The 136627-nt window shown below is 55.5% G+C and overlaps 7 protein-coding genes and 2 long non-coding RNA genes across 14 annotated transcripts; 4 read left to right on the top strand and 5 right to left on the bottom strand.

Annotated features, from left to right (window-relative positions):
• Positions 1–5751: 5751 nt before the first annotated feature.
• LOC118659588 (alpha-1-antitrypsin-like) lies at positions 5752–16226 on the bottom strand. 2 transcript variants are annotated; one of them, XM_036315785.1, is made up of 5 exons: positions 16123–16226; positions 12475–13076; positions 10778–11048; positions 9853–10000; positions 5752–6056 (listed from the first exon to the last, which is right to left on the bottom strand). In XM_036315785.1, the coding sequence occupies exons 1-5, from the start codon at positions 16155–16157 to the stop codon at positions 5871–5873; spliced, it is 1242 nt and encodes a 413-aa protein (XP_036171678.1). In that variant the 5' UTR covers positions 16158–16226; the 3' UTR covers positions 5752–5870. The 2 variants fall into 2 exon arrangements, with proteins under 2 accessions (XP_036171678.1, XP_036171679.1); XM_036315786.1 differs by lacking the exon at positions 16123–16226 and adding an exon at positions 15814–15917.
• Positions 16227–20648: 4422 nt separating this feature from the next.
• On the bottom strand, positions 20649–29832 carry SERPINA1 (serpin family A member 1). The gene is made up of 5 exons (XM_036315761.1): positions 29716–29832; positions 24840–25465; positions 22842–23112; positions 21752–21899; positions 20649–20917 (listed from the first exon to the last, which is right to left on the bottom strand). Exons 2-5 carry the CDS (start codon positions 25459–25461, stop codon positions 20726–20728), a joined length of 1233 nt encoding a protein of 410 aa, XP_036171654.1. The 5' UTR covers positions 25462–25465; positions 29716–29832; the 3' UTR covers positions 20649–20725.
• Positions 29833–46308: 16476 nt separating this feature from the next.
• Positions 46309–59384, bottom strand: SERPINA11 (serpin family A member 11). The gene is made up of 5 exons (XM_036315758.1): positions 58695–59384; positions 55061–55691; positions 50938–51211; positions 47640–47787; positions 46309–46921 (listed from the first exon to the last, which is right to left on the bottom strand). Exons 2-5 carry the CDS (start codon positions 55686–55688, stop codon positions 46718–46720), a joined length of 1254 nt encoding a protein of 417 aa, XP_036171651.1. The 5' UTR covers positions 55689–55691; positions 58695–59384; the 3' UTR covers positions 46309–46717.
• LOC118659575 lies at positions 57942–76730 on the top strand. The gene is made up of 3 exons (XR_004968644.1): positions 57942–58053; positions 73010–73057; positions 76652–76730. It is a non-coding gene; the product is annotated as an uncharacterized LOC118659575 (long non-coding RNA).
• On the bottom strand, positions 61996–75798 carry SERPINA9 (serpin family A member 9). Its single transcript, XM_036315757.1, has 6 exons — positions 75479–75798; positions 69632–69719; positions 68665–69327; positions 66118–66388; positions 64078–64225; positions 61996–62540 (listed from the first exon to the last, which is right to left on the bottom strand). The coding sequence occupies exons 3-6, from the start codon at positions 69308–69310 to the stop codon at positions 62307–62309; spliced, it is 1299 nt and encodes a 432-aa protein (XP_036171650.1). The 5' UTR covers positions 69311–69327; positions 69632–69719; positions 75479–75798; the 3' UTR covers positions 61996–62306.
• Positions 76731–78329: 1599 nt separating the features above from the next.
• Positions 78330–90843, bottom strand: SERPINA12 (serpin family A member 12). Of its 2 annotated transcripts, XM_036315754.1 has the most exons (6): positions 90703–90843; positions 84864–85514; positions 82930–83200; positions 82286–82420; positions 80381–80528; positions 78330–78849 (listed from the first exon to the last, which is right to left on the bottom strand). In XM_036315754.1, exons 2-6 carry the CDS (start codon positions 85495–85497, stop codon positions 78658–78660), a joined length of 1380 nt encoding a protein of 459 aa, XP_036171647.1. In that variant the 5' UTR covers positions 85498–85514; positions 90703–90843; the 3' UTR covers positions 78330–78657. The 2 variants fall into 2 exon arrangements, with proteins under 2 accessions (XP_036171647.1, XP_036171649.1); XM_036315756.1 differs by lacking the exon at positions 82286–82420.
• On the top strand, positions 88375–90038 carry LOC118659574. Its single transcript, XR_004968643.1, has 2 exons — positions 88375–88619; positions 88922–90038. It is a non-coding gene; the product is annotated as an uncharacterized LOC118659574 (long non-coding RNA).
• A 16018-nt stretch (positions 90844–106861) lies between the features above and the next one.
• Positions 106862–115702, top strand: SERPINA4 (serpin family A member 4). Of its 2 annotated transcripts, none has more exons than XM_036315778.1 (6): positions 106862–107104; positions 107535–107613; positions 110234–110875; positions 113360–113633; positions 114370–114529; positions 115259–115702. In XM_036315778.1, the coding sequence occupies exons 3-6, from the start codon at positions 110251–110253 to the stop codon at positions 115457–115459; spliced, it is 1260 nt and encodes a 419-aa protein (XP_036171671.1). In that variant the 5' UTR covers positions 106862–107104; positions 107535–107613; positions 110234–110250; the 3' UTR covers positions 115460–115702. The 2 variants fall into 2 exon arrangements, with proteins under 2 accessions (XP_036171671.1, XP_036171672.1); XM_036315779.1 differs by having other exon boundaries at positions 106862–107026.
• Positions 115703–119448: 3746 nt separating this feature from the next.
• SERPINA5 (serpin family A member 5) lies at positions 119449–131567 on the top strand. 3 transcript variants are annotated; one of them, XM_036315775.1, is made up of 5 exons: positions 119449–119780; positions 126594–127273; positions 129114–129384; positions 129750–129897; positions 130546–131567. In XM_036315775.1, the coding sequence occupies exons 1-5, from the start codon at positions 119764–119766 to the stop codon at positions 130747–130749; spliced, it is 1320 nt and encodes a 439-aa protein (XP_036171668.1). In that variant the 5' UTR covers positions 119449–119763; the 3' UTR covers positions 130750–131567. The 3 variants fall into 3 exon arrangements, with proteins under 3 accessions (XP_036171668.1, XP_036171669.1, XP_036171670.1); XM_036315776.1 differs by lacking the exon at positions 119449–119780 and adding an exon at positions 121208–121298; XM_036315777.1 differs by lacking the exons at positions 119449–119780; positions 130546–131567 and adding an exon at positions 130145–130525.
• The last annotated feature ends 5060 nt before the right edge of the window (positions 131568–136627 follow it).

Below are 136627 nucleotides of genomic sequence, written 5' to 3' on the forward strand. Positions count from 1 at the left end.
TCACCCCATGAGGGTGTGGCCAGCCTGGGTGAGGGGCTGAGGGCTGTTTTCAGGCTGGCCACAGCCTCTTCAGGGTGGGGGGTCCTGCTGGGGTGCCTGGCCAGTCTGGGTGAGGGGATGATGGCTATTTGCAGGCTGGCCACAGCTCCTTCAGGGTGGGGCTCTGGCCTCCACTGAAGGCAACAAAGTTTCAATTATAGAAGATAAATAAACCCCAGATACCTGCTTCCAGCCAGCCTCCACAGGGGGCTTGAGTGGCTGGGGGCCGTTTGATGTGGCCTGTACCCAATGAGGATGTGGCCAGCCTGGGTGAGGGGCTGAGGGCTGTTTGTAGGCTGGCCACAGCTCCTTCAGTGTGGTGGTCCCCCCTGGGGTGCCTGGCCAGCATGGGTGAGGGGCTGATGGCTGTTTGCAGGCTGGCTACAGCCCCCAGACACCCAAGCTCCCAGTGGAGGCTGGCTGGAAGCAGGTATCTGGGGTTTATTTATCTTCTATAATTGAAACTTTGTTGCCTTCAGCAGAGGCCAGAGCCGGCCAGGGCAGGGAAGCTTGGCTTCCTCCATCGCTGGGGCAACAAAGCCTCCTGCTTGCTCTAGCTCCATGGCTGCCGGCCGCCATCTTGGTTGGGTTAATTTGCATATAGTCACTCTGATTGGCTGGTGGGCGTGGCTTGGGACGTAGTGAAGGTATGGTCAATTTGCATGTCTCTCTTTTATTAGATTAGATATTAGCGGCCTGGTGCACAAAATTCATGCACCGGTGGGGTCCCTAGGCCTGGCATGTGATCAGGGCCTATTGGGGGCCGTCTTACCCAGTCCTGTTGGGTGGGGCTGCTGGGACTGCCCGCCAGGGCCTGGGGGCCTGCCAGCTGCCATACAGGGCCTGCTGGATGGGGCTGGAGGGACAGGGGGAGGGACTGCAGGAGGTTTGCTGGCCGGGGGGAGGGACTGGGAGAGGTTGGCTGGCTGTGGGAGTGCACTGACCACCAGGGGGCAGTTTTTGCATTGAGCGTCTGCCCCCTGGTGGTCAGTGCACATCATAGCCAGCAGTTAAACGGCATATTATTGGCATATTATTAGCATATTACGCTTTGATTGGCTGAACAGACGACTGGACGACCAGACACTTAGCATATTAGGCTTTTATTATATAGGATACTTTGCAGATATTTTCTCCCATTCCACAGGTTGCCTTCCCACTTTGTTGATTGTGCTCTTGGATGCATAAATGTTCTGAAATTTGATATAGTCTGTGTGTTTTAACTTTGTTGTGTGTGCTTCTGGCGACAGATGCAAGGAATCACTGCTACATCAATGTTATGGAACTTCCCCTCTGCCAGCGGTTCTCAACCTGTGGGTCGCGACCCCTTTGGCGGTCGAATGACCCTTTCACAGGGGTCGCCTAAGACCACCCTGCATATCAGATATTTACATTATGATTCATCAAAGTAGCAACATTACAGTTATGATTTATGGTTGGGTCACAACATGAGGAACTGTATTTAAAGGGCCAGAAGGTTGAGAACCACTGCCCTATGCTTTCTTCTACAAGCTTTATAGTTTTAGCACTGACATTTAGATTTTTTATTTATTTTGAACTATTTTTTGTATATGCTGTAAGGTAGGGATCAAACTTTATTCTCTTGTGGATGTAGTTTTCTCAGCACCCACTTGTTGAGAAGACTGTTTTATCCCCGTTAGTCTTAGCACCTTTAAAATCATTTGACCATATATATGAGGGTTTATATCTGCTCTCTCTATTTTATTCCTGTGGTTTCTATGCTTGTTGCTAAGCCAAGACCATAGTGTTTTGATTGCTGTAGCTTTGAAATCAGGAAATATTCAATCTCTCACTTTGTTCCTTTTCAAGATTGTTTTGACTGTTCAGGTCCCATGAGATTCCATGTGAATTTTAGGATGGAATTTTCCTATTTCTATACTAGATGCTTGTGGGATTTTGATAGAGATTGCATTAAATCTATAGATTGATTGGGTACTATTGACATCTTAACAATGTTGTTTTCAAGTCTCTGAACATGGAATGTCTTTCCACTTGTTAACATATTATTTAATTTCTTTAGCAATGTTTTGAAGTTTTCGGTATACAAATTTTTCACCTCCTTGGTGAAAGTTTATTCCTGCATATTTTATTCTTTTTGATGCTATTGTGTATAGAATTTATTTTTAAAGTTCCCTAATGGATTGTTCATTGTTAGTATGTGAAATGCAACTGATTTTTGCCTATTGATTTTGTCTCTTGAATCTTTGCTGACTCTGTTTATTAGTTCTAACAGTGTATGTGTATAATCTTTAGAGTTTTATACATGTAAATCATGTTGTCTGTGAACAAAGAGAATTTTACTTCTTTCTAATTTGGATGCTTTTAATTGTTTTTTCTTGCCTAATTGCACTGGCTAAAAGTTCTATTATGACACTAACTAGAAGAGGCCAAAGCAGGCATCCTTGTCTTGTTTTATTGACTCTAGAAGAAAAACTGCCTTTTATCACTGAGTAAGACCATATATAAAAAACCATCAGCAGTGGTTTTTTGTATATGGTCTTTATTATGTTGAGATAGTTACCTTCTATTCCTAGTTTTCTGAGTGTTTTTATCATGAAAGGATGTTGAATTTTGTCAATTATTTTTCTGTATCAAATGAGATAATCATGTGTTTTCTCCTTCATTCTGTTAATGTGATATATTGTAGTGATTGATTTTCATATGTTAAACCATCCTTACTTTGTCCAATAACAAATCCCACTTGATGGTGGTGTATAATCCTTACAGTGTGCTGTTGAATTATATTTTCTAGAATTTTGTTGAGGATTTTTGCATCAGAATTCATCAGAAATGTTGGTTTATAGTGGTTTTGTTTTTTCTTATAGTGTCTTTGTCTGGCTTTGGTATCAGAGTAATGCTGACTTCATAAAATGAGTTAGGAAGGATTATTTCCTCTTCATTTTTAGGAAAAGTTTGATGATAACATGTGTTAATTACATTTTAAATACTTGTTAGAATTCAACAGTGAAGCATGAGGTCCTAGGATTTTCTTTGTTTCGAGGTTTTTGATTATTGATTCAATTTCCAATACTAGTTATACAATTTCTATTTCTTCATGAGCAATTCTTGGTGGACCGTCTGTTTCTAGAAATTTATCTGCTGTATCTAGTTATCCAATTTATTGGCATACAGTTTTTTCATAGTATTCTCTTATAATCCTTTTTATTTGTGCAAAATCACTTGTAATGCCTTCTTCATTTCTGATTTTAGTTATTTGAGTGTTCACTCTTTTTTTCTTAGTCAGACTCTCTAAAGGTTTGCCAATTTTGTTGATCATTTCAAAGAGGTGTGCATGTATATGTGTGTGCATCAGCACAACAGACTCAGAGCTCTTTACCTGGTAACTGTGGGGCACCATCCACTGGTTGAACCTACTTGCTCAGCCTCATCCTAGACTCCTCTCCTTGATTTTTTTATTTTTATTTTTGATTTAAAAACATATATATTTTATTGATTTTTTACAGAGAGGAAGGGAGAGGGATAGAGAGTTAGAAACATCAATGAGAGAGAAACATCAGGGAAACATCGACCAGCTCCCTCCTGCACACTCCCCACTGGGGATGTGCCCGCAACCAAGGTACATGCCCTTGCCCGGGACCCCTGAGTCCACAGGCTGATGCTCTATCCACTGAGCCAAACCGGTTAGGGCAGTTTTGTTGATTTTTGAAAAAAGGTATTTTTTGATTATCTTTGTGAAAATTACGAAAATACTTTTATGGTTGGGTCACAACATGAGGAACTGTATTTAAAGGGCCAGAAGGTTGAGATTTCTACTTCATAACTGTGATGTTGCTACTGTTATGAATCGTAATGTAAATATCTGATATGCAGGATGGTCTTAGGCGACCCCTGTGAAAGGGTCGTTCGACTGCCAAAGCGGTTGTGACCCACAGGTTGAGAACCTGCTCTAGTCTTTATTATGTTCTTTCTTTTGTTAGCTTTGAGTTTAGCTATTTTCTCCTAGTTCTTTATGGTGTGAAGCTAGGTTGGTGATTTGAGATATTTCTCTTTTTAAATGTAAATGCTTAGAGCTATAAATTTTCTTAGTATTGCTTTTATTGCATCCGTAAGTTTTGGTAAGTAGTGTTTTCATTTTTACTTGTCTCAAGATATTTTAAAATTTCTCTTGTAATATCTTCTTTGACCAAGAGGATTTTCCAGGCTTTCTTTTGCAACTGATTTCTAGCTTCATTTTAATGTGATTGTACAAGCTATTTTGTATGATTCCAATCTTTTTTTAAAATAAATTTTTATTTATTTCAGAGAGGAAGGGATAGGGAGAGAGAGATAGAAACATCAATGATGAGAGAGAATCATTGAACGCTGCCTCCTACCCACTCCCTACTGGGTATTGAGCCCACAACCTGGGCATGTGCCCTGATCGGGAATCGAACCGTGACCTCCTGGTTCATATGTCAACTCTCAAACACTGAGCCATGCCAGCTAAGCTGTATGATTTTAGTCTTTTAAAATGTATTAAAATTTGCTTTGTGACCTAACATATGTTCTATTCTGGAGAATTCTCCCTTTGCACTTTAGAAAAATGTTTATTCTGCTCTTGTGGGTGCAGTATTCTGATATGTCCATTAGTACAGTTGCTCTGTAGAGGTGTTCAACTCTTCTGTTTCCTTTTTGATCTTCTGCCTGGTTTTTCTATTGATTATTTAATGTGGGGTATTGCTTCTCCTACTATATTGTGTTCCTGTTTTTCCCATTACTTCTGTCAGTATTTGCTTCATATATTTAGGAGCTCTGATGTTTGGTGCATATCTATATAATAAAAGGCTAATATGCAAATCGACTGAATGGCTGAACGACTGGTCGCTATGATGCGCACTGATCACCAGGGGGCAGACGCTCAACTCAGGAGCTGCCCCGGAGCGCTGCACAGCCAGAAGCTGGTAAGCACAGTGGCTATGGCGGGAGCCTCTCCTGCCTCCAGGGCAGCGCTAAGGATGCCCGACTGCAGGGAGCGGGCCGAAACCGTCAGTTGGACATCCCCTGAGGGATCCTGGACTGTGAAAAGGCGCAGGCCGAGCTGAAGCCACTGCCCGTCTCCCACCGACCACCCCCTCTGCCCCTTAGTGCACAAATTTTGTGCACTGGGCCTCTAGTGTATTTATATTTGTTATACCTTCTTGGTGAATCAAATTGTATTTTTTTGGCCAGACATTTTGCATTTATAAAGTCAAATATGATAATCCTTCCTTTTATGGGTTTGGCTTTATTTTAGGCACTTCAATATCAAGGAATAAATTAACCAGTGCTTTCTTCTGAAGCATGTGTATTTTTATATTTTAACATTTGCTCTACCCAGAGGTCCAAACACCGTTATTTAATGTGACTTGAGCCTTTAATATTCTGAAATAGTTGGGTCCCCTAAATAAGTGCAGACCCCTAAACTCTCTCCCTGTTGTGTGGTCTGCCTGGCTTAGCCTTGCATCACTGTTGCCCTCTTTTCCTACCACTCTTCTACCAAAGTTTAAGTAGTTAATTAGGTGTCCCCACCCATCTCCAGTCATTGCTGGTTGTCTATATATATACATTAAGTAAATTACGGTTTCAGCCAAAACTTTATGCTTGCCAACCACAATGCCAGGACAGTGTAAATACTTAATCAATATTAAATGGATACAAAGATGCTGTGACCTGGATTCCACACACATCCTGGGGATGTGAAAGGAGACTCAGAGACTCAGGGATTTGCATGTCACACTCAAGCTCGGGCCAGTTTATCCATTCTTTAATGTCACCAAGGGAGGGAGCTTGGCTTGGGAAGTGAAGGGCTGGACCTGGAGAGGCAGTTACTTTTACATGGGATTTACCATCTTTCCCATGAAGAGAGGCATGTTGGCATTTTCATCCGTGATGATGACTAAGAAGGGCCTGTTGAACTTGATGGTCAGATGCTTAAACCTGTGACGCTCTTCCGAAGGCATGGCACCAGAATGGTCATGCCCACTCTCGTCGATGGTCAGCACAGCCGTGTGCAGCGCCTGGAAGGGAGAGCAGAGGCATGCTGGGGCAGAGGCAGACCGTGCCGTCCTTTGCCCAGGCCTTGGAGCAAGGCCAGATATGGGGGAGCTGTGCTGGGGGCTCAGGGAAGGGTCTGCACAGAGGCCCAGTGGGGACCTGGACCTTTATAGAATTTCCTTGATTGAAAAACAAAACAATGACAAACAAGCAGAATTGCCAGCTGGGTGTCTGCCATTGGAGCATTTTTATTAAAGAACCACTGGACTCACAACTTGAATCATCATGGTGCGGTGGGAAGAACATGAAATGGGGTTCCAATCCATTTTCCCCCACCAGTTAGCTAACTAACTAACTAACCAACTAACTAACTAACTAACTAACTAACTGCCAACTCAAGGAGATGAATACTCTTCTTGAATCCTCGCTTTCCTAAGTAGGAAAATCAGAGCTACATGATATGACCACCTAGGGCCATTTAGTGCTTTATGTGAGAACCCCAGCCAGTGTAGGTGCTCCATAAATGTGTGCCTGTGTTAGAGGTGTGCACGTATATGTGTGTGCCTGTGTTAGAGGTGTACATGTATATGTGTGTGCCTGTGTTAGAGGTGTACATGTATATGTGTGTGCCTGTGTTAGAGGTGTGCACGTATATGTGTGTGCCTGTGTTAGAGGTGTGCATGTATGTACATGTGTGTGCCTGTGATAGAGGTGTGCACGTATATGTGTGTGCCTGTGTTAGAGGTGTGCACGTATATGTGTGTGCCGGTGTTAGAGGTGTGCATGTATGTACATGTGCGTGCCTGTGTTAGAGGTATGCATGTATGTACATGTGTGTGCCTGTGTTAGAGGTGTACATGTATATGTGTGTGCCTGTGTTAAAGGTGTGCACGTATATGTGTGTGCCTGTGTTAGAGGTGTGCATGTATGTACATGTGTGTGTCTGTGTTAGAGGTGTGCACGTATATGTGTGTGCGTGTGTTAGAGGTGTGCATGTATGTACATGTGTGTGCCTGCGTTAGAGGTGTGCGTGTATGTACATGTGTGTGCCTGTGTTAGAGGTGTGCACGTATATGTGTGTGCCTGTGTTAGAGGTGTGCATGTATGTACATGTGCGTGCCTGTGTTAGAGGTGTGCACGTATATGTGTGTGCCTGTGTTAGAGGTGTGCACGTATATGTGTGTGCCTGTGTTAGAGTTGTGCACGTATATGTGCGTGCCTGTCTTAGAGGTGTGCACGTATATGTGCGTGCCTGTGTTAGAGGTGTGCATGTATATGTGCGTGCCTGTGTTAGAGGTGTGCACGTATATGTGCGTGCCTGTGTTAGAGGTGTGCACGTATATGTGTGTGCCTGTGTTAGAGGTGTGCACGTATATGTGTGTGCCTGTGTTAGAGGTGTGCATGTATATGTGTGTGCCTGTGTTAGAGGTGTGCACGTATATGTGTGTGCCTGTGTTAGTGGTGTGCATGTATATGTGTGTGCCTGTGTTAGAGGTGTGCATGTATATGTGTGTGCCTGTGTTAGAGGTGTGCACGTATATGTGTGTGCCTGTGTTAGAGGTGTGCACGTATATGTGTGTGCCTGTGTTAGAGGTGTGCATGTATGTACATGTGTGTGTCTGTGTTAGAGGTGTGCACGTATATGTGTGTGCCTGTGTTAGAGGTGTGCACGTATATGTGTGTGCCTGTGTTAGAGTTGTGCACGTATATGTGCGTGCCTGTGTTAGAGTTGTGCACGTATATGTGCGTGCCTGTCTTAGAGGTGTGCACGTATATGTGCGTGCCTGTGTTAGAGGTGTGCACGTATATGTGCGTGCCTGTGTTAGAGGTGTGCACGTATATGTGTGTGCCTGTGTTAGAGGTGTGCACGTATATGTGCGTGCCTGTGTTAGAGGTGTGCACGTATATGTGCGTGCCTGTGTTAGAGGTGTGCACGTATATGTGCGTGCCTGTGTTAGAGGTGTGCACGTATATGTGCGTGCCTGTGTTAGAGGTGTGCACGTATATGTGTGTGCCTGTGTTAGAGGTGTGCACGTATATGTGTGTGCCTGTGTTAGAGGTGTGCATGTATATGTGTGTGCCTGTGTTAGAGGTGTGCACGTATATGTGCGTGCCTGTGTTAGAGGTGTGCACGTATATGTGCGTGCCTGTGTTAGAGGTGTGCACGTATATGTGTGTGCCTGTGTTAGAGGTGTGCACGTATATGTGTGTGCCTGTGTTAGAGGTGTGCACGTATATGTGTGTGCCTGTGTTAGAGGTGTGCACGTATATGTGTGTGCCTGTGTTAGAGGTGTGCACGTATATGTGTGTGCCTGTGTTAGAGGTGTGCACGTATATGTGTGTGCCTGTGTTAGAGGTGTGCACGTATATGTGCGTGCCTGTGTTAGAGGTGTGCACGTATATGTGTGTGCCTGTGTTAGAGGTGTGCACGTATATGTGCGTGCCTGTGTTAGAGGTGTGCACGTATATGTGTGTGCCTGTGTTAGAGGTGTGCACGTATATGTGTGTGCCTGTGTTAGAGGTGTGCATGTATATGTGTGGGCCTGTGTTCGAGGTGTGCACGTATATGTGTGTGCCTGTGTTAGAGGTGTGCATGTATATGTGTGTGCCTGTGTTAGAGGTGTGCACGTATATGTGTGTGCCTGTGTTAGAGGTGTGCATGTATATGTGTGTGCCTGTGTTAGAGGTGTGCATGTATATGTGTGTGCCTGTGTTAGAGGTGTGCATGTATATGTGTGTGCCTGTGTTAGAGGTGTGCATGTATGTACATGTGTGTGCCTGTGTTAGAGGTGTGCATGTATATGTGTGTGCCTGTGTTAGAGGTGTGCATGTATGTGTGTGTGTCTGTGTTAGAGGTGTGCACGTATATGTGTGTGCCTGTGTTAGAGGTGTGCATGTATATGTGTGTGCCTGTGTTAGAGGTGTGCATGTATATGTGTGTGCACCAGCACAACAGACTCAAAGCTCTTTACCTGGTAACTGTGGGGCAACATCCACTGGTTGAACCTACTTGCTCAGCCTCGTCCCAGACTCCTCTCCTTTACCGTTCCTTCCTCAGGAGCTGCTCCCTTCCCTGCACCATACTCAGTCCTCTCTTATCACCTGCCTTGTCCTTCCATCCAGGCCTCCCCTGCAGGGGACACCAGGCCTCTCCACTTCTCAAGGCCTTTGCCAACTCCACCTGCGCACCCTCACGCCTCTGGACCAACATTCTCATCTTCCCTGCAAGCAGCCCCACCTCAGAGGTAGAAGCTGGACTTGGACTTTCTGTCCCTGGGTGTGTCTCTTGTTTCTAGTGTCTGATTGTAAGCTCCTTGGGGACCAGGGCATAGATGGGGACCCCTTCTAGTGTCCAGTCCACAGTCAGGCACTCAGTTTGTAGCCAGTACTGAGCCGAAGTTGTTTCTTTCAGTTCTTCTGATAAGTGGCATCTTTAGCCCAAATCACTCATTAACTTGGACTCCCTGATTCATCAATAGCTCCAATGTCACAGGATGGGGGTGGCAAGGGGGGTAAAATTCCTTTGAAATCCCTGACCCTCGGTCTGACTTTGTAAATATGGGTCCATCGGGGCCCAAAGAGGAGAAGACCCTGACCAGAGATGAGACAGAGGGTCAGTGACACCGCCTCAGAGGACGTCCCTAAAGGGCCAGGACAGGAGGCCACCCCTCCCTCGGGCGCCTGAGCATGTCCCAGTCTTGGTGAGTCCAAGGGCCTTCCCCAGAGACCTCGGTCTGCAGGGTGTTTGTGCCCCTTTGTCCCCTCCCCTGGGCTGCAGCCCGCACACATCTGCCCTGTGGACACCAGGGACAGGCTCACCTTGGACAGCTTCAGGGGAACCCCCTCGCTGATCCCCGAGAGCTCAGCTCCCTTACTGAAGACCTTGGTGATGCCCATTTCACCCAGGATGGTTTCCAGATCGTAGGTTCCAGAAATGGACAGTTTGGGCATACTCAGAGAGGCAGACCTGTCAAGATGGTTAGAAAAGAAAAGAATTTCACAACATGGAAAGTTTTCCTTTTCTGGTCCTTTCTCCCACTTGGCCCCTGCCTCTCTACCCACAGGCGGATGGCGGTCATTATTGGTTTGTTGTATTTTTAGGTGCTCTACCCTGTCAGAGAATGTCAGAATGATGTGGGTCCTCTTATCCTGAAAGCCTCTTAAATGTCACCTCCTCTGAGAAGCCCTCCGGGCAGACCTGCAGTGTCCTTGGGAAGCACTTTGCACACTGCCCTGCAGGATTTGGTCACCCCCCGACTGGGCCTTCGGGGCTGGAATCCCAAGGGAATGTGGGGCATGGTTTCAGGTGTTGAGTGACATTTGCCCAGTGAGTGTTGAGTGACAACCGGGGCTGATTGCTCAGCCCTTGTTTCCCATGGGGACAGATTGTGGCCCTGAGGAGGTCTGAAATGATTCTAGCCGGGAACTTTCTGTCCTTTCACTCCACACTCAGCCTCCTCCAGGAAGCACACCGCTTCCTCTCCTAGTGAGTGGGGTGCTGCTCTCCCTGCGCCAGGCACTGGCATGGGGAAGGGGCCGTGTCCCAGCTGGAAGTCCCCCAGGACAGGGCTCTGCCTCCTCAGCTGCCGGCACTGTCCCTCTTACAGAGCCCCGCTGGTGCTACCTAAACTGATGCTGGCCTCTGTCTGGAAGCACAGAGTCATGCACGAGGTGGGTCCCCCTCCCCTGGCCCAATGGTCAGGCCCGACGTGGCAGCTCCCGGTCAGCCCTGGGCTAGAATCACCGTATGTCGATGTTTTTGAAGATCCTGGCCAGGTGCTTCTGGCAGACCTTGGCCTCCAGGTACTGCATCTTCCCCTCATCGGGCAGGATCAGGAAGGCGGGCACTTGGCCCCGGTAGTGCTGCAGCAGCACCCAGGAGGAGAGTGCCTTGTCGTGCAGCAGGTCAAACCTGCCCAAACGGTGGGTCATGGGCACCCTTATCGTGGTCTTCTTGTCCACGTGGAAGTCTTCTGCTACAAAGCCCTCAGCCTCAAATTTAACCTTCCACCGACCTAGAAAGAGGTGAAGGTAGAGGTCAGCCAGGAGAGGGAAGGGTTAGGTATCTGTGGCAGAACACAGGAGCCCGGTGTGAGGGGGCTCTCTCTGAGCCACAGTTTCCCCGTCTGTCAAATGGAGCTGAAAGGAAACTCAGCTCACTGACAGGACTTCAGTGGGGAGAAAGCCAGACTGGAGAAGGGTCCATGTTGTCTATATTGTAGAGGCTCAGGGGTGCCAGCCTGGCTGGGCAGAGTAAGCATTTGAACTTGTATTTCATGCCTGTTTACTAGTAATGGAGGGTCGCTTGGAAGGGGCTAAATGAAAATGATTGGCATCAGTCATGCTTGGCAGCTCCTTGCCTGAGTCTCCCTGCCCCTTGAATCGGGCTTCTTATCATTCAGGGAAATCACCCTTGTTCTTACTCTAATGGCCTTTCCTGGACCAACATGTGAGACGCGGAGGCCTGGCATCCCCTCTGCTATTCCAAGAGACCGTCACCATCCTGCCAGGTGAGAGCACACAGGAGTCTCAGGGAGCCCTGAGCCCCTTCCTCATTGGATGGAAGGTGGAGACTGGGGCTGGACAGGGGACAGGACCCGCCTGGAGACCCACAGCTCAGCTGGGGCCCAGGATGTGCTGACTCTGGGCTCTGCGCTCTCCAGGGCATTTTCTGCCCCAGGTCAAGGAGCCCACAGAGAGAAGGAAGCAGCCCTGACCTTGACTCTCACCTCCCTGCCCCAGGCTGTTTCCTGGGACTGTTCCAACAGCCTCAGCATGTCCTCTGGGACCCACAGGTCTCTGGCATTTTCTTCACTCCCAGGGAGGAAGGCAGGCTGAGAGTCAAGTTCAGTTGAGCACCCACATTGTGAGCCTGTAGTCCCATGTTCTCTGTAACATGCTACTCCTCACAGAAACCTGGCAGCAAGGGATTATTAGGTTCATGTTCCAGATAGGAAACTAGAACCTTAGAGAGGTACAGAGACTTGCCGAGAGCCAGACACTGACGGTGGTGGGGGCAGGATTTGAACCCTGTCTTTCTGACTCTAGAGCTGCCACTCCTCCCACGACACTAGAGTGGTCCAGGAGACCTTCATTTGCAAGGTCTGCTAAAGTATGTTTGCCTGGCTCTGTGTTGTGTGTGGGGGGCACCCTGCATATTGTACCTCTGTCCCTGGTGGGGATTTATGAGACATGTGGAACACGCACAAAGGCTCTGACACGTCCTGCAGGGAAGATGATGCTCTGACTGCTGACCCATCGCTCGCTGACCTTATTGATCAGGGGCCGTTTCTCATGGTTGCGTGGGGAGAACGGAATCCCCCTGCCCAGATGCATAGTCACATGGCATCCCGCACCGTCCAGGAAAGCTTAGGAATTGATGTTTGGGAATGTTTTTGGATGCTTCCATGGGAACCAGCTCAGGCTGGTGGTAAAACCTACCTTGAAAGAAGATGTAATTTGCCAGAGCAAGAGTTGTGTCTTTGTCAAGGTCTTGGACCAGATCTACAATTTTTTCTTGGCTTTTCATCTCTATGTAATCATTGACCTGTGTATTGGCCCTGGTGTCTCTGAAGTTGATGGAGAAGACATCTGTGTGGTACAGCTTCCCGACATCCTCCAAAAACTTATCCACCACCTTCACACTCTCATTGACAAACAAGATGTTGGCAGTGATCAGCTGCAACTGTCGGTCTGGCTCAGTGAGGGTGTGGAGGAGATGCTGTAAGCCTGCATGGATGTCAGCCTCAGGTACCTTCTTCAAGTTAAAATGTAATCCCTCCAGGATCTGGGTGTGAGTGTCGCCCTTGGCCCCCAGGGAGAGCATGGCAAAGGCTGTAGCAATGCTCACTGGGGAGAAGAAGATGTTGGTAGAGTTGGACTGATGGGCCACCTGGCGGTATAGGCTGAAGGCGAAGTTGGACAGTTCCGGTGTGATCTTGTGGACAGCGACTCCATGGAGACTATCAGCCAGGGAGGCAGGGGCCAGGCAGCACAGGCCTGCCAGCAGGAGGAGGCCCCACGTGACGGAGGACGGCATTGTCCTGCGAGGGAGAGAAGGGGCATCGCGCCCAAGTCAGGCCACACAGTGAGCCCCCCGCTGGCCACTGATTCACACCATGTGAAGCAGCCAGAGTTTATTCAGCATCTACTTTGTGCAGCCCTGTGCCAGTGATGAGTTCTGCATCCTCGTCGGTGTGACTCAGAACAATAGCTAAGACTTGCACAGTGTTCCCCGGTGTCGAGCTCCTCTCTGAGCACTTCACTCGCACATCTCCTTGTCCCCTTATAGCAATCGTAGATGCAGGTCATAGGCCAATTCTCAGTCTCCAGAGGCGGAGACCGAAGTGCTACAGGCTTAAGTCACTTGTCCAAGGTCACAGAGCAAAGAAAGGAGCAGGACACAGGGAGTGTGGCTCACGCTCTCTACAGCTACCCTGACATCTGCAGTGACCCTGAGGTGCAAGTACCACAGCTCCTATTTTATCAAAGAGGAAACTGAGGCACAGGACACAGATGCTACATGTACACCGTTACCCAGGAAGCAGCCAGATCTGCCTCAGTGATGACTGGATATGGAGCAGCCCCACGGCGGCTGCCATAGGACTTAGTTATTTAATGGGCAGAGAGGCTGCTGCCCAGAGAGGGAAAGATCTTGCCCCAGGACACACAGCCAGAACACCCCAGAGCTTTGAGGAATCCCATCCTGCCTGGCATGGCCCAGACCCTCCCTCACACCACACACTTCATCCATCTCCCTTTTCTCACAAGCACTGCAGCTTGCACATGTGGGCCACCTGATCCTGCATGTGCCAGGCCTGGGGGCTGTTGGGAGCCTGGGGCTGTTGGGAGGAAGAGCACCTGTGAGCCCTTCACTGGGAGGCCCTCCTGGACATCCATTGTCGGAAGGAGTGTCTCCTTATTTTCACTTTACAGGATGCCAGAAAGTGAGGCTTGAGAGGGTTGGTGACTTGCTTGTGGCCATGCAACTGGCCAAGCAGAGCCAGGACAGACAGGCCTCTGGCTTCTGGTCCCGCCCTCTGTGCCGGGCGGGGTCACCTGTTAACTCTTCCCAAGCTGGAACCTGGCTGCTTGTAGGGGTCGGGCTTACAAGGAGTCAGTGGCTCAGCGCAGCTCCAGGAACACGGGGCAGCGAAGTCCCAGGCACCGGGCTGTCCTGGGCAGCAGCCTCCCAGAATAACCAGCTCCCAGTGTGACAGCGGAGGGCTCTCCAGACATGGCCAGGGTCTTCTCGGGTCAGAAGTGCCATGTGGAGGTCCCCGGTGGGACATGAGGGCCTCAGGGCATGAGGCTCCTTGGGAGGCCTCCTCCCTGGTTAGTCATACTTCTTATTTCAGGATGGATTTGTGTCACATGAGTCCCCACTGAGATTGCTCCTGAGGGCCAAGGTGTTCAGTAGACCCGTGAGTTTGGGGCGTTCATTCTTCTTGGGTGGGGACCTTGTCTAGGAATCCCAGGGTTCCGCGGTGGCAGGTTGTGTCGAGGCCTTCAGGAGATGCAGTGAACCTCCTCTCCTGCCCCCCCTGGGGAGCTTGGGTACCCTTCTTCACTGGGAACTTAATGGCAATCATCTCTACAAGGCTAAATGGCAACAGTCTCCGAGTGTCAGGGCTGTTCCCACTAAATAGTCACATGGCCACAGCCCCTCGAAGCCATTTCAAGCTGGCCCCACGGCGAGTCTCAGGTCCCATCCCCCACATGGTCAGCAGTGGACTCACCTGCCCACACGGGCAGGACCCACCCCCAGCCCTGGGCTCAGGTGACAGGGTCTCAGATGCTGCTTTCTGCGGTGACACAGGATGGCTGGGGGGCAGGGGGTGGTGTAAGCGAGTTTCTGTTAGCCTTGGACAGGTCTGGGTTCTGATCTGCCCCTGTCCTTCCCTAGCTGTGGGCCCACATTCTAATCTCTGAGCTTCCCCTTTAAAGTGAGATTGCTGGGAGAAGTGAGTGAAATCAGCCTCGTCATCAAAGCTCACAGCCAGAAAGAGACCGGCAGTCAGCTCTGTGGGGGAAGAGGGTCGTGGGTTTTGCAAAGTAAAACCTTTAGGATCCATGAGGGGCCAACCGATATCAAGATGGGCTGTGAACCCAGATAAGAGAGGGGAAGAGGTGAGAGAAGAGGGTTATCGCAAGAGTTAATGAATACCCGTCAGCCTTTCAGAGATCAAGGCCAGCTTGGCAGGGTAGGAGGTCGGGGCCCAGGGAGCAGAGGGGAGACTACGGGCCACCCTCTGGAAAGTGGGAAAAGCTCATCAGGCATCTGCTTTCTCCAGTGAGATGGACAGGGCGTGGAATCGAAGGGAAGGTCAAGGTCTCTGTCTTTGACTGAGTTTTAAAGGAACCAGGTGAGAAAGAAGACTGAGGTAGAGAAGCTGGGCAATCAACAAACAGCAAGTGCTGGTGAGGATGTGGAACAAAGGGAGCCCTAGTTCCCTGCTGGTGGGGGTGCAGACTGGTGCAGCCACTGTGGGAAATAGTATGGAACTTCCATTTGACCCAGCGATCCCACTTCTGGGAATATATCCCTCAAAACCCCAAAACTCCAATCAGAAAGAATGTAAGCACATTCTTTCATATGTTCATAGCAGCACTATATACAATAGCTAAGATCTGGAAACAGCCCAGGTGCCCATCAGTAGATGAGTGGATAAGAAAGCTGTGGACATCTACACCATGAAATACTATTTAAAAAAAAATTGAAAAAAGAAGCAGGGCAGAGAATGGGGAGGGAGAAGGGGCTTCCAAGGGATGGGTCCCTACCTTTGCAAGTGGGAGAATCCCAGGTGATGTCACCGAGGCCACAGGGAGGGGATGAAGAGAGAAGTGGCAGAAAGCAGCTGTGCCCACAGCACTGGTAGTCTGAGGGGAGCGAGCCCACAACTGCGGAGCAGGACAGAGAAGGCTCACTGACCCGCTTCCCATCCTGACCCAGCAACTGCAGCCCAACCTGCTGCGCCTCAGTGTCCTCCTCTGTCAGTGGAGGTGACCATCGTGACACCCCAGCGCTCACCCCAGCGCAGCTCTGGAGGAGTTTGTGGGAGGGTTACACACTCAGCACGTGGAACTCACCTGCTTTCCAGAGAGCCTCGCCGGGCTGCACTCATCTCACAGGCTGCCCCAGTCTCTCAAGGGCTTCACCTACTTATAGGGCACCTCGGGGTGGGGATGTGAAGTTCCATGGCCCAGTAACCGCCGCCCCCCCACCCCCCATCGTGCAAGAAATGAGTCTGGGAGCCTTGAGCGCTCAGCCAGCAAGGGCCTGATACCATCGGGACCTTGCTGTGCCTCCCTGAAGCAGCCTAGTCTAGCGGAGCCAGCATGTGCCAGGTCACATGAGGGTGGGGTGGTGCGGCCCGTGGTCATATAAGACCAAAGGGCCGTCTTGCTTTGATGCCCACCTCACAGATCTGTGGAGAGGAGTAAATGAGGAAGACATACCCAGAGCCTGGAACTGTGCCTGAGACATGGTTGACCTTCAATAAATGTCAGCGCCTGAAGTCACTGGGCTTGAGGCTGCCAAGGTGCCAGGCCCAGGAAAGCTCACGTCGGGACCTGGAATCGGCCTCCAAAGTGCATTTATCCAGTCGGGCAGGAGATCACAGGCACCACCAGGTGCCAAGACTCAGTGTGACGCTGTGGAAGAATGACACTGGGCCACCCTGAAAGTATCAAGGCCTCAAGGGACCTTAATGTTCCTGTTTTGCTAGTTAGAAAACCAAGGCTCCCGGCGGGGAGGTGGGGGTTGGGGGGCGGGGGGCACGGGGGGACCTCGCTAGCGTGCCATTGGGAGGCTGTGGAAGATCCCAGGCCATCTGGCTCCCGCTCCTTGTCCATGGTAACCAATTGTTGCAATCTGCAAGTTACTCCTCTGTTAGTTTTGTCAGTGAATCAAGACAGGGAAGCGGGAAGCTAGCCCAGAACTATTACTTCTGGAATCTACAGTCTTGAGAAATGTGTAATATTTGGTAAGAACCAGCACTACAAAGCACTCTGCAGAATAGTCCACAGAAGAAACTTTAGAGTTGGGTCTCGTTATCCCCATTTTGCAGTGATGGAAACTGAGGCACACAGATATCGGAAAAGCTCATGGTTCTGTACTAATTGGAAGCTGATTTGGGATTCCTGCATTCTTTCTGCTTTGTGGTACTGCCTTTAGCATTTTCATCCTAACATTTTAATGCTGAAAGTCACCTCAGGATGAAACGAAGTGACAGTGATCACACTCAGAGCATACTGAGGCTATTGATAACTGCTGACTAAGGGGAAAATGGCTTTTAAAAATCAATACAGTCTGTTTTCTGTATCAGTGAGTCTGTTTCTGTTTTGTTTGTTAGTTTATTTTGTGCATTAGATTCTACATACAAGGGAAATCACATGGTATTTATCTTTCTCTGACTGGCTTATTTCACTTAGCACAGTACCCTCCAGGTCCAACCATGCTGGCTCAAAAGTAAGATTTCCTTCCTTTTTTTTATGGCTGAGTAATATTCCATTGTGTGAATCAGGAATGGGGAACATGCAATCCAAGGGCCATATAAGGCCCATGAAATAATTTGGTGTGGCCCTGCCAAGGCATTAGGGGTAAGTTAATTACATGTTTGACCAAATATAGCAGGCTAATTTTTAAGTTGATAATTTTGCATGGCCTGCGAATGATGTTATAAAAATCCAAATGGCCCTTGTCAGAAAAAAGGTTCCCCACCCTTGGTAAATGTACCACAGCTTTTTATCCACTCATCTACTGATGGGCACTTGGGCTACTTAAAAAACAAACAAAAAAAAACAAAGAAAGAAACCCCTAGATAACAATGTGGTGATTGCAGGAGATAAAGGGGTGGGGGAGGTGGCAGAGGGTGAAAGGGGATATGTGGGGCAGAAAGAGAGTTGATTTTGGGTGGTGAGCACGCGATGCAGGAGGCATGCAGATGATGTGTTACAGAGTGCACACTTGAAACATGTATGGTCTTATTAACCAATGTCACCCCAATACATTCAATAAGAATAAGGTAAATACAGACTTCTCACTTGCTCTGTTGGCTGTGCTCTCTGTGAAAGCCCCACCGTGACATTAAAAAGCATCCTCGCAGCTCCCACCTTCCCCTGCATGGTGTGCCCTTTGTTCCCAGATGGCACAGTGATAATGGTACAGGGAGCACTGGCCTTGGGGGCAGCTTGGGCTTCAGAGAGCACACGTCCCTGCTCGTATCTGTTGTCTCTGCCTGCGGTCAGGCCCTCCCTGAGGGACTGTCCTGCTGTTACCCCCTCCTGTGTGACTTCTCAGGGCACCCCCAGATTCCCTGGCACGTGCTCACCGCAGCACCTGGGCCATTTCCTCCTGGTGTGAACTCACCACCCCTTTTCTGGCACTTTCTAATATTTTTTCTCCCTGAGGGTTGCCCTTCTGCCTTCCCTGGTCCTTTCTAATCTAAGCCATAATTGAAGGCTTGCTTCATAGGTGATTTATATAAATATATACATATTTATTTAAATTGATTTCAGAGAAGAGAGGGACGGAGAAGGAAAGAGAGAAAAACAGTGATGAGAGAGAATCACTGCCTTGTGCACGCCCCACACTGGGGATGAGCCCACAACCTGGGCATGTGCCCTGACCGGGAATTGAACCTGACCTCCTGGCTCACAGGTTGATGCTCAACCACTAGCCACACCAGCCAGGCTGTTTGCATTTTCTTGCTGAACAAGGACCCACCCATGGTCTTGTGGAGAGGGCCAAGGGGGCCCCTGGGGTGGAAATCAATATGTAATCTGTAGTTTCCATTTCTGAGTCAGTGCACATGTGTGAGAGCCTGGAGCCCCCATGACCTTGGTCTTATTTTAGTCTTTCCAATGTATCCCCCAACCCTCAAAATCAGCCTTGAAGGACACAGGCTAGGAATCGTCATCCCCAGTGACAGGAGGGCAGCTGGTTCCCACCCGTCAGGGCAGAGCTCCCACTTAAACTCAAAAGTGTGTTATTTATGCTTAAAATTGAATAGCCGTGTCTTGCCTTGCAAACCGATAGAGGTGTGACTGTCACTGCCAGGCAGTCCCTGCGGCTTCCCAGAGGTCGCTGAGAGTCTTCTTCTCCATTTCAGAGGCGAGCTGGGTCCCCGCTCAAGGGGAGACTGACCAGCACCAGCCCAGGCCCCAGCACCGGTGACTCCAGCTGGCGGTGGGCCAGAGAGGCAGGCGCCATGTGGACTGGGAGGCTGGAATTGGTCATAGGTCTGAGATGGTCTGGGGAATGTATGGCGTAGGGGTGGCCCGGCCGAAGTGAGGGACCTGCCTTCTAGGCCTGGGTCTTCTGTCGGCTGGAACCCTAGCTCCCCACCTGTCATTGGGGGTAATGAGTCCTAGCCTGTGTCCTTTGAGGACTGAGTTTGAGGGTCGGTGGATACACAGGGAACACGAAAGAACAGGCAAAGCTGAGGCTGATGGCGTCCGGCCTGCCTGAGGCCTGCTCTCTTAGGACAAGGCTGCCCCGATGCTTTGCCCACCCCATGGATGGACCCTATTGGTTCCCATCTGAGCCAGTGTGGGATGGGGGTCCTCCTGCCTTGTCCCTGATCCCAGGCCAAGCCCATTCCCGAGAGGGCCAGCCCGGCTTCCTGGCCGCTTGTAGGGTGTGTGTGTGGCGGGGAGTGGGGGGCTGCTCTCGGGACGGCCTCCAGCTGGGGCCCAGGAGCTATGGTCTCCCTCTGAGGACCACGGGGATGCCATGGGACAGGAACAAGGCAAGTTGAAATGTGTCTCCTTCAGAGCTCAGCCAGGAGAGGGCAGGCGGGCCGGTGGGGTCGCTGCTTGCTGTACTTCTCTCCCATGGCAAAGGAATCATTGTAATGACTTTGCAGAGCCTCCGAGGACATCCTTGCCGCATGGTGAGGGGACAGGAGGGCGTAGGGTACGTGTCTTGGGGGGTAACTGTCCCGCCGAGTTTGAGCAGGTGTTGCCAACCCGACCAGAGACCCTCTTCTTCACCTAGGACAAGAGACCCTTGTCTAGGACAGCGTATCTGAGGGACCTGGGGAGAGGAGTGACAAGGGCAGAGCGGGTGTTCACCGTCTAGCCCGTTGGAAAGGGCTCCTGGAGAGAGAGACCTGTGCATGGTCAGGGCCCAGCCTGGCTCAGGAGACTCTGGGATGAGAGGGGACCTGGCTTCTCCCTCTGCCTCTGTGCTGGACACGCGGCAGCTCAGCACCCCCGTGGGAGCTGCCTGCGCTGGGGCACCAGGGAGGCGGCCTGGTGGTGGGCAAGCAGCCCTGCAGGGGGAGGGCCTCCCAGGGGCACAGGGTGGGGCTTGGCAGGAGGACCCGGCGGTTGCTTGGTGGAGGGGCCACGGGCTGGACTCTGAGCCATGCAATGCCCCCTGGACACTTCCCAGGCACAACTTACACCTGGGGCTTTTCCGAGGAGATGGGCAGAGGCAGCAGGCTGTGCTGTCAGCAACCACACATCCGGCCCCGCACAGGGCTGGACGGTGTACATGTCTAATGAATACCAACACAGTGGGTACGTGACATACCTCCCTCCCCACCCCCCCAGGTAGAGAGGGGAGACTCAGAGACAGGAGGAGGAGGGATTGGCAAGTCACACTCCAGCTTGGGCCAGGCCAGTCACTCTTTATTGTCACCTTTGGAGGGGACCTGCCTGGGCGGGGGCTGAACCAGAGAGGCAGCTATTTCTGGGTGGGATTCACCACCTTGCCCACAAAGAGGGGGGCTTGGGTGACTGTATCATAGATGACCACGACGAAGGGTCTGTTGAACTCAACACTCGGGGGAAGCGACATCGGCATCATTTCCATCATTGTGGCCCCGGCAGCTTCGGCCCCCTTCTCATCCAGGGTCAGCACAGCCTTATGCACGGCCTGGAGGGGAGAGAGCAGAGCTGTGGTCTGAGCGACACAGGCAAACCCCACCCCGGCCTGGGAGCTCAGCTGGTGAGGGCAGTGGTGCCAGGGAGGGGAGGCTTCCCAGGCCTGTCCCCACCAGCTGTCCCTCCTTTCAGGTCCCCCCTCCGCAGGGGACACCAGGCTCTCCACTTCTCAAGGCCTTTGCCAACTCCACCTGCGCACCCTCACGCCTCTGGACCAACATTCTCATCTTCCCTGCAAGCAGCCCCACCTCAGGAGGTAGAAGCTGGACTTGGACGTTCTGTCCCTGGGCGTGTTTCTTGTTTCTAGTGTCTGATTGTAAGCTCCTTGGGGACCAGGGCATAGATGGGGACCCCTTCTAGTGTCCAGTCCACAGTCAGGCACTCAGTTTGTAGCCAGTACTGAGCCAAAGTTGTTTCTTTCAGTTCTCCTGATAAGTGGCATCTTTAGCCCAAATCACTCATTAACTTGGACTCCCTGATTCATCAATAGCTCCAATGTCACAAGAAGGGAGGAGGGGGCAAAATTCCTTTGAAATCCCTGACCCTTGGTCTGACTTTGTAAATATGGGTCCATCGGGGCCCAAAGAGGAGAAGACCCTGACCAGAGATGAGACAGAGGGTCAGTGACACCGCCTCAGAGGACGTCCCTAAAGGGCCAGGACGGGAGGCCACCCCTCCCTCGGGCGCCTGAGCACGTCCCAGTCTTGGTGAGTCCAAGGGCCTTCCCCAGAGACCTCGGTCTGCAGGGTGTTTGTGCCCCTTTGTCCCCTCCCCTGGGCTGCAGCCCGCACACATTCTGCCTTGTGGACACCAGGGACAGGCTCACCTTGGACAGCTTCAGGGGAACCTCCTCGCTGATCCCCGAGAGCTCAGCCCCATTACTGAAGACCTTGGTGATGCCCATTTTGCCCAGGATGGCTTTCAGATCGTAGGTTCCAGAAATAGACAGTTTGGGCAAACTCAGAGAGGCAGAACTGTCAAGATGGTTATAAAAGAAAGGAATTTCACAACATGGAAAGTTTTCCTTTTCTGGTCATTTCTCTCACTTCTCTTGTTTCCCTGGGGGCAGAGTGTGGCCCTAAGAAGGTCTGACAGGAGTGAGCTGCCTGGCGCTCGGGCCGTCTTGGGACCAAGCGAGATGCAGCCCCTCCTTGCTCTCTGTTCCAGTCTCCGGTGAAGGCACCCAGGACTGGGCTTGCTGGGTGGTACTTTCCTCCGTCTCTCTTAACTTTCACCTCAGACTGTTGTGTATTTTTATATTCATTTATATATACGTTTACAATGTATTCTTTTCTGTGTTATTGATTTTAGCCATTTATTTTACATTCTGATTTTTTTGATTGTTTATATGTTTGCATTGCACACATTTATGTAATTGTGTAGTTTACCCTGTGCGTGATGAACTATGCATGAGGACAGGCATCTGTGAGCGCAGAGAGATGTGCACTAACTTGGGGTGCATGCTCCAGTGTCACTTCACCCCGGGCCCGGTGAAACCACGCGGCTGGCGGCCTCGGAGCAGGAAGCGTCCCCACACCGCGCCTTCGCTGTTCTGGCCTCTCCAAGCCCCCTTTCCCCTGCGCAGCGTGGACTTTCTATCCTTCACGTCACACGCAGCTGCTGCCTCTCCGGGCGCGTTGGTGCTGCTCTCCCTGCACCCACTGCTGGCACCAGGAAGGGCAGTGTGGGTGCCGGGGAGGAAGTCCCCATGGACAGGACTTTTGCCCCCTGGGCTGTGGGCACTGCCCCTCTCATGGGGGTGTTGCCTGAGCTGACACTGGCCTCCGTCCGGAAGCTCAAGGTCACGCACAGTTGCTTGGCCCAGAGGGTGTGGGTCCACTCTCACAGCCCCATCCCCCCAACCCCCACCCCTGCCAGGCCGGAGGGGCAAGCCAGCCTCAGGTCAGGGACGTTACCTTTTCTCTGTGTTGTTCAGGGCCATGCTGAGGTCCTCCTTGGTGAGCAGGTCCTCCATGTGGCGCAGCTTCCCCTCATTGGGCAGGATGAAGAAGGCGGTGGCATTGCCCACATAGTCCATGAGCAGCACCCAGCTGGAGAGCTTGTGGCATTTGTACAGGTTGTACATGCCCGTGCGCTTCATCATGGGCACCTTGACCGTGGTGGCCTCGTCCACGTGGAAGTCCTCCTCGGTGGTGTCACTAGCATCGAAGGGCTTCACCCATTTGCCTGGAGAGGGAAGGGTTAGGTACCTGTGGCAGAACGCAGGAGCCCTGACCCTCCTGCATGAGGGGGCTCTCTCTGAGCCTCAGTTTCCCCATCTGTCAAATGGAGCTGAAAGGAACCTCAGCTCACTGACAGGACTTCAGTGGGGAGAAAGCCAGACTGGAGGAGGGCCCACATTGTCTATATTGTAGAGCAGCGGTTCTCAACCTGTGGGTTGCGACCCCTTTGGGGGTCGAACGACCCTTTCACAGGGGTTGCCTAAGACCATTGAAAAACACATATATAATTATATATTGTTTTTGTGATGAATTACTATGCTTTAATTATGTTCAATTTGTAACAATGAAAATACATCCTGCATATCAGATATTTACATGACGATTCATAACAGTAGCAAAATTACAGTTATGAAGTAGCAACGAAAATAATTTTATGGTTGGGGGTCACCACAACATGAGGAACTGTATGAAAGGGTTGCGGCATTAGGAAGGTTGAGAACCACTGTTGTAGAGGCTCAGGGGTGCCAGCCTGGCTGGGCAGAGTAAGCATTTGAACTTGTATTTCATGCCTGTTTACTAGTAATGGAGGGTCTCTTGGAAGGGGCTAAGTGAAAATGATTGGCATCAGTCATGCTTGGCAGCTCCTTGCCTGAGTCTCCCTGCCCCTTGAATCGGGCTTCTTATCATTCAGGGAAATCACCCTTGTTCTCACTCTAATGGCCTTTCCTGGACCAAGATGTGAGACGCGGAGGCCTGGCATCCCCTCTGCTATTCCAAGAGACCGTCACCATCCTGCCAGGTGAGAGCACACAGGAGTCTCAGGGAGCCCTGAACCCCTTCCTCATTGGATGGAAGGTGGAGACTGGGGCTGGACAGGGGACAGGACCCGCCTGGAGACCCACAGCTCAGCTGGGGCCCAGGATGTGCTGACTCTGGGCTCTGCGCTCTCCAGGGCATTTTCTGCCCCAGGTCAAGGAGCCCACAGAGAGAAGGAAGCAGCCCTGACCTTGACTCTCACCTCCCTGCCCCAGGCTGTTTCCTGGGACTGTTCCAACAGCCTCAGCATGTCCTCTGGGACCCACAGGTCTCTGGCATTTTCTTCACTCCCAGGGAGGAAGGCAGGCTGAGAGTCAAGTTCAGTTGAGCACCCACATTGTGAGCCTGTAGTCCCATGTTCTCTGTAACATGCTACTCCTCACAGAAACCTGGCAGCAAGGGATTATTAGGTTCAAGTTCCAGATAGGAAACTAGAACCTCAGAGAGGTACAGAGACTTGCCGAGAGCCAGACACTGACGGTGGTGGGGGCAGGATTTGAACCCCGTCTTTCTGACTCTAGAGCTGCCACTCCTCCCACAACACTAGAGTGGTCCAGGAGACCTTCATTTGCAAGGTCTGCTAAAGTGTGTTTGCCTGGCTCTGTGTTGTGTGTGGGGGGCACCCTGCATATTGTACCTCTGTCCCTGGTGGGGATTTACGAGGCATGTGGAACACACACAAAGGCTCTGACACGTACTGCAGGGAAGATGATGCTCTGACTGCTGACCCATCACTCGCTGACCTTATTGATCAGGGGGCGTTTCTCATGGTTGTGTGGGGAGAACGGAATCCCCCTGCCCAGATGCATAGTCACATGGCATCCCGCACCGTCCAGGAAAGCTTAGGAACTGATGTTTGAGAATGTATTTGGATGTTTCCATGGGAACCAGCTCAGGCTGGTGGTACCACCTTACCTTTAAAGAAGATGTAATTCACCAGGGCTAACACTGTGTCTTTGTCAAGCTCTTGGACCAGATCCACAATTTTCCCTTGGGTTCCCTTCTCGACGAAATCGTTGATTTGTTTCTTGGCTTCTTCGGAGTGCTTGAAGTTGACGGAGAAGGCTTCGGAGTGATACGTTTTCTTGACATCCTCCAAAAACTTATCCACCAGCTTCACGCTGTTATCGATGAACAAGCCGTTGCCGGTGGTCAGCTGCAGCTGGTTGTCTGGCTGGTTGAGGGTATGGAGAAGATTCTCAAAGCCTCTGTGGATGTCAGCCTCTGCTCTCTCTGTGAGGTTGAAATCGAGGCCCTCCAGGATCTGGGTGTGAGTGTCGCCCTTGGCCCCCAGGGAGAGCATGGCAAAGGCTGTAGCGATGCTCACTGGGGAGAAGAAGATGTTGGTGGTGTTGGACTGATGGGCCACCTGGCGGTACAGGCTGAAGGCGAAGTCGGCCAGGTTGGGGGCGATCTTGTGGCTGGCGGACTCATGATCGTGCTCAGCTGCATCTGTGTCCTGGACAGCCAGGGAGGCAGGGGCCAGGCAGCACAGGCCTGCCAGCAGGAGGAGGCCCCACGTGACAGAGGATGGCATTGTCCTGCAAGGGAGAGAAGGGGCATCATGCCCAAATCAGGCCACACAGTGAGTCCCCCTAGCCACTGATTCACACCATGTAAAGCAACCGGAGTTTATTCAACATCTACTTCGTGTAGCCCTGTGCCAGGCACGTTCTACGTCCTCATCGGCGTGACTCACCAGAATCACAACTCCAGATGGCCTGGGTGTGGAGTGCACCTTCTTGATTAATATCTGCAGTGACCCTGAGGGGCCAGTGCCAAAGCCCCTATTTCATAGTGGGGGAAACTGAGGCGAGGGATGCATGATGTACATGCTGTACATCTCATCACTCAGAGGGAGGAAGGCAGGCTAAGAACCAGGAAAGCAGGCCGACCAGGCCCAGGGGTGCCTGGATCTGGATCGGTCCTAGGAGGGCTGCCGTGGAGCCCTGTGACTTAAGGGGCAGTGAGGCTGCTGCCAGGGGGGAGAGATCCTGCCCCAGGACACCGCCGGCCCACGGTGGAGTTTTGAGGACCCTCACAGGGAGCCCCTGCCTCTGGTGGCTTCCTGCTCTGGAGGGCTGCCCTCAGGATGCATCTGAGGTCTCAGCTAGGGATGGGCGGCCTGCTCACCCTGTCACTGCCTGCCCCAGCCCGGGCTCAGAGGGGATGTGGGCGGTAGAGATGCCGGGCTCTCTAGTATCAGGGTTTGTTTGTTTGTGTGTGTGTGGTGGTGGGGGGAGGCATCTCTGTTCTTTTCAGACAGACCTGGGTTCTAGGTACAAGTCATTTCGTGTCTCTAGCCCTCACTTTGCCTCATGTAGGAAGTGAGGCCGTTGGGAGAAGTTAGTGAAATAAGTCTGGACACCACACCTTATGTTGAGGGGATCTGAGCAAGCAGCTCTAGGAGGGAGAGCCCGGGGTGGGGGGGTGGGGTGGGGGGGCGGCAGACTGGCTGCGTGCTGAGGACAGGCAGGGAGGGAGAGGTGTCCGTGGCTGGGAGACAGTAGGGACAGAGGGCCTGGGCTGAGTCAGCAGGAGCAGACTCTATCTAGTGATGTCCAAGTCAGTGCCACCACAGCAACACGGAGCCCGCCTTCCCCACAGAGCTCCCTCTGCTCGGACAGGCCCCAGCCTCGGCCCAGCAGCTGCACCCCTGGGTACAACCTGCCCTATTCACATTCACAGCTGGGGACACTGAGGTCTGAGCGGAGGAGACACCTGTGCCCACAGCTAGCTCTGACTCATAGAACGGAGACCATTTTCATAGAGCGCAACGACAAAGGAGGCCCGGAACCTGGAATGAGAAAAACCTGGGAAAGTTGGAAATAAACGCTGGTTTCATCTCCCCTTGGACTGTGAAAGGTTTCTTTTCCAGAAAACAACCTGATGAGGCACAAACTGGCCTCCCTCCGCCACTTGTTTCTGGCCTGGAGGCTTGTAAATAACCCAATGGGCAGCCCCCGTTAGCTAATGGCATCTGTTTTTTTTTTTGTGTCGCCTGTGGTTTAGAGCTGAAGACGGCTAAGTTAGTTCTGTGTCTTCCTCTCCCTCCCATTTCCCACTGGATTTGGCATGTCCTTCAGGGGTGGCAGAAACTGCCCATCTTTGCAGGACTCAGATCAGGAGGCTTTGGGTCAACAGGGTGGGGACACTAAATGTGCCGAGTGGCTTTGGGGCCAGAGGCTGTGGCTTCCACCCTGACAGGACACCACTGCCCACTGGCCTCTCCTTGTCCTGGGCCTGGCTCTCCGCCTGAGCAGTCGAGGTGGGGGGTGGCCTAGATGAGGTCCCTGTGTGCTAACGGTGGACTCTTAATTACAGGGTGTCTGGTTTGGGGAGCAGAATGCACTCCCCGAGGGGAGGGGTGGAGGAGGTGCCCTCCCAGTCAGAGGGCTGCTGGCCTCTAAGAAGGTGGCAAGGCTGGTGTGGGGCTGAGGTGGGAGGGGCTGCAGCTGGGTGAACACCTAATCGCCCCCCATCCACCTTCCTGGGTGCTGCACCACCTCATCTGGTTCCTTCTTTTACAGTAAGGGGAGTGAGGCCCAGAGAGGGTCAGGGCCTTGCCAAGGCCACACAGCGAGCCAGTCACAGAGCTGTAACAAGCCTTGGTTTTCCCAGCACTTGAACTTCAGACTCACTCAGCCATGTCCTCAGTTCTCAGATCCCATGAATGTCAGAACTGGGCCCCAAGAGACCTGACGTTGGCCTGGAGCCTCCTGTTGGCTCCATTTAGCCTTCCAGTCTGTTCCTTACAACACCAGGGTCGAAGATGTCTGCTGTCTCCTTGCCCTTCTTTCAAAGGCAGCACGCGCCCCCGCGCCCCCCCCCCCCCCCCAAGCTTCATGCTGGGGAAGCCACCCGGGGATGAGAAAGTAGGTGGTGCAGTACCCAGAGGCCTGTGGGCCAGGCTTTACAGCACAGATGAGGACGATGGCACAGTGATATTTCCAGGCCGGTGGGAGCAGCCCTCCAGGGAGGAGGGAGAAGGGTGCCACCCCTTTTGCCTGATCTCACACCGTTCCCACCCAGGAGCATAAGGTGAAGGGCTGAGAGTGACCCAGGGGTCCAGGGAAGCGACTGCACCGCAAGGTCAACACTTGCTGAACCCTGGCACTAACTAAGCCCCGTGTGACCCGGCCCTGCCTCTTATGCGCAAGTGGCCTGACTTCTCAGCCTCGGCTTCCTGCCTGCAAAGTAGAGAAAAGAATCTCTCACAGGCGGAGGTGAGGACCAAACGAGGTGTGGGTGCGGAGGACCCCCACACTGCACACAGGCAGGGCCACGCGTGAGAACTGGCCGACTTCTTCCTGCCGTGTTGCCCAGGACCGGGGAAGGGGCCCCGGCTCTGCAAAGACCCACCTCCGAGTTTGGAAAATTTAAAGTCAGTTCTCCAAGTAGTTATTTATTACCTCTGAGCTGCCAAAGCCTGTGCCCAGCAAACATCGGCATCCCTGTCATCACGCTTAGCAAACGTCAGGCATTTTAAATGATCTGTTCTCAGAGCCCTCGGGGCCCAGTTCTGACATTCATGGGATCTGAGAACTGAGGACATGGCTGAGTGAGTCTGAAGTTCAATTTTCTGAAAATGATAAGGTTGCACTTCCTCAGAGAGTTATTGTGCAATTAACTACTTGCAGAGTGCCAAGATGTGCCTGGCGCACAGTCAGCTCTCAGAAGTGTCAGTTGTCCTTGATTTTGTGGTGGACCTTTCAGAGTCTGGGGGCCGTGGCCTTGGTCATACTCATCTCTGTCACCTCATCTCCAGAATCCAATGGCTGAAAAATCATGTCCTTCTAGCATTCCAGCAATCAAGCCCAGTAGGGTGAGAAGAAAGAGGGCCAAGATTGTTGACATTTTGCCCAAGAGGATAGAGAGGTTGAATAACTGTACAGGGTCCCCCAGCATCGATGAGGCCGGGAGGCCAGCCCAGGTGTCCTATTCCCTATCTGGTACCTGAGACCCGAGAGAATTAATGTTGACCATGGGCATGGGATCAGGGGTGTGGGTTCTGGAACTAGGTGGGTGGGGCTTGGATCCTGGATGGTGTGTATTTGGGGCTGAAGAACTTCTCTGTCCTCACTGTCCCCATCTATAAAATGTGACTAACCATGGGAACCACCTCAGAAGGTTGCTGAGAGGCTTAAAGGCTGGACCGCAAGTAAGGCGCTCAATGCCGCCTGGCTGGAGCAAGGGCTCCGGAGCACAGCTCGAAGCGCCTGCAATGGGCCCCTCCCAGGGTTTCCCATCTCACACCATATGCGAGAGCGGCCAGAGCCCACTGGCACAGGGGGGCCCATTTTGATGCCTCGGGGCTGAGCCTGGCAAGTTCTCTGAGCGTTTCTGCTGAGGATGGAGGCCCACGAGTGGCTGGAACTCTGGGCTTCCAGTCTGGCCTGGCTCCTCTCCCCCTACGTTAGCCGGGGCTCCTCACTGTCCCTCTCTGGGCCCTAACCTTCTCAACTGTAGAAGGGGAAAAAGATACCCCCAGGGGCTGGGGAGGGGAGGCCTGGAGGGGACAACAGAAGGAGAGACACAGGAGCTGGGCCAACAGAAACGCCCCCCTGGGCCCAGGCCACCAGAGCCAGGCCCTACTCCCACTTCTGTGTACAGAGGGCCAGTATTCACCAGCGAGTACTGAGGAGGCCCGGCAAGCTGAGGGAGCAGGACAGGACCTCCAGGAACGCTGCTACTATGACAACAGAGGCCCACCCCACCCTGCTCCATCTCCCTGCATCCCTGGGGCTGTCTGAGCCCCTCCAGAGGCTCTCCCCGGGAAAGGCATACTTACGATTGACTGTCCCAGGCCGGGGCTGGTGACCAAAGCTGAGGAGACAGAGCCCTGTCCTCGTCCGTATTTAAGCAGTAGACTCAGGGGGCGCTGGGGGAGGCTACTGGTGAATATTAACCAAGGTCAACTCAGTTATCAGAGGAGCAAACAGGGACTAAGTCCATCTGCTGGACACAGCCACCACCCCCGCTGCCTGTGGGTGCCCCGCCCGGGTGCGCAGGCCTCAGCTCTACAGACCAAAGGATGTCATTGTGCTGCTCATAAACCGCAGCGTCCCGCGTCCGGGTGGGGCGGCATGACTCAGGCGCTTTGGGAGCTGCCATTCACTGAGCTGCCTCCACATACCTGCTGCTGAAGGCACACTGCAGCCCTGGGGGTGGGGGCAGCGGCTTCTGTGCCCATTTGGCAGTCAGGGAACTGAGGCCCAGAGCGGAGGGGCTGCTCACTCAAAATCACTAAGCCAGCCTTGGCTGCAGAAACTCTCAGCTTCCTGAGCGAAGGTGGGCATGATGGTGATGACAGCCACCTTAGGCTGATGTGGGTGGCCCTGGGCACAAGTGAGGGGTGAGAGAGTTGGTCTAGATCCGTGATGGCGAACCTGTGACACGCGTGTCAGAGGTGACACGCGAACTCATTTTTTTGGTTGATTTTTCTTTGTTAAATGGCATTTAAATATATAAAATAAATATCAAAAATGTAAGTCTCTGTTTTACTCTGGTTGCAAATATCAAAAAATTTCTATATGTGACACGGCACCAGAGTTAAGTTAGGGATTTTCAAAATGCTGACACGCCGAGCTCAGAAGGTTCGCCATCACTGCTCTAGATGGAAGAGCCGCTGCTGGAGGTGTTTCCATCCCACTTCCGAGTGTGGTCGCCGGGGATGTGCAGAATGACTTCTGTAAAGACCTCGTCTGCTCAGCCCTCTGCTCAGCCTGCCCTCCAGGCTTCTCTGAACCCTGGAGGCCCGGTTCCTGGGCAGCCACAGGCCTGTTGGTTTCTGCCCGCAGACCTGTGCAGCCCACATACCTGGGGTTTTCCTCGGGGACGTGGTCTGTTCTGGAGCTTCTGCAGGCCCTTAGGGGCACTGGTGGGGTTGGGGGCGTGGTACAGGTTTGAGACCAGGTGGGGTTGGGGGTATGGTACAGGGTTGAGGCCAGTAGGGTCCCACTTGACTGTGGTCCCTTTAAGAGCCTGAGGCAGACCACACCACACTCTCCACACCCCCTGCCTCTCTGGCACATCTACTCTCTGGATATTTGATGGAGTGATGAGTGCATTTTCATCCCTCCTGTCACTGCCCCCGTCCCAGCTGTGGGCTCTGCCAGGTGAATGACCTGCAGGTTCCCCTTGTACACAGTTCAGCCCGGAACCCAGCTCCCCCTTCATTGGTTGTGAGGTCTCAGGCAAGCCTTGACCTCCTCGTGGCTCAGTTTCCCATCTGTAAAATAGGGATGAGGACAGCACCCACCCCCGTGCACTGCTGCGAGGATTCAGTGCAGCCGTTCACAGCCAGCCCAGAGCCTGAGCCCAGTGCTGTGCGCACAGTAAGCCTTTATGATGTTGCCCGCCCCTGCCCTCCCTGGTGTCATTCGAGGTGGGTGAGGGGCTTTCCAGAAGCTGTCCTCCCGGCTCTCTTGTGCAGTCCTCTCTGTCACCCCTCCTCATACAGGAGCAGAACTGAGCCCAGAAAGGGAGGATCCCCTCCCTCATATCCCCCTGACCCCCATTTCACAGTCTGGCTGCCAGGCCCCGACTCTTCCCCTGAGCTGGCAGAATGGGCAACTCCCCCCAGGCTCTAGGTCCGCTGGCAGCTGAGGGAGCCAGGCTGTGGCCGAGGTGAGCCTGCCCTCCATACCTCATGGGCATTTCTTCTCTTTCCTGTACCTCAGTTTCTCCATCTTCACAATGGAGCTCCAAGACCAGCTGTCCCTCCCAACTCTCGCACTGGATGGCAATGCCCAATCTCGGCCCCTTAGCCCCGTAGCCTGGGGGTTAGTAGGAGGGTATGGCCTGCTCTACCTCCAGTTTCCGACGCTTTGTTGGCAGTCACACCTCCTGCAGTGGCCCGGCCTCCCCCTCCTGCTCCTGCTCCTCGGGGCCCTGGGGTGCTGAGGGCCACAGCACACAGGCCATGTGCACCTGGAGCACAGCGTCCCGTCTCTGCTCGTCTGGGAGGAAGGAGGTCTGGGTGGCTGGTGGAGGCAGCAGGCCCAGGAGGGGCAGGAAACTGGGGCAGGAAGTTGCCTTGCACAAAGCTGTCATTTACCAGGGGGACTTTAGCTGGCCCTTCCCGGCCCGGGCAGTCCTGCATGTCACCTGCTGCTCCTGCCATGTCTGGCCTGTGTGACCCAGGTGTGGGCTTGGGAGCTAAGCATCTGAGTTCAACCCTTAACTCCACCCCTGTCTTTTTGTGAGCTCTTAGCTACTTTACCTCTCTGTGCCTCAGTTTCCCGTCTGTGAGATGGAGGAGAGGATGGTCACTTCTACCAGGATTGTGAAGAGCCAGGGAGATGATGACATGTAAGATCTGGGCCATCTCAGGCACAGGTGCACCCTAAGGGGATGCCAGCCACCGTATGATCTTTGGATGTGTTTCTGGACCTGGGAAAGCTTTCCCATGGTCCCAGGGGGCTGAGCAGGAGGAAGACTTGGGGGAGCAGCACTCATTGTTCAGGGACAAACAGCTCATTTTGCTTCTCGAAGGTACAAGGCCAGATGCAATTAGCATCTTTCTGAGCATCTCTGAGATGCGGAGGGCCGAGTCGGGCGTGGGTTGGTTGGAGCCACGCCGACTTCATGTCACCTCTCTGAGCTTCAGGTCCCTCATCTGTAAAATGGGGACCATGTGGGGATCAATGGGGATCATGTGTAATATGGGGGACTCTTTCTCTTAGGGTTGCGTGAAGCTACACGAGGAGATGCTTGTGGGGCGTTTCCCAGCAAGCCTGCTCTGCCAGCATCGCCGACATGTCTTACAATCCATCTCACTGAGTGGGTCAGTCAGATGTTCCAGGTTTTCTCTCCAGGAGATGAACTGAGTTCGCACCATTAGCTCAGTTCGTCTTGGCGTCTTGCGAATCTACCGACTTGCAGCACCCTAGTGGGCCCTCCTCCTTCCTCTTTTCTCCGGGGCCCCTTCCTGTGTGTGGGTCTTGCTTTTTCTGGAACAATTTGGCCAATTCACAGCTTCTTGTTTTCACTCCTCATCCTTACCCACATGGAGAACAAGAAGGGAATCTACGCAGCATCCGTGACAGTATATTTAATAGAAGGAATAAAGCACTCACCTCTAGCTTCATCCCCTACTGCTGAAAATTCAAAAAAGAACCAATGTTTTCATTAAAAAAGTAACCGTTGCCCAGCCAGCATAGCTCAGTGGTTGAGCATTGGCCTATGAACCAGGAGGTCACGGTTTGCTTCTGGTCAGGGCACATGCCTGGGTTTGGGCTTAATCCTCAGTGTGGGGCGTGCAGGAGGCAGCCAATCAATGATTCTCTCTCATCATTGATGTTTCTGTCTCTCTCCCTCTTCCTTCCTCTCTGAAATCAATTTTTTAAAAAGTAACCTTTTGTACATTCTAACTTTACCCTTTTGACCTTATGGCCTACAGTGGCCATTACAGACTTCCGGCCGTTAGGAGACTCAGCTTGTCCTGTTGAACTATTTTTGGTGTTTATTCCCGTGAGGACAGTCAGGTGGCCACACTGTGGCCAACGGGTGCTCCTCTGAGTTCTCTGTCCCTTTGGCGGTCCTTGCTGACGCTGCACAAAGCCCGCACCTGCTTCCTGGCCCAGCACCCCGGCCCCGGCCCATCTTCTTTTCTCCTGCCCTGGACATGGTGTCAGAGACCCTCCAGGGGGCTGTGGGAGGCCCCCACGGACTTTGGGACTTGTTTCTCAGAAAAACGCAAGCCCCGAGTGGGTGGCTCAATTAACGGAGAGCAATAGGCTCTTCAGTGTTGCCCAACGCCGACCTTGGCCCGGAATGGGTCAGTTCCCCTGGCGTCATCTTTCCTGTTGACTTGAAGCTGGTCTGTTTGCTTGGTTTTAACAAGTCTCCGATTGCTTTCATTTTGCAACATACCCTCAGGCCACCTCCACGGTGTGGCCTGCCACCACCTGCACTTCTCGAGCATGTGCTGTTTGCCAGGTTCTGTGTCAGTGCCGTGCAGTGGGTGCCAATAATAGCCACTCAGTGGAGATGTGGAAACCGAGGCACAGGGCATAACCATGATGCCCGCTTTTGTATGGCCAGCAAGCCAAGAATGGTTTCTACATTTTTAAATGGTTGAGAAAAAGAACCTCAAAAGGAGCACAATATTTGGTGCCACAGAAATTACATGGAATTCAGTTTTCAGTGTCCATGTGAAAGGTTTGATGGGCACACAGCCATGCCCACTCGTTTATTGTCTGTGGCTCTTCTGTGCTACGGTGGCCGAGTGGAGTCATGACAGAAACCCCGTGACTTGCAAAACTGAAAATGCCTGCTTGCTGGCCTTTCCAGAACAAATTCCCCTTTCCTGCCCGAGAGAACATGCCATTCGCCACCTCCTTTTGTCTCCAGCTCTATTGCCTGCTGGGCTGCCAGGGTGTGCCAGGCTTTTCTCATCCCCAAGGGACATACCTTTCCCTTCCTCTGACCATGGCTGACTCAGGGACCCCCAGATCCCACCCAAGACAAACTCATCGATAAGCCTCCCTGACCTCCATGGGTTAGGTCTCTCTCCATAGCACAGTGTCCCATCCCCTGAGAACACATCACAGCAGCTGACGGCCACTGAGCATGTGGCGTGGCCAGACACCATTCTAAGAGACATTACCGCTTTCATCCTCACAGTACGCCCACCAGGTGGATGCTTTTGCTATCTCCATTTTACAGATGAGGAAACTAAGGCTCATTGAGGTCAAGCACCTGGCCCTAGGTCACGGAGCTGGCGAGATGGGCAGGCTGTGTGACTACAGGGCAAGGAGGCAGGACCCGAGCTCAGCTCTAACCCCAGACTATAGTTACCTGAAGGTAGGGCTGGCTTTTACTCACTCTCTGTGCTGAGCACAAAACAGGTGCGCAAAGGATGCTTGATGAACTGCGTTAAAAGAATGAAGTCGAGCAGAAACGTAGCATTTCCTTAATCAGATGGTTAGGGTGTTTGCCAGGGGAAAGGTGTGAAAACCTTTAGATGCTGAACATGTCACCTCTTAGGTTAACAACCCACAGCGTTTTGTCTGTCTGAGCTGGAAGCCATCATGGGGTGCCCCTCACAGCCAGGACCCTGAGCCTGTTATCCTGCTCGCCCAGCCTGGGCTCCCCCCTGCACCCAAAGCTGCTCCGCCAGCTGCCTCCTCAGTCTGCCCACGAGAAGAGGGGACACTCATGGCAGAAGGTTAGAGGGAGGCTGAGCTATAAGGCTGCCATGCCACCCGGGAGGGGATTCTGTCACACCCGCTGTCCCCTCCTTCCTTCTCCCTGTGGCTCAGGAGCGAGTGCAGGGGCCTCTCTCCTTGGTCCCGCTGCCCAGGAGCAGACCCTGCTTTTCCTCACTCCCAGCGTCAGCCCAGCTGAAGCAACCCTCCTCTGCTTGGCCCCGTGTGCACCAACTCGCATCTTCCCAAAGCTCCGCAGAGACGGTCCCATTGCTGTGTTCACTCTGCGGCTCCAGAGGGCATAACCAGGAAGGCCCGGGACACTGTCCCTCCGCCTCTCCACGCTGCCACCTTGATACGCCGCCATCATCGCTCCCGGCCTTGATTTCCTATGGATTTATCCTTTTTATGTTTTAAATTTTATTTTTAATCTTTTTATCTTTTATCTGTAAACATTTCAATGTTTAAAAACAAAAACATAATCAGTCGTGCCATGATTTTTAAAAAGCAAAAGCAAAAACGTAATCACAAAAAACGTGTCTGTAGTTCCATTGCTGGTGGAAATGGGGTCCTGCCCCAGAGGCGCCAGGGAGGCATTTCTGGGGACCCCCATGTGGGAGGATAAGGGTTAGTGATAAGATTTATTGGGGTGGAAATAAATGACCGTCCCCAGGTTCCTGATGTCCCATCTCTGTCCTGCTCTCAAAAAAGCCCAGCCTCACCCTAGCTGGTTTGGCCCAGTGGATAGAGCGTCAGCCTGCGGATTGAGGGTCCTGAGTTCGATTGCAGTCAAGGGCACATGCCGGGTTGCAGGCTTGATCCCCAGTAGGGGGCGTGCAGGAGGCAGCCACTCAATGATTCTCTCTCATCATTAATATTTCTCTCTCTCTCTCCCTTTCCCTTCCTCTCTGAAATCAATAAAAATATATTTTTAAAAAAGAAAGAAAAAGCCCAGCCTCACCTAGATCAGCCCCAGAAATAGGGCCGGTGCCCAGAAATCCTGTGCGGCTGCCTCAGTGCAGCTCCGACCCTGTCCCCTCCAGCGGGCTCAGCTTCTCTGCCCCTCTGCGCTTGCGCGGGCACTGTGCCAGGCACTGCTTGGAGCCCGTGTGGTCTGCTGAGGGCCCCAGCTGGCTGCCGGGCCCGCGTGGCTGCCATGGAGAGAACACAGGAATGAACAGGGCCAGCATGTGTTACAGAGGGGGGCGGGGGCTGGGTTTATTCTTACTGAGGTGTTAGTTATATGCGGCAAAACCGTAAATCCTAAATGCACAGCTCAATTCATCTTCACATCTGTGCACATCTGTGTACCCACCTCTCTGATGGAGGCAGAGAGCGGGTCTGTCACTCCGTCTCTCCGTCTCCCCCAAAGGGAACTGCTCTTCATGGATTAGTTTCGCTCCTCCCAGAAGGGCGTGTGAACAAGAGAACTCGCTGTGTGCTTTGTGTGTGTGCCTGGCTTCTTTTGTTCACATGATGCTTTTGGAATTCACTAAGTTGCTGCCTGTGTCAGCACCTGTTCGGCTGTTTCTCTGCGGAGAGATGTCTGGGCTGTCATCAGCTGTGACCGTTCTGCATGCACTCCTGTGGCCACCATGTTACGTGCCTCTGTGAACACGCGCATTTCTCCAGGTGAAATGGCGAGGTTTGGGCAGCGGGCGCTAAGCTTTAGAAGGCGCTGCTCGCCCCTCTCCATCTGCCTCACGTCCACAAACCCCCAGGACTGGAGTGGGAAGCCGTTCACATTCCAGGTCTGCCTTTAAGTGCCGAGACCTGAATGGGGCCTCACCCACGTGTGGAGCGGGATGGTCGTCTGGACCCCAGGGGGCTCCAGTGCCGATGGCGTCAGGATCATGCCCCTGTCTCAGCCTCAAGCTGCGTGATGTTTTTCTGGCGGCAAGAGGAAGCTAATTCAGTGAACTGGCTGGGAACAAAAAACAAAATTCCTCCAGGAATTTAGTGAGAAATCAGTGATTTCCATTCCACTTAAACAGGTTGCGGGGAGGAAGAGGCTGGTATTTAAGTTTCCACTTTGCACAGTGTTGGCCAAGCAGGGCAAACATAGCTGGTCAACACTGCCTTCTGGGAAGAAGTCTGTGCTGAGCAAACACAGGTGTTGTCTGGGCCTCCCCCGGCCCTCGGCCCTCCCTCTCCGGCCTCCATGGGGCTAAACAGGATGGAGGTAGGAGGGGGTTAAAGGAGAAGTGTCCTCCCTCCCTAAGGCCGGAGCCCCAGGCTCGCCAGGCGGGGTGGGGCCATTCAGGGGCTTGAAGGCAAAGGCTTTACATACACACACACACACACACACGCATGCATGCACACATACATGCAGACATGCACACACACTCATAGACATGCTGTCACCCCTACAGGGGACTCTGAGACTCCCTTTCTTGTATGAAAAGCTCTGGAAAAATGATGATCCAGATGCCGACTGGGACAGGGTGGACTTTGGCAAGAACATGGATTTGGGGCTGATCAGAGCAGCCTCAGTCCACAGTGGACATGTTACTTAACCTCTCCTGGCTTATCTGCAAGTGGAGAGCAGAGTGCTAAAGTCTTAGGGCAGTTTAGGGCAAAATAAAGGATGTGGGTACAGGGCCAGAGATTCAGCGGACACTCAGTAAATGCTGATTCCCTCTCTCCCTCTTCTCTCTTGGTGTTTGGTTTAACCTACACGTAAAGAAACAAAAGAACAAACCGGTCCACAATACACTGTCTAGTGCAGTGATGGCGAACCTTTTGAGCTCGGCGTGTTAGCATTTTGAAAATCCCTAACTTAACTCTGGTGCCGTGTCACATATAGAAATGTTTTGATATTTGCAACCATAGTAAAATAAAGATTTACATTTTTGATATTTATTTTATATATTTAAATGTCATTTAACAAAGAAAAATCAACCAAAAAAATGAGTTCGTGTGTCACCTCTGACACGCGTGTCATAGGTTCGCCATCACTGGCCTAGGGCAAGAGCTTGCACATCTAGAAACCAGCGCATAGGACAGGAGGTTCTGGGAGGAGAGAGGCAGTGATTATCGGGGATGCACCCCTACAGGCTGGAGTGCCTGTCACTTTCTTCTGTGTATTCTCTGTGTAAATGTTCTCACAACCAGAATGCACATCCTTTTTATAAAATATTTTTATTGATTTCAGAGAGAAAGGGAGAGGGAGAGAGAGATGGAAACATCAATGAGAAGAGAGAATCATGGATCTGCTGCCTCCTGCACGCCCCACACTGGGGATCGAGCCTGCAACCTGGGCATGTGCCCTGACAGGAAATTGAACCGTGACCTCCTGGTTCCTAGGTCGAGCTCAACCCCTGAGCCACGCCGGCTGGGCAGAAAGCACCTGTTGGGTTCTGTAGCTCGGGAACCAAGCAGGATGCTGGCACACACCTGACACCTTGTTGGGTCTTTCGAAAAGGCGGCTTCTCTGGAGTTTCTCTTCATGTCTGAGTTTCCCTCCACCCCGTGACTAGCCCTGGGAGGTCCGCCAGCACTGGCTTCCACCCGGTCAGCTGTTCAGTAGGAAGGCCATTCAGTCTTGGGGAGCCCAGCCACACTGTGGAGGCTGGAGGCCAAAGGAGATGCCAGCACACGGCCCAGCACCCGGGACTTTCCGGACAAATGGAGGGCAGCTTCCCTCCCTGCCATGTGCTGGGCACAGGCTCCGTGGCTGTGTCCGGCAGCCTCAGGGCAGCCCTGGGCAGTATTCCCCCGCCTGTCATTGTCTCGCCGCAGGTGAGCAGTGAAACTCAGGGAGTGTCAGGGACCTGCCCAGGTGTGCCCGGGGAGAGCAGCGTTCCTCCTCTGTCTGCACAGCCCAGTACGATCATCTCGATCATCTTGTGTATCGTGCTCATGTTTGGCTTTGACCAAGCAGTTTGCACCACGTACAGACCCCCTGGTGGGAGAGGGTGGGCTCCCTGGGGATGGGAGCCCCTGGCTGGATTTCAGCCCCTGGCTGTTTGCCTCATTAGCAAGGAAACCTAAAGACTTATTCAGAGACGTAGGGAAATCCAATACTTTTGCATCTGAAGAACATCTTCTAGAAGCAGAAGCAGCACCCAGCAAGGCTCTGGCTCGGGGCCTTCGCCTTCGCAGTTACTCATGCTGGTCGATGAGAGAGGCTGGGGCAATCCTCCTGAGTCGGGGCGGCCACGACTCACACTGACTTGTGACCGAGGCTTCCATCAGCCTAAGGGCCAATGCACCTCTATTAACACAGTAAAAAGACAGCACCTCCAACACGCCTCTCCGTTTATTCGCACAGTATGTCCATGAGCAGCCTCCCTGCTGCAGCATCGGGTTAAATAAACAGAAGTGACATTTAAAAAAGGAGATAAAGATATTAGTAGAACTTGATAATATTTCCCCCTGCACTTCTGGGCACCGTGGGGCTTGGTAGGGAGCGGTCTGGGGTTGGGTGGCATTGCTGGACATCCAGACGGATAGTAACACAAACAGTGCAAACTGCGGGCACACACATGCGTGTGAGCTGGGCACTTCATGGTAGCGGCTCACTGGCTCACCCTCCCTGCGAGGGACCTCCGTGTCGGAAGAAACGATAGCCAGGAAAGGCCGGAGGTTGCAATTGCTCACAACCTTTCCGCGTTGTCTTCTGTGTCGCACTGTGCGGGCCTGGGTGGAGCGCCTAGCTCCTCCCACTGCCCCACAGGGAGAACAGGGTTCCTTTGTCTCGTAGCACAATTCCATAATGATACCTATGGGGGAAGTGTGCCTTCTGGAACCTGCTCATCCCTCTCCGTGCCTCCCGGGCACCTGCCACGCTGTGTTCACAGAGGGAGTGTTTGGGTAGAGCGGGAGCAGGGGTAGTGCAGGAGCAGGAGAGGTTGCTGGGCATTGGCCTGGAGCTGGTGAAGGCCGAGGGCCCAGACCATGAGGACGGTGTTGGCGTTGCTGGGAGCATGGACGCGACCTCCACCGTGCAGAAGGGAAGGCCCGCGAGAGGATGTGGAGCTGGAATCTCGTCCACGTTTTCTTTCGATTCTTCCTACTTTCTCAGTGCGGCACAAAAGGAAGTCACCCGCTGAGATGAGATTGGGGAGGAGGTGGTGGAAGTGTCAGGAGCGGGAGGAAGCTGAACCAGCCATGGGGAAATGGGAGAGAGCATCCGGGACAGGCAGCATGGTTTTGAGTAGCATGGAGGGTCGCTTGCGATGATAGTGGTTATAAAGTGTGACCCATCGCTGTGGCCATGTGCCTTTGTCATGATGCGATTTCACACCTAGTGGCTCCCAGCCAGGATAAAAGAGGATGCTCCCCCGGGCCTGTTTGGGTTCTTCTTCATCCAGCTTCAAGCAGAGCACCCTGCAGGGGAAAGAGCAGAGCAGCCACTCTGGGCCGCATGCAGATTGTCTCGTGCTGTATACGAATCTCCTTCTCTGTTCTTGCTGTGCCCCTTTGTCCTAAAGAGAACTGTGACCTGACCGTTCCTGGGGCGGCTTATTCACCACTTTCCCATGAAGCAGCTAGAGGAGCAGCCAGTAAAGAACCTTATTTCCTAAAGGGGACACTGAGGTCCCCTTGCCTGGTGGCTCTGCCAGTGGTTTGGCTAAAAGGGAGGCTTGGTATCGAGGCGACTGGACACGTGCTGCCAGGAGGTGTCGGCTTTGTCCTGCAGCGTAGAGGCCTGTGCTGGGCGCCTGCAGAGCGCTCGGTAGGACGTTGAGATGTTTTCATGTCGGTCTGTTCTGTTAAGAATGTGCTTGCTCACGAGTTACGTGCCTGGTCCTTCCTATCAAGGTTGTTTGCAAGAGTAGGTGTTAGAATTGGGAGAAGTTGAAAAGTTCTGGAGAAAAGAACAGAAACTGTGCCAAGAACTGGGAGGGTTGGGCCGGACCCTGGTCATATATAGCTGCAGGGAGGGGAGCGAGGCCGAGGGACTGTCCCAAGACAGTGGCCAGCCAGGCGCCCAGAGGAGACGCAGCGGCGTGCGCTCTGCTTGGCAGGTGATGCAGCTGCAGGCTCCAGGCTGTGAGAGGCTGTGAGAGGGTGACGAAGACAGCGGCGAACCAGGCCGAGGGGGCCACTGTCTCCGTGGCGCTGACAGGCGTGGTGCTGGTGTCACTCCCTTGAGTAGCGAGGGCTCCGGGTGGGACTAAAGGTTTTAAAAGCTCTTGAACTCCTCACTGGGAGCATGGATGACCAGGATTGGGCCTGCCCCCTGGTCGGATTTGGCATCTCTAATTTGATGCTTTGAGGCGGTGAGGTCTTCGGCGAGAAGACATCAGTGACTAAGTACAGGGTCGGGTAAAGTAGGATTATAGTTGGGATGGAAAAGAATGTGATAACTGACACACAGTAGTACCAGGACACGCCGTGTTCCCCAGACTCACAGCTGTGTGCCTCCTTTTGCCCCACCCTGTGCGAGTGACCCGGGCTGCTATGGATTGTTCTAGCTCTAAAACCCCAGAGGTGCTCATCTGGTGTTGGGGGAAGGGGGGGGGCTTTGGTAGGTAGTTACAGGGCTGAATAAATCGCACCCAAGACACCCTGATTTTATTGACACTGTAAACCCAGAAACAAAAAGGCCTTTGAGAGGGAGAGGCAGCAACATTTACTTGAGATTTAAAAATAAGGAGTAGCTGTTTGGGGGAACATAGACTCAGGCAGAAGGCCACACAGTGCTCCATTCGGAGACAGACAATGGGCATTTGTGAGGAGGGACTGGGATGATGACATCAGTGGAAGGTCGCGTTCCTGTTGTGCAGATCACGTAACAGTGATGCTAATTCTAAACAGTGTTTTCATTCACAGCCCAGAGTCATAGTAACTGCTTTCTTGTCGTCTCTGCAAACAGTTCTTCGGAAAACAGGCTGCGTAGGCCCAGCCCAAAGGCCTGTGTTTCCGTTTTGACCTTCCACAGGTGTGAGGCACAGATGCGCAGGCAGTTCCTCTGGCGTGGCTTCCTGCACAGGCGTCAGTGGGGGGCTGGCCACGCTCCCAGCCTTTCCTTCTGAAAGACTCGCAGGAACAGGCTCTCAGCGCGAGCCGGCGTCCACGGAGGGACGAGTCCCCGGCCCCCTCCCGATGCCCGGCCCTGGCAGAATCCGCACCTGCTCTGGGGTGCAGTGCAGCATCTGAATTTTTTTACCTCATTTTTCATTCAATTGCAAGTTTCGCCCTACTTGATATTTGTTTTCATATGGAAAATAGCTGCGAGTGGAAATATCCTCAACCCCAGAGAAGGGGACACAGGTGCGTATGCAACCTGCTCCGCCACAGGAGGGCGCCTGTCGGGGTCCCTTTTTCAGAGAAGCAGCAACCTCCAGGCAATGTCCTCAGGCAACGCAGCAAGGATCTACTTGTATTTATTAAGTAACACTACAGCCTGGCCAGCGTGGCTCAGCGGTTGAGCATCGACCTATGAACCAGGAGGTCACGGTTTGATTCCCGGTCAGGGCACATGCCTGGGTTGCATACTCGATCTCCAGTGTGGGGCGTGCAGGAGGCAGTTGATCAATGATTTTCTCTCATCCCTAATGTTTCTCTCTCTCTCCCTCTCCCTTCTTCTCTGAAATCAATAAAAATAGATTTAATAAGTAAGTAAATAAATAGCACTTACATGGCACTCAAGACGTGCAGGTGCTTTATGTAAGTGTCTCTTCCTGCAGAAAACAAAAGAGAGCCAATGACAGATGCTATGCCAGTTGGGGTGCCACCGCGGGGGTCATGGCAAGCAGCGTGTGACCGGTGCCTCTGCTGTGGCTGCAGGACACTGATCTGTGATGGGAACGGTCGTGACTTGGGGAGGATAAGACGCACATCACCGGCGTGTTGGGATTCTGGACAACTCCTGGGAGTGGGCCAGTGGGAGCCGAGAGGAGCCTCAGGCCCAGCTCAGAGGCCAGGTCATGCCACCCAGGGGCCATGGGCCAGGGGAAGCACATAAGGGCTGAGAGGGAGTCCTGGCTGGGTGGCTGAGTTGGTTGGAGCATCATCCCATACACCAAGAGGTTGTGGGTTTGATTCCCGGCCAGGGCACATACCTAGGTTGTGGATTTGATCCCGGGTTGGGGTGTGTATGTGAGGCAATGGGTTGATGTTTCTCTCTCACATTGATAATTCTCTCTATCTCTTTCTCTATCTCTTTCCATAAAATCAATAAATATATCCTTGGGTGAAGATTAAAAAGAAAAAGGGCTGGTCCTGGCTGTTTTGGCTCAGTGGATAGAGCATTGGCCTGTGGACTTAAGGGTCCCAGGTTCGATTCCGGTCAGGGGCACATGCCCGGGGTTGCAGGTTTGATCCCCAGTAGGAGGTGTGAAGGAGGTGGCCGATCAATGATTCTCTCTCATCATCATTGTTTCTATCTCTCTCTCCCTCCTTTCCTATCTGAAATCAATAAAAATATATTTTAAAAAGAAATAAAGAAAAAGGGCTGAGTGGGAGTTGAACTCCTTATGGGAAAACCCAGTTTCAGCCTTAGACCAGCAGAACCAAAGTACTACTAATATGGGAGCATTATTTCAGAACCTCTCTTTCAGAAATTCTATGAGCCAAAATAGCATTCTAACATGTTTTTATATGTTTCTGACACTAAATATAGGGCCTAGTATCCTATATAATAAAAGGGTAATATGCAAGTTGACCCTAATGGTTGAATGACCGGGAACAATCAGTCACCATGATGTGCACTGACCACCAGGGGGCAGACGCTCAACGCGGGAGCTGCCCCCTGGTGGTCAGTGTGCTCACACAGGGTGAGCGCCTCTCACCCATAAGCCGGGCTCACGGCCGGCGAATGCAGTTGCGGTGGCGGGAGCCTAAGGAGCAGTGAGCTGAGTGGTAAGGAGCAGCAAGCAGGTGGATGATAAGGAGCAAGGGGTCCTGGGACCCCTGAGGGCTCCCAGACTGCGAGAGGGCGCAGGCCAGGCTGAGGGACCCCTCATTCCCCCTCCCCCCACTGCATGCATTTTGTACACCAGGCCTCTAGTCTAGGAATAGAGCAGTATATTCAAATAAAAGAGAACTAATATATATGCAGTATCATACTCTGTAAATTTCAAGTAATTAACTTTATCTTGAGCGGTTTCAGTGAGTGAGCCACTTCCTCTTTCCTCCTGGGTCTGATCAGTATCGATGTAGGGCCTCTCTGAGTTTATTCTTCCATGCGGGCTCTGTGACCATGGCCTTGGTTCCTGTGAGCATTTTCCCTGCTCGGTGGGCCTGCTAAGCTTTCTCAGTAGGGGATGCTAGAGGGGCATTGCAGGAGGAGGCTGGCTTCCGCTGTGGCTTCTGGCTCCTGCTCAGGCTGGTGGTGGTTGGTGTGTGTGGGGGGAGGATGAAGGGAGGATTGCAGTGAGGGTGTGAGGACATCCAGGATGTGCTAGATATGTGCAGTCCCTCGGCCACCTGGCCTGGCTGTGACCGCCACAACCCAGCGCCCTCCACACAGTTCATGAACTGTAGGCCTCCTGTCCACACTGGAGCCCCCATTCCCTCTGCCCACCCTCCCCTTTGGACTTTTGTGTCCTGTGGCCCTTCTGACGCTATGGTCCTCCTGACACTGACACCAGAGCCCTCACTCCCTCTGTATGTCCGGCTGTGGCCTGTGTGCCTTGGACAGCTGCCTCCCGATGGCCCAGGGGCTGCAGACCAGCTCTGGCCCCGGAGAACCAGTGCTTCTGACACCAGTGGCTGCAACAGCACCTTTCCAGTGCGAACTGAGCCCCTCTGGGGGGCGGGGAGCCTCCTTGGATATTCTGTCAGCCCTACTGTGTTCTCTAACCAGACTCACTGGTCCCTCCACCCCGATGCCAGACCAGTCTGCCCTCTAGCTCAATGGATTTTCTTCCGACCCCTCGTTAGTGCTGACCGTACACACTCCTCCCTGGGTTACTGGATTTGGCAAGTAAAAGTACAGCGTACCCTGTTCTCTTGAAATTATATAAACAAAAGTTTTTAGTACAAGTGTGTCCCAAATATTGCATGGGCTATATTTACACTAAAAGGTTACTTGTTGAAATTCAGGTTTAACTTCCCCTCCCACAGCTGTTCCTCAGCCCAGCCTCTAGGGCAGCGGTTCTCAACCTGTGGCTCTTGATCCCTTTGGGGGTCGAATGATCCTTTCACAGGGGTCGCCTAAGACCACCGGAAAACACATATATAATTACATATTGTTTTTGGATTAATCACTATGCTTTAATTATGTTCAATTTGTAACAATGAAAATACATCCTGCACATCAGATATTTACATTACGTTCATAACAGTAGCAAAATTACAGTTATGAAGTAGCAATGAAAATAATTTTATGGTTGGGGGTCACCACCACATGAGGAACTGTATTAAAGGGTCACGGCATCAGGAAGGTTGAGAACCACTGCTCTAGGGAGAAGAGGGAATGTATCAGCCACCCTCTCTAACCAGCAGGGGGCAGCACTAGCCTTTAAGGCAGTGAGTGTGGGTTTTTCCTCTCTGCTTCTCTCGTAAATGGTGGATGATAAGACACAGGCTTAAGTTACCCTTTAGCCCTCTTTATCTGAGGGATCCCCATTTCTTTGACAAACATTTCCCCCCTCCCCAAACACAAAGTTGATCAAGGCACCTCCACAGACTCTTATGATCCAGTATTGCCTCATTAATCTTACTCTATTTGGTGTAAGTGGATGGACTTCTCTGTCCTGATATTATTTAAACATTTAGTGGCCTGAACATTGTGTAGGGATTGAAAACTGGTGGCCCACAAACTGAGTCTGACACTTGGCCTTGGAAACTATACCCATGAGTGCAGACCCCGCGGGTTAGCATGTGAGCCAACGAGCAAGCTCTCCTGTCTGTCCTTTCTGCACCCTGGAGAAGGCTCCGCGCCCCACTTGCCTCCTAACCGCCCATCTTCCTGCAGCAGGTGGTCCACCCTGTGCATGCAGCTGAGGTGGCATCCCTCTGCGTCTCCCACAGTTTCAGGCAGGTGCCTCTTTAAGACTCAGGGACACACTTGTGGGCGAGGGACTTCTGACCTCTGCAGGATGCTCCATGGCGACCAGATACTGCCCCAGTCCGTCCCTCTAACCATGGGTTTGGCCTATACCCGTTGGCTCCTGGCCATGTTAACGCTCCCACTTCCTTTGACCTTGGGTTGCCCTTGGACATGTGACTTCCCATGTTGCACTGGTCCATTTGTGCACTGGCCCATCCTCCCACCCTCCTCTGCATGGAGCATGGTGCCAGGTGCCTGCTCTGGCACCCACCTCCCAAGGGATCTGCCCTGGCGCCTGGGCAGTGACGTTTCAGGACAACCTCGTTTTGCTTTAGAGCTGACGGTGGCCACTGCGAAGGGGGAGACTCTGATTTCTCCTGATGTCCTTTGTGCCTTTTCCTGGGACACTTGGTGACGGTGGTGTGGCCATCTTCCAGGACATAACATGGAGCTCTTCTCTTTGTCAACTTTTTGACCACAGGTGAAGCGACACTAGATTCAAGGGGATTGTGGGGCGAATGAAGGGCAACGCGGAGCCACCTTCCTTGTGAGCATTGCTCTCAGTGCTCACAACACCCAAGGCAACTTTATTCGGGCCTCTGCACACGGATGAACATTCCTCCCATCGGCCTGCGGGTGGCTGAGGCCTGCCTGCGGGTTTGCAGGGGCGACAGGACCCTCGTGCCTCCCCGGCGTCAGCCTGCAGCTGGGTTGGCGACCTTTCCCAGGAGGAGTAAGCTCTGGGTGGTCACCTCCCAGACAAGCACCAGGAAAGGCCTGTTGAAACGGGTGTGGGGGGCCCACGTCACGTTCAGAGGCCGGGGCTGTGAGAGGAGGCCGGAGGCAGCCCCAGCCTTGGTTCCCCGCTCACTCATGTCCATGGCTGCCTTGTGCGACACCTAGAGGAGAAGAGAGGGCAGGGACAGCTCAGGACACTCCAAGGGCAGAGTCTGCCCTGTGGGGCACCGGGAGAGGCAGGCAGAGCATCCAGGTCTCCCAGGCCCTGCCTTCCAAGACGGCACCTCCAGCTTCGTGTTATTTTCCTCCTCTCCCCATCTTCCCCCTGCCATGTTCTGGGGGCTCACCCTGAAGGTGCATTTGCTCCGTGGTGGGGAGACCAGCGAGCCTGAGCCAGGCCGCAGAAACCCAGCAGTGCCCTCCAGAACGTTCTCAGCCCCCGGGAGCATGTGGCACAGGCCCAGGTATCATTTTCCACCACCAGCTGCACTTCCTCGCGCTAAGCCTCAGTTTCCTCATCTCTATAATGGCCTGCTCAGCCTCAGTCGGCGGTTCAGATGCGCTCCGTGGAACCGGCTGTCTGTAGTGCTGGCCCTCTGCTCGCCTCAGCCCTGTCTTAGGAGGAAGGGTAGGAGACAGAGCAAAGTTGTCCCACACCTGATGTCACCGAATGTGTCATCTCTATTCCGGACTCTGTCTCCTTGCTCTGAGGACTGGAGAGAGAGCTGGAAAAGGTGCTGCCGGGAAAGGGAGCCTCACAGGTTGTGGCATTAAAGCACCAGCATAGGAAGGAGAAAGGAGAACTTGACTTTCAAATCTACACTTCGTGTCAAGAGGGACAAGACCCCCTCCCACCTGCCCGGCCCGGTGGCCTCGTACCCGGAAGATGGTTCCATTCAGCCGCCCAAGGGCTCCTAGCAAGTCGGCTCCTAAGTTGAAAATGTTGCTGAGTCCGATGTGGGGAAGTATCTCTTCCAGGTTATATGCTCCAGAAATGGCAAACTTTGGCAAGTGCAAGTCCAGCACGCTGCGGAGAGAACCAGACAGGGAGACCCCCCTGGCCATGGGCAGCCTGCGTGCTGGCAGGAAGAAGTGCTTCCCAGAGTGAGGGGAACCAGTCTTCCTGGGACATTGCCTGCTGTGCCAGAACACTCCACAGCCCCCAGCCCACAGCCCTTCTCCTCGGACATTGTAGAGCTCTGTGGGCTCTTCCCAGAGCCCTTCAGGCCTCTCCGTCTGATCTGAGAAGGGGCACAGCGAGGGGGGCTTTCTAGATGCCCGGCACTGGGCCAGGGTTTTTACAAAGCGTAACTGCTCAGATCCACATACTTCCCACATAAGGCAACTGTTGTTAACATTCTCCTACGTCCACGTCTGCTCCTCAGCAAGTCCTTTTGGCCTAGCCTCTGAACTACTTCCTAACCCATCTGTTGGCAACCCCTATACAAGCCCTTCGCCTCTCACTGTCTGAGCTTCAGGGTCTGATGAGAGGCAGTGACCGTCAAGCGTGGGCACCGATCGCCAGCGTGACTCTCCTGCTCCTGACATGCCTTGACCGGCATTTCCTGGGTTCAGTTTGCAGGTTCTTTGAACACAGAGCAAACCTGTCCTTTTCTTTTGGGGGCTATTCTCAGTTACTCGACAGTTACTGGGGCACCTGCAAGCTGGGCTGGTGAACAACCAGCCCAGAAACTTCTGCCTCTAATGAATCCAGCTTGGAGAGCCGAATTCAGGTTAGGGAACCCTTACACTCTAGCTCCTGGGGGCAGCGTGAGGGTCCAGGTGCCCATGTGAAGTGGGGGCAGTCAGAAGTTGGGGTTAAACTGTGAAAAGGAGGAAACGGAGGTGGAGAGCAGGGCAGGCCCCACCCTTGAGGGGGGTTTGCGTAGAGTCGCCTCCGTACCCGGAAGATGGTTCCATTCAGCCGCCCAGGGGCTCCCAACAAGTTGGCTCTTGAGTTGAAAATGTTGCTGAGCCTGATGTGGGGAAATATCTCTTCCAGGTTATATGCTCCAGAAATGGCAAACCTTGGCAAGTACAAGTCCAGCAGGCTGCTGGACACACCCCAGGTGTCCACCCAATGTGCGTGAAGAAGGAAGTTACCAGGAAGTGTGCTTTCCCCAGGCTAGCGAACCGTCCTCCCAGCTGAGTGGACGGAGGGAGACCAGACCGGAGGAGGGGGGCAGGTCTGAAGTTTTCATGCTGAAAGCCCATTAAAATGCTGCTCTAAAATTTAACTCTGGCCTGAGAAACATCTGAGATTTAGGAAAGTCACTTGGGTTGATTTTGCTTCTTGAAGGTCCAAGTAAGAGGTCAAAACAGACCCATCCTGAAGGAAAACCTATTGGTCTAGAACAGTGGTTCTCAACCTTCCTAATGCCGCAACCCTTTAATACAGCTCCTCATGTTGTGGTGACCCCCCAACCATAAAATTATTTTCATTGCTACTTCATCACTGTAATTTTGCTACTGTTATGAATCGTAATGTAAATATCTGATATGCAGGATGTATTTTCATTGTTACAAATTGAACATAATTAAAACATAGTGATTCATCACAAAAACAATATGTAATTATATATGTGTTTTCCGATGGTCTTAGGCGACCCCCGTGAAAGGGTCATTCGACCCCCAAAGGGGTCACAACCCACAGGTTGAGAACCGCTGGTCTAGAAGATCCTATGAGACTTCCTCGTGAGACGGGGAAGAGGCAAGCTCACCCCAAGGGAGCTGAGGTGATGGGGTTGGACTCAGAAACTGACAGGAGCTATGTAGATTCACAGTCAACAAGGAAACGTCCTTAGACCTGGCCTCTGTCCTTGCCCCGTATCTCTTTTATTTGGTGCTGGAATCTCTGTCCAAACACAAAGCACCCTTTACTCTCCCTGGAACCTCGGTGTGGTTGGGGTGATGAGTGGAGGCTGGTGGTAGGCTAGAGAGGGATCACGAGGTTTGTCTGTACTCCGCCCCTCGACGCTGGTGGATTCTGTGATACTCTGGCCAACAGGACAGGACAGAAGCTGTCTTTTTTAGCCGAGGCCTTAAGAGAGCAGGAGCTTTCACTCCGTGTCTCCTTGGAGCCCAGAGCTGCCATGTAACAATATCAATGATGCTGAGCTGCTGTGCAGAAGACCAAGCTAGCTTCATGGAGACGCTGGATGGACACAGAGAGAAGGCCGGACTAGCTTCATGGAGACCCTACGTGGAGACAGAAGACCAAGCTAGCTTCATGGAGACGCTGCATGGAGACAGAGAGATGCCTGCCCAGCCCTTAGCTGGGACAGCCACCAAGCCCAGGCACCAGACATCTGAGCGGAGGAGTCTTCGTTCCCCAGCCCTAGCCATCATCTGACTCCAGTGCAGGAGAGACCCCAAATCAGAACTGCCCAGCTAGGCTGATCCACTCACAGAATGGAGAGAGAGAGTAGATGTTGTTTTCCAAGCCATTCCGTTTTGGGGTGGTTTGTTAGCAGCAGAGGTCATTAGAACTCAAGGCCAGCTTTCATCCCAGGTGCCTCCTAAGGGACGACACACCCCAAGAAGGAGCTGGCTCTCGAAGGGGTCTAGCCAAACTGGAAAAGACTAAAACTACTGAGAAAACCACAAACTGACAAGCAAGAGGCAGGAGGGGGTCAGATTGCGATCCCATTAAACTGGGATCTGATTTTACAGTGCTCTTCTTGGTTTTTAATTTCTTTAAGAAATGTTTTAATTAACAAAAAGATGCACTTTTAAGAAATTCACAGTGTCCTGTGAGAGTCATAATTATTCTTAGTAATTGTCCTTGACCTGATTTTTTTTGCCACAGCTGACCATCTTCTGACAGTAAATCATGATTTGGACAAAGGGAGAAGCAAGGGAAGGGAGGCTGAGCAGAAAGATGCCCGGGAAGGCGGAGAATGACTCAGCCCTCACTTTCCCTGGTGAGTACTTCTCACGCACCAGGTCGCTCCTCGATGCTCCATGTATATTCACGTGGCTAATCCTCCAAACAACCCAGTGTGGTGGTGACCAGGGCCTCGGTGTACAGGGGAGGAAATCTGAGGCCCAGAGGTAAGAAAATTGCCCAAGATCACAGCTGGTCATCCTAACCTAGGGTTGGCCCCTTGCACTTGGAGTTAAGAACTGCTCGGGGACCTGCACCAGGTGTGCCGGAGTCCTGCTCCTCGTCGCTTACCTGGGCAGGAGCAGCTGGCTCCATGTCCGCAGGGTCTCGGGCTGCAGAGCCGCCTCCACCTGCTGCATTTGCCCTGGGTCCGGGAGGATGAGCAGGGCCAGCGCGTTGCCGCTGTACTCGATCTGCAGCACCGTGCAGGCCCGCTCCTGGTCGTACAGGAACCTGTGCATTTCCTTCTGGTGCATCATGGGGATGTGGAGGGAGGTCCTCTCGTTCACGAAGAAGCTCTCTTGCTTTGGGGTCTGGTAGCGCTGGAAAGGATGCTTCCACTTGGCTTGGGACACAAAACCCATAGATCCGTGAGGACACAGAACCCATAGAACCATGAGAACACAAAACCCATAGAATCGTGAGGACACAAACCCATAGATCCGTGAGGACACCCAACCAATGACCAAGTATCGCCGATCCTCTCTCCACAGCCACTACTGTATCCAAGGCCACCCTCTTCCTCACTTTGTTCCACTTTAAGAACGTCCTAACTTATCTCTCCAACCCTCACTTCCCCCAACCCATTTTCTACATTATAGCCAGACTGATCTTCCTCAAAACCAGGGGTCCTCAAACTACGGCCCGCGGGCCACATGCAAATACAAATATTGTATTTGTTCCTGTTTGTTTTTTTACTTTAAAATAAGATATGTGCAGTATGCATAGGAATTTCTTCATAGTTTTTCTTTAAACTATAGTCCGGCCCTCCAACTGTCTGAGGGACAGTGAACTGGCCCCCTGTTTAAAAAGTTTGAGGACCCCTGCTCAAAACCGATGTGGCCATGCCCCTTCCCTCTTCCAGCTGTTTGGGAATCCTGGGTCCCAGAGACAGTCTAGGACTCACAGCACAGCTCCGGCTCATCATCTTTTTTTTTTTTTAATTAAATCTTTATTGTTCAGATTATTACATTTGTTCCTCTTTTTCCCCCCCCATAACTCCCCTCCTCCCAGTTCCCGCCCCACTCTCCGCCCTCACTCCCCACCCACTGTCCTCATCCATAGGTGCACGATTTTTGTCCAGTCTCTTCCCGCATCTCCCACACCCCTTTCCCCCCCAAGAATAGTCAGTCCATTCCCTTTCTATGTCCCTGATTCTATTATGATCACCAGATTATTTATTCACTTGATTCTTAGATTCACTTGTTGATAGATGCATATTTGTTGTTCATAATTTGTATCTTTACCTTTTTCTTCTTCTTCCTCTTCTTAAAGGATACCCTTTCAGCATTTCATATAATACTGGTTTGGTGGTGATGAACTCCTTTAGCTTTTCCTTATCTGTGAAGCTCTTTATCTGACCTTCCATTCTGAATGATAGCTTTGCTGGATAAAGTAATCTTGGTTGTAGGTTCTTGGTATTCATCACTTTGAATATTTCTTGCCACTCCCTCCTGGCCTGCAAAGTTTCTGTTGAGAAATCAGCTGACAGTCGTATGGGTACTCCCTTGTAGGTAACTGGGTTTCTTTCTCTTGCTGCTTTTAGGATTCTCTCTTTGTCTTTTGCTCTTGGCATTTTAATCATGATGTGTCTTGGTGTGGTCCTCTTTGGATTCCTTTTGTTTGGGGTTCTCTGCGCTTCCTGGACTTGTAAGTCTATTTCTTTCACCAGGTGGGGGAAGTTTTCTGTCATTATTTCTTCAAATAGGTTTTCAATATCTTGCTCTCTCTCATCTTCTGGCACCCCTATAATTCTGATGTTGGTACGTTTGAAGCTGTCCCAGAGGCTCCTTACACTATCTTCGTATTTTCGGATTCTTTTTTCATTTTGCTTTTCCAGTTGGGTGTTTTTTGCTTCTTCACGTTTCGAATCTTTGACTTGATTCTTGCGCTCCTCTGGTCTGCTGTTGGGTGTCTGCATAATATTCTTTATTTCAGTCAGTGTATGCTTAATTTCTAGTTGGTTCTTTATCACAACATCGAGGGTCTCATTAGATTTCTTGAGGATCTCACTACATTTATCAGCGGTCTCACCATTTTTTTCGAGGGCCTTACTAAGTTTATCGGCAGCTTCTAGACAGTTCTTGAGAGACCTTAAAAGTGTGGTTTTGAGCTCTGTATCTTCCATTTCTGACATTTGCGTCCTGTTTCTTTGTCTCCGCATTTTATTATCTTTTCTTGGTGCACCCCCTAGTGGTCTTTGTGCGCAGTCTTGTTGTAGTTAAGCCTTGATTGTCGGCAATACCAGGGGTGATTTGACCTCCAGGCTAACTGGCTATCCAGCTCATCTTCTTACTGCAGTGCTCGCAATCCCCCAGGCATCCCCCAGTTCCTTCTGTTTCAGTCCAGCCAATGTGCTTCACTCCTGAGGACACGTGGTACCTCTGTAGCTCGGGCTTCTACTTACGTTGCTGTCTCTTCTGAAACCCCTTCTCTCCGCCTCTCCTACAGCTTCATTCTTCATGTCTGGCTTAGACTCCTTCTCTCCCAGGGAGCCTCCCACCACTCCCCAAGGCTGGGCGAGGGTCTCTGTGGGAGCCCATGGCCCCCACCCCTCCCCCTGCAGAGTGCCGTTCCCACTGAGCTGTGACTGCCTTTTTCCTCATCTACAGCGCACGTACGTGCAACCCTGCGCTACCGGGTGGGGAACCGTCTCCTACCATAAATCTCCCAAGTCCTCTCAGCCAGCCTTCCTCCTGGGAAAAACATCAAACAAATCCCCCCTGAGGGTATTCTACGAAACACCTGGCAGTCCTCCTCCCCGTCGGCATGGCCATTAAAGGCAAGGAGAGGCTGAGAAGCTGTCCCCGCCAAGAGGAGCCTAAACTGACATGACTGAGTGTAAGGTAGGTCATGGATGGGACCTCGGAATAGGAAACAACATGAGGTAAAAACAAAAAGCATGAAAAGTATAAAGATATATGTATGAATTCAGGAAAGAACTGAAGTAAAAACAAAAACAAAAGTTGTGACATGTTCAATGCAACAGTCAGAATTATATAAATTATAACATGGTAATGACACTAACACATAAGTGTGAAATAATACAGGATGAGAGCATTTGTGTAAAATCTTTACACACATTAGTGTGTAACTGATGTACACACCCTTAATGAGCTCTCGGCGCACACACATGGGTGAGGGGGATGCACACCTGCCCGAGGACAGTCCTGGCCTCCGGGAGGGACAGAGGGAAGGAAAGGGGACGAGGGAAGCATTAAAAAGAAATTGAACTTTATCTGTCAGATTTTTTTAAAAGTATGAATCAAATGGTAAAATGCTAATGTTTTCATTCTTGGTGGGGGGAGTGTATGGTGGTTTTATATTTTTCTTTGTATATTTCTGTATGTTTGAAATCAATAATAATATAAAATAATATATTTGCCCGGCTGGTGTTGCTCAGTGGTTGAGCGTTGACCTATGAACCAGGAGGTCACAGTTCAATTCCCAGTCAGGGCATGTGCCGGGCTTGTGGGCTCAATCCCTAGTAGAGGACGTGCAGAAGGCAGCTGAGCGATGATTCTCATCATTGATGTTTCTCTCTCTCTCTCCCTCCTCATTCCTCTCTGAAATAAAAATATATGAATAAGTAAAAGACATCTTTCTAAAATTGAATTGTTAATAGAAAAGTGAGACTGAGTGTATAACAAAAAGAATCAGAATAAAAATAGAATAGAAAAAATAGCAAGAGAAACCAACTATTTGCAAATGAAGAAGTAGTGGTATAAGAACATTATTGAAATACTATAGGGCCGGTACATAAAATTCATGCACTCAGGGCAGGGTCCCTCAGCCGGGCCTGCGCCCTCTCACAGTCCGGGAGCCCCTGCCGGGAGTGTCTCTAAGCCAGCAATCAGACATCCTTAGCACTGCCCTGGAGCCTCTCCCACCACTGCCGCTGGGCTCGCAGCTGTGAGCCTGGCTTCTGGTGGCGCACTGACCACCAGGGGGCAGCTCCTGCATTGAGTGTCTGCCCTCTGGTGGTCAGTGCATGTCATTATGACAGGTCATTCCACTGTTCGGTTGATTTGCGTATTAGCCTTTTATTATAGGATGCAGGGGTCACTGCCTTAAGAAACATTTGTGACTTTAGGATGGTGTCTTTGAGGGAGAGGCTAGAGGTGGAGGGTGGGGCCGAGGTGGTGGGCGGAGCTGGAGGTGGAGGAAGTGATCAGTCTGCCAGGCTAGCACTCACCTTTGAAGAAGATGTAGTTCAGGAGAACCATGGGCGTGTCCTCGCTGAACTCCTGCAGGCCGTCCACCACCTGCCCGTACGTTTGCTTCCTCACGTAGTCATTCATCTGCCTCCAGGCGGTGGCAGAATCCGTGAGGTTAACAGAGAAAGCCACGGCTCCATACAGCTCCCTGATGTCGTCCAGAAAGCGCTGCCGAGGCTTCAGCTGCTTGTCCAGGAACAGGGAGTGGCCTACTTTCAGCTCCAGTTTGGGACTGGGCAGGCCAAGGGCGTGGATGAGGCTCTGGAAGCCGCGGTGGATGCTGGCCCGCGGGGTCTCCGTGAGGTTAAAGCCCAGGCCCTGCAGGATCTGGGTCGAGGTGTCGGCTTGGGCCCCGAGAGAGAGCAGGGCCAGGGTGCTGGCGATGCTCACCGGGGAGAAGAGGATGTTTCCTGGGGTTTGCGCTGCCAGCTGCTTGTACACGCGCAAAGCAAAGCTGGTGATGGTGGGTGTGACTTGGCGGTAGGCGGGCGCTGGCTCTGGGAGCCGACCCCTGGAGGCTTGAGGCAACCCCGGACTCTTGTCTCCATGGGCAGAGGCCAGGATCCCTGCTCCCAGCAGCCACAGCCACAGCCACGCTGGCTCCATCCTCTGAAAACAAGAGGTTGAGCACATCACTCAGTGACGCCACAGCTCCCCATTGCTCCCTCCACAAACCTCACATCCAGACTGTATCCCACAGGGTCATGAGGGCCCTGCAGAGGATGAGGGAGGGGGAGCAGCCGGGCTCGGGACCCTTCCCCCCAAGGCTTCAGTCAGAGTGGGGGCCTTTGTCTGCTCTACACATTGATACGTTACAGGATGTTGCTGAGAAAAGGACTCTGGGTTATAAAAGCAACTTCCATGGTCCCCTCCCACCTTCCCTCCCTCCCTCCCATGGTCTGTTTTCCCTGCATCCATCTTTCCTCCCTCCCCCCTCCCCCTCCCCCCTCTCTTTCTTTTTTCCCTTCTTTCCAGTCATTCCTCTAATTCATTACGTTTTAACGAGATGAGAATGATGCTCAGAACTCCTGAGCGAATGTTTAGGACATGGTGGCAATGCGTGTTGCTGGGCCTCCTTTGCATCTGGGTGTGACCATGAGCTATAATCTCGCCAGTCAGTCGGAGAGGAGAGGAAAGTGTGTGTAACTCCTGGGACAGGCCCCGGCAGGGGGAGGCGTGCCCTCTCCACGTTGGTCTTCCATAGCCGGAGTGTGGCTGTGATGGGCAGCCTCGGGGGCCTTGTGGATGAGGGCAGCCTTTGAGGGAGCCTCGCCAGAGATGGATGGAGCCTGGGGGCTGACGTGAGAGAGAGATCACCTCTGCCTCCATCAGGCTCGTTACCGCGAGAACCTCTTGTCACATGCCGTGGCTCAAACTCTATCTTAATTGATGCAGAGATTTTGGAAAGATTTCTGTTATGGGTTTCATTGTGCCCTCCCCGCCCCCCATTCATATGCTTAAGTCCTGATCCCCAGTGTCTGGGAGTGTGATTCTGTTTGGAGATCACTGAGATGTAGTAACTAGTTACGCTGTCCTTAGACTGGCCCTGACCCAATAAGACTGCGTCCTGATAGCAAGGGGAACTTAGACCTGGACACATTCGGGAGAACGCCGTGAGAGGAAGGCAGAGATGGACAAGCCCGGTTCCCAGCAAACAGCCAGAGACCGGAGAGGCCCACACGGCCTCCCTCAGCGCAGAAGGAACAGCCCCGCCCACACCTTGACCTTGGCCTTCTGGCTCCAGAACCAGGAGACAGTGCATTTCTGTGGTTGAAGCCGCCCCGTCTGCAGTCCTGGGTTATGACAGCTGAGGCCACTAGTCCAGCGTCTCTCCTGCTTCAGGCTCCACCCTGAGGAGCCAGCTCAGCTTGAGGGGAAGCTGCAGTGGAGACATGCCTGTCTCTGCTCGCCCTGCCCTGTCTAGTGCCCCGCCCCTCTCAGGGTCTCAACACCCCCCCAGGTGCTCACAGAGCCCAGGCTGCCACCGGAATCCGCACCTGATGTCCCAGTGAGGAGAGTGCCGTCCCCTGCTCCCTTCAAAACGGACACTTGCACCACCCCCTTCCATCCCGGCGGCCCTTGTCCACCTGTCCTGATTGTGTGTGTGTCCTAATCAGCACCTGAATACCATTTGCCCGGACCAGTGGCCTCTGGATAGATTACCAGCGCCACGGTGGTGTGGGAGACACCATATTTCTGCAGGTGCCTACAGAGCCTGTGCCCTAAATGCCCTGCCGAACCCCAAGGCCAGTGGTCAGGAGATGAATGCAGCCGTGGTGTTGGTGATGTTGAAACACTATGATGTTGAAACGCCGGTCAGAGGCCTGTGCGGCTCCAAGACCACAGCCTGCCTGCAGCTCTGCCGCTGTGGCTTGCTCACCACCCTCCGCTCACCGTGAGCTTTCTTTTGAGGGGGATTTGGAAGAAGCAGAGCAGTTGAAAATTTGGTCTGCCCAGGGGAAAACAAGAAATACAACTATGACGAAACTGTCTCTGGCTTATGCTCCCTGTCCCATTGAGTGGGCTACCATTTCCTACCTACTCTCACCAGGCGTCCCGGACTCGCTGAAGGGTCTGGTCCCAAAGGGGACGGAGCTGCTGCCAGGCCTGGGTCTGGATCAAGGCCCCGCAGTCACTCACTGAGCGACACTGTGCAAAGGAACCTCTCTGAGCCACGGGGTCCCCATTTGCAAAATGCAAATGGAATGCCTGCCTCCGGGCGGGTCACGTTGGCTTCCAGGACCTGCCGTGGCCTGGCGTCTGGCACAGGAGTGTGCGCAGTGTTCATCTCACCCTCTGCTGAGGCGGGGTAACTCCACCCAACCTGCCTCTTCCATTTCCAGAGAGACCCAGAGGAAGTGAAGCGCTGCACTCATTAACTACAGTGTGCCCACGTCCTGTTTATTTGTGGGGATATCAGACGCATCGTACCAGTGGTCCCAGCCGGAGGTGTCCTGCAATGCAGGGGAGGGTGAGTGCAGAGGGGGGAGTGTCTGGGACCATCTCAGATGGAGCAGGGGTGCTGTTGGAGTCCAGTGGGGGACAGGATGCTCTGAAAGGCCGGCTGCCCTGTGTGCTGGAGAGTAGTCCTGCCCAGATGCCCCCTTTGAGAAACACTGGCTACATGCCCTTTCGGTAGGAGAACCTTAAGCCATAGGCATTCGCATCCCTGCTGTGCATGTGGAGATACCCAGACGCGGGGCCCAGGGACCTGCCGGGTGAGGGAGGGTCAGATCCAGACCAGGCTCCCAGAGGGCCCTTTTCAAACAACAGGGCCCCTAGGACATCTGCTGCGTCAGCGCTGTCATCTGGCTTTGGGCTGCATTGTTCTGTTTTCTCCTCTGTCTGCCAGCATTACTGGGAGTTCCTCTCTCAAAAATGTTGAAGACCAAGTTTTTCATAAAAGGTTATTTAAAACCTGAGGTTCCTCCTTCAACCCTTAGAAGAATACATCATGGCGTTTTCTCCTTTAGGGGGACTCGGGCCTCCCATCCCTGCTGCTAAAGCCAGACAGAGATAGATAGATAGAGAGAGAGAGAGAGAGAGAGAGAGAGAGAGAGAGAGAGAGAGAGAGAGGCCCTTGCCTTCATTCCCCATGCATATGGGACTCACAGAGAGGTGCCAGGCGGGCCCTGGTCTTCAGTGCTGCGCGGCCTCCAACCACAGGAGAATAGTGTTTGCAGATCACAGCAGCCGGGTCAATATTTGTCTGGCCAGTTCCTGGAACCAGGAAGGGACCTGAGTGATTAGGAAACAGGAAGGGACCTCTTTTTTCACGTATCCATCCCGCCGGCCCAGCAGCAAACAGCGAGTATGATCTGGACCCGCTGGGTTGGCGGAGATTCTGACATGGGTGCTGCCGGCGGCCAAGGGTGCTGAAGGCAGGGGTCGGGGGACATTGCTGTCCATCCTTTACGGGTGCTGTGTGCTCCGGGCAGCGGTCCTTAAGCAGCGCCCTCACCTAGGAATGCGAGATGCTAACTCAGCCTGCCCCGCCAGCATGCATAGCATGTGTGACTCAATCCATCCTGCCGTAAACCTTAAACTTACACAGCGATGCGTGGCGAGTGCTTCCCAGTACAGCTGGAAAAAAGGAATGTGAGAGAGGCACAATCGTTCCCTACTTCACAGAAGGGAAACTGAGGCTCTGTGAACTTAACTGAATGCCGTAACCTGGGTGCTGGGGCCACTCAGAGACTGTCTGCCTCTCCAGCCAAAGCCCTTACCTCTGACCACTCAGTGCTTCCCTAAGACTTCAAATAAACAGGGTCCGTGCACAGAGAACAGCCTGGGAGGGAACTCAGAAAACAGAGCAAAGTGTCCTACCCTCCCCTCTTTCCCCTCCCCTCCTCTCCCCTCTCCTAAGAGCTCCGTAAAGTGGATCATGACCCGCTCACCGCGTGTCCCCGGTTCTAGAGCCAAGCCTAGAACCAGATGAGTATCTGTTTATGAGTGAATCTTGAGGTGACAGGATGGAGGTGACTTTTATGTTCTTCTTTGTGTACATTTAGATTCTCCTAATTTCTCACAAAGAGCATGTATCTTCTTTATAATGAAAACAAATCACTGTTAAGAAGAAGTGTTTAATCACACCCATGAAGCGAAAGGAAAGCTGGTCGGGCTGGTGCAGTGGTTCTAATCAAGAGGCACTTGGGAGACGTAAAGGCTCCCTTCCCTCCCAGGCTGAGTCTGAGCCTGCGGGGGCTGCATGCCTCTGGCCTGTCTGGTGTGTGAGGCACAAGAAAGCCCAGGTGGGAGCCATGGACGCTCAAGGTCAGACCCAAGGACATCCGGCCAGGCCCCAAGGGGGTCTGCTACACCTACCAATGTTTGAAACCCCACCTGTGGGTCCATGCAGTGCTGTGAGCCTTGTTTCATGAAGACACGGTTGTTGTTTGAATGAATGAGAGCATTCACTGAGGAGAAACCAGTTACTCTTGGCTGGCACGTAAACTACCTGGCCCTTTACATACCTTCCCACGTGGCAGGGAAGAAGACACTGGGAGGTGCTGTTTTGGATTCTGTACAGCCCACCTTGCAGAGCTGTGGGGGGACAAAGCATGATGTGCAGTGCCCGGCCAGGGCGAGCAGAGAGGGAGAGAGATGGGTGTATGGAACTGGTTCTCTGATATCGGAGGATGGCCATCAGGCGGGAGGCCCAGAAGAGAGGATGCTGCAGTTCAGGGCCCAAGGCCTCTGCTGGTAGATTCCCTCTTGCTCCCGGCAGGTCGGTCTTTTCTCAATGAAGACCTTCAACTGATTGGATGCGGCCCACCCACATTATGGAAGGGCAGTCAGCCTTACCCACCAATTGAAATGTTAATCTCCTTGTGATCAATAATATAATACCTGGCAGGGGTACTTCTCAACCCTCCTCATCTTTTCGTCCATCGCCCACACCCCTCCCACCCGGCGGCCATGAAGCATAATAATCATATGATCCTGTCGACAGAGGCGAGCGCTGTGCAGGAGTGAGGTTTGGCCCCGCAGCCAGGAGAGGGACAGTGGGCAGCCCCACGTCTGGGCTTCAGTCCGGGGCCCAGGCCTGCCTTGGGTCAGCTGCTCTCTCCTGTGAGTGGGGGAGGGGAGCGATTTCTAGAAGCTTCTTAGCATACTCCGTTTTCTTTCTTCCTTTCTTTCTTCCTTTCTTTCTTTCTTTCTTCCTCTCTCTTTCTTTCTTCTTTCTTTCTTTCTTTCTTCTTCTTCTCTCTCTCTTCTTTCTCTTTCTCTCTCTCTTCTCTTTCTTTCTTCTTCTTTCTTTCTTTCTTTCTTTCTTTCTTTCTTTCTTCTTCCTTCCTTCCTTCCTTCCTTCCTTCCTCCTTCCTTCCTTCCTTCCTTTCTTCCTTTCTTTCTTCCTTCCTTCCTCCCTTCCTCCCTTCCTCCCTCCCTCCTCTCCTCCCTCCCTCTCCTCCCTTCCTCCCTTCCTCCCTTCCTCCCTTCCTCCCTTCCTCCCTCCCTCCCTCCCTTCCTCCCTTCCTCCCTTCCTCCCTTCCTTCCTTTCTTTCTTTCTTTGTAAAAGAGCTTGGAAACGCCACCAAGCGGCCCTCAACACATCGGGGTGTAGGCATGGGCCCCCGGAACCCCGGGCTCCACTGGAGGCTGCGGTGTCACCCTGGGTCATGCCGGGCGGGAGGGGAAGGAGCCAGAGCAGCCAACGGGCAGAGGAGGGCGGAGAAGCCTGTGCGGGGAACCCCCGAGGCCCCTCGCCCCCTCGCCCCCTCGCCCCACGCATGAGGCTGAGGAGTCAGCGGGAGGGGCAGGCCACGGTCCCTCCAAGCAACAGGGAGGAGGCCGAGCACCCGAGGGCCCTGTGTGCGCGCGCGACCGTGTCAGAGCCAAGAGGGCAGCTGCCGCGGCCAGTCTGGATGGAACCCCGAGGTGAGCACCCAGAAAGGTCTTCCCAACCCGGACACTAACCCTCGTCTTCCTGTTGGAGAAACTCAGCCGGTTTAATGGCACCTCCCACCAAACCCAGACCCCTTTCCTTGGCCATCGACGCCTGATGCCATCTGACCTTGTTCAAGTACCACAGCCACAGCGCCTCTTTCTGTCCCTCCGACGGGCCTGTGCTCACAGAAGCACCCCCTCGCCGCCTTTTCCCCCTCATCCGACCGTCCTAGTGAGGGCCTTCCCAGCACTCCGAATGCTGGTACAACCACATGCATTTACAGGTTTCATTTCCTCAGGGCGGAGGTGGTCTACCACTCCCATCTGTGTCCCCAAACCGGGAGCCTGTCTGCCTGATTCACTCCTGGCACGTATGAGGTGCTCAGTGTGTTTTTGTTGAATGAATAGATGAATTCAGGCAGCCACTGAAATGCCGCATAACAACAGCCTGGCCTCTGTGACTTACCCACCAGACCACTCTCAAATCCACACCCTGGGGGCGCATGGGAGCGCTGTGCGGCCAGACTCACGTTTTAGGTTTATTGCTGTGATTCTGAAGTACAGGCCACTGGCCTGCATGTCACCACCCCCAGGGGCTAAGGAATGGAAATATACCAACCCAGACACACCCCAGCAAGCCAGCCGCCTGGGAGAGCATGGAAGGGGGTGTGCCGGGGCTCAGGGGCTTGGTCTGTGACTGGATCTCTGCTGATTGGGGTGACTGAGCCTCGGGCAGCACATGCAGCTCCGCGGGGTCAGGTGGACCCTCACACAGAGGCCCGTCCCCCTGTCCCCAGGATCTGCAGGCCACGCGGTTTGTTTATTTCCTGTGCGTTGTTATCGTGTCATCCGAGAAAGGCCTTTCCCCGCTGGGAACTGGGTGGGATCTTCCACTTTGCCCAGGAAGAGCGTGGTCTGCGCAGCGCTGCCCACGATCAGCAGCAGGAAGGGCCTGTTGAAGCAGACGGTGTGGGAGGAGCTGTCTTTGGAGCGGGCGGTGAGCTTGGTGGCCGTGGCCGCCGCGGCCTTGGTGCCCGACTCACTGACGTCCACCACCGCCCGGTGGGAGACCTGTCGAGGGAAAAACAGACACCGACATGGTTGAAAAAACCTGAACTTTGATGTTTTGCCTGGGAATGGGGACACCTCCACCCCCACCCTCCACCCCCACGTCCCCAGAGGCCAAGTGCCTGGCCTGAGGCTTGCCGCTGATCAGTTGGCTCTTAGGCATGGAGTTGACTGGTTACCAGTACAGCCCAGAAAGACCTAGGTTTGAGTCCCAGTTCCGCCACTCATTGTTGCAAAAGTTATTTAGAGGTCGCGTGCTTCACTTTCCAAATCGATGAAAGGCCGATAATAATTGCATGCATCCCACGGGGTTGTTTGACGAACTGAAGGAGATCTAGGAAGTGTGCATACCAGAGTGATTGCCGCAGCCGTGGCGGGGGCATGGCGGTCAGGTGCTACTGACTGTCGCACCCTACTTGGTCTTCTAGACAAGAGATCCTTACGCTGGGCTCATGCACTGCCAGCCTCAGGGTCCTGTGACTCCCAACAGTCACAGTCGTTGTTTTCATATGTGCACATGGGTTCATAGTGCTCATAATATTTTTTGTCCTCACTCAAGGATATGTTTATTGATTTTAGAGAGAGGGGAATAGGGGGGGGAAAGAGAGAGAGAGAGAGAGAGAGAGAGGGAGACTGATTACCTCCCATATCCCCCCTGACCGGGAATTGAACCCACAACCTAGGTATATGCCCTGCACAGGAATCAAACCCACAACCTTTTTGGTGTATGGGACAACACTCCAACCCACTGAACCACCCGGCCTGAGCTGCCCATCATATTCTTGTGGAATCTGTACTCCTTCCCTGGACACCAGTGACAAAGGCCCCGTTCAGTGGCCCAGGGCCGCTTCGGAGCATTGCACTCTGTTACGAAAACAAATTTTAGGTCAGGGATCAGAAACCCCCGCAGACAGGCATTAGACAGGTGACCCAGTGGGACGAGGAGACCCGTTGTAGAGTGTGGGGTCCACGGGGAACCTGGAGGGTGCCCTCCACCTAAAAGGGGTGCTCCCGGCTCAGCCCCAGCCAGAGGCCACTGTGTAGAGGTTTGGCCTGACTACTTGGGAATTGTGCTCAATGATTTGTTTCAAGAGAATCAGAAATCTGAATGTTTAGGTCCAATATCCTACATTGTGGAAGTCAGCTCCCTCTCTTCCTAGTTTCCTTGCTTTCTTGTTTTACATCACAGGGCACTAATGGCCAGGGGCAGTCACATTAGGGCCCCAGTGTGAGGGCCTGGGCTCCAGGGGGCACTTGCTCATCTGCAGCAGGTGTGGGCGGTGCCGGGTTCTCAGGAAACTGCCGTTGAACTCTAGGAGCACTTGTCTGGCGAGGGATAACGGTGTGTGGGAGGTGTGATGGCCACGGAGCAGCAGGCCTGGCCGCCATGCCAGGCGGCCCTGTCTCTGCCACAGAGAAGTCTCTTCGCCTCCTGGGGACTCTGTTTCTGGGTCCGTGAGGTGAGCGTGCTCGATCGGTCGGTCTCTATGGGCCCTTCCCACTCAGGCTCAGATGCGAATATTCTCATTGACCAACTCACTTTGGAAACTTTCAGGAAGCCTTTCTTTGTGATTCCAGAAAAATCGGCGTTTTTGTCAAAGGCGTCCCGGATGCCCATCTTCGGGAGCACGGTTTCCAGGTCATAGGAGGTAGATGTGGAAAACTTAGGGATGAACACCTCTATCCACCTGGGAGGAGGGAAAGGAAGAGGTGAGGGCACAGGCCTGGGTCCCAGCTGTTTCCAGGTGACGTTTCAGGAGACTGCTCCCGCGAGGCCCTGCTGGTTGCTGCTGAAGGGCCAACACATGCCCGTCAGCTAACCAGGCTGTGCTGGAGGGGAGCCTCCGGGACGAGCAAGCCCAGCCCTGAGGAGGACAGAGATGGAAAAGAGGCCCCTAATGAGGGAGGGCAGAGCAGAGAAGGGGCCTCAACCAGGGACCCTCTGGCAGAGGCCATGGGCAGTGACAGCAGTGAGCCTGCCTCCCTGGGCCAGATGCCACCCACCAGCCCTTCTGGAGACAAACCCTGCTGACCCTCAAGAGCAGCCCAGTCCAATAGAACTTTCTGCAAAGTTGGAAATAGTCTCTGTCTGTGGTGTCCAGTATGGCAGCCACCAGCCACATGTGGCAATCGAGCAATTGAAATGCAACTAGTGCCAACAAGGAACTTCGTTTTTAAGTTTATTTTAATTAAATTTAAATAACCACCTGTGGCTGCTGGCTGCTATGTTAGACAACACAGCCCTGGATTTGGCACTTCCCAGACCCCTCAGTAATAGTTTCCCTGAACCAAGAGTGAACAGCCCGCATTTATTGGGCATTTACTATGTGCCAGGCATTGTCTCAGGCACATTCATGAACTTATCTCCATTTTAGTGATGGTAAAGCTTAATTTTAGTGCTTTGCCCAGTCATGTGCTTAACAAGTCACAGAAATGTAAGCACAGAGTGTGGGTGCTACTCATTGCTGGGCTCCTGTTGACATCGAGCACAGTGGACAGCTCTCGCTTCCCTGCCTTGGGTCTTGCACTGGCTTGGCCATCTTCATCTTCTCTCGGCTCTGTCTCTTTACAGACACCCCCACCCCCACCTCCATGCTGGCTCCTCTGCCTCCATCCAGCCCTGGTTGCAAGCTAAGAACAGAAGAAACCTGAGAAACCTTCTGCAGTGTCTCTTTATCCCCAACTGTACATCTTCCCTAGTGCTGTTTCCTTTGCCCAATATGCCTTTCTGAGCTCTGTGAGCTACCCACGCCTTCATGTTCTGTTCATACTTGTGGCTCAAACGCACCATCTCCTTGAAGGCTCCCATCATTCCAGCTGAAAGTCACCTCGCTTTGCTCAGAAGCGGCTCAGCACTCCGCCTGCTCCCACCCTGGGCATTGATCTTTGTCTTTTCTGAACTATGTTGTCCCTGATCCTTCTTTTCTCTCCTCCTAGACCATGCCCACAATGCCAGGACAATATTGCTAAGAGATCAGACATAAGACTCTTTTTTATCTTATGGTTAACATCCCTTGAATACTACCCATAATTACAGAACTAATAATTTTATTATTAGCAAACATTTATTGGACACTTACTATCTCCCTGGCATTCTTCTAAGCACTTTATAAGTAGGAACTTGTTTTATCTTTTCAGCGTCCTATGAGTTGAGTGATATTATTACCCTCATTTTGTAGGTGAGCACCAGTGCTGTGTGTGTTGGTCTTTATGGAATCCTGCCCTGGCATTAAACATCACAGTGGTGGATGGAGTAAGCTCAGCTAGCACAGAATAGCTACAGTGACAGAATAATTTCACAGAGGCATGTAGCGTCGTGACCTTGGGTAATTCACTTCCCCTCTTGGAGCCTTGTTTCCTTGCCTGCGAGCGGGGGTGATAACACTCCTCATCCGCCAGGTGACTGTGAGGTTCAAGTGAGAACGAACACTGACGCACAGCACCGAGCTCCCTGCCTGGCAGGCAGTTGGTGCTCGCTTGCAGGAGTGATGATCGCACAGCTGCTGTCGCGGCCTCTCCTCATCCTGGGCTGTTCACCATCACCTGCCTCAGGCCCCAGCAAACTGACACAGGTGCCCACCTCTTCTTGAGTAAGTGGCTCCACTTCCTCAGGGTCCTGGAGGACAAGGCCTGCTCCAGCTGCTGCATCTTGCCTGGACTGGGGAGGACGAAGAGGGCCGTGCTGCCTCCTTTGTAGTCCATCTGTAGCACAGAGCAGTTCAGCTCTGGATCCACTCCAAAAGCAAACTGCTCCACCTGGTGCATCATAGGGACCTTCACCGTGGTCTTGCCCACCACAAACGGGTACATTTTACTCGTATACGTCGGGTTAAAGGGCTTCTCCCACTTGGCTACACAAAGAGAGAAGGAAAGTCTTGAGTCACAGTGAGGTGAACAGCCAAGGATCTCTGAAACTCACTCCAGCATAAAAACAATGAGCAACTCCCAACAATGATTAAAATTGCCTGTTCTAGAACTCTGGACGTTAACCAAATGCCTTCAGCAAACAGAACCATCCATTGAAGAAAAACATAAATTTTGGTCAGAATGGTCAGCTTTGTGGCATTTAACTTGCCCTAGTTCCACTGCCCACACCCTTGACAAATAACAGCCTGCCTTTGTGGTGCAATCCAGCCACCTGACAGCCACGGAGGGAAAGAAATGGGGCCGGAACCTTTTCAGAGACTCACTCTCAAAGAACTCTCATCATTTGAGCTGTCGTACGCTTCCCTGGAAGGCATCACTCGAAAAGCTGTCTGTACGTGATCTGATTGGGAGCTCAACCAATGCAAAAAGCCCTGTCGTTTCCTTGGGGAAAATTAGTCAAAGATGGTTACAGGCACTGATAAATTGAGCAGCTTTCTGAGGCTTTAGATAACAATTGATTAATCAAAAAGCTTAATAGGACAGATGGTGGAGGTGGTATTTGCAAAAATGACAGAGTAAGGACCTCTGCATAGTCACCCTTTCATAAAGGCAACAAGAAGAACTGGCAGAAACAGAACCAGCATTTTCAGAACACTGGGAATGTAGCAAAGGCTCCTAGTAACCTGGGGAGAGTCCATTCAAGAAAAATAGCTGAATTTCGATGAGAACAGTAAACTTTGTGGCATTTTAACTAGTATTCGTCTCCTCCTTCTCTCTCTAGCTCAGCAGTAGCTTTGAAAAATAGAAGACTGTATTCCCAGCACCAGAGGGAGAGGAACAGATATGGAGACATTTCAAAGCCTCATTCCCAAGGACTGATAATTATTTGACTGATAGTTTCCTGGACAGTGCCACTGCCAGGCTGCTCTGGCTCCTTCCCCTTGCCCACCCGGCATGACCCAGGGTGACACCCGCAGCGAGTTCCACCAGGGGCCCATGCTCACACCCCGATGCTGGGCCAGTTCCACCACCTCCCTGGAGCCACTGACAAGTTGATTGGCATTCACTCAGCTAAAAGCACGTCTCCTCCAGGTCCAGGGAATATTTTCCAGGAACAATTAAAGGCAAGTGTTTTAGCTGCTTGGTTGCCTGGCGCAGGATAACAGCTGGGACAAACAACAGACTAATCAAAAAATCTAAAAGAAAAAGCTGAGGAAAGAGATGTCATGGAGACTGAAGAGCTCAGTGTACCCTGGGCATTTAGATGCTGTGCACATGGGTAACGCGATGTGGATGTTTGAAAAAAATACATGAAGGCTGTAAGCTCTTCCCTCCAGTGGACCTTGAAGGTCGGCACAAACAGAAACTGAATGGGGACTCAGAGTTATAAACTGCCTTGATGAGTGTGGATGACATGCCCCACCGTACACACAAAGGCCCTCTGCAAAGACTGGGCCCTCTGCTTATGTGTGCCAGGCCTTTAAGAAACCTCTGCCCAGTCATTTAAATAACCAAGAGGAGACGTCAGTGGCCACACATGACCAAGAACAGACTTTAAAAATTAGTTCAGAAAAAGCACCAAACAAACAGCTACTGCCACAGCAATGAGAACAAACCCTTGGCAGGGGGCGAATTTCAGAGCTGCCATATTACATTATTTTAAAAATCCAGCCTTTACAACAAAACATATTTGGCATAAAGAGAAACTAAGTATGGACCATACCCAGGAATAAAAGCAATGTACTAATACCAGAAACGAAAGAAGGAACACCACCACAGATCCTATGGACGTGAAAAAGAAAATAAAGGAATACTATCAACAACTCTCTACCCACCAAGTTGATAACCTAGATGAAATGTCCCATTCCTTGAAAGACACAATTTGCCAAAACTCACATAAGAAATAGTAGACAATGTGAATAGGTCTACATCTATTAAAGAAGTTGACAATAATAACTTTTTAAAACACAAAAAGTTACAGGCAGGGGCAAGAGATGCGGTCCTTTCTCTCAAGGTCATTTCTAGAAAAAAAATTTTCCCATGGGCTGCCCACCGAGCCTGATGTTAGCCCCTCAGGACACATAATCAGGCTACACAAGGACAGACCTGAATGAGCCCATTGCACTTGATAAACTGAGATGGCCAAGGTCGTGCACCCAGCTAGTTTCAGATGGCTGTCCAGGGTCTGTCTAGCTTGCTTACTTGCCTGGGCTTGGGGAGGAACAATGTTAAAATCAAAATCAACCTCTCAGAGTCTCACCGTCAAAGAAGATGTAGTTCACCAGGACCATGGCTGTCTGAGGTTCAAGGTCCTGAATTAAGTCTACAACCTTCCCTTTGGTCTCCTTCTCCACATAGCTGTTGATCCTCTTCCGGGCGGTGGAGCTGTCGGAGAAGTCCGTGGGGGAGACCTCCGACCCGTACAGCCGCTTGGCGTTGTCCAGGAAGCTTGTCTGCAGCTGCAGCTCCCTTTTGATGAAGAGGACACTCCCCATCCTCAGCTCCAGGTCCTCGCTGGGGACGCCGAGCGCGTGGACCAGGTGCTGGAAGCCTTGCTGCACGGCGGACTCGGGCATGCGCGTGAGGTTGAACCCCAGGCTCTGGAGGAGCTGGCTCTTGGTGGCCGAGCGGGCCCCGAGGGAGAGCATGGCCAGGGAAGCAGAGACGCTCATGGGGGAGAAGAAGATGTTCTCACTCGGGGTCTTCAACACCAGCCTCCGGTACAGGCGGAAGGCGAAGTCGGTGTTGCTGGCGGCCACCTGGGAGGCAGGGGTGCTCCTCGCGGAGGGTGGGCGGGGGGCTCCTTTGCTGGGGGCTCCTTTGCTGGGGGGACTGGGTGGGGACACACAATACATTGGAGCCCAGAGGCTAATAACTAGGAATACTTGATAAAAGGAAGATGCCATTTTGGAACGAAGTAAGCCTGCAAGAGAGGGAAGAACATTGAGGGGAGGTAAGGCGAGCGTCTGGCTCCTGAATCAGAGGCCATGCAACCTTCCACACCAGGAGCAATTGAATGGGGACAAGCAGGACAGTTAGCAGCTCCCAGAGAGGCTGGAGAAGGGGGTGGCATGTGTGTGTGTGTGGGGGGGGGGGGGGGGACGACAGACTGCAGAATCAGCTGTGCAGCGTGTGGCTGGATTCCTGTCTCTGGGGCCCGCCGGAAGGTTGATGCGGAGCCTGCCTCAACCCCAATGGCATTTTCAAGGACGATGCGGGCTGCTCACCTGGAGTGGCCGGAGGTGAGTAGAGCGCAGTAGTGGAGCTCACTGGGTGCCGGTGCGTGAACCTGAGCTGGCAAAGCCTGGCCCGTGTCTGCACAGGGAGGAGGGCAGTGAGGAGGGAGGACCACGGTGCGAAGCCCCGACTGTCCCTGTTGATGAGCTGGGGTCTTGGGGAAGCCATACGGGAATGTGGGCCTGCAGGACCCCTGTGGTGGGCTGGGGTCTGCTGTGCCGACGTGGATAGTAATGACTGATCACAGCACTTGACCATGAGTGAGTGGACCAGGTGCCGACCCAGAGTCAGAGCCTAAGCAAGACCACGCATTTCCTCACAACCTCACAACGTGCTGTGTGAGGAACAGCCTGTGCAGTCGCCTGTGCCCTGCGTCGCCTCCTCCGCCCCACTTCCCCAGCTGCAGAGGAGGGTGGCTCTGAGGAAAAGTGAGACAGTCTGTGTGATGCCCACAGTGGGCATGGGAGGTGGGAAGGGACAGGCCTGCCCTGGGTGTGCATAACTGTGAGCAGGGACGAGGTTGAAGGAAGAGACGGCCAGCGGTGCCCTGGGGCAGAGAAGTCCCGCGGGCCTGGGGTGGGGCACCACAGAGCACCTGTCCCCTCTCTGGGGAGGCATGGTGGGAGTGGGGGATCCCGAGGCACCTGCTAACACCGGCTCTGCCTCCCAGAGCGTCCCCCTTGCCATCAGCAGACCTGGCCTTGCTGGAGGACATCTGGCTCTGTGCCCAGTCCTGCTGCATGGGACGCCTGGGCTGCAGGGAGGGGCGCCGGGGGGGGGGGGGCGCTGCCTGGACCAGTCGCCCTTCTGGGCTCAGCTGGTGAATGGCTGGTCCTGTCCTCCTGTCGTGGCCTGGCCTCCATGTGATCTCAGGGAAGTGGCTGATGCTCTCTGGGCCTCAGGGTGGTGGCCTTAAGGGGCTTCCTTCCTGGGCAGCTGGGGTTCCACAGCCGTGGGCTCAGAGGCAGGTCCTTACACTCCCGAGGTCATGCTCAGCCCAGGCTCCAGGCAGCTCTCAACCTGCTTCCATACTCGGCCTCTCCCACTGAGCTCTGGCCTCCCAGGGCCACCCCTTCTGTCTCCCAGGGCTTGCCTGTGGCCTGAGGCTCTGCAATCAGGGTGACAGGGACACTTTGTCCTCCCTGTGCCCACCCCATCTGCACCCCTCCCTGCGGCTGCCACTCCTCGGGTCCACCTCCCATTGTCTTGCACCTGCACAGTTCCTCACTGGTCCAGTCACCCATCCGCCCTGCAGACAGGTGAGCTTTCCAGATTCAAACCTCATGCGTCACTCTCCTACTCGGATTCCTCCATGGCTCCCACTGGCCTTGGGAGGGGCGCCCAGGCACCCGGCACATCAGTTCCTCTCCCTGGGCCCCGAGTAGTCCCGCCTCACCCTCAGGCAGAGCGGATCCCATTTCCTGGGTGGGCGGTATTTCGAGGTCCACCCTCCCCTGCTTTCATGGACCTTCCTGTCCAGCTTGGGTATCAAAAGGCTTCACTCCATCCCAAACCCCTCCACACCCGGGGCCTTGGTGGCTGTGACAATGGCAAGGCCCTCGGCAGGCAGTCTGGTCCACTGCGGTCGCCAAGCTCCAGTCTCCCTCTGCTGCTGCCATGGCCCCCGTGCCCACTGCCTGTGGGCGGATCGCAGCCCTTTCCATGTCCTGAGCATGGGCTCCCCCTTATGTTGGTGTGCACACCGACACCCGCCCCCCCCCCCCCACACACACACATACACACCAGGTGGCCTTGCCTCTTACCCCCATTGAAGAGAGCCCCTCAGAAAAGGAACCTCCTCCACCAAGGACATACCCTACTTTCCCCAGCACTCCTCCCCCCCTCCCCTCCCTCCACCACCCTCCTACCCCCTCCCCTCCCACCACCAACCTTCCTCCTGGAGCCAGAAGCAGCCCTCATCTCCGCCTCAGGGCCCTTACACCTCTCTTGTCCGCATTTATTTGTTTGTTTGTTTGTTTTATAGTTTAAAGTATCACAGATGTCTCCTTTTTCCCCCATCGACCCCTCCCCGGCCACTCCCACCGCCCCAGTGTTTTAACACTCCCCACAACCAGCTCCCTGCGATGGATTTTAAAGTCTTGCCCATCAAGACAACCGCCGTGACACAGCAAAGAGCTCACTCCCTTCTTGCTACTGCCCCATATTTTTTCTATTTTTAAGATTTCTTTTTAATTTATTTTTTTAGAGAGAGAAGGGAGAGGGAAAGAGAGAGAGAAACATCAATGTGAGAGTGAAACAGTGATCGCCTGTCTCCTGCACACCCCCTACCGGGATCGAGCCTGCAACCCAGGCATCTGGCATGCCTGGGAATCGAAGCAGCAACCTTTTGGTGCCTGGGACAGCACCCGGCCAACTGAGCCACACCGGCCAGGGAAACTCTGCCCTATCTTCACACACACACACACACACACACACACACACACACACACACACCCATCACAGCCCAAATCTTCATGAGCTGCGTGGTCATGGCTGCCATGGCCTCGCCTCCCAAGCACTCCCTGGCCCGCTCCACTCTGGGTTCTGAGTGCACAGAAATGGGCCCAGCCCATGGACGTGTGTAGGCTCCCTTCTTACTTGACTTCTCAGTAGCACCTGGCACTGGAGACCACCCTCAGCTGCTTGCCCAGTCCCCCCTTCGGCTCCGTGACACTGTGCGCGCCTGGATTTCTCTCTCGGTTCCCCCCTTGGTCGCCTTTGCTGGTGTCTCCTCTCCTGCCAGGTCCTTACGGGCTCGGCACCCAGCGCTCGCTCACACTCTCCTCACTTTTATCTCTCCTCTCTCAGCCGCTGGCCTGGTCCCTCACCACCCGCTGCTCTATAACTGAAAATGCAAATGACTTCCTTGAACCTCCAGCCCAGACCTTTCCTCTGAACTCCATATATGTAAGCACTGACTTGGTATACCCTCCTGATGTTGCAAACAAACCTTAAGCTCAGAATCACCCACGCCGAACTCACCTACCCCAACACCATCTCGCAACAAAAGTTACCGCTGACACCTCTTTCAGTGTCTCCTTCCATGGCGCCACCACTTACCACTCATCCGCACCCCTCCACCCCTTCTTCCCATGTCAACACACGCCTCTCCCAGTGCCCCAGCAGCCTCTCCTCTCCTTCCTAGTGTGGGCAGCGGCATCTCTCACTGACCTGCGTGGTCTGGCCTCCGTTGGCCCCTCTAACTTCATCACCCAACTCAAAGGCCCTTGCTCTGGGCTGGGCTGCTATGCCCAGCCATTCTGCCCGTGTTTATGATCCTCACGTGATCTTTGCACTTCCTCCTCATGGAGTGTTCTTCTTCCCCCTCCTCAAACGTTCCCCCTAATTGATTTTTATTTATTGTTTAGGTCCCAGCTCGTGTGAATTCCTCAAGGAGGCTCTCTTTGACCACCCAGGTAAGGAACATTCCTCCTATTAAATGTTTTTAGTACCATGCGCCTCAGTGAAACTCCACTGTCATACTCTCCCATTCATTTGTGTGACTGGAAATTTAATCAAGGTGGTTGCCTATCTTGTTCTCCCTGTACATCGCTGTATGGCCAAGGCTCAGGGCTCAGGGAGTGTTTGATGAGTGAACGAATGAGAATGGGAATGTAAGTGAGTAATTTACCTCTGAGGGTTGATCTGCCTGGAAATGAGCAAGAGAGACTCTTTCAAGGTCTCTTAGTGCTAATGAAGGTGATAGGTATGTACACGTATGAAATTCGAGTTGACTGACACTTCTGGCCAAGACAGTAACTGCCTTTGGACTTTTAAATCATTAGAAAATTTTCTAAAACAATCGAGACACTGAAGAAAACAAGAAGAAACAATCAGACGTTGGGCAGCGCGGCGGAGAAGGGAGGCGCGCAGGGGACCCTGTGATCGCCCAGTCTCTGCCCAGGGCGCTTTCTGACCGGGAAGGAGCCGAGGCGCGGCAGGCTCCCTGGGCCCAGGAGACGGAGCGCTGTCTGAGGAGCCCGGAGCCCAGCGGAGCCGCGGAGGCGGGCCTGAGCTTCAGACCAAACCGGAGCTGAGCTCTGCGCGCATAAACCCTCCCCGGCTGCCCCCAAAATAAAAAATGAATCCCCGAAGCCCCAAAACCAAGACAAGGAACTGCTGGATGTACGCGGAACAACCCCCAGAGTTCACATAACGTGGGGAGATATTTAGATTATGGTCAGCGGGGGTGAGGAGACCTCATTGGATACCAGGGGCATTCAGGACAGAGCCTACTTGCTGCCTCTTGACGTTAGGACTGAACTGACTGGTTTAAAACTACTCTGGCCCGGCCGGTGTGGCTCAGTGGTTGAGTGGTTGGAGGTCACAGTTGCATTTGCAGTCTGGGCACAAGCCTGTGTTGTGGGCTTGATCCCCAGTAGGGGGTGTGTAGGAGGCAGCGGATCAGTGATGCCCATCATTGATGTTTCTATCTCTCCCTTCTCCCTTCCTCTCTGAAATCAATAAACACATATTTAATTTTAAAAAGCTACTCTAGTCCGGCTGGCGTGGCTCAGTGGTTGAACGCTGACCTATGAACCAGGAGGTCACGGTTCGATTCCCAGTTAGGACACATGCCCAGGTTGCAGGCTCGGTACCCAGTGCGGGGTGTGCAGGAGGCAGCCAATCCATGATTCTCTCTCCTCGTGGATATTTCTCTCTCTCCCCCCTCTCCCTTCCTCTCTGAAATCAATAAAAATATATTTTAAAAAAATAAATAAAAAAGTTACTCTAGATCAGTGATGGCGAACCTTTTGAGCTCGGCATGTCAGCATTTTGAAAAACCCTAACTTAACTCTGGTGCCATGTCACATATAGAAATTTTATTTGCAACCATAGTAAAGCAAAGATTTATATTTTTGATATTTATTTTATGTATTTAAATGCCATTTAACAAAGAAAAATCAACGAAAAAAAATGAGTTCGCGTGTCACCTCTGACACGCATGTCATAGGTTCGCCATCACTGCTCTAGATACACTAACAAGGCTTGAAAACATGCAAGTACCTGGTAATTTAGTTGACTGTCAAAACAGGTGTCAACACACTAGAAAGAAAGGTAAAAAAATCCAGACCAAAAAAGGGGAATGTCACAATGACCAGCATCCAATACAAAATTGCTAGATGTTTTAATAAATATAAAAATGTGATCCCAGACCAGATGGAAAAATCAGTCAATAGAAACAGACCCAGATATAGCTGGGATTATGAAACTAACAGGCAAGGACTGTAAAACATCTACTTAAAATATGCTTAAGTAAAGAACACTGTAATATCATGTGAGAAAAGTCAAAACTATGAAAACGCATCAAATCAAACTTTCAGAGATGAAAATTTCAATATCCAAAATGAAAAACTCATGGCTAGGTTTAAGAGAAAAGGTATAGAAGAAAAGACCAGTGAGCTTGAAGACATAGCCATAGGAACTATGTATGGAGAGAGTGAACTGGGGGAAAGAAATAATAGCAGCGCCCCAGCTGCCTGCGGGACAAAAGCAGGAAGTCTACCGTGGGCAGTTGGCGTTCTAGGCTAAAAGGGCCAGGGAGACCAGAGAAACTCTGGAAGAAATAATGACCGGAGGCATTTGTAACTCATTCTGTGTAAACTGTATCTAATAAAAAAGACCAAACACAATAAAAGGGAATGAATGTGGCCCTGCCCACCCCCTTGTTGGGTCTCACATGATTCCATCTCTAGACGGCCCTCCTCACTCACCCACCTGGCAGGCCTTTCCATCCTGCCGCTCCTTCTGCAGCGCCCATCCAGAGACTTCCCGAGCCCCACAGAGAGCCGCCCCTCCCCGGGGCAGACCACACCTGAGCGTCCACTGCGGTTTACCTTCCTGTGTGTCTGTCCCCGATCAGATCGCCTGGACCTGTGTGACTTCCTCTAGAGCAGGGACTGTGATCAGCGAGTGATGGGATGAGGGAGCAGATGCCGGGAGGGTGTGGGAGGACGCTGGAACCCTGAGGGCCAGGCTCTGTTGAGTCACCCACCCCCGGTACTTGAAGCAGTTGGCAGTCTGAATGAGTTTAGGGTTTCCCAAGCTTGGTTAATTGTCCAGAGAAACTGGTCTCATTAAAGTGCAGATTCCCAGGCCCCACCAACAGCTACTGAGTCACTTTCCAGGGAAAGACCAAAAGACTTGTGAGTGAGGGGACCTGGGTCTTCCTGCCCCCCAAGCTCTGCCCTTGCCCCCCGAGAGCAGCTCCCCAGGACTCCCCCCAGCTCAGAGCTCCTGTTCCTGGGACCTCAGGGCCTCCCGGAAAGGAAAGGCCGCCTCCCCAGTTGATTGGACCCGCCCAGCTCAATTGATTGGCGCAGCGGGAGCAGGCGCAGACACCGGAGCCTCATCTCACGCCTGTTTCTCAGAACCTCTCCGCCAGGGCAGCCCTGGCTAGTCTCCGCTTTTCCTGACTCTGGAATCCCCTGCCTGCCTCACACACATCTGTCCCACTGCTGGATTGTGGAGATCTTCATATCACTTTTAAAACCTGGCTACATCTTCATATTTTTCTCTTTTAAATTATTTTAAAATTTCACCTATATTTGCTGTTGATTGTGGAGCAGATTCGGTGAGATTAAGTGTCTTAACTAATCTCACAAACCAAACCCCGGGCAGAGCGGGGCTGGGGCCTTCCGCCGGCCTGGCTCCGGGGCCTCCCAGCGACTCCAGCCCCTCCAAGGCCCGGCCACAGTCCGCACAGGAAGCGCCACGGCATGCAGCACCGTGGCTTGAGCCCAGGCCAGACGGAGGGTGCTAGTGAGAACAACTGCTGAAATCCAAATAAAGTTTATTTTTTGAATTATTTATTTCTCCATTACAGTTGACATTCCATTTAACAAAGCAGAGCAGGCCTCGGCCCCTGCTGCAGCGGTGACAGTCTTGGTGGAATTTAATCAGAGGTTTGTTTTGTGTGTGTGTTTACAGTTAACTTCTCTTTGTGGCAGGTTGTCTGGGTTTTCATATTAATTTTTCAGTTTAAACACATTTCTTTTGTTTTTCTAAAGCTGATTTAAAAGTCAACCTTGAGCAAATAATAGTGCAGAATCGACGAGGCTTCTGCCACGGTCGTGGAAACCGTCCAGGAATGAATGAAACCTGAGAAATGAGCAGCAGCCGAGAGCGTGTTTCCCAAAGAGAAAGGTGCCTTGGCCTTGCTCCCCCGCTGGGCCTGGCTGGGACGAAGCTGACAGCCTGGAAACGCTTCCCCTCTGGGCCCGGCTGGGACGAAGCCAGCCATGTGACCCTGAGCTCTCTCTGGCTTTTCCCTGCCGGGCACACCACCTGGCACGTAGTAGATGCTCAGTAAACACCCGGTGACTCAGTGGACTCATGGAAAGATGCACATGGAGGTGACACTTCGGCGCCAGCTGCCTCCTGTCAGATGGGCCTTTGAACCCTGGCTTCCTGGCATTGGGCACTTCCATTCCTGGTGGGGCTGAGCCCCTCCTGTCATCAAGAGCACCCCTGAGCGGATCTCCTGGGCAGAGGCTCCAGGGCCGGCCATGCAGCGAGCAGAACCATCAGACTCATTGTCTCAGCAGGCAGTGCCACTCCCAGGAAGGCCGACCTGCCCACCGCAGCCCCGCTGGCGCCTCTGGTCTCCCTGACCTGCCCCACTTAATGTTCCAATTCGTTTATGGGCCCTGTGGCCTACCCTCTGCCCACAGCGTCCACAAGAACAGGAGCTCTGTACATGCTGTTCGCGGCCCAGGGTGACACTCAGCAAATATTTGCTGGATGAATGGACAGGTGTCCCAGTCTGTGCTGCTTCGCTGCTTCCCGAGCCTCACTTTCCTCATCTGTCGAATGGGATGGTCACTAACTGGAAGGTCCGGCGGGGCGCGGGTTGGAGAACGCACCTCCACAGGCTCGGCTGGGAGAGGCGTTCAGTGAGCCGGTGACGAGAAGTCAGGATCCACTCGTTCCTGCTGGTCAGTCAGTCCACAAGCATGTGGCGCGAAGGCTTCACGGAAGGAGAAGGGTGAGTAACACCTGAGGGGAACGGGTGGTGTGGGAGAGGGAGCGAGCAGAGCATCCGGTGGGGTGGAGGGTGGCCTGAGCAGAAGCCGGAGGCGGCTACACAGACGGTGCGCCTTGCAGACTCGGGTGAAGAGCAGGCCTAGCTTCCCTCCCAGAGCAGAGCCTAGGTCTGGAGGGGCTGGCGGGCTGGGACATGGGGTTTGCAGCTCAGTCTTCCCTCACCACTGAGCCCTCACCACGACATGCACTGGGCACTGGGGACACAGGGAGCCCAGCCTCAGTCCGAGGGACCCTTACAGCAGATGAGTTTGCCTCGGTCACCCTCCAGCTAACACCGGCAGCAGCTGTCCCGGGTCTCCAGTGAGGCCTGCAGTCTCCTGTGGCCCATAGGCCCGAGCACCTCCCCATCTCCCACCCCTCCTGCCTCAGCCTGTTGCTCTGGCAACATGAATCTCATTTCAGGTCACTGTCCATGCCACCTTCCCACCCCAGGGCCTTTGCACATGCCGTTCCCTCTACTTGGTAGAGTCTCCCTCTGCCCCACCCAACTCCCCCCCACCCCCTTTATTTTTCTTTCTCAGAATGAAAGTATGGCTGTGAAGTAGGAATTCAGCAGAAAAATATTTAAGATGTGCAGTAGTCGCCTTTTGAATAAAGTTAGTTTAAAAGGAAGATGAATAAACCGCTAGAGCTTAGACTCAATTTCTATTTGAAAGACAACCAGTACTTTAGGTATTTATTAAATCACAGCACTCCTCTGCCGCCGGGGGGTGGGAGGGGGAAAGAGGGGGGTAGGGATTACTGCCAGCCTGGAGGGAGAAAGGGGAGGGGGAGGCAGGGGGGTCAAATCCCAGGTGTGAAGGCAGGGAGGGCAGGACGGAAGCCTGGGCGCCAGCAGTGCCGCCTGCGTGGGTGTGCTGGGAGCTCATGAGGAGGTGGGAGCGGGTGCCGGTGTCCCTGTGGTCGCAGCCCGGGGGGAGGAAGCGTTGTCAGCCCGGGGCCACGGGCTCTGCACAGACTGCACCCCTCCTTACGTGCCGGTGGGGTTAGTGATCTTCCCCATGAAGAGCATGGAAGGCGTGAGGTTCTCCGCAATCATCAGCAGGAAGGCTCTGTTCAGCTTGAAGGTTAGCGGCCTCTCCATGGGCAGCGTCTGCATGCCGGAGCCCGCGGCCCCCTCCGCGCCCTTCTCATCAATCTTCAGCTTGGCCTTGTGCACCGCCTGTGGGGACCGGAAGCGAGGTCAGTGTTGCCACGCGACTCGGAGACCCAGATGAGCCAAGGACAGCGGAGGCTCAGGGGGGAGAGGCCGCGACCGGAGTTGCTCAGCTCAGCAGTCACTGCTGGTGCTGCCTCCCGGACTCCCGCTGTCACCTGTCACACTAAAGGGTACTTGGCAAGGAGGTGCAGCATGAGGGCACCAGTCAGGGGGAGCATCCCTGTGGGGCCGGGGTGGGGGTGCAGGGGGTGCTGTCCTCCTGGGGATTACGGGGAAGCCAGTGCTGTGATGCAGACAGTGTCTTTGAGCCTCAGCTCCATGCACGGGAGGTGGTGTCCTGCCTGAGGCCTCTGGCCCCTCACTCTCCTCCGCCACCCGGTGGGTGGGTGGTGGGTGGTTACGAGGGAGCCAGATGTCTGGGACCCCACATCCATCCCAGGACCATCAGCACCCGCGACCAGGCGATCGACACTGGGAAAGGGATAGGCTTCTGTGAAATGCTGACACATTTCATTCCATTTCGCAGAAGCCGAACCGCTCCCAGCGGGCCAGGAGCTGTGCCTACACAGGCTCGGCTGTGGGCTCCCCCGCTGCGGAAGGACAGGGCGCTGGGCTCCGTGAGGCCTGCAGGAGGGGTGGCTGGTGCGACCCTTTCTAAGATGTCTGCGCAGGGAAGTTTAAGGTGAGAAGACTCTATTAGCTCTTTTTCTTCGTTTTGCAAACTGGTCCATGCCTCCCCGATGGACCTGACCTTCACACTCAGCACCAGACAGTCCCCATCTGACCAGCCTTGGGCCATGCGCTCCCCTCCTGGAAGCTCCCCCCCCCCCCCCCGCCCGACCCCCGACTTCTGGGTGTTGAAATCTTCCCCCCTCAGTTCCCTTTTAACCTAAGAGGAGGATTGCTAGATAAAATACAGGCCCTCCAGTTACGTTTTACTTTTAGGTAAATGATGGAGCTTTTGTGTAAGTATACCCCATGTACTATCTGGGACATACTTACACTAAAAAACCGTCACTTATCTGAAATTTAAACTTACCTGGGTGCCCTGTGTTTCATCTGCTAAATCTGGGGACCCTACCCCAAGTGTGCCTCTCTGCTTGCCCCCGACAGGCAGGTGCTCAGCCTGCTGGAGGCCACAGGCCCTTTGCTTGCTCATCTCTTAACCATGCAGACCATGTGCACGACCTACTCCCAACCGGCCGGTGACGCCTTTGAGTGAGGGTCCGGCTCAGACCCAGACCCGTTCTAAGCCAGTCCGGCTCATCAGTGTTCCGGGCCTTGAGCAAGTGTTTGTTGCACTGAATCGACTTCCAGAACAGCTCCGGGAGCGGGTGCTCACTTCACAGCCTGAAAGCATGAGGCTGGGGAGGGTCCCGATCCCCCGAGAGCACATGGCTGGAGGGGCAGGGCTGGAGTCGAACCCGGCCTGACTGTGGGTGGTGTTCCGGCTTGTTCGGTGGCTGGGATGGGGGCTCGGTGAAGGATGGGGGCCTGTGCCCCAGGGGGCGATGCCCAGGCCAGGCAGGCTTACCTCACCCACTTTCAGGCTTCGATTAGGGACTATCCTGATGAGATCGCCATGTTCCTGGAAGATTTTGGTGATGCCCAAGTAGGAGAGAGTCTTCTTTAGGTCGTAGGTGCCAGTGATGGAGAACCTGGGCAAGGACACGTCCACAACCCTGGGGAGCGTGAGGTGACAACGTGAGGGCAGGCCCCAGGGTAGGTGGTGAGTGAGACATTCCTCCCAGACGTGGAAGCTCAGGCTGTTTCCTGACCCACAGAATGAGGGGGTTTCTCAACCCTTCACATGCCCCAGCCCCGAGCTGCCCCGACCCGGCAGGCCTGACACCAGCGGCAGCGAGGCCTGAGCTCCCAGCAGGCGGCCCCGGCCACAGCCACTCGGAGCTTGTGCGCTCACTCTCTCAGCCACCGTGCGACCGTGATGGTGCCCATGGCGCCCAGGGCAGTGAGCGCGCTCATGCGCATGCGCGGGGGCGCTCGGCAGTCGGTGGCCAGCGCGTGCTCACCCCAGCCCAGGCGTTGGCAGCTGCACAGCCTCCGAGGGTGGGCCTTGGGTTCCTGTCCTCGGGCCCTGAGCCCCATTCCTGCTTGCCTCTCCAAGAACCCAGGCCCGCCTTGGTCTCCTTCCTCTCCGCACCCTCATATATGGTGTCGGCTTGACCATTCTCAGGAGCAGAGCCCCTGCTGTAATAACCCCCATCCTAAAAAACAGAACTTCCCTGCTGGGGCCTGGCTGGTGTGGCTCAGTTAGTTGAGCATCATCGCATGCACCGAGGGGTTGCTGGTTTGATTCCCAGTTGGGGCACATGCCCAGGTTGCAGGCTCAGTCCCCAGGAAGGGGTGCGGCAGGAGGCAGCCGATTGATGTTCTCTCTCTCTCTCTCTCTCTCTCTCTCTCTCTCTCTCCCCCCCCCCCCCTTTCTTCTCTCTCTCAAATCAAGAAAAACATATTGAAAAGAAAACATCTCCTGCGGCTCTGAGGCACCTCTCCAGCTTCCCAGCTTCCACATCTTTTCTTTCATTCACAGCAGAAGTTGTACCTACCACTTCCTCCACGTCCTCCCATCGTCACCCCAGCCCACTCTGATCAGACGGTCCTCCACATGCTACCAAAGCAGCTCTTCCCAGAGTTGCTGCCGACCTCCGCTTGCTGGGCCCAACAGCGAGCTCTCAGGGGCCAGACTAGACAGCTATATTTTAAGAAATATGTTTTTATTGATTCAGAGAGAGAAAGGGAGGGATAGGAACATCAATGATGAGAGAGAAACATTGATCGGCTGTCCTGCAGGCCCCACACTGGGGATTGAGTCCGTAACCCAGGCATGTGCCCTGACCGGGAATCAAACCCTGACTTCCTGGTTCATAGGTCGATGCTCAACCACTGAGCCACACTGGCCAGGCCATCTTTCCATCTCAAAGCACTCCAACCCGAGCCCACATCCTCCAGCTCTCTCCTCCCTTCAGCAGCCACCCCCTCTCGCCCTTGGGTGCCTTCACCTTGTCACCTGTCGCATTGCTCAAGTCTCAGCCCTTGGTCTCCTTCTTCTCTCTTCTCCTTCCCTGGGGATCTCATGCATTGTCATCACTTTAAATGCCAGAGACAGGCTCAATGACTCCCAAACTTACCTTCCCACCCATCCAGTCATTCAAGTATCTATTCAGTGCCTGTGTGTACCAGCTGCTGTTCCCATTGCTGAGGTACATCTATGAGAGGAACGGGCAAAACCCATGGCCCCGAGCTTGTGCTCTCACAGGAAGACAGGCAACAAAATGAGCAGAGGAGAGAGGAGACATACGCACTACTCTGTAATACTTTAAACAACAACATTTACAAACAAGCCAACGTGGCAGCGACGCAGACAGGCAGCCTGCGTATAAGAAGGCAGGATGATAGGGAAAAACACAGATGAACTCACAGGAGCCAGGAACGCTGGAGTAAAGGGCAGGTTTGGGCACTGCATGGAGGCAAAGGAGGCAAGATGGTTTTGTGTTTTTCTGGGTGAAATGAAGATTGGCCAGAGGGTTCTGAACAGAGATGTAACGTGGTCTTGCTGAGGGTTAAAAGGATCATTTCATCAGCTGTTAGGAATATCCTCTTGATGGTGAAGGGCAGGGCCCAGAGGTGATGCTGGGAGACCATTTGGAAGATGTTCGGGTCATAGAAGTGGGAAGGATCAGGCTCCAGATATATTTCAAATGGGGCTGACGGGGTCCCTGGCAGACTGAGGGGCCAGGGGAGGACAGGGGTCAAGGAGGACCCCAGGGTTTTAAACGTGAGCTACTAAGAGGATGGAGACACCACTGAGGAGACGGAAGCTGGAGGAGGTTCCCTAAGGGGAGATGGGGGTGTTCCTTCTGGACACGTTGGGACTGAGATGTCTCAGGCATCCAGGGAGGTCCTGGGTGAGCAGACGGACGTGTGACCCTGGAGACAGGGACAGGGTAAGAGCCCAGTCACCTGGGAGAGAAGAAGTAGAGAGAGTAGGCGGAAAAACAAGGAGGGAGAGGAGGAGGGAAGGGAGGAGGACGGAAGAAGCTGCACACACCAGACCCCCTTTACCTCCGCATGATTAACTTCTTCCATCTGTCAAAAGTGTCCAGCGTCAGGGCCTCCTCCACCCGCCGCATGTTGCCCTTGTCGGGAAGAATGAAGGTGGCCGAGATGTTGTGAAAGTAGGGCATCTCCAGGACGGTGCAGCCGAGCTGCTCGTCATAGCCCACTGCATACATGCCCCCGTGGAACATCATGGGCACCTTCACGGGCCTGTTTTCATCCAAAAAGAAGTCTTCCTCTTTAGTTGATTTTGGGTCAAACTCGTGTAGCCACCTGGCTTCAGATGGAAGGAGGACAAAGCGGTGTGAGTGTCCTGAAGGAGAAGAAGGGACTGGACCCCGCTAAGCACTGGTCTCTGTCCTCATGCTGAAGTTCAGGGAACGGGTTTGGAGGCTCTGAGATATCAGGACATATCCTCAGGAGTCCCTGTTCTCATGACATGCCCTCAAGACTTCTGGTGAGGTGGGCTGGGAGTTGACTACCGGTTCCTATAGAAGCCAGGCCTGGGGCTGCTGAGCCAAGAGGAGAGCTTCTGGCAGCCCTAAGCCCAGGTACTCCTGAGGGTGAGAAAGGCTATGGACTGTGTCCCAGCAAAGGGGACTAGATTATACTGAGTGGGGTGATCTGGGTCTGAAGTGAGTGACAATGCCCAGCTTTATTCTAAGTCAGCCCTGGGGTTGCTGCTCTCACACGGGACTGAGCGCAGTGATGGAACAGTCTGCCCTTGGGAGCCTGCTGAAGAGAGTGAACTCCCGGAGCTGGGTGTTTGGACCCTCCTTTTCTATCCTGAGGATTCTTTGATGCTGTTGGGCACAAACCCAGACCTGGGTCTTTGCACTACCTTCAAAGACCCACCATTCAAATTCTCACTCTACTGTTCTACATGGATAACTTTGGGCAGGTGTCTTACCCTCCCTGGGCTTCAGTGTCCTTATATGGAAAGGGAATATTGATGGAGACCTCCTAGGGCTGCTGAGAGCCTGGGAAAAGGTTGCACAGCGTAGTGACTATGTATAGTAAGTGTTGAGTGAATGCTAGTCATCATCTGCATCATCATCACCATGGTTCTTGTAATCCAGGGGATGCAGGGACAGGGACTAAAGGAATTTCCAGATTCCCCTTTCTTCCTCTGCTTTGGGAAGACTGAGATTTCAGTCTGCCATTTTCACTCCCTCCCCACTTCCCCGCTCTTGCCACTCATCTCCCTGTGGATTTTGGGAGAATTGAACTTCCATATTTAGAACCATGCTGCTGACAACCCAGCAGTAATCTTGTGTGGCCTAAGGGCTGTTGGCCTCTTATTCTTAACTATGTTGGCCAACCTTTGTGTGAACGTGTAGATGTGTATGGTGGGCGGGATGATGCTTGGATTTGGGAATATTCTTCTACCTTCCTTTTCACTCTTACCCTGAGACTTGAGAATCAACAGGGTTTGATAGGAGATCAAAGCACCCACCAAAGTGGTCATCATCACCATCACCAACAAGACGATCACCATCCCGGGCATCTACTTAGAATGATGGAAAGTGCACATCTCCTGGGCCAAGAGAAGTGGGTTTGAGTTCTCACTTCCATTGACTGGCTTTGTAACTGAGTAAGCCAATTAATGTCTCTCTAAATTTCACTTCCCTTTTCTAAGAAGTGAGGAAAAGAATGTCACTGCAACCCCTGTAAGCAGTGCTGTGTTAGGATAATCAGTAATGATGAAAAGTGCACATGGAGAGTGTTTAGACTTCACAGAGTTCATTGTGCATACATTTTTGCTTCGAATAACCATGACTGCCCTATGAGTTATGTATGCAGATAGGAAAAGTGAGCCTTTGAGAGATTAATCACTTATGAATTCAAGGTCACAGAGCAAGCAGGTGGCCAAGCCTGGTTTTCAATCCAAGTCTACTGGTCATGTTCTCTTTTCCATGCCAAGCTGTCCCTCGCCTTACCTCGAAAGTAAAGACAGTTGACAAGAAGCATCACAGTGCCAGGATCTATATCCTTGACCAGGTTATTGATTTTCCCCTGGGTTTCCTGACTGACATAGTCATTGATCTGCTTCTGAGCTTTTTTGACGTCCTGGAAGTTGGTGGGGATGCTATTTGCATTGTACAGGTTCTTAGCGTCTTCCATAAACCTCTTCTCTGGCCGCAGCTTCTGGTCCAGGAACAAGGTGTTCTCGAGGCTCAGCCGGAGGCCCTCGGCCTTCTGGTTCAGCCTCTGGATAAGGTAATGGAAACCCTCATGAAGGTCTTCCTCCGGCATATTCCTGAAGTTGAGGCCCTCCTTGATCTCGGCCAGCGTGACGTTCTGGGCACCCAGACACAGCATGGCGAAGGCGGTGGAGATGCTCATGGGGGAGAAGAAGATGTTCTTGCTAGGGCCAGTGGCGGCCATCCTCTTGTACAGCTCGAAGCCAAAGCCCACGTTCCGCCTGGCGAGTTCCTGGGCTGCCCTCCTGCCCTGCTGCTCTTGGTCCCGGCTCACGGCGCCAGGATTCTTTGGGGAAAAGCCGGGCTTCCGAAGACCTTCTACAGCGAGGAGGCCAGCCAGCAGCAGGCCCAGGCCCAGCCTGAAGTTCATCTTCCTCAGAGATTGTCCTGTGGAGGAGTAGGCCTGCGGTTAGTGGGAAAAGAACAAAAGAGCCCCACTGCCCGTCTTACCCACGAGGAGGACGAGAGAAGCAGTGCAGGGCCTCGTGCGTGCTGTGCGCAGCGGTTTATCAGCGCGCTGGCGTCCATTATAGCATTTCACCCAGACCGTCGCCCCGGGACAGGAAAGGGTTGTCCTCCTCCATAACTGCGAGGCCTGACCAGAGGAAACAGCTCTTGTTTGTGTCCCCATCTTCCCCATCGTAGGGTGACAGAATCTCAATTCCTTTGCGGAACTGCCCCCTCTACTCTACTGGATGACAAGAGGGAAACGCCACAGCGTGGCCACGTGACCCAGGTGAGGCCACCATAGTACTTCACCCCCTGCCACAATGATTGGTAAAGAAGTATGACTGTTTCCCAAATCAGATCAGTGTCTTCCCCTGGGAATGTACAGGCGCCTTAACGCTGAGGGTCTGGCTTAATGATGCAGCCCTGGAGCCTAATGTGGCCCTGGCTTCCATGTGTAGAAGGAGAGAAGAGAGCGCGCGAGAGAAATGGGGAGAAGTACTTGGTGACATCTTTGGAGTCCCTGGATCAAGCTCTACCTAAAAACCAACAACCTCTAATTTTCCAAGTTATGAGCCAATAAATTTCCTTTTGAGGGTTGGCTGCTATGAGTTGGATTTTTTCCCTTACAACCAAAAGAGTATTGACTAATTTGTCGAAGTCCAGCCCTTGGTCTGGGATCCCCTGTAGGTGGGGACTATGCACTCCAGAACCCAGGTCTCTGTCAGACCTTCCTCCCTGTATTGTTCCCGGGAGGAGAAGGGGCAGCGTGATGAAGAGGACAAGTCCTGGTGGCTGCAGGACTGCCGCTCCTTTCACCACCTCCCAGTGTGGACACCTCCCGCCAGGGCTGTGAGCTTCGGGGCGACGTGCTTTTCATGTTTTATTCTCCCTTCACCTCGAGCTCTCATGCTGCATAGAGCTGCCAAAAGCACGGTCGTCCCCGGAGCTTGCTGATTTCTCTAGTTGGCCATGCTGCTATCAATGATCTTTACACTCGCCGTGCCCACACCCCCTCCCTCTGGCAGCCCAGGGACAGAGGACCGTCCCCAGCACCGAAGGGGCTCTGGCTGGGTGACGACACTCCCCTCTAGTGACTGGTCAGGAGCTGGCCCGGATGCAGTCAGCCCACTGAGTTCCACCCTGACCGGACCGGGGGGGGGGGGGGGGCGGGTGATGTGAGTGACCAGGGGCATGAATCTCAGGGTCTTTGCTGAGATGTTGGGACGCTGCCCTGTTCCAGCCTCTGGTGTCCTGGGAAGGAAGGTGTAGACGTCAGGGGCTTCCATAGCCATGTGCCCAAGGAGAGAGTGACCCTGGGACAGAGCCAGAATGTGAAAAGGGTGCACGTCAGGGCTCCGCAGAGACCCTGGAGCTGGGCCACCCTGAGCCCCTGCCTCTAGCTTCCAGTGACGCTGGCATGAGTTACGTGGTCAGTTACTGAAGCCAAAAGATTCCTGACAAATACAAGTATAAATATGTCTTTATTGATTTTTAGAGAGAAAGGGGAAGAGAGAGAGAGAAACATCGATGTGAGAAAATCAATCAATTGCCTCCCACGCGCACCCCGACCAGGCATCAAACCCACAACCAGGGCATGTGCCCTGACCGGGAATCAAACCAGCGACCTTTCAGTGCATTGGACGATGCTCAACCCATTGAGCCACCTGGTATATGCACCTAGAAGTCAGGAGGCCCGGCCTGACCGTACGCCGATTGCTGTGTGACACTGGGGAGAACGCTCCCCCACACCCCCAGCCTGGTGATGTCTAAGCACCCTCCTCTCCCGACGACATGTTTTACAGGAAAAATTAAAAATAGCTGGTGATGAACAAAGGCTCAGAGATGGTCTGGGAATAGATTAGAGAAGAGGAGATGTAGCCCCAGGGGTGTTTCAGAAAGGAGCAGACATAGAAGACGGGGTGGCTTCGTCTCAGGTGCGTGGGTTGGGCTGGGGAGGAGTCGGCTGGGTTGGTAACAGGAGCTTCACGTTCGCCAGGTGGATGGCCCTCCGTGGGCACCACTCCCAGAGCCCAGGGTGGAGGGGATCAGACATCCCTGAGGAGCTCCGAGGGCACCCTCGCGGGGGCTCACCAGCCAGGTGAGGCGAAGCCGCGGAGCCCCTGCCAGGCCCGGCCCGGCCCAGCCCAGCCCGGAGCCGGGAGGAAACTGCTCGGAGCTGCATCCAGGAGCACTTTCTGGCACAGACACCCACACGGTTTACAGCGATGCCCAGGCGGCCCCCCCGGCCCCCGAGTTTCAGGAACAGGAACTGATTATGGACGTAGGAGCCTGCACGTTGGTCTTCTCCAGCTTAGGGTCTGGAGGGTGGCAGGCAGCCTCCTTGCCCTCCAGAGCTTCAAACTGTCATCTCCTAGATGCGGGGGGGGGGGGGGGGGGGACGACTTCGGCCTCCTCCCCCTCGATGCTGCTCCTCAGCTCCCAGCCCTGGGACACGGTCTGCACCTGCCAGGTCTCAGCTGCCCCCTCCTCTAAGCATTGGATCTGAGCCCAGGCCTCCTGCCCAGGCCCCCGAGTGCCCACAGCCTGGCCTTCCCATCCGTCATCACAGGCCCTACACTGACCCAAACGTGTCCGGTGGGTGGGTACCCGTCCCAGATGCCCGAGGCTTGCTTTTGTTTATTCCATCAATTAAAATAGCTGAGCGGCTGGTTATCTCCCAAGAGATGGATAGACGCCCAAGTTGAGCAACTCTCTCCTGGTTTTTATTTTGGAGTGCGTGGGTGGGTGGGAGGGTGAGGGGCCGGCCTGTCTCTAGATAACGTAAGTAAACAAAATGAAGACGAAAGCAGAAACCGAGCCCGTGGGCAGGACTGCAGTTCGGCCTCTCCGGCCCACGCTCCTCCCCGGGCCCGGGGGAATGACTTCCTTCCCGTCTGGAGAGAAGAGCACGGGCTCAGGAGGCCCTCCTGCGGACAGCTCCAAGCCGGGGCACCCCGCAAACCGGGAGCCGGGCCTGAGCTCGGGGCCCCGTCTGCGCAGGAGGGCTTGCCCACTGGAGGGCTCTCAGGGGGGCAGCTCCAGGTGAGCTTAGCAACTGGGATCCGCCAATCAAAGCCCCGAAGGGGTGGGGACAGTGAGATGTGATAGCGCTTTTAACAACAGGGACTGATGTTAGGAAGCACTTGCAGCCTGGAGCAGGCTGGCATACCTCGCGGGGGGCGGGGTGAGGAGCGATAAGCCAAAGAACTCATAGACTTATATGCACAGCCATGGACACGGGCCGTCGGGTGGTGACCTGGAGGGGTGGGTAGGAGCGGGGAGGGGAGGGAAATGGGATCCATCTGTAATAGTATCAACAATAACGTATATATATTTTTAAAAAGCCCTTTCACACTCGTCATCGCCAGAAGCCTGCGGAGAACCCAGGCCACACGCGGAGCGCACGGGACACAGGTGCACACGGGACACAGGTGCGCACGGGACACAGGTGCGCACGGGACACAGGTGCGCACGGGACACAGGTGCGCAGGCCGAGCGGCTCAGAGCCTCATCCTCCGCGAGCAGGGACCGCACAGCCCGCCCGCCCCTCCGGACAGCCCCGCCGTGAGGCTGACGGGCAGGAAAGGTGACGTGTGTCCGTCCTCACGAGCCAATGAGTCTGAGTTCAGGATGCTGCGGACGCGTTCCCATCCTGTGAGCCTCATGAGCCGTCTGCCAGCTGGAGTGCCGCTCACTGCCGGGCCCTTTCCTGCCCCGAAAGGCCCCGGCCCTCGGAGACCAGCCCTCCCCCGTCCTTCCCGGAGTTCCCGGAGCGTCAGCACTGGGTGACCTAACTGCCTTTACCCGCGTGACGCCGGTCCTTCCCAGCGACGGGCACTGGCCGCGGAGACCAGCAGGAAGCCCTGGGCTGGAGACCTCGGGCGTGCCTGTGGTCCGCTATTCTAAGGCATCGACGTTGTTTTAAGCGGAGATCATGCTAGACACATTAGTGGTTATCACTGATTTTTAAAATACTTTTACTGATTTCAGAGAGGAAAGAGAGACATAGAAACATCAATGATGAGAGAGCATCATTGACCGGCAGCCTCCCGCGTACCCACGACTGGGGATCGAGCCCGCAACCCGGGCCTGTGCCCTGCCTGGGAATCAAAAGTCAGCCTGCTTTATAGGTCGACGCTCAACCACTGAGCCACGCCGGCCGGGCGGTTCTTGTTTTGTAGAGTGAGTGATGGTCGGTCTGTGCCGATGCTGCTGACCGACCCGCGGCCTTCGGAGCCCCAACACGGTATTCTCCTGAGAGGCAGCGTCCCCCCAGCCCACGGGCCTCTCCAAACCCTCCCTTAAGGTCCGCTGTCTGCCTGGCCGTGTCTCCCGCCCTCATGACTTATCCTAGGGCAGAACCTATGACACACGTGTCAGAGGTAACACGCGAACTCTTTTTTGGTTGATTTTTCTTTGTTAAATGGCATTTAAATATATAAAATAAATATCAAAAATATATGTCTTTGTTTTACTATGGTTGCAAATATCAAAACATTTCTATATGTGACACGGCACCAGAGTTAAGTTAGGGTTTTTCAAAATGCTGACACGCCGAGCTCAAAAGGTTCGCCAGCACTGTCCTAGGGCGAGGGAACACGTGGGTGTGCAAGGGCCGGTGAGCATCAACTTCAGGGCCACTTGTGCTCTGAAGGGGACACTGAGTCCCAGGGAGGACAAAGGCGCGATCTGCGCCCACACCCAGCATGTGGGGAGATGGAGTGGGAACCGAGGCGCCCAGCGATTCTGCACAAGTGCAGGGGGCGAGCCCCCCTTCCCAGGGGAGTAACCGGCCTCCCCCCCAGGGAGGCAAGCCGACGCGGGCAGCCCCCAGACAAGGCTGGCGTGGCCACAGCCGTGGGGCTGGGCACACCTGATAGGAGGCCCCTTGTCTCCCCAGACAGGCCGTTCCCCACGGCCACCGAGGACTGTCCTCTGGAGAAGCACTGGAGGGCGGCACCGGGAAGCCAGGCGCCGTGAAGACGAGGGGGGCTTGCTTCCCAGGCTTGGGGCTCCCGGAACGCTCTGCAGGAGCCCACCCGGTCGGTCTGGGCCTTCCTGCGATCCGAGCCCCCCTTGACACAGAGGAGAACCCGCGACCTCTTCAGAGGGAAGGCAGACTCACCGTGCGTTCTGGAGACGTCCCAGAGCTAGCCCGATGGGTCCGCGTCCTGGCTGTCCCCCTACACGCCCATGGCCTCTGGAGCCGCAGACGGAGGCCGTGCCTGCCGGGTGGGCAGGGATGGAGCTGGGAGCAGTGGCCCTCACCTCCGGACTCCTCACTCCCCAGGCAGAGTGGCATTCAGACCGCACCCGCTGGGTGGTGGCTTCCCTAATGAAGTCCATCCTTTTTTTTTTTTTTTTTTTTTGCAATGACTTATTTCCCAATAATTACCTTAGTTCACCTGGGGATCTTCTGGGGAAGAGAACACAAAAGAGATGAGTAGACAATTAAGTACAAAGTCTCGTGAGGAGTAACAGGAATCAAAAATTCACCTCAGCCCTGGCTGGTGTGGCTCAGTGGATAGAGCATCAGACTGCAGACAAAAGGGGCCCGGGTTCGATTCCAGCCAAGGGCACATACCTCGGTTACAGGCTTCTCCCCAGCCTAGGCCCTGGTCAGGGCGAGTGTGGGAGGCAACCAGCCGATGTGTTTCTCTCACATCGATGTTTCTCTCTGTCTTTCCCTCTCTCTTACGCCCTCTCTAAAAATCAATGGAAAAGTAGCCCCTGGTGAGGATTAACAACAAAAAATTCACATCGAAGTTCAAAAATTTCCAGTTGGTTTCTGATTGCGTATTTGTTGTTCTGGAGGGAGTAGTGGGTTGCCGCCCCCCCCCCCCCCCATCTTTCTGTTTTCCAAGTTGTCTTGAAGGAACAGGTATTACTTTAGAATCCATTTTTAAAAGATTGGAAGTAAAATGGAGCTCTTGGCCCTCTGAGATGGGGCTGAGAACCTTCCCAACACCCTGATCCTGGGATGGACGCCATGAGCCCCCGCCCTCCTCTCAGCCCCGCAGTCTCTGATGGACGCAGGGAAAGCCGCAGGAGAGAAAGGAGAGGCCCACGGCACCCGCCTGCGCTCACAGACCCACCAGCCCGCGGTGGGTCCCAGGGCCCAGCGCTGCCGGCATCGGGGAGAGCCGCCGCAGGAGGCCGAGCTGCCAGGTTCCCTCCCCCAGGGAGGCAGGCCTGTCCCGGAATGCACCTGGGCCGGTGCGCCGCGTGGCCGGGCCCCTGTCACTGAGGGTGCACGTGGCCAGACGCCCCCGACGGGACAAGCCGAGGTGGCGGCAGCTGAGAGCAGCCAGCAGACGCTGACCCAGAATCTGGGCCTGTGCCCTGGTTTGGAGGGGAAAACCCTGCCTGCTAATGACTGGGTGAGGCCTGCAAGTCTGTGGGCCACACCCGCGCCCGTCCCGGGCACACTCAGTGGCAGGCACTCCCAGGGCAGCTGTGCGGGAGGGTCGCTTCAGCGGGAGGGGCTGCCCTGGGGAGGCCTGGGTGCAGACAGGGCCCAGAGCCCGAGGGCCATGAGGAAGGTGCCACAGGTGGGCTGGAGCCGCCGCCCATCAGGGCCAAGAGTCCTCGAGTCTCGCCTCAGCCAGGGGAGCCCACAGTGGGGAACCCACATGGGGAACAGTGGGAGCAGGTGGTTGGAGGACCAGTCCCTCCCAGCGCCCATCGGGGGCACAGCCTCAACCCGAGGCTGCCTGACCACCTGTAGCTGGGAGGGCCCAAGGCCCGTGGAGTGGCGCCTGGCGTCCTGGAGGGCTGGAGGGCTGGAGGGAGAAGGAGATTTTCCGGTCCGGGGACATTGCGGGCAGCTGACGGACAGGGCCGTGGCCGCCAGGGGAGAGGCACGGGCATGCCTGCAGCCTGGCCGTGTGTAGGCGTGACAGGAGCATCCAGTATCACCCTGGCCTTTGGTTCTCCCCAATGCTGGGCGGTGAGAGACCGAGGGACATGTGAATGACTGTGCCATGTCCTGACTCCAGAGCCAGGTGGCTGGGCGCACAGGGGAGTTCGCAGACACGGTTGCGTTTGCTAAAGGCAGAGGCTGAGCTGTCTCTGGGAGAGAAGGACATGCAAGAGGCACCTTATCCCACTGAAGGGTTTGGGACAGCCTCACAGGCGGGCACTCGATCTGGGTTCTGAAGGGTGAGTAGGAGTTCTCTAGGTAAACAGTGAGGGCATGAGGAGCACAGCAGAGCACCTGCAGGTGAAGAGAGCACGAGACCCATCGGACGCCTCTAGACAGGATGCTGGTGAGCTTCAGGCTCCTCCTCTGAATAGGGGGCTCCCCTGCCTCTCACGCAGCATCTCAGCCCGGGGAGCACATTAGGACCATCTGGGAGCTTGAAAAAACCCATTTCCTGCACGCCCTGCAGAGCGTCTGCGCAGCTGGCCCAGGGCAAAGGCTGGGTGGGGCGCTTGTGGGAGCCGCTCCTGAGGGCAGATGAGCGTCCTGGGTTGATAATATCTGCTCTCAAGCAGCCAGTCCCCCCACCCCCCAAGCCTTGGCTCCCTTGCACCACCGGATGCGGGGAATTTCCTAGGCTGTGGCCACGGAGACCGGGAGGCATCTGCATAGAAATAGATACATTGATCCGGGAACAGACTGGGACCCGGGACAACCCACCCAAGAAGAGCCGCCTGCCGGGGCAGAGCGCCCTGCGTCCAGCGGGCAGAGGCGGCCTCTCCAATGTGCGGGAAACACGGGCGTCCACTGCGGGGAAGGGACCTTAACCCCCGCTCGCTCCACACACAAAAGTAGAACCCACAGGCCCACATGTGGGAGGTATGAGAATGAACCATATGAAACTGCTGATAATTATTATTATTATTTTTTTTTTTTTGGCCTCAAAACTCCCATGATCAAATCCATAAAGCTTCTGGGAGAAAATATAGTAGAATACCTCCATGGCCTCGAGATAGGCAAGGACTTCTTAGGCAGCACACAGAGTCCTAACCGCGAGAACTGGTCATCGAGCCTCATTGAGGACTTCTGTGCACCCACAGCCCCCTGGGAGGATGCGGAGACCAGGCGCAGAGGGTGCTCGGAAGGGTGTGAGAAGGGGCGGTGCTGACGTTGAACATTTCTGCAAACCGCTCTCTTCCCGAGAGCAGCCAGAGGTGACCTCTGAGAGGGGTTCGCTTTTCACTTGACCCAGAAACCCCCACAACGTCATGCAAGTCCAGAGGTTCAAATCTCCGTGCTCACTGCAAGAACGCCCGTGAAACTGCCCAGGCCATCAGGGTATGCCAGGCCGAAAAGCCGCCACGTATCTGCAGGAGGTCCCTTCACAGAAGCCACGGGTGCCACCCTGTCGGGCACATTTGTTAATTTTTAAAATCGATTTTTAGTTACGGTGACAATGGCTGGGCCCGTGCAGCACGGGGCTAGTTGCAGCCCATCGGTCTATTGCATGTGGCGTCGGCATGGCTGTGGGCTGTGTGGTGTGGGTGGCCTCACGGGAGCCCCACCAGCCCAGAGTCACACGCGTCCCCAAGTCCCAAGAGCAGCCAGGGCACAAGAGAGCTAAGTTCTTTGTTCAGGGGATTAAAGAAATACCCCAAATGCCCGGCCCTTGCAGTGGCCGCATGCACGCTGGCCAGCAGCCTTTGTTCTCAGGTGTGACTGGCAACACGCACCTTCCCTGTGTCGCCCCACCTTTACTGGGCACGCGTCTGTCTCCCCTTGGCTGGACCCCTGGAGGGTGCAAAGCTGCAGCTTCCTGGTGAAGCTGCCCACATGCCACGCCCATCATGGCTGGCTCCCCCTCTGCTCCTCTCCTGTTATTAATCACCAGCTGGTTCAACGGTGTCGGTGTGACTGACTCTGCTCCTTATGCTGGTCATTACGTCCTCAGGGTTATTTTTAACTGGAAGTTTGTACTCCTTAATCCCCTCCCCCTTTTCTGTCCATCCCCCCGCCCCCTCCCCTCTGGCAACCGTCAGTTTGTTCTCTGTATCTATGGGTTCATTTGTTTCTTTCTGTTTGTTCATTTGTTTTGGGTTTTAGCCCAGATTTAAGTGAAATCCTATGCATTTGTCTCTCTCTGTCTGACTTCGTTCACTTAGCACAATACCCTCTCGGGCCATCTATGTTGTCACAAATGGCAAGATTCGGCCTTTCTGTGGCTGAGTAATATTCTGTTGTGCATCTGCGCCATGTCTTTATCCACCCGTCCCCTGAGGGACACCCAGGTCGCTTCCGTATTTTGGCTATTGTAAACGATGCTGCAGTGGACATAAGGGGAGTTGTTGGTTCTGCTTTCTTTGGATGGATACCCAGAAGCGGAATTGCGGGGTTGAATGGCACTTCTATTCTTGGTTTTCTCAGGCACCTCCACCCTGTTGTCCGCAGTGGCTGTGCCAATCCGCATTCCCCTCTGCGGTGCACAAGGCTCCTTTTCTCCCCATCCTCGCCAGCACCTGTTGTTTGTTGTCTTTTTGGGAACAGCCATTCTCACAGGTGTGAGGTGGTGTCTCATTGTGGGTTTTTCACTTCCCCGATGACAGAATAGCTCTCATTAAAAAGGGCCGACAGTTCCCAGGGGTGGGGCCAGTGGAACTCGCACACGCGGCTGGTGGGCGTGTAGCTGGCGCACACACGGGAGTTCTGGGCAGGATCCATGAAAGCAAAACCTCTGCTTACCCTTTGACCTCTGCATCGTACCCCGGAATGTAGACCCAGAAATGTGTGCTGGGGGGTTCACAAAAGACAGGCACTGGGGTGTCCACAGCAGCTTTATGTGATCACCCCGAAGTGGAAACGACTCGAATGCCTATTGACAGTAAATGAAAAAAAAAAAAAGGTTTCAGCCACCACCCCAGGTCGCAATTTCCATTTCCAAGGTGACCCCACAACTCTGTTAGTGCTTGTGACAGGCAGCCCCGGAGCCTATGGCCAGCGATGGGAGGCACTGAGGGGCCCATTAGAGCAAATGAAACGGCCTCCAAGGATAAGGCAAAGGCAGAGTTAATGCAAACACAGCCTTACTCATTAAATCAGTCCCACTCAGTGCACCATCAATGGCTTCCAAAGAAAACTAGCGCTTTCAAAGCAGCCGCCAACAGTACCGGAGGCCCCCAAGGAGGGTCCAGTAAAAAAAGGTCGAAAGTCTTTCCACACAAAAATCTAAGCAAGTGAGAGAAAACGAGAAATAGAAGTGTAAGTCATACGGACTGTAGAACGCATTCTCCAAGTAACAAAAAGTCATTGCATCCAAGATGGCACGTCAAAGCCATGGGGGAAAGGCAAACAATTCTATAAATGTTATCGGGAAATCAAGTAATTTTGGAAAGAAAATGTTAACTATTTAAATTTAAAAAAATTAAAACAAAATATTGGAGGAGTGCCTTTTTACCATATCAGAGTAAGCAAGAACTTCATACGCATGAAACATGCAAAGCCAGAAGAAGAAGAATGATCAGAACAAGGGGCATGTTGTGATCTAATGTATTAAAACTCAGCGCAGGTAGAACGAGGGCCAAGTACTAGCGGACACGTGTGTGCGATGGCGGCTCCTGTCCTTACCCGAGAGCTCCCGCTGGTCGGCGATGCCCGCGGGTGCGCCTCACGGGCAGGTGGGGGTGTGGGCAGCAGGCCGCCAGCCCTTTGCCTGGCCTCTCATCTCACTCCCTGTCTTGTTTCCTTCTTCCCCTTCGCCTCTGCCGGACAAAGTGCTTCTAGAGACACACTATTACTAGGGACATATATGGATAGATATTGCGTATTTTCCACACCAACTTTGTAAATTAGGTGCTGTTAGACCCATTCTACATATAGGAAAACTGAGGCTCCTATAGCCAGATAACTAGCAGACCCAGGAATCAAGAATCCAGCCTCTGGTTCCTAATCCCTGTTCTGTGGACAGCCCTGGAAGCCATACACGGAATCAGTGGCCACCGTCTTCGTACAGTGACCTCTGGAGCCCTGCCCAGACTGGGGCCAGCTCTACAACCAGGCCCGGAGGAGGGGGCAGGATGTTTATGTGAGTGGGCACCTGGACCTTGGTTATCTCCCCTAAAACACATGAACACACGCACACCACACGCATGCACACACACACACACACACACACACACACACACTCTCTCCTTGGATTGGCCTCCTGCCCCTCCCGCCCCCTCGGTGGGTGAGCCTTCTTTGGCCTTCCCCAGGCCTTGCTGCTCCCAGCCTCCTGGCCCTTTTCTGTCCCGTTCCTCCTGCAGCCCCAGTTTACAAGTGGGGTCCCCCAGTCTCCCCGCCCCACCAGCCCCATCTGCAAACTTGGCGGGCTTCTGCCCAGAATCTGCCGGGCCGGCCCCCCACCTGCACCCTTTCCCGGGTCGGCCTGGTCCCACAGCCAGAGCGCAGGGTGTCTGGGAGTTCCCTCCTCAGCTGGACAAGCTCAGGCCTGCTTCCCTCCCCACCCCACCCCCACCGCACCGCGCCAGGCTCATGCCGAGCTCTGCCCATCCCTCCACTTGGCTCCAAGTCAAGCTCAGAGAGAAAGGGGGGGCATGCTGCCCAGAATCAGGGTGACCCGCTGCCTTCCGTCCCTGCTTCCGCAGCCCAATGTCTGTGATGTCTTTGGGTAGAATCTCCCCCAGACTCCTTCCCTGGGGCAAGAGAGGAGGGGGTGTTGGGGCCCTGGCCCCCTGTAGGGCACCAGCCACACACACAGATGTCCATGGGGCCCATGCCCACTGCCCAGGTGCAGGCTGGGAGCAGGCACCCCCCAGCCCTCCCTGAGCTCAGGTCTGGAACACGGCCTGGGCCTGTGTTCTGGGGTCCCGACGTAGCTGACCCACAATGCACCAGGGGACCAGGGAAGCCACCCCTCGCCCCGAGTCTCGGGTCACCCGCTGGCTCACTGGGGACGGGGATGGTTGGACCTAAGGTGGCCCCAGAGGGCCAAGCGCTCGGAAGTCACGCTGTGACCCACTCCACTTGAGACGATCCAGACCGCGTCTGCCGAATGCCGCTCCAGCCAGGACTCGGGCCGCGTGGCCGCGGGAGAGCGGAGGGGACAGGAGCCGGGGGTCAGCCAAGTCGTGACGGAGGACAACTGCAAGTTGTAAAAAATGTCCCCAATGTAGTGTGTGTGGTTCTCCTGGATAAGGCCACCCTTGGACTTCAGCCGTGTGCGCACATGCACATGCACAAGCACACGCACATGCACAAGCACACACACACGCACAAGCACACACACACACACACGCACATGCACACACACATGCACACGCACATGCACATACACAAGCACACGCACGCGCACACGCACACCCACACGAGCACTCGCGTCAAGTCATTCTCGCAGGTCTGCGAGGAGGAACGCTCGCGGCTCCCGCTGTACAGACAGGAAGCGGAGGCCGGGCGCGGGCAGTGCGTGGAGCTGCCGGTTGTTGAGTGGATGTGCCGCCTCAGAAGGAGGCCTTGCTGCAGAGGGAGAGGGAGCGCAGAGCCTGGCGTCGCGTGGAGGGAGAAACGGGCAGCTGGCTCGTGTCCAGAGCTCGCGGGGAGCCCCCTGCGGCCTGCGGCGCCTCCAGACGGGTCGCCCGCTCCTCCAGTCCGGCGGTTCCACGCGGCCACGGGAGCAGGAGGCTGAGCCGTTGCTGTGCTGCTCATCTGCCTTCTTCCAAAGCTGCCTCCTGCCTGCCCCCGGCTGGCAGAGTTTGGGCCGACACACAGACGGGGTGTCCAAGGTGGCCCGCAGCCAGCCAGGTGCCGAGCGGGAGAAGGCCCCCCAGCCCTCCTTCCTGCGCGCACAGGCCAGGGCAGGGACAGAGGCCTGGCCAGAGCCTTGGGCTTCCCAGAAGGGAGGTGCTTCTTAGCCTCCCAGGAAATCCAGGAAGGCTTCCTGGAGTGGGTGGTGTCTGACTTTCTAAGTGAAGTTTGAGGCTTCCCTGCTTCATTCCATTGGCCCCAGCACAGTTGCAGCTGGAAAAAGGGTGGCCCTCCCCAGGCCACAGGAGGCTGGGGGGTGCGCCCCGGTGACAGGTGGCCCAGGAATCTCCTCCTCCCAGGTGCGCACAGCCAGCCAGGTGGGACTGCAGGCCTCACACCGCAGGCTCCTCGCGGCCGCTTCCTGTCCCTGACTCCTCGCCGAGCCTCCGTGGGCTCCTCTGCACATGTAACTGTACATCTCCCACCCGCCTGGACCTGCAGGAGCAAGAAGGACCCTACCAGGTGTTGGACTGTCGGTGGGCGGGCAGGTGAGGAAGGCAGAGAAGCAGAGGGTCCCACCTGGCCCGACCCCAGCCTCTCCTGCGGCAGGGCCTGAGCGGTGGGTGCACGGGCCAGGGGACGGAAGGAGGGCAGACAGGACGGGCCGCGGCTGTGGGACGGGTGCCTCAGGGCCACCGGTACCTGTCAGAGGTGCACATCGAATCAAGTCAAGGCCTCCAAACAAAGCAGCACCTGCTCCCCCACCCGGCCCTGCCCCCGTCTCAGAGGCTGTGGTGATGCCGAGGTGGGACCCAGGTCCTGAAGCCGCAGGCCTGGGCGCTGGTCCTATGCCAGCCCGGGGCCAGCTGGGCCGCCTCCCCCAGGCCACAGCCCGCTCTGTGCTTCCGTTTCCCTCTGTTCAGTGGGTTCAGAGGGTCACCAAGTCCTTAGCGGTGCTGTCAGCTGCCACGGGCCATGTGAAGGTGGCAGATGAGGAACCCTGGTAACGACGAAGCTGTTGACAGCGAACATGAGATGCTGGTTCTGCTCACCCAGGGCGCTCCGGTTCCTCGTTTCACCCCCAGCATCCAGAGAGCGTGTGGGGCCCGGGCTGGGCGATTCCTTCCCAGCAAGCGCAATCGGCGCCATAAACAGCCGGCCGACCGCAAGAATGGCCTGTAGGGCAGCGGTTCTCAACCTGTGGGTCACGACCCCTTTGGGGGTCGAACGACCCTTTCACAGGGGTCGCCTAAGACCATCAGAAAACACATATATAATTACATATTGTTTTTGTGATTAATCACTATGTTTTAATTATGTTCAATTTGTAACAATGAAAATACATCCTGCATATCAGATATTTACGATTCATAACAGTAGCAACATTACAGTTATGACGTAGCAACGAAAATAATTTTATGGCTGGGGGTCACCACCACATGAGGAGCTGTATTAAAGGTCGCGGCGTTAGGGAGGTGGAGAACCGCTGCTGTAGGGGCTGGTCGGTCTGCAGCTAACCCGCTGCGCAGGGAAAGCCGCCCCCTGACTGGCGGCTGCGTCCTGTGGATGGTGCGCAGGGACCAGGGGGCAGCATGGCTGCCGTCTACCTCAGGCCCGGGAAGGGGTCAAGTCCAGGGCGGGGGCGGGCCGTGCGGGAAGAAGTGCTGAGAAAACACCGAGACGCTGCAGCCATTCCCCAGGGATGGCCCCAGCGACCCCAACAGGCCCGGCCCAGCTGCCAGCCGCTGAAGCAGGAAGGGGTGACACCGGCTCCCCTGCAGGCCCACCAGGACTGTGGGCGGGGAGTTCCCTCCAGCCAGCACTCCTGCAGGACGCGATGGCGAGCACTGTGCCCGTCCCTCCTCCCGCGGGGCATTGAGCGGCCACCGCCTGTCTCCTCACACCGGACGCCCCTTCACGGGCCGGTCTCTGCCACCCAGGCAGTCACTTCGGAGAGAGGGTGCGTTGATTGAGACTCACACTCAGACGTACGTACGCGACGGGCATCAGATGCCTTTAAGGGCCAGGGGAGAAGCAGTGGGAGCCGGGACTCTGATGAGAGGAAGGACCTCGGAGCCAGGAAAGGCGACAGGCCAGGGCCGGGGGCGGGGGCCGCAGGGGCCGCCTGGAGTGGGCACATCGGGGTCCATTTCCCAGCGGCTCACCCTCCCACGCGCTTCATCTCCCAGGACCGTCGTTTCCTCGTCCACCAAGTGGGGAAAGGCTTGAGAAATCGCCGGGAGGGGCCCTGGAACGAGAGCCCGAGGGGGTTGCTGGGCGCCGCCCCCCCGCACAGGCTGGTCCATGACGTTGTGATTTTGCAGGTCCCTGCGGCCAGGCCAGCAGCTTTCAGGCTCTTCCTTTTAGGGGTGAATTTTTTAAAAAAATTACAATGTGTTCAGCTCGAAGTCTGTGTGGTATAAGGATTAAAACCTTCGCACCACGCAACCGCCAGCGTCCTCCCGTCGGCCCAGGAACCCCAGAGCAGCGTGGCGGGGACTCCATCCGACCTGTGTGTGGCTGCCGAGACCAGAGATGGTCCCCCTCCTCAGTGACCAGCGCATTGTCCTGCTGGCCCCTTGGGAGACTCCCCGGCTGGAAGGCTCCCGCCTGGTGCCACCCCACTTCTCATCACGTCCCCACGCCTCCACTTGTCCACCTGTGAAATGGGCGCGATCGTGCCCACCTCTGCGCTGTTGAAAGGCTGGGAGAGTCTGCGTGCCAAGGCCTGGCACATGGCGCCGCACGGGAGCTGCTCTAATTGTTTTATTACCGTCGCTGTCGTCGTTGCACATCGCTTTAATTATTATTTTATGATGACACTGGCAATGGGATGGAGCCACAGAAGGCAGAGCATTTCCATGGAAGGCAGTTCTGTCCCCACCGCCCCACCCCACCCGGCCTGCCTCCCAGTCACAGCTGTCTCCTGCCTGGCACACTCTGGTGGCCGTGGACATGCCAGGCTGGGCAGGAGCCGTCTCATAGGCATGTGGGCAGAGCTGGATGCCAGAGCCACCAGGCAGGCCCTCTGGGCCGGCTGTGGGTGCCTGTGACTCACCTGTCAGCTATGCTGGTGGCGGTGGGAGAGCAATGTTCAGAACTCAGTGCAGGGTGCTGGGGCCTGGGCGGGCCTGGGAGGCAGCTCAGAAGCTTGCTTTGGGCAGGGTTGGGGCTGGGCTGGGCTGCAGGAGATGTGTGTTCATGTGGGTGTCCAGCGAGGGGCCGGCAGGGCGCCCCGATGTTCTCGAGACGAGTGGGTCTGATCCCAGTCACTGACCTGGGCCGATGCAGGCATCCAGGGGCCTGAGGGACGTGGGAGGCCAAGGGGCTTCTGAGGTGGTGGCAGCTGGTGGCTGGAGACAAGCCAAGGGCCTGACGAGGAAGGACACTGACCAGATGAGGTCCCACAGCGCCCAGCGTGCGTGTGTGTGTGTGTGTGTGTGTGTGTGTGTGTCTCCCTCCCCCCTCCGCGCGGGCATCAGAGCAGGGGCGATGCTAACACGTCGGCACCCCAGGCGCACCTGCCGTGGCAGGAAGCACGGAGGACCCGGCGTGCTCGGCATCGTGCCCCATCTCTCACCTGCTGTCTCAGGGCCGGGGCGCAGCTCCCACCTCCTCCCGCAGGGACCCCCCAGCTTTCTCTTAGCCCTGCGTCAGCTCCACTCCACTCATTCGCAGACAGGATTGGGCACCGACTGTGTCCTGGGCATTGGGACCCACCAGCGGGCATGGAGGACATGAGCCACAGCCTCGTGCGGCCGACCCTGGGAGTCCCTGCCCATCCCTGCCCCCACCTCCTTGTTGTGCGGCCGACCCTGGGAGTCCCTGCCCATCCCTGCCCCCTGCTTCCACATGCCTGGCTGCCACTTCCTGTGTGTAAGTGGTTGTTGCCTTTTGCACACATGATTGATTCTGCCCTCCCCGCTCCCCCCTGTCCCCCTCCCGTCCCCCCACTTCCCATCTCGGGAGGTTTGCCTTTCTCCCTGGGCTGAGTGGGTCCCCGGACCTGAGAAGAAAGCCCAGTGTTCGGGCCGTGGCTGGTTCTGGCTGGTTCTGGCTGGTTCTAGCGCGGCGCCCGCCAGTTTCGGGGGAAGGAGAGCAGGTGCAGGCGCTGGGAGCCGGCCTTCAGATGCCGGGCCCTCAGCCGGGCGGGGAGGACCTGGGGCCGCCCTAAGTCTCCAGGGGCCTCGCAGCTGTGACTGTGCCGGCGGAGCGGGTGGGAGTGAAGCCCGGGTGGGCTGAGCCTCCTGGCCGCTGGGGCGCGGTGACGGCGGTGAGCTCAGCCAACTCCCGGGCGCCCGGCGATCTCGGGGAGCGGGCACAGGCGCGCGATGGCACTGCCCTCGCCAAGAAGCGCCGGAGAGAGAGAAGGGGGCGCAGGGGGCCTTGACCAGCACAGGGAGCACCGCACAGGGAGTGTCGGGCGCCCCGGGCCGGCCTGTTCGCCCTCTGGTGGGACCTGTCAGCTGTGGTGTCTGGGCGGGAGTTAACCCCGCCACGTCTGCCTCCTGCACCCGCCCCGCTGGGATGGAGCCCCCAACCCGGGCATGTGCCCGTGACGGAGTTGAACCCGGGACCCTTCAGCCCGCAGGCCGACACTCCATCCACTGAGCCACACCCTCTGGGGCCATCGACTCCTTGACGGTCCGGTGCGGGGCCCCGTGTGAGGCCCGCGAGGCGGGTGCAGAGCCGGGAGAGCCCCTCCGGCTGCCGCGGGGCAGGTTCCCCAAGGGAAGGCGCAGGGCTCCGCCGCCCGGCAGGAGCCAGTGAGGGAAGCGCCTGCGATGCCAGCTCCGCTCTGCCCAGCAGCCTGCTGCTCCGGGAAACTGCGCCCGCGCCCAGAAACGTCATGAACAAACAGGCACAGAGTGCCCCGCCTCCCGCTCTGCGTGCGCCACTCTGCACCCTCCCCGAGCAGCAGAGAGCCAGGGTGCCCTCCCAGCACCCGCCGCCGCGGCCCCATGTCTCCGGGCAAAGGCGTGAGGAACGCGGGTCGGCGGCGGCGGCGCGCCCTCTGCCGGGGGCATGGAAAACGGCAGGGACCAAGCCCCACAAAGCGCTTGCTCTGCGAATAGGGGTGACTTCTCCAGATGCCTTTGGGGTCTCATTAAAGCTCAGATCCCAGGACCCACCCTACGCCACCTCCGTGATTCCGGTTCAAGAAGCTTGGGGGGGGGGTCTGATTCTCCGCTGTTAGGAAGGACCTGCTTACGAAGGACCCAGGACCACATGCTGAGGAATGCTGCTCCTGGGCAAAGGGCCCCACCCACCCACCCACCCCTTTGGGGGGAAATGTGGGTTGTGGCGGCGTCTGACCAACAGGCTGAGGTCAGGTCGCCCCCTTTCTAACAATAACAGTCAGACGGAGGCTCTGACCTTAGACTTTGGAACCAGTGACTCCCGGGCTGAAATCCCAGCCTCTCCCGCTTCCTGGCCGCGGGGCCTCAGCAGGATCTGAGCAGGCTCTCTGCTCCCGGACGAGATGAGGCGATTAAGTCACCGAGCACAAGACCGCACGTGGCGACACGCAGCACACAGGAGCTGCATGCTGTAGTTACTCTTTTTCAACAGACCCCACACCGGCTTGTTCTAGGGATGGGGGACCCCACACCGGCTTGTTCTAGGGATGGGGGGACCCCACACCGGCTTGTTCTAGGGATGGGGGGACCCCACACCGGCTTGTTCTAGGGATGGGGGGACCCCACCCCGGCTTGTTCTAGGGATGGGGGGACCCCACACCGGCTTGTTCTAGGGATGGGGGACCCCACACCGGCTTGTTCTAGGGATGGGGGACCCCACACCGGCTTGTTCTAGGGATGGGGGGACCCCACACCGGCTTGTTCTAGGGATGGGGGACCCCACACCGGCTTGTTCTAGGGATGGGGGGACCCCACACCGGCTTGTTCTAGGGATGGGGGACCCCACACCGGCTTGTTCTAGGGGTGGGGGGAGGGGGCACAGGGAGGACCATGGCTGAAATGCTTCCCTGGTTTCTTGGTTCGGTGCCCGCTTGGGCCTCAACGATGATGAACGAGAAACGTGTGGCATTCAAGATGGAACCTGCAAGGTCTTCATCCTCCGTGAGCCCTCCCAGCGGCCGGAGGCTAAGGAGCGGCCAGTGCTGGGCGGGAGAGAGCCCCGAGCTGGGGCTGAGCCCAGCCTGCCCCGCTGACGGCCATCAGCCCCTCCCTCCACACCCCCGGCCCTGGCTCCCTTTGCAGAGCTGAAGGCCACTGCCATCTTCTCACCACGGGGTCCCTGGGCCTCAGATCTCTGCCACTGGACAGTGTGTGCGCGCAGCAGGGAGCTGCAGAGCTTCCGGAGCCTCTACGGGGACCACAGGGCGAAGCAGCTGGAGACGCTGGCGGCCATAGCTGCAGTGTTGGGTGAGGGAACGGTGGACAGCGTCCCATAGGACAGTACAATCACTCACATCCGCACTGCACTTCCTGGGGCAACCCTCGGTCCAGCGCTCTGTGGACGCGAATTCCCTGACCCCTCGTGGCAGCCATGAGCTGTAGGAACAATTATTAGCCGCCCCTCACCGGTGAGGACGCTGAAGCCAGTCGGTAGCTCGTGCAGTGGTGGGCCCGGCAGCGTGGACCCTGAGTCTCGCCTCCAGAGCAGCAGCAAGTGTGTGTGTGGGGGGGGGGGGGCGGGGGGGGGGGGAGGGGGGAGAAGGAAGCCCCTTGGAGCCTGGCGTACAGCCAGGCACTCCGAGGACGCCACCCACCCCTTCAGACCAGCCCTTCCAGTTAGAAGTCACCCTAATCTGACTGATGGGGCACATGAGGTTCAGAGAGGTGCAGCGACTCTCCCGAGGCCACACAGCTCAGCGGTGGCAGGTCCTGTCTGACTCCAAAGCTCAGCCTCCGTCCAGGGCGCCTCAGGGGCCGGCGCCAGGAACCAAAGGGCAGTGGCTGTGAACTCACAGCAGGTGGGTCGGGCACCTGTCCTTCCGGCGGCCAACAAGCACACGCTGACCTGGGGGTGTTGCATCAGCCTGAGCCTCGCGGGAGCAGCGGGGGAAGCCGGGAAGGGGGGGGTACATCAGCCCGAGCCGCGATCCCCGCGGGGAGCAGACCGGAGCCACGTTCGAGTGGGGGGTGGGCTTGTGCAGAGAAAGACTTGTCTGGGGTGCGAGTCACGACTGAGAATCTGAGCTAACAGATTAGTTTTCTCACCTGTAAATGGGATAAGGACACACCCCTCGTGTGTGTGTGTGTGTGTGTGTATGTGTGTATGTGTGGGTGTGTGTGGGTGTGTGTGTGGGTGTGTGGGTGTGTGTGGGTGTGTGTGGGTGTATGTGTGTGTGTATGTGTGTGTGTGAGTGTGGGTGGGTATGGGTGTGTGTGGTGTATGTGTGTGTGTGTGTGTATGTGTGTGGTGTGTGTATGGTGTGTGTGTATGTGTGTGTGTGTGGGAGTGTGTGTGGGTATGGGTGTGTGTGGGTGTATGTGTGTGTGGGGGGTGTGTGTGTGTGTATGTGTGTGTGTATGGTGTGTGTGTGTATGTGTGTGTATGGGTATGTGTGTGTGTGTATGTGTGTGTGTATGTGTGTGTGTGAGTGTGTGTGGGTATGGGTGTGTGTGGGTGTATGTGTGTGTGTGGGGGTGGGTGTGTGTGTATGTGTGTGTATGTGTGTGTGTGTGTGTGTGTGTGTGTATGTGTGTATGTGTGTGTGGGTGTGTGTATGGGTGTGTGTGTGTATGTGTGTGGGGGGGCGTGTGTGTGTGGGGGGGGTATGTGTGGGTGTATGGGTGTGTGTGAGTGCATGTGTGTGTATGTGTGTGTATGTGTGTGTGTATGTGTGTGTGGGGATGGTGTGTGTGTGGGTGTGTGTGAGGGAGAGAGAGGGGGAGGGAGGAGGGGGGCTCGTATCTGGTACATTAAGTCTCAGTCTTGCCCTGGAACTTGGACATGCCCTTTGTTGACATAGGAATGTCCAAACCCGAAGAGAATTTGTATAAAAATTAGAATCAGCCCAGCTGGTGTGGCTCAGTGACTCAGCATTGACCTATGAACCAGGAGGTTCGATTCCCGGCCAGGGCACGTGCCTGGATTGTGGGCTCAATCCCTGGTGTGGGGCGTGCAGGAGGCAGCCGACCCACGATTCTCTCTCGTCATGGTGTTTCTATCTCTCCCTCTCCCTTCCTCTCTGAAATCAATAAAGAGATATTTTTTAAAAATTTGAGTCAAACAGAGGATACGCCTGGAAGCAAGGTCGTGGCAGACGGGGGGGGGGGGGGGGGGGGGGCTGGGCGGGTCATTCAAAGGCCTGCCCCCTGGACGCCCGCTGGAGGCAGACCCTCCTCCCGCTGAAGAAGCCCCAGGCTCTGGCCTGGCGGGAAGTCACGGTCGCCCTGAGGCTACTTCCCAGAGAACCCTGTTTTCCTCCACACCTTGAACTTCTTTGAGTCCAGCCGCAGGTCTGCGATTCGGGCCCAGGCCAGCTGGGTCCAGGCCTGAGCTGGACCCTCCCTCCACCCTGCCCTCCGCCCTCTGCCCTCTGCCCTGCCGGCTCCCAGCCGCCTTGCTGCTCAGTGCTGCTGTTTCACTCAAGTTCAGGACCCGAAGGCCATTCAGAAAAGTCTAGAGGGGGGGGGGGGTGGGAGGGCCGCGGGCATCTCATTCACACCCCGGCGGCATCGAGGGCTGCCTCCCTCCCGTCCTTCCCCCAAGGGCTGGGGAGCGTCCAGCTGCCCTGGCATCGGCATCGGCATCGGCATCGGCATCGGCCAAGGGAGCGGAGCTCACCGAGGGCTGGGGAGAGCGAGCGGCGTCGAGCTCCGTGAGGAGGACGTGCAATCGGCCCCGGGCCCCGGGACTCTGGGGTGCGCGGTCCTCCAAGGCCAGCGCGCAGCTTCCCGTGGGTCCCGTCTCAGCGCCTTGCAACGGGCAGCTGGACGGCTCAGAGCCCAGCTTCCCAGGCACAAGGCCCGCTGTCCCCCCCATCCCCCCATGGGGGGGGCTTCCTTCGCGAACACAGGAGTTCGCTGCTGCCAGTCCGGCCCCACTCCTGTTCTGCAGGGGAAGGAGGAGAAAGTGGGGGGAGGGGGACAAGCTCCCGAGAGGGGACCCACAGGGGCTCCCTGAGCCTCAGGGAGGCTGGGCCAGGCACACCTGGCAGCATAGCGGTCAGGCAGGGCCAGCCCTCCTGGCGTCTCCCAGGGGAGGGGTGGGGGGAGGAGGGGGGAGGAGGGAAGCCACCCCAGTGAGGTTTCCCTGTCAGGACTCCAGGCGACTCTCCCGTCTGCTGATTAATAATTAGCTCATTGGGGGGCGGGGGGCGGTGATAGGAGCTTCTTTATCTCCGGGGATGCACCGGCCGCACTGCTCTGGAGCGGGACAGGGCAGAGACCGGCAGAGCTGACAGCGGTAGGTAACCCCTGCGGCCACCCCGGACGGATGGACAGACAGAGGGAGAGGGAGGAGGGAGGACAGACAGAGGGAGAGGGAGGGGGGAGGACAGACAGAGGGAGAGGGAGGGGGGAGGACAGACAGGGAGAGGGAGGGGGGAGGACAGACAGGGAGAGGGAGGGGGGAGGACAGACAGGGAGAGGGAGGGGGGAGGACAGACAGGGAGAGGGAGGGGGGAGGACAGACAGGGAGAGGGAGGGGGGAGGACAGACAGGGAGAGGGAGGGGGGAGGACAGACAGGGAGAGGGAGGGGGGAGGACAGACAGGGAGAGGGAGGGGGGAGGACAGACAGGGAGAGGGAGGGGGGAGGACAGACAGGGAGAGGGAGGGGGGAGGACGGGCTGGGGACGCGGTCCTCAGCGCCGTGGATGTGAGAGCGCACAGACCTGCAGGAACACTTTATAAGCGTTGTTGGAATTTTTTGAGCCAAACCGGAAAGCGAGCTCTCGGCAGACAGAAAACTGCCTGGGGGAATGGAGCTCGCAGCGCCTTGGGTGCGAGTGGAGTTGAGGAGGTAGTGGGGGGTCTCGCCTTCGCAGGAGGGTCTGAGAGGCTCTCAGAGGCGTTCACAGAGGCGCAGAGACCACGGCGGGCGGGCGGGCGGCCGAGGAGAGGTTAGCCTTGCACGAAAGAAGTCACGCGTCGGGGCTGTGACCACCACCACGACCTGCCCGTGAGGAATGGAATTTAGGGGTACCCGCCTGTGAAGACACTTCCTGTCGCCGTCGCCCCTTCTTTGTCCACAGCTAAGGCTGAGGAGTCCCGGGAGGGCGGCGATGGTTTGCCCCCCCGGGGGTGGCAGAGCCGGGGCTGGGAAGCCTCCCCATGTGCACCGGCCCTCACGGTGGGGCTCGTGCCCACACCCCAGGCAGCCTCCCGGGCTGCACGCAGGGGCCAGGTCTCCCGGCTCCCGATCCCGATGTTTGGGGGGGTCCTGCCGAGGGCCACGCTGGGTCACCCCTGTCAGGCCGCGGAGCCCTGTGTGAGGGGCGGGCCGGGGGGAGTGCGATGGGCTGCGAGGAAGCCCGTGGGGTGAGGCGCTGGGCAGGGGGCAGCCGGGAGATGTGCGATCTGAGGAGGCGCTCCCGTGACTGTGGGCAAGCCGAGGGCGGCCAGGCCAGCGAGGGGGCCGCCGGGGCCCGCCGTCCACTTCCGTCCCGCCAGGCGCTAAGAACAGGACAGACAATGCAGATACAAAAGCAGTAAACGGCTGAGAAGTCAGAGGACATTATTTTTTTTTAAATATATTTTATTGCTTTTTTACAGAGAGGAAGGGAGAGGGATAGAGAGTTAGAAACATTGATGAGAGAGAAGCATTGATCAGCTGCCTCCTCCTGCACACCCTCTACTGGGGATGTGCCCGAAACCAAGGTACATGCATGCCCTTGACCGGAATCGAACCCGGGACCCTTGAGTCCGCAGGCCGACGCTCTATCCACTGAGCCAAACCGGCCAGGGCGAGAAGGACATTACTTTGTACGTTATCAAAAGTCCATGCAATCAGGTCTCTGCCCATAAGTTAACCTCACGGGATAGTCACGGCCCCCAGCGGCCCTGTCTGGCCGGTTCCCAGTTGGGTAGCTGAGTGGTGATTCTGTGGCCCACGAAGCCCGCACGGACGTCTGCCCTGGACGCGTTTGGGGCCCGGCTCCCGGGCTCCCGGTGAAGGAGGCTGGAGACGGGCACGGGGTCCTGGCGCGCAGGGCTGAGAGGTGGGAGCAGGCAGCGTGGGCCCGGCGGGCGGGTGCAGGTGGGCGGATGGGCGGCCAGACTGAGGTCAGAGATGACGACTGGGTTTGCGGGGCTGAGAACCGGATAATGGTGGGGCCACCTGGAGGCTTTGGGGGTGAAAACCAGGCCCCCGCCTTGGCCAGGTGGAGCTCATGAGAGGGAGGAGCCAGTTCTCCCTGACTCTGAGCAAATCATTTCCTCGCAGCAGCAGCCGCGCTCTCATCGAGTCTGCGGGCCTCCCCGGGCAAGAGGTGGGACAGAACAGGTCACCGGGGCGCCCAGCACACCGTGGGGGGCGGAGTAGGTGCTAGAATAGCCGCTGGAGATGAGATCGGCACCCTCGGTGCTGTGGGGGCGCCGGGCCGAGGAAGGCGCCGGGGAGAGTGGGAGACCTGTCCCAGCTCGGTGGTCCCGGCGGCTGCCGCTGTGGGACCCTCTCTGTGGTCGGCGCCCGCGGAGCTCACGGCGAAGGGAAGGAGGCGGTGGACGCAGGAGGGTGCTGGCAGGAGCATCGGCCCCGCACACGGGGTGTTCGCTAACCTGTCTTTGTTTTTATTGATTTCAGAGGAAGAGAGAGGGAGACAGAGAGAGAGAGAGAGAGAGCTAGAAACATCAATGATGAGAGAGAATCATTGATTGGCTGCCTCCTGCACACCCCACACTGGGGATTGAGCCCACAACCAGGGCATGTGCCCTTGATGGGAATCGAACCCGGGGCCCCTCAGTCCAAGGACCCATGCTCTATCCACTGAGCCATACCAGCCAGGGCTGTCTTACGCCCACCTGCCCTGGCTGACTTCCCAGTGGGGTTGGGTCTCAGTCCTGGACGCCCTCTTCCCTCCTGCAGACCTGAAACCGCAGAAGATGCAGCGTGCAGACCGCCTGCTCCTCGTCCTGCTGGGACTGCTGGCCCTTCCCCACGGTGGCCGGGGTCAAGCCGACGGCCCCCAGGAGGGTCCGGGCGCTGAGGAGGCCTCCCCCAGCCTCCAGATCGCCCCGAGCAACGCAGCCTTCGCCTTCAACTTCTACCACCTCGTGGCTTCCCTCAGCCCCGGGAGCAACATCTTCTTCTCCCCGCTGAGCATCTCGGCCGCCTACGCCATGCTGGCCCTGGGGGCCCGCGAGGACACGTGGGCCCAGATCCTGCAGGGCCTGGCCTTCAACCTCACAGACACGTCGGAGCCGGACATCCACCGGGGCTTCCAGGACCTGCTGCACACGCTCAACCGCCCCCACGACAAGCTGGAGACACGCGTGGGCAGCGCCCTCTTCCTGAGCAAGGACCTGCCGCTCCGGCCGCAGTTCCTGAATGACACGGCCGCCTTCTACGGGCCCAGCCTGTTCCCCGCCGACTTCCTGGACTCCGAGGGCACCGCCCAGCTGATCAACAACCACGTCAAGAAGGAGACCCGCGGGAAGATTGACAACTTGGTCAGCAGGCTCAGCCCCGACACGGTGATGGTGCTGGTGAACTACATTTACTTCAAAGGTACGTCAGTCCGTTGGTAGATCCTATACCCCCCGTTACGTTATTAATACAGTCTGTTTCTTAAATACATTTTTATTGATTTCAGAGAGGAAGGGAGAGTGAGAGAGAGAAACATCAATGATGAGAGAGAATCACTGATCGGCTGCCCCCTGTATGCCCCCTCCTGGGGATTGAGCCTGCAACCTGGGCATGCGCCCTGATGGGGAATCGAACCGTGACCTCCTGGTTCAGACGATACATTAGGTAAAAGAAAGTGGGTGGGTTGGGTCTGATAGGGCCAAGCGCCCCTTAGATTTCATGGTTTTGTCCGATAGTTAAGATTGTGGAGTATTGTGGTTTCCATCTCTTCATGCCTTTAGACTTATTTTCTTTTTCTTTGAATGACAGTAATTTATGAAAGGCTTTGTAGCCAAGGATCGCGAGTTGAATGTCTAAATTTGTATTGAGCCCTAACTGGTTTGGCTCAGTGGATAGAGCGTCGGCCTGCGGACATGTCCCGGACTCCGGGGATGTAAATGCCGCCCAGACCTCAGTGCAGGCACTCGGTGAGGCAGCGGGACATCGTGGCTCATCTTCAAAAATGCAAAGTCTGTAGACGAATCCAACCAGCTGTGCGGGGTCTCTGCTGGCAAGATGCTGTGAGAGATACTAAGTCAACTTAAATAAAACACGTAAGCTGCATGCATGACGAAGATGGTAGAGACAGCATGCCCCCCCAATTAATCTAAATATTTAATGTGATGCCAATTAAAACCCTAGCAGGTTTTTTTCTTTTTTCCTTTTTGGTGGCAGGTAACGAGCTGATTTTAAAATGTACATGAGAGTACAAAGGGTCAAGAATCACTAAGATGAGAAGACTGTCCCGTCTGAGAGCAAGACCTATTATTACTCTGTATTAATTATTAATGTTGGTTAATCTTCACCTGAGGCTATTTTTGCATTGAATTTTAGAGAGAGTGGAAGGGAGGGGGAGAGACACAGAGAGAAACATCGATGTGAGAGAGACACATCATTGAGTTGTCTCCCACCTGCGCCCCGACCAGGCCCGGGGATGGAGCTCGCAACCGAGGTACCTGCCCTTGACCAGAATCGAACCCAGGACCCTTCGGTCCACCAGCCGACACTCATCCACAGAGCCACACTGGCCAGAGTGCTCTGTATTAATTTAGACCACGAGGTACCAACAGGCCAATGGCACAGATAGAGGGAGGCCGGAAACGGGCCCAGGATAGATGGGACCTTGATATATGCAGAAGCTGGCGTGAGGGACCCCTGGGGAAGGATGGGTTTAAAAACCAGAAATTGGTCCGGGGACAGCTGGGCACCCATAGGGTGAAATGGTGGTCTGGGCCCCTCCTTCCTGCCCGGCATAGATACGTGTTCCAGGTCGAGAAGGTCCTGAATGCAAAAGTAAAACGAAAGCTTCTGGCAGACGCTGTAGGCGAGTGTCTGCACGAACGTGGGTGGGGCCCTTTTCCCAACGAGACACGGAAGGCTCGCCCTGGAGGGAAAGACTGCTGTGCCCACTGTGCTCAGGGCTCAGTAGCCGGGGAGGCGAGTGGAGGGACCGGTCGGTGAGGGAGAGGCGGTGTTTGCGGCTCGCACGACGGCGCACAACTAGTGCTCAGAGGAGCCCTCACCTCCGAGAAGCAGCCTCTGAAATGCGGGGTCACATAACGAGCTGGCACCCCACTGAAAACCAAGGGCATCTAGTTGGTCCATGAACGTGCGAACGCTTTCTCAGCCTTTTTTTTTTTTTTTTTTTTTAAGAGAGAGTGGAAGAGAGAGGGAGAGAGGGACAGAAACATCAGTGAGAGAGAGTCAAGAGAGAAACATCGATCTGCTGCCTCCTGCACGCCCCCGACGGGATGGAGCCCGAAACCCGGGCCTGTGTCCTGACCGGGAATCGAACCGGTGACCCCTTGGCTCATGGGTAGATGCTCAACCACTGAGCCACACAGGCTGGGCTCACTTATTTTAAACCAAGAAAGTGCACGTCAGAGCCACGGCGAGCTTGGGCTCTGCAAGCCTCGAGCTGGCAAAATATATACGTGCAGCAGGTCCAGGGAGCTGGTGAAGACAGGAGACAACTTGGCTGGTAGCCACGGGTGTCTCCCAACGTCGATGCTGAATGAGCCATGGGCAGTCCATTCCCCAGGCCCAGCCGGTGGTGAAGGATCTAGGCCAGCCGTGGGCAAACTACGGCCCGCGGGCCAGATCCGGCCCGTTTGAAATGAATAAAACTAAAAAAAAAAAAAAAAGACCGTACCCTTTTATGTAATGATGTTTACTTTGATCCGGCCTCCGGTCCAGTTTAAGAACCCATTGTGGCCCTCGAGTCAAAAAGTTTGCCCACCCCTGCTCTAGGCTGTGTCCCTGAGGAGCCGGAAGGCGGGGGTCTGAGTGACTGGGGGGCCGCTCCCTGGCGGGAGGAGGGGCCGCTGGCCCGTGGACGCCCTGCGCCTTCTCTCCGTCTCCCCTCAGGTCGGTGGAAGAACCCGTTCGGCCGCTACGTCACCAAACCCCAAGACTTCCACGTGGATGAGAACACGGTGGTCAAGGTGCCGATGATGTTCCAGGACCAGGACAACCAGTGGTACCTGCATGACAAGCACGCGCCCTGCTCGGTGCTCCGGCTGGACTACAAGGGCGGCGCCCGGGCCCTCTTCATCCTGCCCGACCCCGGGAAGATGGCGCAGGTGGAGGAGGTCCTGACGCCCGAGATGCTCCGCAGGTGGAGCAGTTTGCTGGAGAAGAGGTAACCGGCGGCGGGTGCCAAGCGGGCAGCGCCCCCGCGGGCCTTCGAGTAGAAGCCAGTGCACATGATGGGGCCAGTGCCCAGCTCTGAGCGCGGCCCCCTTCGCTCGGAGACCCCCTGGGTGGGTCTTTAAGCAGTGACCTCTCCTGCTGCCTCAGCACATGACTGTCCTCACGGTGACACGGGACGCGGGCGAGGGGTGGAGGCCTCGCTCTACCCACAACTCTGCCCTGTACCAGCCTGGGGGGAGGCGACGCCAGCCCTCGGGGGGCCCAGCCCTGTGCCACAGAGGGCTGACCCGGCCCCTCGGGGTGTAAGGAAACCCCGGCTTCCACCCAGCAGTCATCAGGGAGGTTCCCGTCACCCGGGGCTGTGAGTGGAAGCGAAGGGCCTCCAGGAGGCCTGTGTGATGGAGACCTTCCCCGTTCCTCTGGCCAGGATGCGGCCCAATGGCATCATCAGGTCCCAAAGTAGTGAGACCCTGGGCCCAACAGAGCCCGGGCAGGGCTGCCCGGAGGGGTCTCACCTCTCCCTGGGCGCCTGGCCCCACAGAAAGCGGCCTCTGTCGGAGAGGAGCCCCCGGGGTAGGGGAGGGCCCCCAGGCGACAGTCCCCTGGGCAAAGGAGCCTGGCGGGGCTGCCGGGAGCCCTGGGGTGACGGGCGGGCGCACGTGGTGTGACCCTCGGGGGAGGGCCCGGCTGGGCCGTCCAGGGCGTTCACCCCGTGCCTCTTTCAGGTCCTATGCCCGGAAGCTCTGGCTGTACCTCCCCAAGTTCTCCATCTCGGGCTCCTATAGCTTAGACGGGCTGCTGCCGCAGCTGGGCATCCGGGACCTGTTTTCGCAGCAGGCCAACCTGTCCGGCATCTCCACACGGGAGAACCTGATGGTGTCCAAGGTCAGTGGTCAGTGGCCTCCGCACCTTCGTAGTCACAGCAACGGGCAGCGGAAATTCAGTGCCAGGAGCAGGAGGGTGCAGGAGGCGGGCTGGGCGCCTGTGTGCCAGAGAGCTTTCGCAGACGAGAGAAGGGCCTGTGACTTCAGTGACGTGAGACGCGAGTGCGCTGGAGGGCAGAGCCTTGGACTTGAGGGCTAGAATCCCAGTCCCGCCTCTTATGTTACAGGATTACTGGGCTCTAGTGTCTTCCTCGAGGGGTGGCTTAGAAGGTTAGAAAGAGCCCTGGCCGGCTTGGCTCAGTGGATAGAGCGTCAGCCTCTGGACTGAAAGGTCCCGGGTTCGAGTTTGGTCAAGGGCATGTGCCCGGTCGGGGCTCACGTGGGGCAACCAGCCGAGGTGCCTCTCACACTGATGTTTTCCGCCCTGTCCCCCTCGCTTCCTCTCTCTAAGAATCAATGGGAAAATATCCTCAGGTGAAGATTAACAACAAAAAAAAGAAAAAGATTAGCAAGTGCAGGGGACAGGAAGTGCTCAGCGAAGGACTCTGCCTGGTTGTGTCACTAAGAGGCCATCAGCTCCGCCGCCTGCCCCGTAGAAATTCCTGCTGTGCGGTCCCGGGGGGCTCGGTGCAGGCAGCTCAGCCCTGCTCTCCGGGGATCTCTGGCTCCCTCGGCCTCCCCTCAGCCCCCACTCGGTCCTCTCGCAGTAACGCCTGTGATTCCCCCCCAGAGTGTCCACAAGGCCGTGCTGGACGTGGACGAGGTTGGCACTGAGGCTGCGGCGGCCACCAGCCTCTCCGTCACCTTCTTCTCCGCTGCGCGCAATCCCGGCGTCCTCATGTTCAACCGGCCCTTCCTCGTGGCCATCCTCTCCACCGACACCCAGAGCATCCTCTTTCTGGGCAAGGTCGTCAACCCCACAAAGCCCTAGCCGGAGCTGCTGCGCGCAGGGCGTGGTCGGGGCTGCAGAGATGCCAGGGGTCCGGGCAGAAGCTGCTGGAGACGGGAAGGGATGTGGGGGTACAAGACGGGTGTGGACTGGACACGCGGCCCCACACGGCTATGCAGCCCCGCACCCCTGCAACCCCTTTAGGCAGTGTCTGCCCCGGAAGGGGGGAGACCCCCCCCTGCCCTGCCCTGAGGGTGGTGTGTGAATTAAACAGCCTGATAGCGAGGAGCCTGGTCCAGTGCCTTGTACACAGCAGATGCTTAATAAATGCACGCCTTTCCCGTCCCTCTGGGTCGGCCCCGCACTCCCTGGTGTAGCTGGTCCCAGACACAGGGCCCGGGTGCTCCAAGGGCCAGGGGGTGGGTGCGGGGTTGGGGGGGGGGAGGAAGGGGAGTGGGTAGCCAGCCACCCCCAGCAGGTGGGTGCCTCGTTCCGGAAGGGGGGGCGAGGGGGGACTCCACAGGCCTTGGCAGGGAGAATAGCAACCAAGTAGTTGCCACCGCGACCTGGTTAGGAAGCCAGCGTGGGAGGCAGCTGCACAGGCTCCACCCCCGTCGTGGCCGTGGAGGGGCCCAGCCTTTCTCCCCCAGACGATGGGGGTCCCGGGGTGCTCCGCCGAGAGCAGGAGCAGGGATTCAAGTCGGGGTCTGTCCTCACAGCCCTGCTCTGCCCTGATGTGCTCTGGGGCCTCGGGCCAATCCCTCCCCTTGAGGCCTCAGTTTCCCCAGCAGGGGGGTCTGAGCTGGCCCCGGCGGTCCAGCTCGGACTGTCTCTGAGGATGTGGGCGAACTCGCTCAGGAGGGTCCACCCAGAATCTAGAGAAGAAACCTGGACCCTCCCATGGTTTGTCCCAAACCCCAGGAATTCCCACAAACCAGCCGCTCTGGGCGGGCCTCTGGGTTTCTCGGCGGTCAGTGCGTCAGAGACGGGGTCTCAGGCACTCCCCAGGGTTTCAAGCGACTCAGGGGCTGCAAAGACACCTCCAGCACTGACCGCTGTTCGAGTCGTGGTGTCCAGGGACCACATGGCGGGCTGTCTGGACCAGGCAGTGCCACAGGGTGAAGGGCAGGCCGGAGCCGGGAGGCCGGATCCTGGGAGACCGGATCCTGGGAGGCCGGATCCTGGGAGGCCGGATCCTGGGAGGCCGGATCCTGGGAGACCGGATCCTGGGAGACCGGATCTGGGAGACCGGATCCTGGGAGGCCGGATCCTGGGAGGCCGGATCCTGGGAGGCCAGATCCTGGGAGGCCGGATCCTGGGAGGCCGGATCCTGGGAGGCCGGAGCTGGGAGGCCGGATCCTGGGAGGCCGGATCCTGGGAGGCCGGATCTGGGAGGCCAGATCCTGGGAGGCCGGATCCTGCGGATCCTGGGAGGACCGGAGGCCTGGGAGGCCGGATCCTGGGATGGCGGATCCTGGGAGGCCGGATCCTGGGAGACCGGATCCTGGGAGGCCGGATCCTGGGAGGCCGGATCCTGGGACTGAGGCCGATTCCTGGGAGAGCGGAGCTGGGAGGCAGGGATCCTGGAGGCCGGAGCTGGGAGGGCCGGATCCTGGGAGGCCCGGAGGCCTGGAGAACGGATCCTGGAGGCCAGATCCTGGGAGGGCCGGATCCTGGGAGGCCGCGGATCTTGGGAGAGCCGGATCCTGGGAGGCCGGATCCTGGAGGCCGGATTCCTGGGAGACCGGATCCTAGGAGGCCGGATTCCTGGGAGGCCGGAGCTGGGAGGCCGGATCCTGGGAGGCCGGATCTTGGGAGGCCGGATCTTGGGAGGCCGGAGCTGGGAGGCCAGAGCTGGGAGGCCGGATCCTGGGAGGCCGGAGCCGGGAGGCCAGATCCTGGGAGACCGGATCCTGGGAGACCGGATCCTGGGAGACTGGATCCTGGGAGGCCGTGTCCACAGCAGGAGACAGGACACGGGAAAGGGAGAGGCCGGGAGGATGGGGGATTTGCCCTCCCTGCCTCCAAAACAGCGCTGAGCCTGGGCCGGTGTGGCTCTGTGGATAGCGTCGGCCTGCGGACCGAAGGGTCCCGGGTTTGATTCTGGTCAAGGGCATGTACCTCAGTTGCAGGCTCCTCCCCGGCCCTGAGGTTGGGGTGCGTGCGGGAGGCAACCAATCGATGTGTTTCTCTCACATATTTCTCTCTGCCTTTCCCTCTCTCTTCCACTCTCCCTAAAAATCAATGGGAAAACATCCTCAGGTGAGGATTAACAGAACAATAAGAAGAATAAATAAAACAGCTGAGCTGGACGGGACGGCCTCCGGGAGGGCGACACAGGAGGCCCCAGGAGGACGCGGCTGAGCGGACGGCGTGTGCTGACCGCTCGCCCGGCTGCAGGGACAGAGCCCAGGAAGTGCCCCGGCCTCCGGCCTCCAGGGCTCGAAGGAGTGCTCACCCTTCCCTCCCTGGGCTTGCTGGCTGGACAGCGAGTGCTCCCGAACCTATCGCCATTGCCCTGCGCCTGCTGGGGTTGGGGGTGCGTCCAACGGCCAGGCGAGCGAGAGTCAGGCTGATGGGCCCGGCTTGGCCTGCAGAGCGGGTGGGTGGGTGGATTCAGGAGTCTCCCAGGAGCCAGAAAGGAGTCCCAGGCCGGGGGTTACCGTGGCAACGTCCCCTGGGGTGATGGATGTGTGAGGGTGCGGTCCTGGTGCGATGAAGGGGAGAAAGGGGGGAACAGTCACCCCCAGTTCAGCCTCGAGAGTGCTGCCTCCTCGTGCTGACTGGGCTCCTCTCTCCCCCGTTCAAAAGCGCTCAATGGCCCCTGTTGCCGACCAGACACAGCTCGGACCCCCTCTCTGCTCTCAGGCCTCCCTGGTCTGGCCCTGCCGGCCTCTCCCGCCCCATGAGTCCTGTGGCCTCCGTCACGGAAAGACTGGGGACCCAGAGCGTCTCACCTCCAGCCCCGTCTCCCAGACCCCGTCTCCCACACCATGCCTACCATCCCTCACCGTCCCCCAGACCCTGTCACCCACACGGCCCCTTCCCGCCTCTGAGGTCTGCATCCCGCCAGGGGCCCTTTCATGCCTCCTCTCTTCCAGGCAAACTGTCACCCTCCATCAAACAGTCCTGGGGCCTCATTACACGGAGCATCTCGAAGACAGGGCCCTGTCACCCCACTGCCTGGGCCCTGCTCACCCCACTACCTGGGCCGCTCACCCCCTTCCTGGCCCTCGGGCTGATTCAGGATCTGACACGTGGCTGAGGCCCAGCGGCTCTGGCGGATGAGCCAGTGGGTGAACCCGCGAATGAGCGAGTGGAAAGGCTGTGCCTGAGCAGGGCCGAGCTGTGTGCTCCGCTGCACCTGCCAGGCCCTGATCGACGGAGTAAATATTTAGTTCCGCTCCTCGGATTGCAGGTGCCCTTGTGGAACACTGGGAAAGCAAATAAACGGGGAGGCTCCGTGCGGGACACGCTGTCCCCGTGAGCGGGCCAGGCCTCCCGTTGCGCTGCGGCCCTCCCTCGGGGTCGCACGTGTGGGGCCTGCGTGACGCCGCCCGGGAGGCTGCTTCTGGGGGACCCGCGCTCCGTGCTCGCAGGGCGGGGTGTCCGTCACTCAGAGCTCCCGCCAGCGGGAAACAGCCTGTCCTCGGAGGCAGGCAGAGGGAGGCAGTGAGCTCTGAGCACCGGGGGTGCAGCAGGGGGGCTGGTCAAGGCTCCTCACCTCAGGCCCAGTGGGACCGAATCCCTCGAGTTTCCGCCAGACCCTAGCCGGTGGCCTGTGGCTGCAGCGCAGGGTACCGAGGTCCGGCCGGCCTGCCGCTGGCTTTGGGGTGCTGAGTGTCAGCTGTTCATCCTGCGTCATCAATACATCCCCAAACAGGTGCTGGCGTGGAGGTGGGGCAAAGGGGGCCTCGAGCACTGGGGGGCGGGGGGGAGACGCCGACGGTGCGGCCACTGTGGACAGCAGCATGGCGTGTCCCCACACCCCGGGAAGGAACCGCCTTATGACCCAGTGACCCCGCTTCTGGGTCTGTATCTGAAGAAGCCAAACAATCATTGGAAAGAACATGCGGGGCACCCTCTGTCCATCGCAGCGTCACTTACAACAGCCCAGCTCTGGACGCAGCCCAGGGTCCCACCATGGACACGCGGCTAACAAGGCCGGTGGACATTCACACGAGGGGGTGCCCTCGGCCGTAAAGAGAATGAAGTCTGACCGTTTGTGACGTCAGCGATGGACTGGAGGGTGTTGTGCTGAGTGAAGTCCTTCGGTCGGGAAAGACAAACATCATGTGATTCCATTTACACGTGGAATCAAGAGCAATGAAAACAGAAGGGGACTCATGGGCACAGAGAACAGGTCAGTGGCTGCCAGCAGAGAGGGGTGAGGGGACGGGGTGGGGAAGGCGGAGGGACTGAGAAATGCAGAGGGCGGGCAGTCACAGGACGGGCCTGCGGGCCATCAGCGCCGTCGGAATCTCCGTACGGCGCCAGGTGGGGCTGGGAGTATCGGGGAGCGCTGCGTGCAGTATATGGCTGCCTCCCCGCTGTGCGGTCCCCCTGAAACTAACACAGAGTTTTTAAAAAGGAGACCAGACTCAGTAAGGACCTTTGACCCTTCCCCCATTTCCTGCCCGGGATTCAGGCAGAGAAACCCGCTTCCGGAAGGAGCTCTGGGGGTGTCTGCCCACGCCCGCCCGCCGATGGAGTGTGGGGAGCAGGAGGGCTTCAGGCCGGGCCTTAGCCAAAGCCCGGCCCCCGCCCCCATTATCTCTGTCCCTCCCAGGGTCTCCGCGGCCCGGGGCCGGGCCTGCGCTTCCCCACTCCCTCCTGCCTCCCTTCCTCCTTTGTCCTAAATGTATGGCCTCACGTATGGACTTCCCATGTTCACAGAATGCCCATGCGAGACATTAAAACACGATTTTCTCCTGTTCGTCTGCTTTTGCTAATTTGATTATTAGTCCAGAGGGAAGAGCGGAGACGCTGTGCGGGTGGGGGTAGGAGTGTGTGTCTGTAGCCGCCACCACCGCAAAGTGGCTGCGGAGCCGGGAACCAGCCCGTGGGGGCGGCTGCCCCTCCCTGTGCCGTCCAGCCTCCTCTCCCCAGAGCTGCAGCCACCGCCCTCGAGGCCACCGTCAGGCAAGACCAAGGTGACAGGAAGCCTGTACCCAGGGCCAGGCCTCCGCAGGGCCCACCCCTGTCCTTGGTGGGGAGGCGGCCGGTCCCCTCACAGATGGAGGTTTCCTTTGCAGGTCGGGGTTCTGGGCTTCTCCCTGGGGGCTGCTTCTTAACACTAACCAGACTGGCCCTGGCCAGTGTGGTTCAGTGGATAGAGCGTTGGCCTGCGGACCGAAGGGTCTGGGTTCAGTTCTGGTCAAGGGCGTGTACGTGGGTTCCAGGCTCCTTCCCGGCCCGGGCCCTGGTCGGGCGTGTGCAGGAGGCAACCAATCGATGTCATCACTATTCCTCTCTGTCTTTCCCTCTCTCTTCCACTCTCTCTAAAAATCAATGGAAAAATATCTCGGGTGAGGATTAAAAAAAAAACATTAACCCGACTAAAGCATCAGCTTCCCCAAAGGGGCGTGTTCTGGGTGTCGGAAGACACCACCGGTCCTTTGTTGGGCCTCCCCAGCCCCTCCAGGGGCTCGCCAGGCAGTGGGTAGGTGACCCCGTCAGAGCCAGGTGGCTTTGCCAGAAACCTGTTGGCTGGAGGCTGCAGGGACAGGGCGGGGCCGGGCTGGTGGTGCGGGCGGGGAGGGGCGGGGCGGGGCCAGAGAGGGGCGGGGCCACAGCCCCACTTGGTCAGTGGCAAGTACTGGCTCCACTCCAGCCAGAGCCAGGCTGTCACCTCCACTGCTGCGCCCTCGCCCGGCACAGGGTAAGGAACGCGGGGGCCATGGGCTCGGGGACCGTGAGGAGGGTCAGGGGATGGGCCCGGCGGTTGCGGGGCTGGAGGGCTTCGGCACTTGGGAGGTGCCCGGATGAGCAGGGAGCCCGCAGTGTCGGGAAGGGCGCAGGCTCTGGGCAGGGGAGGTGACCTTGGGCGTGACACCAAGTGTGGCTGAGCCTCAGTTTCTCTTGGTGAGATGCAACGTACAGCTCCCTCTGGGCGGTGACTATGAGGATCAATTACGATTGATTACGGGGATGGCTCTCACCCAGGCCTGGTTTCACCCCCAGGGCACATCTGGCCACACCTGGGCCTTTAGTTGTCACACTGGAGGGGGGTCTCCAGTCACTGACATCCAGTGAGTGGAGAGCAGGAGGCTGCGGACCACCCCACAGCGCCCAGAGCAGCCGCCTCCCGCCACACAGAACGGCCCCTCCAAAGGCCAGCGGCCCAGGCCGAGAGCCGGACGCGGGAGCGGGACGATGTCGGTGCACAGGAGGCCCTCTGGCCTTCAGAAGCAGGAAAGTGACCAGTGTAACCGTTTCCCTGGGATAAGGCTGCAGCGGGAGGTGCCCTCGCAGCTGCAGCCGCTGGAGCTGCCGGCGCCTTCGGGCCACGTGTTAAATAAAACGGAGACTCACAGTGGGAGGAACTTTTCGTTTTTCTGAGGAAACTAGAGGCAAAAAGTGCAGCCATGAGAGGGAGACGCTCCCCGGGCCAACACCAGCCTCCACGAGGCAGCCTGGAGACCTGGGCGAGGGGCGAGGGTCCTGGGGGTCTGGGGTCCTGGGGGTCTGGGGGACTGGGGGTCTGGAAGGTGATGGATGTGGGTTGGACCCTGGTGGTGGCGATGGTTTCGTGGGGTGAACTCACCAAGTAGTACACTGAAGTGCAGGCCTTTGGTGTGGCCCTGCCTTAAGGAAGTGGTTTTTAAAAAGAGACAAGAAACTGAAGCTGGGCAGTCGTGGGGGAGGGTTCAAGGGCACCTGGCCATGAGCCCAGCGCGTGGGCACTCGCTCTGGATACCCCGCTCCGCGCCGCGCCCAGGTGTGGTCCGACACCTGCCTTACAGAGAACGGGGAGGGGTCCATCCATTCATTCACTCACTCACTCGTTCATTCCTCAGACAGCGGCTCTCAGCCTGGGCTGCACATTAGAATCACCTGGGAATCTTTTTAAATTCCTGATTTCTGGGCCTCCTCCTCCGGGAATTCTGTTTGTTTGTGATGGGGTGGGGCCACAACATGAGGAACAAAGAAACAGAATTTCCGGAGGATGAGGCCCAGAAATCAGGATTTTAAAGAGTCCCAGGTGATTCTAATGTGCAGCCCAGGTTGAGAACCGCTGTCTCAGAGGCTTCTCAGCCCCTCCCCTGACTGGTGGGCCCTGTCCACGGAGAGCACCTGCGCTCCTGGGCGAGAGCAGCGGCAACAAGGGAGGCAGCCCGAGTGCAGAGTAACTGCACCTGTGTGACTGGCGCCATGAAGAAGCAATGGGAGGCGGTTATACAGAACGGCAGGGAGGCCTGAGGTCCAGGAGAGGCTGCCGGGCGAGGAAGGCGGAGAGAGGGGCCCGGGGCTGGGCTGGGCTCGCTGCGTCTGAGGGATTAAGAGAAGACGTGCGCCCGGGGGACACGTGGAGGACACACCAGCTGAGGTCGGAGCGGGCCATGCTGAGGCTGGCGGGGGCCAGGCTGAGCGAGGCCACAGGTGCCTTGTGGGCCAGCCCACAATCAGAGTTAAATTTTACCCCATGAATGGCAGCACCTCGCAGGCTGGGGCGCAGGGTGACCTTGTTTGTGATTGGACAGTCGGACGCTGTGGCGAGCGGCCCCCAAGCAGGAGGGGGGGTGGCCAGGGGACAAACGGAAGGGGCTTTCTTTAAGAGGTGGCAGGAACTGAGCAGCCTTTCCAATGGTCAGGAGATGGGGAGGGGGTGGGGACGTTCCCCAGGCCACTGCTCTCTGGAAGTGTGGCCCCAGGGTCGTCAGGGCCCGAGGGAAGTTGGGGTCCTGGCTTTTCCTCTCGTGTGGGATCCGGGGCACCTTTCCTTCTGGACTTAGCACAAGGCAGACAGACCCGCCCTGCCACACACCTGCCTCAGCGGAGCCGCAAACTGAGCTGGTGGGACTCGGTTGCCTAACATTTGGAGTAAATGCCAGCAGATTCGGGGCCCCTGGATGTTGGAGTCTGTCCTCCAGCTGCCTCCAGTCACTCTGGCCAGGGAGCCCACGTGAGCCCGATTGCTCTGCTGTCTTCCCTTGGACACGTGGGGTCATTCCTGCAGACATGCGGCCTCGGGCGCCCAGGGGCGAGTCGCCAGGCAGGCTCTGTGGGCACTCTGGGTGCTGCTCTCCTGGGTGCCAAGCTCACAGGGCCTGGTGCAGGCTCACCCTGGCTCGAAGTGGCACACAGCGGTCAAGGCTGTGTGTTTCCATCAGAGGCCCGGAAGTGTGACGGCAAAGCCTGGGCGTTGAAACTGGAAACCCTGCATGAGTGCCCGAGGCTTCCACATTCGGGGTGGGGAGGGGGTAGCAGGGGGGCTCTCTGACCCTCTGTTTCCTCTTCGGTGCCGATGATAAGACACCAGCTCCGTGGAGGACTGTAACAGGAGCTAACGCGGGCGAACAGCTTGGAGAGACCGGGGTGCGCACCAGGAGCTATGGGGGTGGGGGTGACGGGGGAGGAACCCATGCCGTTCCTCGGGCCGTGCCGGGAGCCACGGCGGGCGCAGCGCCGACACCCGCCAGAGGCACCTGGGTTTAGTCCAGCGCCCTCACCCACTGGCTGGGACAAGCAAGGCCCTGCTGCTGGGCTTCAGCCTCCTGCCTGCGAAGTGAGGTCGGAGGTGCTTTGGTGAAGATTAGATGGCGTGACCTTCACAGAGGGTCCTAAGTAGGTTTAGTGAGCAGTGGCTTTAATGCGGGCGGGGCCCACATGGAGCACGGTTTCTGGGCCCCAAACCCGCAGCCCGGGAGCCTGAGGAAGGGGGGCCTCTCCCAGGAGAGCCGGCTCCTCGGGGAGACCCCGTGGGCGCATGGAGAAGTGGCTTTGGCCCATCGGATCTCTGGTGTTTGGGGGGTGGGACTGTAGGGAGAAGGGATACTGGCTGCCACAGGGACAGACCTGCCGTTGTTTGGGGTTGAACTGAGGCCCGGAGAGGGGAAGGGAGGAGGACAGGAGGGGAGGAGGGGAGGAGGGGAGGCCCGAAGTGGTCACTCCTGCTCCCCCGCCCGCTGCCTCTGGGTTCCGTCCAAGCAGGAACTCCCTTGTGGGTGGCAGGGGCGGTGCCCAGCGCCTGCTTCTCAGCAGCGTCCGGCTCACGTGGTTGTCCCCCTTGGCAGGAGGCGCCCACGGGGCCGTGAAACAGACCAGCTTCGGTGGCTCGGAGATGACACAGCGCCTGTCTTTCCAAGGCCACCCGAGGAGCTCTCAGGGACAGGCGGGGGGCAGAGGGGGCGGGGGAGGGGTGTTATCTGCAGATTAGGGACTGGCTCTGCCCAGATGCCTGGGACATGGAACTGGAACCGAGGGCTGTGACGCAGAAACAGAGGAGAGGCGGGCGGGGGGCGGGGCGGGGGGCAAAGGTGGGGCCGGTTAGAGTGCGGCCTTTAACAGTCAGAACCGGTCCGAGCCCAAGCTTCGTCGCTGCTAGCAAGACTCAGCCTCTCTGAGCCTTGATGACCCATCCGTGGAGGGGCGAGCGGAGGAACTAGCCTCCTCGGGTGGGCGAGCCTAAAGGAGCCGATCCACGTGAGGACAGGGCAGCGCCCAGCAGTGCGTGCGGCCAGGGCCGGGGCCACATGTGGTTCTGGGGAGCCCAAGGTTCTGCGGACAGAACACTCAGATGGGCCTCCTTTGTGAGCTCAGGTGCGGTCTGCGGGTCAGTGGCTGTGACCTGTGTGGAGTCACTTCGTTTGGCTCAGAGACAGGACTGCAGCCCGGCGCTGCCTGACTGCTGAGCTCGTTGGTATCTGTGCCCCCTCCGCCCCCACCCTGCTCCCCTCCGCCCCCTCCACTCCCCTCGCACACCCCAACCTCCCCTGCAGGGCCGCTCTGCAGCAATGCCCAGTGCCCTGTCCAGGGCCCTGAGGAGTGTGGTTTTGCGTGGGTCACGTGGCTCTGGCAGCGCTGGCGCTGGGCTGGGGGCCTGATGAGGAGGGTCCGTGGCGGGGTCGGGTGCCCAGGTGAAGGGAGTTCACACAAGCACAAGCTTCCAGTGGGGCAGACCCACAGCCAGGTGGCATCCTTTGCTTGGCTGCGTCCAGGCTCACGAGAGAAAGAGAGAGAGAGAGAGAGAGAGAGAGAGAGAGCTAGAGAGCATGCACCCCACAGAACAGCCGAGGAAATGGGGTCTCACAGGTCGCCCTGGCCAGGTGCTGCCACACCCACAGCTCACACTCCTTGAGCTCCAGGTCTGTGCCTGCATTTGACTCATTTAAAAAAAAAAAAAAAAAATATATATATATATATATATATATATATATATATATATATATATATATTTATTGATTTCAGAGAGGAAGGGAGAGGGATAGAGAGATAGAAACATCAGCAATGAGAGAGAATCATGGATCGGCTGCCCCCTTGAACACCCCACAGTGGGGATCAGGCCCACAATCTGGGCATGTGCCCTTGACCAGGATTCGAACCATGACCTCCTGGTTCACAGATTGACGCTCAACCACTGAGCCACGCCGGCTGGGCCCATCCTTTCTCTTGGAGGCCGCTCTTGGGCAATGCCGGCGTAGCATCGCCTCTAGAAGGGTTCAGGAATCTGGAGAAGGGGCTGTGAGTAAATTAAATAAATGATATGAAATATAAGTTTGGAAGGCATTTTTCGGGGTAGCCAGGGAAAGCTTAGCTTTAGTAACTAAGTTCTCTGAATCCCCGGACCCCTTAGCTTTTTATTAACACAATTTGCCTGAGAGCAAAGCGGATACACATACCCAAGGTAAGGTTTGGTGGGCAGCGAGATTGTCAGGTGGGGGAACTGCCCTCGGCTGTCAGGCAGCAGGCGATCATAGATGCAGATCTCCAGGTTTGGGGAAATGCTTTCAGCTACTCCAGCAGCAGGTAATAGGACTCAGCCCTGCTGAAGCCCCCAGGCCCACGAACCTTTTGATGAACTTCTTGCATTTATTATGCCCTGCTGGAATGAGCCCCCAGCATTTGGGCGGTGAGTTCTCTGGGAGTCAGCCTGCACACGCCCACCGGGTCTCTCCCTGAGAAGCCCCGCTGGCCACACGGCCTCCTGAGCGCTTCCTCTCGCTCTCCCTTCCAGAACCAGAGGCGCCGCCATGCAGCTCCGCCTGCTCCTCTGCCTGGTGCTCTTCAGCCTGCAGGGCTCCGGTCTCCACCACCAGCACTCCTGGCGGACCAAGAAGAGGGTCAGGGAGCTGCCACCCACTGCCACGGCCACCGCCACGGCCACCGCCACGGCCACGGCCACCCCCACCACGGCCACCCCTGCTCACAGGAACTTCACCTTCGACCTCTTCAGGGCCTTGGTGGCCGCCAACCCCAACCAGAACATCTTCTTCTCTCCCCTGAGCATCTCCATGCCGCTGGCCATGATCTCCCTGGGGGCACGGGGCAGCACGAAGGCGCAGATCCTGGAGGGGCTGGGCCTCAGCACCCAGGGGGGCCCCGAGGAGGACGAACTCCACCAGGGCTTCCACCGGCTGCTGCGAGAGCTGCGCCGGCCCCGGGAGGACCTGCAGCTGAGCCTGGGCAACGCGCTGTTCATCAGGCCCGCGGTGCATGTCCGGGACGCCTTCCTGGGCGCCATGAGGACGCTGTACCTGGCAGACGCTGTCCCCACCAACTTCGAGGACCCTGAAGCGGCCCAAAAGCAGATCAACGATTACGTGGCAAAGGAAACGAAAGGCAAGATCGTGGACCTGGTGAAGGACTTGGACAGCTCCGAGGTCATGGTCATGGTGAACTACATCTTCTTTAAAGGTAAGGCCCTCAGGCTCCAACCTGAGCTTCCTCTTTCTGTTCAGCTGCTTTTCTTAAAAGAAGGCTCCAGCCCTGGCTGGTTTGGCTCCGTGGGTGGAGTGTCGGCCTGCGGACCAAAAGGTCCCGGGCTCGATTCCGGTCAAGGGCACGTACCTCGGTTGCAGGCTCCTCCCCGGCCCAGGCCCTGGTCGGGGCTCATGCAGGAGGCAACCAATTGATGTCTTTCTCTCACATTGATGTTTCTCTCTGTCCTTCCCTCTCTCTTCCACGCTCCCTAAAAGTCAAGGGGAAAATATCCTCGGGTGAAGGTTAACAGAAAAACAAGCAAACAAAGAGAACGCTCCATCCCGCCCACACAGAGGGCGGCGTAGGTCGGTCCTTCCGGTGCCTGTGGGTGGAACGCAGCGGCCGGCAGCCGTGGGCAAGAGGTGCCTCTGACTATAGGGGTGCTCATGACCCGGCGGTTTTCTCTGCTGGGGAAGAGCTCTCCCTGCCTGGGGGCCCCTGGGGACCCCTGAAGTCACAGCTGCTGAAGCGTGAGTGGGTCATGGCCACGGTGCCAGAGAAACGGACCCCTGGCTACGCGGGCAGGACCGCGGGCCTGGGGAGGGCTTAGAGGGCCTTTCCCCCGATCCTCACGGCCCTATAGGGGCTCCTTCCTTTGCCAAGAAATCCAGGGACAAGAGCCTGCTCCTCCGGAGTCTCCCCCTCCCCGAGAGCGAAGCCCCAGCCTCAGCCCTGACAGTTCTCAGGGGTCCCTCCGAATCTCAGCTCCCATCCCCCCCCCCCCCCCCCCCCCCCCGCCGCTTCTAAACCAGCCATTTCTAGCAGCTGGGCCAAGAGAATGTTCAGCACATGCAGCCCCTGATACCCAGTCAGGGCACAGATCTCTTCTCCCTTCGAGTGTCAAATAAAAAATAACACCAGCCAACACAGCAGCAGCCATCCGCTGCGAGCGCATCAAAATGGCACTTTTGTTTCCTGTGTCAGGTCGGCAACATTACGTTTTCCTTGGTGAGCCTCGCAGAGTGAGTCACTGTGTGTGTGCCCGTGAGGCGAAAAGGGTTGAAGATGGGTGCCCTGGGTGGGGCTGGCTGAGGGCGGGAGGGAGAGATGAAGAGGGGAGAGGAGGAGAGGGAAGGGGAGGGCAGGGAGCGGAGGGGAGAAGGGAAGGGAGAAAAGGAGTTAAATGTAAACCACCTCCCCCTTCCTGTGGCCACGGAGAGTGGGTATTGAGCTTGGAGTCTAAACTTGGCCCCCGCCCGGGGCCATTCCTTTCCAACAGGATGCAGAGGACACCTGTGAACTGAACGAAGGGGTGTTGGGGTGGGGGCCACATTGGATAACTAGGAAGAAGGTGCCCATAACTATTGTCCATCTCACTCTGATCACCACCCCCTCCAGGAAGCAGGCTGAGCAGGAGGTAATGGAGGACTTCCCAGTAGGAAACCTTACAAACCTTCGCCCCAAACTTCAATGCACAGCTCATGTCGGGGAAAGAGAGAAATGGAATGTGTAGCTAGAGCGTGGCCTCACCAGCCGGCCTCCCTTCTCCCCTCTCCCCTCTCCCCTTGGACATTTGACCTTCAGCTGCATCGGAAAATCAAGCAAACATCAGGGGTTTGAGGGCCCTGAGGACGCGAACACTGACTTCCTTGTGTTGCAGATGTTGCAAAAGCCCCGTGGAAAGCTCAAGCCCCCAGATAATAAAGGGGCGCAGGGGCTCAGCAGCCACTGCTACCGACCAGGTGGCTCTAAAGGGTGGTCTCTGCTGAATGGGCTCCTTGTCCGCGCTTTTACCGGCAGCTGAGAATTCCCGTTCCTGTCCGTTTGCCTCTAGCCAAGTGGGAGACTCGCTTCGACCCCCAAAGCACCAGCAAGCAAGACTTCCACGTGACCCCGGAGACAGTGGTGCAGGTGCCCATGATGAAGCGCGAGGACGAGTATGACTACCTCCTGGACCGGAGACTCTACTGCAGGGTGGTGGGGCTCCGCTACCAGGGCAACGCCACGGCCCTCTTCATTCTCCCCAGCGAGGGCAGGATGCAGAAGGCGGAGGCCGGCCTGGACCAGGAGACCCTGACCAAATGGCTCAAAAAGTTCACAAAGAGGTATCTTCAGGCGGCACTGGGCCAGCCTCGCCCTGCTCCCCACCAGGGAGACCGTGGCCCTGGGGCCACCACCGGGGGGCGAAGGACTCACCCAGCCCAGGAGCTGCCTCTGAGCCCAGAGGCATCAGGGCAGTCCCGGCCCCGGGGCCAAGCCGGGAGGCAGGGTTGGGGCTGGGCGCCTGCTTTCCTGGCGGTGCCGTCGGAGTGGGCAGTGAGCTCCGGGCTGTCCAGTCCGAGCCCAGAGTGGCACGGACTCTCCCTAGGCCAGGGGCTGAGGGTCATGTGGAGCTGCGGGGAGACGGTGGGGATGGGAGCTGAGACCCGGTGCTCTGGAAGAGTGTAGAAAGGTCCTCTTCTCTTTCCAGGAAGCTCCAGCTTTACCTTCCCAAGTTCTCCATCGAGGGCTCCTACCAGCTGGAGAAGATCCTCCCCACGCTGGGCATCCGGGACCTCTTCACCTCCCACGCCGACCTAGGAGGGTTCACCAACCACTCCAACATCCAGGTGTCTGAGGTGAGCAGGGGGTCCTAGCATCTGCTTCCAGAGACATTCTATTCTTTCTGTTCTGTTCTATTCTATTCTATTCTATTCTATTCTATTCTATTCTATTCTATTCTATTCTAATGGTATTCTATTCCTATTCTGTTCTGTTCTATTCTATTCTATTCTATTCTATTCTATTCTATCTCATCCCATCCATCCCATCCTATTCCATTCCACTCCACATTCCTATTCTTTCTCTCTCCTCTTTTTCTTCAAGAAGCCAAGTTTCAGTGTCTCATACCCTCTGTGCAATGAGAAGCCACACCCAGCACTGCCTCTGGGGAAGGAGCCCTGGATTAAACCATCAAAACTCAAAACCAGGTGGCAACTCCTCCCCTCACTAGCTGTGTGGCCTCCAACGATGACCTGACCGCCCTGAGCCCCCTCTCCCTCTGTGAAGTCGGAGCGTCCACCCTCGCTGCGAGACGCCGCGAGAATTCGCTGAAACACACGGGTGCACCTGGGCCTGGCGCACAGCGGCTGCGCCATTGCGTTGCTTCCCACCTGCTCCGAGGCTTGGTTGTGCGGAGCCTTGGACAGGGACGCCACGGGCGGCGGCTCTGCCCTCGGGCCGGCCTCTCCCCGCCCCGGCGAGCTGGTGTGTGTGTCTCCCTGCAGATGGTGCACAAAGCCGTGGTGGAGGTGGACGAGTCGGGGACCCAAGCGGCCGCAGCCACGGGCATGGTGTTGGGGTTCCGGTCGGCCCGAATGGGCTCTCAGCTGGTGGTGTTCAACAGGCCGTTCCTGATGGCCATCGTGAGCCCGGAGGGCGTCCTCTTCCTGGGCAAGGTGGCCCGCCCCGCGGGGGGGCACTTCTCCTGAGCCGCGGCCTCCCCAGCGGAGATGCAGGCGCTCTGCGGCCATCCGTCTGCGGAGACCTAGTGAGACGCGCAGGCTTAGTGACGAGTGAGACTTTAGCGAGTAACAGTAGCAGCCCCGACCACCAGGATGGCTTCCTCCCACACCAGGCGAGGCCAGGCACCTGGGAGAGGCCGGAGGACACATGGGCACCCCTCACCGCTCACCAGTGGCAATTCGCACTGAGGCCCCGAGAGCTGGATCGTCTTGTCCAAGCCCAGGACCCGACCCCTGATTCCCAGCCCAGCGCCACCGGCTCCCCAGGAAGGTGGTTCCAGTAGACATCCCGCCAGGAAGCATGTGTCCAAGCCCCGCCCCCCTCCCCCATCAGCAACACCAGCCATCAATCCTGATGGTTGAGCGGGGGCACCGGAGTGGAGTCTGTCGTGGGGAGCTGTCCCGGCTCACCACCGGCTGTGTGACGTTGGCTCATGCCCTCCCCCTCTGGACTCTGGTTTCTCCACGGATGCACTGAGGGCTCAGGCCAAGGATAGAAGGTTCCTGAAATCGGGTAAAAAGACTGGAGTGTCACCTGCCAGTCACAGCTGATATCACCGCTCATCCTCTGAGAGAAGCGAGGGAACCGCAGGGTGGAAATGGCCCGCCCGGGGTCACACCATCCTTTGGGGGAAGTTACAGTCCCATGGCGTGGCTGGCGGCGGGAGCATGGAGGCCGGGTGCCAACAGTGGCTGTCGTTTGGAGACACTGCTGACTGGGTGTGGACTGTCGTGCCAGGCGGAGCAATAAAGCATTTTGCAGACACTGGTGTCTTGTCCTGCGGAACCAGCTCGTCCGGCGAGGTGCTAGCTCTTCACCCAACATCCCTTACGAAGGGTGAAGGGCGTATTATCCCCATTTTACAGATGGGGATGGCGAGGCTTGCCGAGAGCGGGGGCTTACCCAGCACACAGCTCCTAGGCGGTGGCGGCGGGGTCTGCCCCTGAGTCCTGGCCCCGGCCTCACCTTCAGCGCTGCGCTCCGTGCAGAGCAGACGTGAGCGGGAAGCAGAAGCCCGAGTCAGGCGCACCTGGGCCATGAGCTCCCCCATGACCCAGGCAGCCGCACTCTCCTTTACAAAACCCACCCATTTCCCTGTCCATCGCCTTAAAGGGCCAGTGGATGAATAAACAAACGCTCATTTGCTCAGTCTCACACTGTCCCCTGCACTCGCTGCCCCCAGCTCTGCCCCCGCCCCCAGGGTCTGCGCACCTTTCCCTGCAGGCATGCCCCGGGCTGACCCGGGTCTGGACTGCATCACAGAAGGGTGCCCCTTAGAACTAACGAGGTTGGAACCCCATGCTTTGACCATTCCCCACAGTCCTAAGCACCTACTCTTGCCAGCCAGAGGGGACCCTTTGCATCTGTGACCGACCTCATTAATCCCCGACCAACCCAGTCGGCTTGTACCCATTTCACAGAGGGGAACCTAATGCTTGCCCAGAGCCCGCAGCTGATGACAGTGCGAGGCCCTGGCTCTGGGACCCAGAGGGCACGTGCTGGCTGGTGGCAGGGCAGATGGCTGCACCCCAACCAGACAGCTTGCCTGTATCTGTGATTCGAGTTCGGGACTGGGCCTCCTCACGGGGCCAGAGCCGCCCCTGTGTGCGTCTCCCTTGCGAAATGCCTCATCTGCTTCGGCAAACATTTCTCCGTTGTTGACCCAGCCAGTCCAAGGCCAGGAGGCTCTGGTCTGTGGCATGCGGAAGGCCACGGCCCAGCATGCCTAACGTTTCCTGGGCAAATGGTGGCAAAGCAGCCACTGTGTGCGCGATCGGGGTGGGTGGGCTCAGGGTGCCAAGGCCAGAGCCCAGGCTGCATGGCACGCCCTCCAGCGCCCCCTGGGGGTCCTGGCGGGCTGTGTAACTCCATTGGCACATGATTCTGGGGTGAACAAAAGCATATAGCAGCCCAGAGAGAAAGACAGAAAGACAGAGACGGAAAGAACTTCTGGGGTTCGGGAAGACGTTGGCGGGAGAGGTGGCACAAGCTGCCCTGAAGAATCAGTGGGACCTCGACGGACAGCAGTTTGGGAGCAGGAAGGGGCTTCGAGGCCCAGGGAACGGTGCCTGGAGAAGAGCATGACGCTGAGTGGCTGCGATGTGAACCGGAACCCACACCTCCCTCTGGACCATGTGGGGGAAGGAGGGGCCCTGCCTGCAGCCCAGCGACAGGGACCTGAGCGCACCTGGTGGCGTGTCTGTGCCTGACGTCAGAGTAGTGTGGCCATCATGCCACACCCTGCGCACCCCCGGACCCCTAGTTGGCCCTCACGGTCCCTTCTGCACATCAGTAGACATCTCCTCTCAACCCTCTAAGGGGCGCTCCCTCCCCGACTCCTAAGGGGTAGGTGCCCCTTTGCTTCAATGACCCGCTGGCCGTGCCCCTGATGGACCTCATGGTCCCACCTGGGGCAAAGGTGCTGGGTCTGCAGGTGACGGTCCCCCTCGGGGCCTGCTGTCTTAGCCACTGGTAGTGGTTTCCGAGGGCTGTCATGACAAAGTGGCCCAGACCGGGCGGCTTAGCAGCAGACATGGGTCAATGGCAGCTCCTCAGTTCATCTTTCTGGGGAAACTCCATACTGTTCTCCACAGCAGCTGCCCCAGCCTGCATCCCCACCAGCAGTGCACGAGGGTTCCCTTTTCTCCGCATCCTTGCCGGCACTTGTCGTTTGTTGATTTGTTGTTGGTGGCCATTCTGACAGGTGTGAGGTGGTACCTCATTGTCATTTTAATATGCATTTCTGGGATGATCAGTGACTTTGAGCTTTTGTTCATACATCTCTTGGCCATCTGTATGTCTGCTTTGGAGAAGTGTCTAGGCCCTTTGCCCATTTTTTAATTCGGTTGTTTGTCTTCCTTTTATTAAGTTCTATGAGTTCCTTATATATTCTGGATATTAACCCTTTATCAGATGTATCGTTGCCAAATATGTTCTCCCATGCAGTGGGCTCCCTTTTTGTTTTGTTGATGGTTTTCTTTGCTGTGCAGAAGCTTTTTATTTTGATGTAGTCCCATTTGTTTATTTTCTCCTTAATCTCCTTTGTCCTAGGAGATGTATCCATAAATATATTGCTACAAGAGATATCTGAGATTTTGCTTTCTATGGTTTCTTGTAGAATTTTTATGGTTTCATGACTTACATTTAAGTCTTTTATCCATTTTTAGTTTATTTTTGTGTATAAACTCATTTTTTGCATATATCTGTCCAATTTTCCCAACACCATTTATTGAAGAGACTGTCTTTACTCCATTGTATATTTTTACCTCCTTTGTCAGATATTAATTGAGCATAATGGCTTGGGTTGATTTCTGGGGTCCCTATCTATTCCATTGACCTATATGCCTGTTCTTGTGCCAGTTCCAGGCTATTTTGATTATAGTGGCTTTGTAGTATAACTTGATATCTGGTATTGTGATTCCTCCAACTTTGTTCTTCTTTCTCAAGATTGCTGGGGCTACTCAAGGTCTTTTTTGGTTCCATATATATTTTTGGAGTATTCTAGATCTGTGAAATATGCTGTTGGTATCTTAACGGGGATTGCATGAATCTGTAGATTGCTTTGGGTAGTATGGACATTTTAATGATATTGATTCTACAAATCCATGAACATGGTATATTGTTCCACTTGTTTATATCTTCCTCTATCTCTTTTTTCAACGTCCTGTAGTTTTCCAAGTCTTTTACCTCCTTGGTTGAGTTTATTCCCTAAGTATCTTAATTTTTTTGGTGCAGTGGTAAATGGGATTGTTTGTTTCATTTCTCTTCCTGAGGGTTCATTACTGGTGTATAAAAATGCCATTGATTTATGGGTGTTAATTTCATATCCTGCTACATTGTCAAATTCATTTATTAAATCTAGTAGTTTTTTGGTGGAGTCTTTAGGGTTTTTTATGTGCAATATCATGTCATCTGCGAATAATGAGAGTTTTATTTCCCCCTTTCCAATTTGGATGCCTTTTATTTCTTCTTCTTGTCTGATCACTGTGACTAGGACTTCCAGTGCTATCTTGAATAAGAGTGGTGAAAGTGGGCATCCCTGTCTTGTTCCTGTTCTTAGAGGAAAAGTTTTTAGTTTTTGCCCATTGAGTATGATGCTGGCTGTAGGTTTGTCATATATGACCTTTATCATGTTGAGATATGCTCCCTCTATTCCCACTTTGATGAGAGTTTTTATCAAATATGGGTGTTGGGTTTTGTTGAATGCTTTTTCTGTGTCTATTGATATGATCATGTGATTTTTGTCTTTTAATTTGTTTATGTGATGTATCACATTTATTGATTTGCAAATATTGTACCATCCTTGCATCCCTTGAATAAATCCCACTTGGTCATGGTGTATGATCTTTCTAATGTAATGCTGGATGAGATTTGCTAATATTTTGTTGAGGATTTTAGCATCTATGTTCATCAGGGATATTGGCCTGTAATTCTCTTTCTTTGTAGTGTCTTTATCTGGTTTTGGAATTAGGATAATGCTGGCCTCATAAAAAGAGCTTGAAGTATTCCTTCCTCTTGGATTTTTTGGAATAGTCTGAGGAGTATAGGTGTTAGTTCTTCTTTGAATGTTTGGTAAAACTCCCTTGTGAAGCCATCCAGACTCCGGCTTTTGTTTCCTAGGAGTGTTTTTTATTGCTGCCTCTATGTCATCAGTTGTTATTGGCCTATTCAGGTTTTCTGATTCTTCCTGATTCCGTTTTGAGAGATTGTATTTTTCTAGGAATTTGTCCATTTTATCCACATTGTCCAGTTTGTTGGCACATAGTTGTTCATAGTATTTACTATATATTTTCTCATTGTTATTCTGAACTCTATGTCAGATAAATTTCTCATCTCCATTTCATTTTTCTCTTCTTCTGGAAAGTTCTCTTATTCTTTCATTTGGGGGTTGTTGTTTTTTTGTCTCCCCATTTTGGTGGCCTGTTTGTGTCTGTGTTTATGTATTAGGTAGATCTGCTAAAACTCCCAATCTCTAGTGCAGGACAATATCTAACGCTGTTTCTGATTGGCCCTGAGTACGCTGTTTGGGGCTATCAGTAGTCCACAGCTTGTGGCTCCCTCTGCTGGGGCTGGGTGCCCTTGGAAGGGACCAAGATGTGCACCAGGGTCTAACTCCAGCCCCAGAAGGAGATCAGGCAAGGACATGTAGCCTCCCGACCTTCAGCTGCTGTCTGTGGGAGCTGGGCCACCCCTTTTGTATCTCCGCACTTCCTACCAGTCTCCATGCAGTCTCCACTTTCTGTCTTGGTTATAAGGGTTCTCTGCAGCTAGTTTACAGTTGATTTTTCATGGTGTTTTTCTGTATCTTAGTTGTATTTCCAGTTTGGTCCTAGGAAAGTGTCAGTATAGCTTCCACTTAATCCGCTGCCATTTTTAATCAGTGGCTAGATTTTTTAAAAACTTTTTCAAATCGGCTGACATTCTATTGGGTACTCCCCTGTAGGTAATTTTCTGTCTCTCTCTTGCTTCCTTTAAGGTTCTTATTTTGTCCTCAATGTTTGTCATTTTGATTATGATGTGTCTTGGAGTTGGTCTCTTTAGGCTCATCATAATTGGAATTCTCTGTGCTTCCTGAACTTGTGTTACTTTTTCCTTCACCAGGTCAGGGAAATTTTCTGTCCTTATTTCTTTAAGCAGGTTCTCTATTCCCTGCTCACTTTCTTCTTCCTCTAGTACTCCTATAATGTGGATGTTGTTATAGTTCATGGCGTCCCAAAGTTCCCTAAACTATCCTCCTGATATTTAATTCTTTTTTTTCTTTTTGCTGCTCTAATTGGGTGTTTTTCTTTCTACCTTGTCTTCCAAGTCACTGATTCTGTCTTTTGCCTCATCTAATCTATTTTT

Source organism: Myotis myotis, unplaced genomic scaffold, assembly GCF_014108235.1.
Source record: "Myotis myotis isolate mMyoMyo1 unplaced genomic scaffold, mMyoMyo1.p scaffold_m19_p_60, whole genome shotgun sequence".
In the NCBI taxonomy this organism is placed as follows: domain Eukaryota; kingdom Metazoa; phylum Chordata; class Mammalia; order Chiroptera; family Vespertilionidae; genus Myotis; species Myotis myotis.

Excerpts from the sequence above, each read along its gene's own strand:
- SERPINA4 (XM_036315778.1), top strand. The coding sequence starts at position 110,251 with ATGCAGCGTGCAGACCGCCTGCTCCTCGTCCTGCTGGGACTGCTGGCC. Across the intron at positions 113,634-114,369 it reads AGCAGTTTGCTGGAGAAGAG|GTCCTATGCCCGGAAGCTCT; the intron begins GTAACCGGCGGC and ends TGCCTCTTTCAG. Across the intron at positions 114,530-115,258 it reads AGAACCTGATGGTGTCCAAG|AGTGTCCACAAGGCCGTGCT; the intron begins GTCAGTGGTCAG and ends ATTCCCCCCCAG.
- SERPINA12 (XM_036315754.1), bottom strand. The coding sequence starts at position 85,497 with ATGAACTTCAGGCTGGGCCTGGGCCTGCTGCTGGCTGGCCTCCTCGCT. Across the intron at positions 82,421-82,929 it reads AAGAAGTTAATCATGCGGAG|CAAGACCACGTTACATCTCT; the intron begins GTAAAGGGGGTC and ends TTTAACCCTCAG. Across the intron at positions 80,529-82,285 it reads CTCCAGCGTTCCTGGCTCCT|GGTTGTGGACGTGTCCTTGC; the intron begins GTGAGTTCATCT and ends CACGCTCCCCAG.
- SERPINA5 (XM_036315775.1), top strand. Across the intron at positions 129,385-129,749 it reads CTCAAAAAGTTCACAAAGAG|GAAGCTCCAGCTTTACCTTC; the intron begins GTATCTTCAGGC and ends TTCTCTTTCCAG. Across the intron at positions 129,898-130,545 it reads CCAACATCCAGGTGTCTGAG|ATGGTGCACAAAGCCGTGGT; the intron begins GTGAGCAGGGGG and ends GTCTCCCTGCAG.
- SERPINA11 (XM_036315758.1), bottom strand. The coding sequence starts at position 55,688 with ATGGAGCCAGCGTGGCTGTGGCTGTGGCTGCTGGGAGCAGGGATCCTG. Across the intron at positions 51,212-55,060 it reads GAACTACATCTTCTTCAAAG|CCAAGTGGAAGCATCCTTTC; the intron begins GTGAGTGCTAGC and ends TTGTGTCCCAAG. Across the intron at positions 47,788-50,937 it reads AGCCAGCTGCTCCTGCCCAG|CGTGCTGGACTTGCACTTGC; the intron begins GTAAGCGACGAG and ends TTCTCTCCGCAG.
- LOC118659588 (XM_036315785.1), bottom strand. The coding sequence starts at position 16,157 with ATGAGTGCAGCCCGGCGAGGCTCTCTGGAAAGCAG. Across the intron at positions 13,077-16,122 it reads CGAGGCTCTCTGGAAAGCAG|GACAATGCCGTCCTCCGTCA; the intron begins GTGAGTTCCACG and ends TCTCCCTCGCAG. Across the intron at positions 11,049-12,474 it reads AAATTACATCTTCTTTCAAG|GTCGGTGGAAGGTTAAATTT; the intron begins GTAGGTTTTACC and ends ACCTCTTTCTAG.
- SERPINA1 (XM_036315761.1), bottom strand. The coding sequence starts at position 25,461 with ATGCCATCCTCTGTCACGTGGGGCCTCCTCCTGCTGGCAGGCCTGTGC. Across the intron at positions 23,113-24,839 it reads GAATTACATCTTCTTTAAAG|GCAAATGGGTGAAGCCCTTC; the intron begins GTAAGGTGGTAC and ends TTCCCTCTCCAG. Across the intron at positions 21,900-22,841 it reads CTGAACAACACAGAGAAAAG|TTCTGCCTCTCTGAGTTTGC; the intron begins GTAACGTCCCTG and ends CCATCTTGACAG.
- SERPINA9 (XM_036315757.1), bottom strand. The coding sequence starts at position 69,310 with ATGGCATCTTCCTTTTATCAAGTATTCCTAGTTATTAGCCTCTGGGCT. Across the intron at positions 64,226-66,117 it reads AGCCACTTACTCAAGAAGAG|GTGGATAGAGGTGTTCATCC; the intron begins GTGGGCACCTGT and ends CCCTCCTCCCAG. Across the intron at positions 62,541-64,077 it reads GCTTCCTGAAAGTTTCCAAA|GTCTCCCACCGGGCGGTGGT; the intron begins GTGAGTTGGTCA and ends TTCCCTCGACAG.